The following is a 144,179-nucleotide window of genomic DNA, read 5'->3' as shown; positions in this document are numbered from 1 at the left end:
CATCTCCACTACATCGTGGCCCACGCAAGATTACGCATTCCTACCAGAAAGCTCGCCCCTGTGCATAGCCCTGCGTGGCCAGCGTTTGACGGTAAACATTACGGTTACATATGCTCCCATTGCCGGGAAGTGTGAGAAGCAGTCAAGGATTTTTGAATACTATCGTGTTTCACTCTTAAAGGCGGAGCTTAAGTGTCCTTCAAATTCTTAAGAAAGGGAGTGGGGTGATGGATATGAGGGGGGGTGGGTATGCGCATAAAAGGTGGCAAGAACGAAGTTGATGGATAATTATGGACATAGAGAGAGCGTCCCATCACTGCCTGATCTATCAACACCAGACGACCACAGCCAATCACCTAGCTGACGCTCCCCTACTCCATCATAACACGTGCTGTTTAATTGCTGCGGAGAGCCCATCCTAACCAAACGTCTCGGTAGTTTTCAGAATAGACGAGTGTCGGGAGACACAACACTTTCAAATCTCTCGGAGCTACTGGTGTTTATTTTACTGCAAACTACGGATGCCGTAATTTTCACAAAGGAAGCAGCCCTGCTTCGGACTGTCTGCCTCATCAATTCCAGAGTGTGATCAAACAACAATATGTGTCATGTGATGACTACAATACCATTATCGCAAGTTGCTTCTAAACATCTCTTTAAACGAGTTGGACAGCAGGTCACCGAAAGTGAAACTTGCATCATATGATACTACTGAAGTTCTGGTGCACAGCTTCTTTCCTGTATTTTTAAATCTAGAATAATTTAACATGTCCACAACGCCGGAAGTGCGATTGAGTGAAAGGAGACTTGCAAAATAGTGCCCGCCCTCTTCCGTACGTAGCCTTGGCCGTACCACTCACTAGATCTGGCTGGGAAACAATGGCTATCTCCACTTTTACCTGTGCTGCAACCAAGTCTGAACTGCAAACAAGACACACGATGGTGCACTGTCTTGATTCCGTTTGGCCCCGTTTCTAGCGCTGTTCGTTTTTCCAAGTCATGTAAAAGGTTGGTCATTGACATACAGGTACATTATTACATTATATAGGTTTATCAATTTGTAAACGAAATTAAGCTTTTTAATATATTGTTACGGGTAGTATTCACTAAACAGTAAACGGCTAGCACTTAGCTAGTCAAGACTGCACAGGGCACACAGGTTCTAGTAGGTCTTTCAATCCGACAGGAGAGACTCTGACCCAACCCCACTACAATGTCTTTGTCTTTGCCACTGTTCGTGACATTATCCCCGGCCAGTGAACCACCGTCCCGGTGCTGGTTACGGTCAAAATGGGTTACCACAGTTGTAATGCTTGAGGTGGGAAACATGTATGAAGTCACTTCATGGTGTGACCGTCGATGAAGCGGATGCCATGGGAGTTATCTCATAGATGACAGGAGTCACCTGGCGCAGCATGCGGTAGGGCCCATGGTATAGCGACGTTACCTTTTCACAGAGGCCAACATGACGAGATGGTAGCCAGAGAAGGACGAGAGAGCCCGGTGGAAAATCAGAATCCTGGTGTCAACGATTGTAAATGGACTTTTGTGCGGTCTGCAATGATGAGAGCCGAACGCAGGCTGCAAGTGCACGCCTGATGGCATCTTGCACACAGGAAGTCGTGGACATGGACGCCGGATCAGAAGGGAGCAAGGTGTCAAAGGATAGTAAGGGATGGTGGCCAAAGAGAAGATAGAAGGGTGAGTAGCCGGCAGTGTCATGACGCAATGAGTTGTATGCAAATGTGACAAACGGAAGGGCAATGTCCCAATTGTGGTGATCATCAGAAACATGCATGGAAAGCATGTCGGTCAGTGTACAGTTGAGGTGTTCAGTGAGTCCATTGGTTTGAGGGCAATATGAAGAGGTGAATTTGTAATGAGTAGCTCACGATCGAAGTAGATCATCCACCACATGAGACAGGAAGTACTGACCACGATCTGTGAGTAGGTGACGTGGAGCACCATGTTGGAGGATGACGTCGTACAGTAGGAAGTCTGCTGGCACAGCTGGTTGGCAACGCTTGAGCAAGTGCATATCGTGTGGTATAATCTGTAGTGACTGCAATCCATTTGTTGTCTTTCGTCGAAAGTGGCCAAGCAAGTCCAGGCCCACTCGATGAAATGGCTCAATTGGAATGTCAATTGGCTGAAGGAGACCAGCAGGTTGAGTCGCAGGTTTCTTGCGGTGATGACACAGGTCACAAGATGTTACGTAGTGGCGAACAGAACAATAAAGGCCCTTCCAGAAGAAACGTCATTGTATGCGATCATAAGTTCTGGAGACGCCTAAGTGCCCAGAAGTTGGGGCATCGTGAATCTGGACGAGGAAATCTCTTCGTAGGAAATGCGGGACAACTAGCAGGACTCCTGCATTGTCGGGGTGCACATTGCGGCGGTAAAGAACATTATTCTGAAGCAAGAACATGTTGAGTGAGGAATGGAGGGTGCGGGATTGCAGACGGTCAGTAAGAGAGAGCAACGATGGATCTCTATGTTGTTCTTTGGCGACATGGATGAAGTCTGTAATTGCTAAGATGTAGGTGTCGGGGTCTGTTTCAGTGGAATTGAATCGTTCAATGGGCTGACGGGATAGGCAGCCGGTGTCCATGTGTAACTTGCCAGATTTATACACAACCGAGAACATGTACTCCTGTAATAGTAATGGCCAACGCTGAGCCTCCCTGTGGGGTCTCTAAGTGTTAGGAGCCAGCAGAGCCCATGATGGTCTGTTATGACCATGAAAGGCAGTCCATATATAGGTACGGACAGAATTTTGCGACAGACCAGATGAGAGCTAGGCACCCCTGCTCAGTAATAGCGTAATTCTTTTCTGACTGTGACAGGAGGCGACTAGCATACACTATCACATAGTTAGCTCCATTCTGTGTTTGGACGAGGATATCACCTATGCCATGGCCGCTTGCATCAGCGCGAAGCTCTATTTTAGCAGCTGCGTCAAAGTGAGCCAGCACAGGTGGTGATGTGAGGGCAGAAATCAGCGATGCAAAGAAAGTCGCTTGGTCCGTGCCCCAAGAAAACGTCACATCCTTCTTGAGGAGGTCCATGAGGGGTCGAGCAATGTCTGCGAAGTTGTGAACAAAGCGGTGAAAGTAGGAGCAGAGCCCAAGAAAGCTGCATACTTCATGTGTGGACTGTGGAAGTGGGAACTCGCGGATGGCACAGGGTTTGTCAGCTTCAGGTTGGACACCAGTAGCATCAATTAAGTGTCCAAGTAATTTGGTCTGGTGGTGCCCAAGGGTGCACTTAGAGGAATTGAGCTGGAGGCCAGCCCATCGAAATATGCAGAGAATGGTCAACAGACGAGGGAGGTGGCTTTCAAAGCTGGGCAAGAAAAACGATGACGTTGTCCAAATAACAGAAACAAATAGACTCCTTAAGACCGTGTAGAAAGGCATGACCTTAAATTGGTAGAGGCCGTCGGGTGTGATAAAGCGGTCTTCTCGCAGTCGTGGTCGATGGCACTTTGCCAGTATCCCAAGTGGAGATCTAGCGATAAGAAATATCAGGCATCATGGAGGCAGTTGAGTGCATCATCAATTCGAAAGAGAGGATACACATCCTCCTTCGTTAACCGACTGAGATGATGATAATCGACACAAAACCGCCAGCTGTTGTCCTCCTTTTTCCCAAGCACCACAGGGGATGCCCAAGGGCTGGGGAAAAGCTCTATCACATCTTTGTCAAGTATTTTCTTTACCTTCTTTTGGATGACTTGGCACTCAGAGTGAGACACTCGGTAAGGGTGCTTGTGAAGGGCGCTGGCATCTCCAGCGTCAATGAGGTGGGCCACATGTGTGCGGCCTAGTGGACTGTTCTCAACATGAAATATGTCAAGGTAAGAAAATAGGACCGCACAGAGTGCTTCACTTTGAGAAGGTAAGAGGTCAGGGGATACCATTTTGTTCAGAAGTGCCTCGGTTGGCGTCGGTATGAAAGCTTGGGGCACGGTCTCATCGTCAGCAGCAAATGCAGGAACTGTACATTCTTCCAGCGGTGACAGTTCGGCTAGTGAAATTCCTTGAGAAAAAATATGGGTGGAAGTAGAAAAGTTGAGGACTGGAAGCATCATTCTGTTGTTGGTAACAACCATTATGGTGTGAGGAAGTGTAAGGTTGCGTGAGAGGATCAGATCTGTGAGGGCAGCCACCACAGGGACCATCAGGGACTGGGGGAATGATGACAGAAGGACGTAGGTAGCAGCATGAGCAGGTAGTCGTAGAAACTCCACAGAATGTAGGCGAGTGTTACATGTTGCGGCATCATCAGGACACAATGGCAGTTCGAGCTGCAAAATGCCAGTAAAACAATCTATGAGGGCAGAGTGGGCGGTCAAGAAGTCGATACCAAGAATGACATCATGTGGGCAAGCGTCGAAAACAGCGAAGAGAACTGAAGTGTGGTGGCTGGCAAAAGTAATGCGGGCAGTGCACATACAAAGAAGCGGTGCTCGGGTGCCGTCAGCTACTAGCACAGTAGGAGAGACGGCAGGTTTCAGCACTTTCTGTAGGTGTCGTCGGAGCGTAGAACTCATAACAGATATGTGGGCGCCAGTATCAATGAGAGCAGTCACGGTAACGCCATCGACGAGAACACCGAGCAAATTGCGTCTTGAAGTAGGGATCAATAGAGGTTTTTCGGTCCTTGTCGTCAATGCAGCCTCACCTCCCGGAGCTGCACTGGCTAGTTTCCCGGGTGATGGCCAGAGTAAGCGGGGGAGGGAGAACAACGGCGTTGAGGAGAGTGCGACTGGCGACTCTGAGGTGACAATGATCGGCTAGACCAGTGTCCTACAGCGGCAATATCGGCGTACGTCGGTGCACAGCGCGAAGATAGACAGTGACGTTGACGGGCCGGAAGGTGGTCATTGAGAAGAGATGTGCTAGAAGACGGGCCATGATCTTGGCGGCTATCATCGAGGAAGCTTGGTCGGTAATACCGACGATTGCGGCAGTGGCATGAAATGTGGCCGACGCGAGAGCAAAAAAAAACAGATTGGTCGATCGGCTGGCGTCTTCCACTCAGATAGGTTTTTGCAGCGGGGTGTGAACTGGGGAGCGGAAGGGGCAGCAGTAATATTGGGGCGGTGTAGTGTTCAGTGTGAGGGCCAGAAGTGCAAATGGGCTGAGGTGCGTGACAGGTGGCTTGTCGAATGCCCATATTCACAAACTCTTGACGGACGAGGGCTTGAATGAGGGATATTGTCACCAAACGGTTGTGAGCAGGTGCCTGATAAGTGGCTGGAGCCATGGCTTTGAGCTCCTGGCAAACAATTCTGGTTAGGTTGTTAGGCGTCAAGAACGAAGGGGGCGTCATGGGATCTTCGCATAAGGATGTCACAGCTGTGTTCAGGAGTCTGGTAAGGCGGTGAGTAATGTGCCTGCTGTTTGCTTGTTCAAACCAACGGCATTCTGTTATGATGGAGTCCACCGTGCTGCAGTGCTTACACATGAGTATGTTGAAGGCATCGTCAGCTATGCCTTTCAACGTGTGGACAACCTTGTCCGCCTCTGGAATGTCTTTGACAATTGGGCGGCACAAGGCTAGCACGTCTTGGATATATGTGACGTATGATTCCGTTGACGTCTGAGCTCTTGCTGCGAGTTGGTGCCGGGCTGTCATTGTAGTACGACTGATCGGCCAAACAATTCGCAAATCTTCTCCTTGTATACATCCCAACTTGTCAGTTCTTGTTTGTGCGTGTTAATGACACACGAGCTGTGCCCCGTAGGCAGAAAATGACGTTGGCAAGCATTAGCGTCTCATCCCACCTGTGGTGCATGCTGACGCACCCGCACAATAGGAGCCAATCGTCAACATCATTGTTGTCTGTCCCGCAAAATGTGTCGGGGTTAAGGGGATGCGAAAGAACCATGGTTGCCAGAGCTGTGGGCACAAGCTGCGATTACGGCGTACTGTTTTTGGCCATGGAGGTGGGAGAAACGTGGCGTCTGCTCCGGAGATCTAGAGCCAGGAGGAATAGAGCCCGTAACCTACACCAAAAAGATGTTGTGGGGAGTATTCACTCAACAGTAAACGGCTAGCACTTAGCTAGTCAAGACTGCACATGGCACACAGGTTTTAGCAGGTCTTTCAGTACAACAGGAGAGACTCTGACTTAGCCCCACTACGTCTTTGTCTTCGCCACTGTTCGTGCCAATATTATCATTTTTAAATATAGCGTAAGGGTGATAGCATAATTTGATGCAAAGTGGCTACACGCCTTAGCGACGAAAAATTTTTGTCAGAGGTTAAGCAAAGTGTTTTGTTGTCGGTGAAATAAATTTTGATATAAATTTCTGGCTATATCACTGCGTGCTTAGAATCCATGAAGCTTGACAAATTGAACAGCACCTGCGATGTGTCAAGGCACCATACACTTCCATACAAGCGAATGCTCCCAATCTCTATGGATCCCCATTTCAGCTCATGCAATGTTTCTTGTGATCAAATATGATCAGTTCAGCACTCACATTATACCAAAATACATAGTGATGCTGGTGATTAGGGAGAGAAGAGGCCGGTGCCATCAGCAGGCTGAAAGCGTGGACTATGAACTCAAAGTACAGTAAAATATCATTATAATGAAGTTTAAGGGGGAGAAGTATACTTTGTTACACCCATTACCTCGTTATATCTATTATTAGATGTACTGCAATAGGAATCCTTATTGGTGCTTTCAAGATTAATTTTGCTTACTTGGTCATATTCTTTATTTTCTAACATATCCCGTTTCATATTGGGCTGTATATTATCCCACCTGTCCAAGGTCCCCGTAACCCTTTTCACGGGCAAGAAGAATATGAACAGCCCATCACTGGGCTTTGTGGAGAAGTAGTTGCAGAAGAAGGCAAAAAGTCGCACATGAATTCCTATTTGCTCTTACATTTCATGACACATACGTATTGAACAGTCCCATCAAGGAGGCAAACTCGGCAAACCTAACGGACTTCTTGTGTCTGTTTTATGTGACAAGCTGGCCAGCAAGTGGACACTAAGACCTTAACAAATCTTCCAACACTAAAGCATAAGACAGATGAGTGGCGGAGCTCCATTATGAACAGCAGCCATTACTTATTCCATTGTGGACAACAGCAGACAGCAGAACACCTACATTGAGAGTTAAAATGGCCCTTCCTGTAAATATTTCTTGCTAGTAAAAATTCCTACATGCTAATGTTCTTTCCTAACACTCAAGAAACATTGCACGCAAAATAACTCCCTCAGTAGAACTTGCTCTTGAGCTGGTCAGTTCATATTTAAAGGAATAACCGTAACACCAACACAATAGACACTGTCCTGTCACTTCTCTTGTGTCTGCGATATTAACACTATGGTTATTCCATTAAAAAATAACCAATGCCTCACCTCAGAATGGCTATAAGCTAGAGCAGCTTGCATGTAGAGTAAAACAGCGACTCACTTGTACTCAAAGTAGTGCTCCGAGGCTTCATCGTCCCAGTTTATCACTGGCTTCTTGCTTTTCGAAAGCTCTTGAATTAGCCTGTAAAATAGTCACACATGAGTCAAGTGAGCAGACTCGCAATACATCAAGAAGCACAAGTAATTAACCTAGCCACTTAAGATGTGAAAATTTAAGTCAAGGCAAGGATATTAGCTTAATATGTGTCATGCATAATGGTGACTCATCCAAGCATTGTCTAAGAGAGGGTTTCACAACATATGCGGGCCGCACGCAGCTCTCGAGCAAATTTTCTGCAGCCCGTAGCAAAACTTGGATTTCTATGGTGCGTGCTGGTCCTGCAATCGGAGCATAGCTATGTGATTAAAAAAAAAAGAAAAAAAAAGAAATGTGAACTTTGTCGCCAAAATAACGTGAACTGTGTCAGGTAATATAAAACGAAAATGGTGTGGGAGCATAGGATTCCTTGTTGGGAGTAGATAAAGGCACATAACCGCTGAAGATATTCATCAAGTTACCAATACCCAGAACATATTATTTGCACAGCAGCGATTGAAACGAACCTTTGCATTTCCAATATGTTCTGATTGAATGACTGCAGATGTAGTGCTAGCGAACACATGCATTTATTTAGTGTGTTTGCCTTACTTTTTAGCCTTGACAAATATTTGCAAGCATTGGGCCAAGCTGGGAGTGAGCGTTGGCCAAGGCGATTTGTATCTATAACATTGACCATCATCATCATCATCACTGCTTAACGCTTTCATAGAAAAATAAAGATGAGTTGGATCGCATACGGCAAACATTGTCAGCTCCTTACTGGAAGCTTACAATTATCATTGAAAAGGAAGATGTACAATCAGTGGATTTTACCGGTGCTGACATATGGGGCAGAGGCTGGGAGACTGACAAAGAAGCTTGAGAACAAGTTAAGGACAGCGCAAAGAGCGATGGAACGAAGAATGCTAGGCATGATGTTAAGAGACGGTAAGAGAGTGGTTTGGCTCAGAGAGCAAACAAATATAGCCAATATTCTAATTGACATTAGTAGAAAAAAATGGAGCTGCGCAGGTCACGAAATGTGCAGGTTAGATAACCATTGGACCGTTAGGGTTACAGAATGGGTACCAAGTAAAGGGAAGCGCAGTTGAAGACGGCAGAAGACTAAGTGGGGCGATGAAATTCGGAAATTCGTGGACGCTAGTTGGAATCGGGTGGTGCAGGACAGGGGTAATTGGAGACTGCAGGGAGAGGCCTTCGTCCTGCAGTGGACATAATATAGGCTGATGATGATGAGTAGAAATAAAATGCTGCTCTTCGTCGACACATCTTTGAGGAGTTTGTAATGAAGTAACTATGGCTAAGCAGGCTGATTTCATGACACGATGCTAAGCTGACTCACATCGATATTAGGATCAGACGCAGCGATATCTTGTACAGTCCAATCGTGAAAGCCGCAATATCTTTTATCTCTATCATACTTTACTGAAACATAAATAGCCTCATTATCGATAATTCATAGCACCACATGTTTTCCGACTCACACATAAACGTATGCTGAAGAAAGCTTCAGCGCGTGTTGAGAACCTTTCAGCAGAATTCCAACAGCCGTTCATGCCATTCGAAGATTGGAAACAGAGTAAACCCTGTTTTGTGGCCCGTTCTCAGTGAAGCTTAAAAACTTCTGACTACATAATGCAGCTAGAGCTGCATTTGCCTGCACTGTTCACTGGAGCTAAAAGGTGTGCAGAGGGAGCAGCCCTTCCTTCGGTTTTATAAGAACCCTGCTAAAAGCAAGTACAAAAACATAGCTAACAATAACAACGCCTTTAAACTGGTGTCTCCTTTTGGAAGCACATGTGCGTGTGTGAGCATACGCTTTCTGGAATGACTGACCAAAAGCCACCTTCAGGAATCAAGGAGCAACGTGACATTGCAAGACTTGCTGAGGACAGCAATGAATGACACTAAACAGACTATTTCCACAAGCTTAGCAAGCAAAAGATGCAAAGTTTTTCACTAAAGTGCTGCCCAAGTGGCTTCAAGAGAAGTTTATTCTGGCCCTAGCTAGGTCCGAGTTGTATAGCGCCACTTTAATATGTATCTGTCGCAAATGTGAGATGTCTAGCACTGCCACATCATCACATATGTGTCGAAGTAGTGGCACCTATTTCATCTGTTTGAAAGCAATACTAGTGCAGGCCAGAAATTCATCTCGGACCAGGAAAAACTTGTCTTCAACTGCAAGGCTTTTCTTTTAAACAACTCGTATGGGTTTCCTTTGTAGCAATTGCTACGAACAGGTGGATGTCCGATTTTCCCTTTATTAATTACTTCTCTCCACCTTGCGGGTTTCTGCATAACTATTACGTCAAACTCTTGCCTTTGCTTCGAGTTGTCGACAAACTCGACTTCGCCCTGCCATCTGCTGGCTGCCTGGTTAACTCAGATGGTAGCTACCCATGGTGATGATGGTTACTACCCATGATGATGACGATTTCTTTCAGGTGGGTCAGCTTGGAGGTGACGTCTATGTGAAGCAGAGGTCAAAGAGGTGTGTTGCCTCCGCTGGCGGGCCTTAAAGGTCCGCACACCCAGCATCGGCTGAGCCTCCAGGATCCCACTTTCCCCAAACATGGCTAAGCCACGCATGGCTACATGCGGGAGGGTCCAACCCTCATGTGCTCGGGTACGTGGTGTCACAACACACCAAACGCATGCTGACACAGACGTCCCTGCACAGCATGCCCAAGAAATGCCCGTGAGTATGAGTCAGTGCACATGGGTGAGTATGCCAACCTATGGGCCTTCCGTCATGCCTAACAGAACGACAAAGCTATAAAACCGAAACACGGCAGCACAATGACTACACCCCACGTTCAATTAGCTCATGTAGCATGATACTCACTGGCTTCCTAGGATTGGTCCACCACCAACACTTGTGTATGAATAACCATAAAAGTTGAGGCCGAGAAGTATCTTTGCACGCTGAACATCTTTTTCCGGAGCCAGCAGCTCCACGCACTTGCGTACCCATTCGATAGGACTTGTCGGCCCAGGTCTGGAACGTAAATTTACATTGCGTAACATTTCATTCACTAACCCACTCAGCCAAGGTACACTTTGCACTCGGGGTGCCTCAATGCCTACATACTGTGAACAGGTCCTGCTAGCCCCCTATGAATGAACCAAATCCATCCTACAACATTTCCAGAATCAGTTTTATAGTTGACTCACTCAATAAAATAAAGATACATTCTGCTCTAAAAATGGCCTCTGGTGTGCAAAGAAAGACACTCTTGGTAAATTGCCTGCTTAGGAACTGCAGCTTTTGGCCCTCACTGTAGATGTGATGAAATAGCAGTACAAAAATAAGGCAGATCATAGGCACTCTAAACATAATTAATTAACATGCTAAAAATGCAGTACAGGTAGCAACAAATGCTTTCAAATGTCAAATCTCAGCTGATTTGAGTGGTAACCTTGCACAGAGGCTGAGCAAGTATTTTGAACCAAATTTGGCAGTCTGACATCATACATTAGAAAAATTTTGCATGCAATGCTCCTTTCTTGGCACTTCAGCAACGAAGCTGCTCATGTGCTTCATCGAGATGGAATGTAATGTTTATACCTTTGTGGGCTAGAGTAGTCATAGGTCATCAGGCTAAATGCAGTCACGTGGTTCACTAAGTTGTCAAAGTCCTTCTTCGAAAACATCCCTGGTATGTCCCTGAAAAGCACAAAAACAATGAGCATGAGTAATGACTTGCAATAAAAGTATCATAGCAATGAACATGTGAGCAGGAGTATAGAATTAAAAGAATATGCCCTCACCCTTGGTACACTGCAGGGGGAATGACAAGAATCAGATGCAAATTTTCAGTCTGCAGCTCCTTGGCCAAATGCTGAACAAGCTTTGTCATTTCACTATAATGAGAGAATGTGAAACACTTTTTAGCTACAATGATGCATAAAGAATTTGATATTTACCAACAAAACAACGTTTTTCTAATACTGCAACATGTGCCAACAATTTCACAATGTTCACACTAGAAAGGACAACAAATAACCATAGTCATAATACATAATGCACCTTTTTTTCAAAGTTTATCAAATGCTCCTGCCACAAAGGACCCCATAAGCCTTAAAGAAGTGCTGAAGAATTCCTGCGCCTTGGCTAGGGGAGTAAGGTCAAAAGGTGTGCCAATTCACCTTATGATGTACTCTAATTCCTGCAGATTACAGCCTCATGTGTCGATACATTGGAGGTGTTCAATGTTTATGTTTGTACAACACATAGATCACAACTTTACCGTTATACAATGTTTATTTGTATGGACTCCAGCACACACAAGCTATTCCAAAATGTAAATATACACTGTGAGACATCAACGGAATGATGTCACAATGATGAAGGTGACATTTATCGAGGGAAGAATGGTGAGAAGAGGTGTACTGCCAAGAGAGTGTTATTTGCCTCTTTAATTCCAGCATCTGTGGCCAAACAAAAACTGGAATGTGTGTGCATGTGCCTTTGCGGTAACGTGCTCTCGGATGGACGCGCAGCGTGACACGATGCATGCGGGAATCGTCTGAAAGAACTAACTGGCATCGTGACAAGAGAAGTATGCTTGCACTTGTGGCTGAATAGTTAAAGCATTGGCTTCTGTGCAAGAAGACGGAGGTTCAATCTCACCTTTAGGCACATACCTCTTTTATTATTATTATCTTTTTTTGCGTTGGCTATTCGGCAAGACATCAATAGTAGCACCCAGCAGCAGCGATCAAAAGTTTGCGTTGAAAGCTCCACTTTAAAAACCTTCTTTTGTCATTCGGCCATTGCCATGGGCAATGCATGTTTCTGACTACAAGTTTTGGAAGAACTTTTGGAAGTTTTGGAAGTTTTGGAAGAGTCAGCAACTGCCCACAAGAATATCTTGTTGACCTTTTCCCTGATGGTGCATGGCCACACAAGCTCCGAAAAGTCCTTTGTATGCAAAAAATGGCTGCACTTGTGTAGTGATGGCAAAGACTGCTAGAGCTGTGAATACCAGTGTACTAACACAGTTTTACATTATAGGTAAGAAAGACTGTTCATCACTCAATAACTATCCGATATCTATTTCAATTAAATCCGCTTCCAGGACTGCAGAATTTACGCCAGGACTGGCTTCAAAAAGTACTATTTGCCACCCTGTGGGAATGTTCCCAATCCAAGCTCTTGGCTAGCTCGTCTTGGCTGGCTATGGGTTCTCCTTCCCCTTCCACAGTCCTGATTTCGCTCTTGCTGTTGTGCTGGCTAAGTGGGCAGAAGTTTCCACAACCCTTCGATAGTGGAGGTAAGTATTCTAACTATGGTTTAGGTCAACGATGCATGTCTGTCCTTCGCACACAGTAACATTACAGACAATACAGTTAAGAAGCTTTCTTTCCCTTTCATTTTTTTTTTCGTCACAAGGAGATGAGCCAGAGCTGATGATGAGGCAAAGTGAAACAGCGACAGACTTACGCGGTCATGTGTCCACCGAACTGTGACCACAATTCCAGGACGTATCCATCAAAGCCACTCTTTTCGGCGACATCTACCAATGTCTTTGCCATCGCACTCATCTTCTTCTTTGATGCGGCTACTTTCGTAAGCAGTTGGGGTGTCCACTTTTCGAACAAAATCCGAGGAACTGAGAGAGCGAGAAATCAATTCCCAGAAACAGATTACAAAGTGTGGCAAAGTGTTCCCATTTAAACATGCAATTCAACACAACCGATTTAAGCTCCAAATACACAACTGCTTTGACTGAACAAGAACGAACCTCGTTTTTGACTCTGCACCGATTTCTTCTTTGATTGGGTTACTCACCCATCTTCACTGCTTCTCCAGCAGATTTTACGTCTTGAATCCAGCCGACGTCAACGTCATGCTGTCCGGCGACCGCAAAGCCTGTCGACGTCTCTTGAGAAAGCTCGAGCTGCAGCCAAACTGGAGAAACATAGCTGAACTTGGAGCCGAATATTTTAGCGATGTCGTAACCACGGTTGTTCCACTGCAGATTAAGAAGCGCAGTCACGAGCAGCACAACTGGCGTATCTCACCGCATTTTTTGTTCATTCATAAAGGAGGTGCAGCGAACAGCTGATTTGTTTGGTACTCACAGGCGTAACGTAGCCAAGCACTGAACCCGCGAACCGCCTAGCTTTCGTTTTCGTGTTGCAGTAGGAGCGGTGATGCTTCAACACATCGCTGACTTTGAAAGCTTCCTTCACTAAATCACGCTCGAAAACGTCTTCAGAGCTGGGGTCTAACGGCTCTACGGTCTGCAATATAGGTGCACGAAACGAAAGGATTAATCAGGAGTGCCACGCAGACATATCGTTGCAGTCGCAAAACGGCGCTTCAGCTGGGCCGCTCAAAAGATTCAATGTGTAAGCACTTACCTTAGATGATTTCTTTTTGTCCGATGGAGATATAGTTCCATGAGCAGCGCTTAAAACTAGAGACAATGCCAGGAATAAAGATACAGTGCAAGTAGACATTCTTGAAACCGAAAAAACCCGCTGCCACTAGCGTGTACTGGCAGGGTTGCCAGATGGCTCCAACAAAATATGGCCAAATAATATCAAAATGGAACCTAAAATAGCCAGACCCAAATTTCTTGTGAACAAAAAGTCGCCAAAAACATAGCCAACACGTTTGATGATGTTCTGCAGGTGCCCTATACATAGTATGCACGTACGTCAGTCAACGATACTCCACGACTTTTGGTTTACGGCAGCGCCATCTTGAGGAAACTATAGGGCGTATAGGGCTATGCGCGCGCCTATTGATAAGGTACCCCAAGATGGCGAAAGCAGAGGACAGCAGCGGATGTGACGTCACGCGCATACTATGTATAGATCGCGTAAATAGTGTCGAAATTTCACCACGTATTTCAGGTTCCGAAGTTACCCCCGCTCACGTGCCCCCGCTGCATGCATGGCTGCATGCAACCAGCACAACCATGGCACAACAGTGGCCTCAAGATCTGCGTAAAGAATTCTAGTGAGAGTTCCAACTCAGACGTGGATCAACTCAGACGTGGATGTGGATTCAGACACCACTTTTGTTACAATGAACCGAGGTATTTCTTTTCTTATTTACTCATGACGTTGTTGCTATTTACTGAGCCTCGTTCTTAGTTCACAGAACCTTCACGCATTTTCCTCGTGGGAAGCTGAAGTTGTGACTGCAATTCGCCTTTGAGTGGGAACAAACAGAACGACCTGCTGGCCCATAACAGAAGAGGTGAATTAAAGTTTATGGTTTTAATTGCCACCTAGCTGGATTGCGGTGCTGGTAATAATCCAGGTGATATTGGTGTCGAAGAAGTATAACGGCGCAATATTTAAACAGGCATGCGATGGCAAGATTCGTGCAATATTTATTTATTCGGTATTTATTCGGTATACCTACATCGCCTGTACGGCATTATCGTAGGGGGGTTAAAATACAGGTGGTCACAATGGAAACATATTCACCAACATCAAAAGAATACATCAGTAAATAGAACATAGTTTAAGCACTGAAATTCGCAAAAGCGGAATAGAAACTAACAAAGTACAAAACAAAGTGAGTGACAAAGTAACTAACTAACAAAACAGAAAAAAAAATTGCGTATGTGCAGAGATGAATAACAGAACAATCAAAGAATATGACTCTCAATAGCATTTTCAAAACTAGAAGCTGCCATCACTTCATTAGGGAGCTCATTCCAATCGCTAATCGTGTTAGGAAAAAATGAATACTTAAACACATTGGTACGGCACTGATAAGCTCTAATTTTGTTAGCGTGGTCTCTCCTAGATGAAACGTAATGCGGCTCCTTGATGAACAGTGTTTTGTCGATACCAGTTTTACTTTTATATATATTGTAAAGGAATTTCAATCTTAGGATTTTCCTGCGTGAAGAAAGAGTTTTCCAACCCAACCCTTCCCTTATTCTGGATCCTCTGGTAGTAAAATTATAATTTCCTGTTACGAAGCGTGCTGCTTGCTTTTGGACGCGTTCTATTTTTTCTGTGAGGTTTTTAGTGTATGGATCCCAGATAACGCATGCATATTCTAGAATAGGCCTGATGTTTGTTAAATACAAGGTTGCCTTCAGCGATGAAGGAGAATGCTTAAAATTTCGTCGGAAAAAGTGAAGAAGACGGTAAGCTTTCGCGCTAATTGAGTTAACATGATTAGTCCAGTCAAGCGTTTCAGAAAACGTAACTCCGAGGTACTGAACATCCTTAGCGGTACTGAGTGCAATATTATTTAGGCAATAGGAACTGGGGAATTTGTTCTTTTTCTTTGTAAACTGCACATGGTAGCATTTACCAGTATTCAGAGTCATCTGCCACCGCTTGCACCAAATAGAAACTTTTTCAAGGTCGTCCTGTAAGACAGACATATCGGCATAACTTTTCACTGCACGATACATGACGCAGTCGTCGGCATACAGTCTAACTGTTGAATTAAGGCCTACTACTAAATCATTAATATAAACTAGGAACAAAAGAGGCCCAAGCACAGAGCCTTGAGGCACTCCCGATAGCACGTGCATTGGAGCCGAGTTTACCCCATTAAGAACAACTTGCTGTTTGCGCAGGTGTAAATAATCCTTTATCCAGCAAAAAATATGTTCAGGAAGGCCTAGGAATGATAATTTTAAGCAAAGTAGATTGTGCGGGACGACATCAAATGCTTTCCGCAGATCAAGAAAGAGTGCATCTATCTGTTCACCGTGGTCCAGGCCGAGTGCAATGTCATGAGTGAATTCGGCTAGTTGTGTTACGCACGAAAAACCAGAGCGGAACCCATGCTGAGCCGAAGTGAAAAAGTTATTTGTTTGAAAATGTTTCATCAGATTAGAGTACAGGACATGTTCGAGAGTCTTACAGCAAACGGAAGTTAAAGATATCGGCCTGTAATTGCCTACGTGTGTACGATCACCTTATTTAAATATCTGAGTCACGTTGGCTGTCTTCCAATCTTCCGGCAGTTTTTGATTATCTAGTGACTTGTTGAATAATATTACTAAGAAAGGCGCTATCTGTCTCGAACATTGTTTCAAAACATGATTAGAAATTCCATCGGGTCCATGAGCTGAATGCAGGTTTAGGTTAAACAACAAAGCCTCCACTCCTTCCTTGCTCACGGCAACGCTTTCCATTTCCGGTAATGGTGTCGGTGTGTAAGAAATAGCAATGCTACATGGCTTTGTAAAAACTGAATGAAAATACTTGTTGAATACTTCTGCTTTTCCTTTGTCCTCTTTAATTAGGTTACCATCATTTGTGATGGCCGGGATGCCAGTGTCATCCTTCTTGTTGCTCTTAATCTACCGCCAGACCTCTTTGGGATTTCTTTTTAGTTTATCTGCTAAGGCTTGTAGATATACATCCTTCGCAACCTTCAATTCGCTTTTAAGTTTTGTGCTGATATCCCTTAGCTTTTTGTACATGCTTGGGTTTTTAGTTTTGCAATATATTTTGTAAGTTCGGGATTTTTTCTGAATTGATGAACGTAAATCCTTATTAATCCAGGGTTTATCCTTGCGGCGCTTAGTCGAAACCACCTTAGACGGAACGAAATCTGAGGTCAATGAAAGCAGTTTATCCCTGAATATGACCCACAGACTGTCGATGCTACTAAATGAACTGTAATGCGCAAATATAGGCAGGAAATCATTTAACTCATTAGAAATAGCCTCATAATTACCCCTTTCATAAAAGAATACCTTTTTTGGCCGCATTTTGGTAAATTCTATTTTTCTGCAACGAATAGTACCTGCAACTACTTCATGGTCACTAATCCCTGGTACTGGTACAATGAAGTCTATGATATCTTTATGGTTACTAAAGACCAAGTCTAACACATTTCCGTCTGTACATCCAAAACGAGTAGGAAAATCAACGAACTGGAAGAGCCCATAGGTCATTATTAGCTCGCACAGTGCAGACTGAAGCAATGACCTATTATTCTGTACAGGACATAGGTCACGCCATTCAACATCTGGCATGTTAAAATCACCACCAAGAATTATCGTTTCAGATGACAGGACTGAGAGTGACCTTGAAAGGCTGATAAATGGTTCAACAGTGTTCACATTTGGTGGTCTGTAGAAAGAACCGACAATAAGGGCGTTCCCATCTGAAAAGCCTAGTCTGCACCATACAGACTCTGAGGTATCGTCAGCTGGAAGAAATGGTGCACTTTCAATTGTGTCCCGAACTAGAACAAACACCCCCCCTCCCCGCGCATTTCGGTCCTTTCTATATGCAGCATAGTCTGATGGAAATACCTCAGAATCCGCAATGTCAGAGTCTAGCCAGGATTCGGTGGCGATAACAATGTCAGGCTTTGATATCGATAGAAGGCCTGCAAAATCATTAGTTTTATTCTTCAGGCTTCGACAGTTTACGACAATAAAAGAAAGTTGTTCGGGTCTATTTCTAGTAAATTGGGAAGAAGGCTGTGTTGTTTGCTATTGCGTACATTCTCGAACAGAACCACTAGAGCCATCAAAAATATATGTTTTCCCACCCATCACCAGCTTGTTATACCTAAGCGTGTACTTCGTTTTCCGTTCCCGTGCATATGCGAGCAGAGAATTTCTTGCCTGACGAACATGTTTAGAATAATCTTCGCTTATTGAAAAGTTACTTCCCTTAAGCTTAGAGGCAGCAGTCAAGACCCTTTGCTTATCTTTGAAAGCAGTGAACTTCACAATTACAGGCCTTTTTTTGTTAACTGCGTGTCTGCCAATTCTGTGCGCCCTCTCTATGGCGGAGGGGTTAATTTCTAGTTCGAGATTGTCTGCACAAAGCGAAATCACCTTGGACTCGGACTCGTTCCATGTTTCTTTTTCGGTGTCATCCAAACCAAAGAAAAGTAAATTATTTCTACGCGACCTGTTTTCAATATCGTCTTGTTTTGCCAATACATTGCGCACGGTATCAGCCAGATTAGTGTTGTGTGCCCGCAAACCTTCCCTTCCATTGCCCTCGGTCAGAGCTTCAACCTTTTTTGTCATCTGCTCAATTTGCTCATGCAGTGTTTTCTGCTGCGACCTCAAAACTTCAAGCTCCGCGAGTATCTTCTCTTGGCCCTCTAGTAGTTTTGGTAGGCATTCTATTGCCTTTAATAGTTCATGTTCCGCCTTTTCTGAAAAAGGGCCGGGATTTTCCTCAACATCTCCGGCTATGAGTAAAAGCGCTTTCATCAAAGAAAATGTTGAACACACAGCACACCACACATCAGTCACGAGCCCAACAAGCCCCCCAGGTGACGTGTAGGGTTCCGGTACCGACATTGACATTCCGCAAACTGATCTATAATGGTAAAATTCACCAACCTGCAGAAACAGGAGCCTTAAGTGCGTGGTCCTCATGTCGGCACCGGAACCCAGTTGAGCAGAGCGTGGTAGCTGTTTAAATAGTCTGGCATCACGTGACTGAAAACTTGTACGTAAGTTTCTGTGAATGCATGAACGAATGCGTGTGTTGCCAAATTTCTGAGGAGGACTGTGCACCTTACATGCCGTGTGGCTTTAAAAAAAAATAAAGAAATGTAATTCCACTAAGGAACACACAAAATCGATTTATACGGGTCGCGCACGGCAGTCATGAAGTACAAAGCAAACTCCTTGGCCTAACAAATTCAAGCACTATACATCAGAACAGGAAGTCAGCAGAACAATTATATGTATATCTTTACAAACTGGCAAGAACTCTTTGTCAAACCACCACTGAAATAAAAATAAAATATGGCCGTAACAGTACCACAAGCACCTATTATGTATATCAAACGCAGGTGTTTTTTCTCATTACAGCTGGAAAATATGCGTGAGCAAAGTACAATGTGATGACTTAAGAGGAAGCTATAGCTCGGGCCCAACTCCGACGCGGCCAATTCAAATACATGCAAAACGACAAAACGTTTTTCTGAGATAACCCCTGGACCGATTTTCATGAAATATGTTGCATTTGAGAGAGAAAGTTAAATTCTAGTGACTGTTGGAAGCAGAATTTCGATTTAGGTCCTCAATTTTGTTAATAAGATTTTCAAAAATTTGAAAGGTTGAAAAAAATAGAAGCACGAAGTTTACAGATTCATAGCTGTGCATAAAAACAGATATCGCGGTTCTGTAAACGGAATCCATTAGACCATTGAAAGCGGACAAATTCAATACGTCATTTTATATCTTACGTAAATTTGTTACGTTGTTTACAAGGGTTCTGCAAAAGCTATATTTACATATTACTAAATTTTTTGAGATTCATGTGTAGCATATCAATTTTGTCCGCTTTCGATGTACTATTAGATGAAATTTACGGGATTGCATTATCAATTTTCGTTGCTGAGTTACAGAGTTGTAAACTTGATAGTTTCGTTCTTTCAAAATTTTTGATGTTTGCCAATTTTTAATAAAAAATTGACGACCTAAATAAAGAATCCGAAACCAACAGTCACTAGATTTTAAATTTTCCTTTTAATTGCAACAAACCTTGTCAAATTTGGTGCAGTGGTTACCGAGGAAAACGAATTCTACTTTTACATGCATTTAGATAGGAGCACTCGAGCTAAAGCTTCCTCTTAAGACGAACGGAGAGGAATTACAATGATGATAAAGTACGTGCATGTAAAAAAAGTACATCATAATCGCAATTACTCGTACGCACAAAGTTCCAAGGAAAAAATATTGTCGCAGAAGTGTGGTATGAACACCGGCGAGCTATCATCCTTGCATTGGCAAGGCAATCACTCACCGACTTTAGGTGAGCTATTGCCTTGCCATCTTCGCTTTGGACGAACATCGTTTTTCCTGTATTTATAGAGCTTATTATTGCACTAAGATGCAACGTTCAATAACTACCATGAAACAATAACAAATTTCACGTAATACGTAGCTGCCTGACTAAAACAGAACGAAAAGAAAAACGCTGCGTAGAGTCATAATTGATATTTCTCACGCTGGCGATTTGCGGCAATGAATTAAATATACAATCTAGCCCCATTCGAATCATCTTCTACTGCCACTTGGACCATATGTATATAGAAAAAAATTATGGGGTTTTACGTGCCAAAACCACTTTCTGATTATGAGGCACGCCGTAGCGGAGGACTCCGGAAATTTCGACCACCTGGGGTTCTTGAACGTGCACCTAAATCAAAGTACTCGGGTGTTTTCGCATTTCGCCCCCATCGAAATGCGGCCGCCGTGGCCGGGATTCGATCCTGCGACCTCGTGCTCAGCAGCCCAACACCGTAGCCACCGAGCAACAACGGCGGGTATATATATAGAACTGCAGAGTTGAAACGTGACAGAAACTGTTCATCTGGCTGAAAATCTTTGCAGCAGTCCCCACTCTCTGCCAGACCAAACTTAACGTGAAGGAGAGCTTACAGTGTCTCATCCGACATGCGATTTCGCAAATCATACTTTGTCAACGAAACCTGGCTGAACACGCGTTGGACTGGTGCGCTCGAAAGAGGCTGCGCAAGTAGGCACAAAGCGAGCTCAGACAGCAGGAGGAACATTGGATTTCCAGCAATCTTTTTTGAATTCCTGATGCTTTTTGATGCTTGGTGATATTAGAGCAGAATATTTCGTTTTGATCGACAGTCCAGACTACTGCGCTTCGCTGAGCATGTACATAAAGACTCGAACCGTCGCGTTTCTCGCTTAAAGAGACTTACGGATCTTTTCGTAAGTTTACTTGGTAAATAAACAACGCGGTGATTTGCCGGAAAACCAAACAGTAGGTTTCGAGGAACCCTTGATCAGCATTGAAACCCGCCGTGATTGCTCAGTGGCTATGGTGTTGGGCTGCTGAGCACGGGGTCGCGGGATCGAATCCCGGCCACGGCGGCCACATTTCGATGGGGGCGAAATGCGAAAACACCCGTGTATTTAGATTTAGGTGCACGTTAAAGAACCCCAGGTGGTCGAAATTACCGGAGTCCTCCACTACGGCGTGCCTCATAATCAGAAAGTGGTTTTGGCACGTAAAACCCCATAATTACATTAAATCAGCATTAAAGGACCACGGACGAAAATGACTCGCTACGACATGCGTGCGAATCCCTGAGGCGTGTTAAGTCGAAAGTTGCTGTATAGCAGTCGGCATGGAACATGCTGTCAGCCCCACCGTATTTCTTACTGAACCACACGTGAACCGGCAGCAGATCGCGCCGAAACCAAACAAAAAGAAGATAGCTAAGCGCTGGACTGCCGTGTAAATATGGCAGCCATGAATTAACGCTATCATTGGGGCGAACGGAGGCGCCGCGTGTGGAAAAATTTTGCGAGGGCGCTGCGAGGGAACTGATTGGGGTGGAGACGCACTTTGCGGCTTATTCTATGTAATTTCGCTGCGGGCGCCGATACCGGTTGCGCGCGTACGCTTTTATAACGGTGCTTTACTTTAACTGCAAATTTATATTGACACCTTTTTGCTGCCTGACGTGACTTAACATGGCGTCTTTAATTTTGCTGTCGTTGTCAATTGCGTCGTCTGCCAGCGTGCGCGCGTTCGTTGCGCGGAAGCTGGCGGACACCCGGTTCTAACGCGACTGCATTAAGGAGCTCGTGTCGCAGAAAAGCCGGTGTCGTCGGCCGTGACCGAAAAATGGCGGAAGGCAATTCATAAACAAAAACAACTTGCAAGATGGGCTGGGTGGAAATCGAACCACGGTCTCCGCAGTGTGAGACGGAGACGCTACCACTCAGCCATGAGTTTCTTTTTTTTTTCTTTATTACATGGAAAAGAAAACTGAAGGTGTATTACAAAGTGGATACAACTACACACTTAAAACTCAGGCAAACACACACATGCATCCAACAAGTGTATCCAGTCTGGCGGAGGTTCCTGCACAGCGTACACACTTCTTACATACGCAGCACTTTCGCGAAAGAAGGATTTTGTAGTTCGCGGGCTTTCGGCATGGCGATCACAGAGTCTACTTCTCCACAGGCTATATAGTTTCTTTTTTCTCGCTGCTTCAAAGCGGGATAAAAGCGCCTCTAGTGAATGCGGTGTTGCCTTAAAGACGTGCCGTAGAAAGTTATACTGCGGTGTATATCGGTAATTATGAGCATGTAAATTACAGAAGTCGCAGTTAAACGCGTAGCGAAGTACGTTCCGCTACATTTCTTCTGCGCTTGGCGCGCGCGCAGAGCCATTTTGCGGCAAACACAGATCCTCTCCTCGCAATGTACGGCGCTGCCCCGACAGCTGGCGCGCCACTCGCCCGCTTCTAGAGGACGATCCCATCGAGGCGTCAGCCCCATATCGCGTCTGCCTTCATGGTGCGTCGTGGCCCGGCTGTCCGTGCCGATCACGATGTTTGGCTCGCGCAGATCGTTTCTCCCTCCGAGACACCAAGTTCTTTGGTTCGTTCCACTTGCTCAGGCGCACGTTTCGGCTTTGTGTGACTCAAGAGCATGCCCAGCGAATGAGTGGGCGGTTCGAACGGGGTGCGATACCGCTATTGCGTTCGTGTAGTAAAATTCTTTATGGCTTTACTTGTTTTGGTGCGCCAGCGACTCTTGTCGGCCGGTACCAATTGTAGTTTTAGCCAGGTGAACTGCTACATTTAACACTGTTTTCTAAAATTAACTAATTTTTGCCACAGCTAGAAGCCACCTATCTGCAACATGAAGCTACGAAAGGTGGTTACAACATCTTTATTGAATATCATGGCGGGATCTCAGAGTGGCCTCCGTTGGGGGCTACTCCCTCGGCCGAAGTGACAATTTTCAGTTGTCCCGCGAGCTCGGTAGCAGTCCTAAGTAAGGCATCCCAGGTAAGTTTAGAGCGGGCTGGCAAGAGCGTTTTTAGGGGAGGTGAACCCTCCCCAGAGGATGTGGTCTTGTGTTGCCAATTCGTTGAGGTTACAATTTTGACACATGAGGTTAAATTCCCCATTGGTGATAATCGCCAGTCTATGTGGGCTGAGAAAAGAGTCTGTCGGAAGCTGGCGGAGGACGGTGGCCTGCGCTCTGGCAAAGTCCCGATGAGCCACCGGATAAGTGCGCCTCATTTCTTTATACAAGTTTGTGAATTCGTTATATGTGGTCATCGCCGCACCCGGAGAATCCGAGTCTGCGTGGCGCGCCTCCCGGCTTGTTAACCCTCGGGCGATCCGGCGCGCTTCCTCGTTCCCAGGATTTGCGGAGTGGGTGGGTAGCCATATATACTAGATTGATAAGTCTGTCCGCTTGATAGAAAGTGTGGCAATAATTGTTTAAGATTTGTTGCGTACTTTTGTTAACAGCGCGTTTACTGTAATTTAAGTTCGCGCTTTTTGAATCGCTCATGATTGTATGAACGAAGTCATTCGTGATGGCTAGAACGATCGCAGTCTCCTCTGCCTCAAGTGCGGAGAAGGTCTCGACCGTGGCCGCGTTTAAAATGGGGCCGCTCTCGGTCACTACGCTCGCAACGTATTTTCGGTTGCCCTGCGCCGGCCGCATCCACATATGCAACGGAGTGGTCGTCCTTATACTTATTTATATTTTATTTATTTATTTTATTTACAAATACTGCTGTCTCAGTTTCTGAGACATAGCAGGAGTGAGTACAGAATAATAATAAAAAAATACAATTACAAATACTTTCAACAAAATTCACCAGAATACAAGAAAACATTAACAGAATACATAATTACGCAATTCATTTTCAAAATGCTCAGTACCGAGTCTGCGCAGAGACCCATCAAGTTTATTCCATAAATCCTCCGTCCGCGGAAAGAAGGAAAACTTAAAAGAATCAAGATTTGACCTGAAGGGCACAATGTTCAGGGAATCAGATCGTCGTTCGTCGAGTACAGCGTGCAGAAGCTGCAACAAAAGAAATCGGTGCCAGAACACTCAAGCCGGTGTGAACTATCTTATGAAGAAGGATAACGCGATCAGAAGTACGCCGATGTTCGAGAGATTGCAACGTTAAAACGTGCGCATGCGAAGTAGGCGAGAATTGCCGGTCATAGCGACAAAAAATGAACCTGATTGCTTTTTTTTGGACAGATTCTAACATAGCTATGTCGTGCTTGAGGTGAGGTGACCAAACAGCCGATGCATATTCTAGTATGGGCCTCACCAAAGTTTTGTACGCAGTCAATTTGCATTCTCTTGTTGAATTGCTTAACGTGCGTTGGAGATACCAAAGTTTTCGACGAGCCTTATTGCAGATTGTTTCAACATGCTTGCGCCACTTTAAATTTGATGTTAGAGTTACACCGAGGTACCTAAACTCCGTAACATGTATTAGACTGACCCCATCATTAGTATAAGTAAAGGAAAGGGGCTGTTTCTTGTTTGAAAAGGTCATAGCTACAGTCTTCTTTAAGCTAATAGACATTTGCCAGGTTTCACTCCAGTTACAAAACAATGAAAAAACGTTATTTAGCGCAACCTGATCATGAGCATCAGAGATGGTGTTGTAGATAACGCAGTCGTCTGCATACATTCTAAGTTTAACTTGAATCCCACAACTGCATTGCGCTGGCCGTACGACGACTGTCGTGCTTTACTGGGAGCATTTTTTTGGGAATAGGTTTAGTGATCAGTTGTCGTTTTGCTATTTGTGGCAGGGGTTCGTCCCACCGATGAGATTGTGGGATTTAGGCCCAGCTTGTCCATTATGTACTTGCCGGCCAGTGTACCGGACAGACGGAAAATCTGCAAGAAAGTTTTATTGATATCGTGTCATATTACGCGCCCTTCTTGCTTGTGGAATATCGATCAGGGACAATGATCAAAGAAAACAATACTATAGTGAAATAAACCCTGTTTATTGACTGCGTGGTGTGAAGGAGATGCAGATGACGAATGCACTTCTAGGTAAATCTAAGGGTACGTAGACATATATAGCAAATACATACATGTAAATATTCTAAATGCACTGATTGAAAAAGTGAGAACTCCTGACTGGAATAAGCGTGTTTCCTTCAAAAGCTGCACCAGCCCCAGGTGAACCAACCGACTTTCCGAGAAAAGGAAACAAGGCAATAATTGGACGTTAATATGGACCAACAGTGTTAGGGAAAATATATTACATAGGTACTCAGACTGAATTGAGGAGACCGGGAAGTCATTAACAATGTAATCTCGCTGGCTTGTCTGGCGATCTCCTTCAACGTGCCAGCAGGCGAAATGAAGTGGAAACATATATCATCATCATCATCAGCATCATCAGCATCATTATCATCATCAGCCTGGTTATGCCCAATGCAGGGCAAAAGCCTCTCCCATACTTCTCCAACTACCCCGGTCATGTCCTAACTGTGGCCATGTTGTCCCTGCAAACTTCTTAATCTCATCCGCCCACCTAACTTTCTGCCGCCCCCTGCTGCGCTTCCCTTCCCTTGGAATCCAGTCCGTAACCCTTAATGACCATCGGTTATCTTCCCTCCTCATTACATGCCCGCCCATGCCCATTTCTTTTTCTTTATTTCAACTAAGATGTCATTAACTCGTGTTTGTTCCCTCACCCAATCTGCTCTTTTCTTATCCCTTAACGTTACACCCACCATTTCTTCTTTCCATATCTCGTTGCGTCGTCATCGATTTAAGTAGAACCCTTTTCGTAAGCCTCCAGGTTTCTGCCCCGTACGTGAGTACTGGTAAGACACAGCTGTTATACACTTTTCTCTTGAGGGATAATGGCGACCTGCTGTTCATGATCTGAGTATGCTTGCCAAATGCACCCCAGCCCATTCTTATTCTTCTGATTATTTCAGTTTCATGATCCGGATCCACGGTCACTACGTGCCCTAAGTAGATGTATTCCCTTACCACTTCCAGTGCCTCGCTACCTATCGTAAACTGCTGTTCTCTTCCGAGACTGTTAAACATTACTTTAGTTTTCTGCAGATTAATTTTTAAACCCACCCTTCTGCTTTGCTTCTCCAGGTCAGTGAGCATGCATTGCAATTGGTCTCCTGCGTTACTAAGCAAGGCAATATCATCAGCGAATCGCAAGTTACTAAGGTATTTTCCATTAACTCTTATCCTCAATTCTTCGCAATCCAGGTCTCTGAATACCTCCTGTAAACACGCTGTGAATAGCATTGGAGAGATCGTATGTCCCTGCCTGACGCCTTTCTTTATTGAGATTTTGTTACTTTCTTTCTGGAGGACTACGGTGGCTGTGGAGCCGCTATAGATATCTTTCAGTATTTTCACATACGGCTCGTCTACACCATGATTCCGTAATGAATACATGACTGCTGAGGTTTCGACTGAATCAAACGCTTTCTAGTAATCAAAGAAAGCTATATATAAGGGTTGAAGCAATGAACGACAATCTTATGGGCATCATTAAGGAGTGCGCAATAGAAGTCGGTGGTAACGCCGTTAAAGAGGAAACCAGTAAGCTATCGCAGGAGACGAAAGATCTGATCAAGAAACGCCAATGTATGAAAGCCTCTAACCCTACAGCTAGAATAGAACTGGCGGAACTTTCTAAGTTAATCAACAAGCGTAAGACAGCTGACATAAGGAACTATAATATTAATAGAATTGAACATGCTCTCAGGAACGGAGGAAGTCTAAAAGCCGTGAAGAAGAAACTAGGAATAGGCAAGAATCAGATGTATGCCTTCAGTGATAAAGCCGGCAATATCGTTACTAATATGGATGAGATAGTTCAAGTGGCTGAGGAGTTCTATAGAGATTTATACAGTACCAGTAACACCCACGACGATAAGGTGAGAGAGAATAGTCTAGAGGAACTTGAAGTCCCATAAGTAACGCCTGAAGAGGCAAAGAACGCCTTGGGAGCTATGCAAAGGGGGAAGGCAGCTGGGGAGTATCAGGTAACAGCAGATTTGTTGAAGGATGGTGGGAACACTGTCCTAGAAAGACTGGCCACCCTATATACACAATGCCTCATGACCTCGAACGTACCTGAATCTTGGAAGAACGCTAACATAATCCTAATCCATAAGAAAGGGGATGCCAAAGACTTGAAAAATTATAGACCGATCAGCTTACTGTCTGTTGCCTACAACGTATTTACGAAAGTAATCGCAAATAGAATCAGGAATACCTTAGACTTCTGTCAAGCAAAGGACCAGGCAGGATTCCGTAAAGGCCGTGTTCCCTTCTCAGCGATACTGCCCTTTGTTGTCAATAAATACTGGGGCCTCTTATATGCGGCATTACTTTATCAATTTAGGTTACAAGTTTAACATTACTTTATGAGCACTTCAAGAGAAGATACGGCACTAAGAAAACTTCAGTGGCAAAGAAATATGGCTGTTGCGATTGCACCATCGTTCGTAAACTCACCGGGCACCGCGACTCTGTCTTGCACATTACGGCTGGTTGTTCGTTGTGTTTATTTCTTTTTCGGGGAGAAGTATCTGACTGTGCTCTAAGCACTAGCTGTTTGCTCAACGACTCATCGCGACGAGGCTGAACAGAGGCCTAGTTATGACACGTCCCCAGTGAAGCAAAACTGGCAAAACCATGCAGGCGTGCGTCGCTTTGGTGTATGTCGTTGAGAGATAGGGGCCATTTTCACTAGCGTAGTGCAATGAAACTAATACAAACGTACGAATGCAGTGTGCTGCACGTTTTGTACAACAGAATTCTTAATGATTGAGCGATTTATTAGAGACACCTCTCTATGCAAACGGTCCCAAATGCAGTCTAATTTTTCGTAAACTTTCACCCTTGCAATAAACAAGCAGCTTACAAGAGTAACGGAATTCAACAATGCATGTCGCATAATGGAAGAGCAACAATTTGTATAAGGTCAATACGACCTATTAATCTATTACAGAAACTAGTAGACACGCAACACTGTATAAGACTAATACGTCAGTACAGTCATTACAACTAATAGAAATTTCTATTGGTCTAATACGAAACATACAACTAAAAGTAAACTGTATTAAACTAAAACAAACTTCTATTAGAAGTTTTGCTAGGGTCGTAATTGTATCGTGGTTGTGACTTATAGAACAGCAGAATGAAATTAATTTTAATTTACATGTTTGAGAAGAGTCAAAGAAATTTTTATTTAATGAAGCAGGTCTTGGCACACATTAAGAATCGCTCGAAGCAAACCCAGCTTTCAGTGGCATGGTGTGGTCATAAAAGCTGCCATGTGCAACCAAATTAATATAAAAAAATTCAGTGCAAAAGTTTAATGTTAGTGCTCCTTTACATGTAAGCACGAGGGACACATCTTTAGCGGCATGATATAAATCCCGTGTAAGTATTTATTGATGAATATCATATGGCCCCACATCTAAGGCAGTTATAGGATGTTAAGACAGCACGAAGCCAAAATAGTTTTGTTCTGCACTCTTCCTATAGAAACAATATAGGCCAACAACAAAATAGTTGAGCCTTGTGAAGAATTCATTCATGACCCTTGCCAATTGGGAAGGTTCACTATTACTAGAGATTGTATGAAGGCGAAGAATATTGAAATGCATGCCGAAACCTCATCGCAATTGCAGCAGTTATTTCAAATAACTTTTATTTTGTCTGTTTGCCAGAGTAAATCTTCTCGAAACTTGCTAGGCTGGTTTTGAGAACTTTGCGAGAATGGTTTGGCTCCATTCGAATGGAACATAGTCAATTTTTAGTGAACTAGATCCATCTTTACTCATATGCAATTACGTTGATCAAAGCAGATGCTGTCGAAGTGCATGTGACAGAGTGTTTGGAGTGGGCATTCCTGGGTGATGTTGCCCAGAAAGAAGTTGTTAGCTTAATGCACATAACAGCTATAGCATACGGAAACCAGCACGTTATTATTTTTTACATACCGCAGACCTTTAGCCGGGCTTGAGCTAATGCTGGTCGTAATCTACTATAATTTCAACTATATATGGCCACTGTCATCGCATTTTTTATGGTCCTACAATTTATTCTCACTGTGTACAATCAAAATCTCTGCCAAGGACAACAGAAACAGTATGATTGGTGGGTAGAGAGAGAAAGAAACGTTTATTGTACGAAACAGTGTCCCGAGCGAGGCCCGGTATCACCCTAAGGTGGGACGGCTCCTTAGTCCAGGAAACCTCTGGCTTCGACCGCCCTCTTGGCCCTGGCGAAGAGTTGTCGTTGGTCTTCCAGGTCCCCGAGGGCTAGCTTGGCCTCCCACGTTTCGAATAAGTGGTTTGCTTCTTGTGCTCGTTTTGCGTCCATTTCTGGTTGCATTACGCTGCCCTCCTGCCACGGGCATTCCAGGAGCAAGTGTGCCAGAGTGCCGGGTACGTTGCAGAGTGGGCAGAGGTAGCCGTGGAGCGTCGGGTAGAGGCGAGGCATTATCGTTCCGTGCAACTGCAGAATTCTCCATCTGCAGAGGTGGCTGGCTGATTGCCGTATGAGACGCTTTGTGAGCTGGCATTGATGTCTAAATCTCAACTGCTCTGTAAGCAGACAAATTGGGCTTTGGGATACTTTTACCAGAAGAAGAGAGACTAGAATGACTATTGCCTGTGACATGTGGCACATACCCATGGTGAGGGATTGGCTAGCATTCTCCATGAATACATGAAATAGCTTCATATCCTCACTAACTTGATAGTGCATAATACTGATATGTAACAAAATAAACGACAAAGTAACGAAAAAAGAACAGGTCTACTTATGATCGAGTCACAAGAGGAAAGATGGAAACATTTGTGTTAATTGCATGAAAAAAAGTGCTTAAGATGTCATCTTTCCAGTAGCAATATGATCATGCACAAACTAACATTACTCTTCAGGCACACCCCAGGCTGCTCACATTATCTACAAGATTCGAAGGCCAACATGCAAAATGGTTAGTTGTGAAATTTTTTTTTCGGCTGAATACCTTCAGCGGAAAAGCAGAAACTTATTCTACTCCACATCCTCACATCAAACACTTAACTATATTGTTACAAGCCATTTTCGCACATTGAAGAAGGCACCAGCAATGTGATCAAGACAATTGAACAAGCACTCATGTTCTTATTTCCGTTGCAATACAAACCTACACTTACTCATTTGCAGGTGCAAGTGCCGAATTCCACATTGTAGAATACTAAATGGCACCGTGTACTGTTATGAGGAACATGGAACAGACATTCCAAGGAAGTGCGAAATTTTTCGTAATCCAGTACGGCAAGGAGGGATGCACTGTTGGTGTCGACATAATTTGGCCAGTCAGAAGGGTAAGGCGCTAAATAATAAAAAAAAACCCTACAGGCCCGCTATGCAATGCTTTTGCCAAACTATCCGAAACTTCAATGTGTGCAAGTTCACAATGGCCAGGAAAATAAATAAAATAAATTCTTGAGGATGGAATTAAAATAAATGTTGCGACAATTGAGACATAAATCCTCTGTACTTTCTAGTGGCATACCGATAGAGACAGTCGGTGGACACAATTACATATGACACATACTTCAGGATCTTGACTTGGACTCATTGCAGCGCTGGAGGGGCAAATACCACAATCATTGGAATAGTAAGCTGTTGGGCTAGTTGGTTTGACATGATTTTGGCAAAGGGAGCGCAGAAATCAAATCAAATCAGACTTTATTTAAAATACATTTTTTTGACAGATTTTGTTTGCTGGTCAATCTAAGCACATCGTGCTTGTTAGAAGACCAAGCAGCAGGTGGTACAGCTTTCAATAGAGATATGAAACTTACAATTACCGTTCAAAATTATACAACTTCAAAGTAAAATATTCTAACACACAAAGAATAAATACTACGTTTTCCAGCCACGTAAGAATCCCAATAAAAAATCTCATATTACAATAGACAGTTGAATACCACTTCCTCACATTTGTCATCATTTTACCTTTTGAATTGATATCATACAGTGTTGCATCAAGTTCATTAAAAGTGTCAGGGACATAATACTTTCTTGTTTTCTTTCCATAGTTTGTTAACACCCTTGGCTTGAAATACCTTTCTGTTTTTCGTAACGCAACATCTTTTTTTACCAATACTTTAAAAGAATTTGAACAATAATAGCGTGTTACAACCACATACTTAAATAGCTCCTGTACTGGAAGCATTCCTAGAATGTTATACTTTTCTTTTCTCTTTGATTGTTCTAGTCCGGTTCCATAAGTTATGCTGTTGACAATTCACTTGACTACGCGATCAATCGCTTGCTTTTTATAGTCAGAACATGTACCATATAACGTTATATATATAACGTATATAACGTTATTCTGCTAATGCCTTGTATATAGTAACTCTTAGGTTAATAGGAGTTTTCCCGCGCAGACTATACATCATGGCCGCGACAGCTCTTAGCTTTCCACAAACGTGTATGACATGGTTATTCCAAGTTAGATGCTGATCAAAAAAAAAAATTCCTAAATACTTGACCACACGCTCAAACTGTAATGGTTGACAAATACATGCGTTGCAATGTGGAGCGTGCAAATATACATTCATGTTAAATGAAAGCACCTTATGTGGATTCCTGAAGCAGATTAGTTTAGTTTTTTGATGATTTATAAAAATTGAATTATGTGCAAACCATTCTACGATTACTGATATGTCCCTTTGGAAGATTTGACATTCCGAGTTATAGTCACTCATTTGTAGCGCTATCGCAGTGTCATCAGCGTACTGAAAAAGTTTTGACTTCAGTGGTAGGAGGCCGAGACATATATATTAAAGAGTATTGGCCCTAGCGTGCTTCCTTGGGGCACACCACACGTTATTAATTTGAAATTGCTGTAGCTATCATCTAGTTTAACGCATTGTAGTCGATCAGTAAAATAATTTAGAAAAAAATTATAGAAGTGACCTCTGAATCCTAGATTCTTTAGCTTGTTGAGTAATATCTTATGTACTACTGTGTCAAAAGCCTTTGATAGGTCTAAAAATAAGGCTAACACTACATTATTATTTTCTATTGACGTACTAATATAGTCAGAGAATTCTTCAAGCAGATTAATTGTGTTTTTATTCTTTGCGAAACCAAACTGTGCCATGTTATTCAGAGAATACTTTTCACAGAATGACTGCATTACAGAGACCACATATTTTTCCATTATATGCGCTATTGTGGACAATATGGCTATCGATCTGTAATTTGCGCAATCACTTCTCTTTCCGTTTTTGTAGACAGGTCTTACGATTGAAATTTTTAGTTCTTTGGGTATTATGCCAGTTTCGAAAATTCCGTTTAGAATCTTTAAAAGTACTTGTTTTAGTCTGTGAAAGTTGAAGTACAAATCTCGAGGGCGGATTTTATCAAACCCCGGTGGTTTGAACTTTGCCATGCCTTGAATTATCGTCCAAAGATCAACTTCGGTCATCGCTGGAAGATAAGCTGAATGCGCGCATGTGCGTTTCGGCTCGTATTCTAAATGTTGGTCACTCTCCGTTTTTTTTTCAGCTTCTCTACTGCAGAAATAAAAGTTTCATTAAATTTATTGCATAGCATCTGTATATTTTCATTTGGGAAATTTGTTTTTACGGTATCATCGACGCTAGCACGTTTGGATCTGCCCATTAATTCGTTTGCCGCAGTCCAAGTCTTTTTCACGTCCTTTCTGCATTCCGAAAATCGGCGCATCAAATATTTTCTTTTTTCCAGGCGTAACTTAGCTGTCACCGCGTTTCGTAAAGTTCGAAATTGCACTCTGTGTTGTTCGTTGCCTGGTTCTTTTCTGCACCTTTGCCATGCTTTGTCTTTTTGAAAGCATAACTCAATAATATCACTCGTAATCCATTTTGTATTAGGATTTCTTTGCTTGATTGTTATGATTTTAGAAGACTTTACGTATATCATCCTGAAAGTTTCAACAAATTTGGCATATAAACTGGCTTGGTCTAAATGTAAAAGTGAAATCCAATCTGTGTCTTTTATGTACATGTCAACTTTTGCGTTGTCTATAATTAGTTTTTTTGTTCTTACTTCGCAATGCTCTGCATCATTGTCAGACATGACTACAAGTGATATGAAGTAATGATCTGCTAGCTTGACTTTAATTACGCCGCTTGCATAGCACTGCTGTCCGAGCCGAACGACAATATGATCAATGCAGGTTTTCGTTACTCTTGAACCCAAATATTCCTCTCTAGTGTATTCATTAATTACATTGACCAGTCCATATTCTGCTAGCAAATTAAGATAATCTGTCACCGCTTTCCTAGACACTTGCATTATGTCGATATTCAAATCTCCTACCAGTATAAGCTGCTTCTCATTCATATATTTCTTCAACAGAGAGTTTAACTCCTCTAGAAATAAGTCTGTGTTCATGTTGGGAGGCCTGTATATCGCACATACGGTGTAGGTCACATCTACTTTACTTAGGGTGACAATAACAACTTCTGCATAATCAAAAGCTACTTCGAGCCTGTTAAAAACCCAGTTATCTTTCACAAATACAAGAACTCCTCCTCCTCTTCGATTTTCTCGGCATAAAGCAATCTGTGAGTAACCCCTGAGCGTGTATCTACCTTGTTCACTTGCATTCAGATTAATCTCGGTAATCACAATTACATCGACGTTAAAGAGTCTCGTGTGTAAGTATGCGCATAATTGATCCCAATTTTTCTTTATGCTGCGCACATTTATGTGTACTAAGCCAAGTTCTCGTTTCGTTTTGTTGTCAGCTAGGGTATTTGTAACGTGAAGGTCCCAATCATGAAAAGAACTGAACGAGGCCATCTAGGACATTTTTGCAAGATCATTCTCAGTGGTAATGCTTATCACACTCGCGCCTTCCGCCTTTCGAACTAGAATCTTGCCGTTTCGTGTCCACACAAACTTATAGTCGAGCTCTTTGGCAAGTTTTCTGCATTTCCAAAACAGTTCTTTCTGCGTTTTCGTTAAGTTTTCATTGATGAAAATTTTGTTTTTTCGGAGGACATTTTTCTTTGACAGCCACAAGTCTCGGGTTGCTTGTTCTGTAAACCTGACGATTATAGGAGCGATTTTGTCCTTCTGTGCCTTCAATCTGTGTACCCCTTCCAAAGAGTGCCTTTCAGGCAAGGGGACATCAAGCTTGCCGCTAAGATCCACCAAGACCTGGTACAGATCCTGACCTTCTGTGTGTGGAACGCCGTGTATTTCGACATTTTTCCTTCTTGAGTACTGCTCAGCACTTTCAACACATTCTCTAAGCTTTGAGATGTCATTGTCTTTCTTTTTTAAATTTTTTTCCAGTTCTTCTGTGGTTTTCTGCAATTGAGCAATTTGTCTCTGCTGATCCCCGACCTTTTTCAGGAGCTCTTCAAACTTGGCTGCCAAAAAGTTCGTTGACTCTTCAATAGTCGCAGTTGTGGCGCATTGCTTGTCTACCTTTTTTTCAAGTTTTCCAAGCGTACACAAGACTTCCACTAGCTTCTTATTTAGGCCGTCGATCAGCATAGCCAAAGAGCCCTGCCCTCCCGACTCAGTTAATTTCTTTAGCGGGGGCGTTTCCGTGCCACTGCTATCAGAATCAGTGTCATCCTTTTTTTGTTCTCTTTTGCACATGTCGCATTCCCAAGCCTTGACTTCATCCTTATCCATTTTTTTCAAATTCTTCTTGTAGACACCAGAACATTTACCGATATGATACTTTTTGCTGCATCGATTGCAAGTTAAATGTTAGTCATTTTCGAAGTTTTTCGAACATGTCCAACACTTCTGCGGCATAATTGCACTAAGCTCTATTCAACACTATCAGGTAATGCGAACACAAACAATGAAGCGAGCACGAAACAAGGCAAACCTTGCCAACGAACAGCCAACAGGACTACATGGCAACACTATGGCAACACTATGGCAGCGGCAGCAGCAACGTTGTAAGTTGACTCTGAACACAATAGTAAGAAATGATTTGAACACCAACCTGTAACAAGCAGGTTTCCTCGATTAGTACGTGTTCCCACGAGCTGCCACCGCTGCCAAATGATCGCTAAGGAGCAAAACGCCCCCCTATAACAGCTCCCGAAGCTTGCTAGGTGCGCATGCGCTGGGCGAAGCTCGTAGACACGGTGAAGCGAGATGATCAGCGCATCGGGGCTTCCGGCGTGGCACTCTTTGCAGCGCTTCCCGCACGGTACAGGACCAGGTCAAAAGGCAAGTACGATGGCTTGCATCAGCAATGCATGGAAGCTGTAACAAGCAGGATTCCTCGATTAGTACGTGTTCCCACGAGCTGCCACCGCTGCCAAATCGGAATAAGGAGACGTGCTCAGGAAAGACGCTCACTTGCAACTAAGTATATTTTCAGAGACAAACAACCAGGAACGTTATCGCCCATGCACTGCCGTCGAGAACTGTAAAAAAATCTTTACATGTTTTAAATATAAAATTCACCAAACAACGGGGCATGCATCACTACATCAATGACAGCTATAGTGTAGGTGATAGCAAAAAGGGCACGTGCAAGTGGCCTGACAGAAGTCATTCCAAAAAAAACCTACGGTGGGAGGAGGACAGAGGAGAGGGAGTAGAAACTTCAGCCAAGGACGAGGAAGGTAAATTTCTTATCCATCAGGTGCACTGACGGGGCACTAATGCAAAGGTTAGCATGAGCGTGAATGTGACCAGACTCGAGGATTTCCTTTTCGAGTCTGCCTTTAGATCCGTTTATAATCTCGGTTTTATCGAAAAGGGGTTTACAGCCAGAATCCTTGCAGTGCACAGGAAGGTGCACGGAGTTGCTCAGGGTCTTTAAAGATGAGCAATGTTCTCTTAGCCTGCCATTTAGACAGCACCCCGTCTGCCCGATGTAAACTTCCCACAGTCGAGTGGTATCTTATATACCACTTCGGTGGCACAGGAGGCGAGTGGTTTCGTGTGTTTCTTTTCAGAGGTCTTGTTCTTCTTATGGCCGTTTGCAAGGGTGCACAACCGAGAAAGCTTGAGAGGAGCTGTGAAGACGAGGTCAACGCCGTGTTTTTGCCTGGACCTTTTTAGATTGTGTGAAATCATGTGGACATATGGCATCACGACAAACTTATTTGGCCCCTGGTATGGCATAGCATTGGGCGGAGCCTGGAGCTTCTTTAAAAGAGTTGAACCCACTGCGACTAGCACACTCGAAGGGAATCCCGAGGCTTTCAAAACTGTGACCGACCCTGTGTGCACAAGACTTGGTCAGGGATGACTTGAGGCATGACGAAGCTATACCCCGTTTTACCAGTTTGGTGTGAGAGGAGTCAAAAGGTAAAATGGCCTTAGAACGTGGCAAATATTCCCAACAAAGGTGTTTATCACAGTTAAAATAGAGCGCTAACTCTAAAAGCCAGAGTGTGCCATTGTGAGAAAGTTCCATTGTGAAAGATGACAAAAGCGAGCATTGTTTAAAACAAAGGAACACTCGCTCAGCTACTGCAGTACTAATGTCATTATGTGGAACAGATAAAAAGACAAGAAAATCATCCACATATCTATGAATTCTAAAAACAATGTCCTGGTTCAATTCTTGCTGAAGCAAACAGTCAAATTCGGCTAAGAAAATTTCACACTAAATGGGTGCCACACACTTTCCAATACATGTACACTTTTTCTGTATGTGAATATTACTGTCAAAGTTAACAATGGTAGAGGTGAGGCAGCAGCCCCCTCCCCCCGAAATTTGTTTTTTTTGGAATGACTTGGGATACTACGGACTTTTGGAATGGCACAGGAGGGAGTGCACTATCTTCGGGATCGACTCACGTATGGGCAGTGCTTAACGCTTGCTTCACCTCCGCCGTGGGTCGGCCCGGCATTGCACTATCTACGGTATCGGCCCACGTATGGGGAGTGCTTAGCGCCTGCGTCACCTACGCCGCGGTTCGGGCGGGTATTGCACTATCTTCGGGATCGGCCCACGTATGGGGAGAGCTTAGCACCTGTGTCATCTACGCCGCGGCTCGGCCCGGCATTGCACAATATACGGCATCGGCCCACGTATGGGGAGTGCTTAGCGCCTGCGTCAGATACGCCGCGGGTCGGGCGGGTATTGCACTATCTTCGGGATCGGCCCACTTATGGGGATTTTTTTGCTTGCCACGCCAACGACACGAAAATTTCCTTGGACGGTAGAGGTGTACAACTTCGCTGTAAAATATAAAAGCGATAAAAATATTCTGATCTGCCATGCAGTAGCAAAATGCACAGATAACGCTTGTAACCCCCAGAGGAAGGGTGACGTAACTGTTCTTATGACATAACTCTGAAGCGCCAACTCATATCAGCAAATGCGCAAGCATGTCCAAAACATAAGCTTATGCAAAACGACCCTGCAACTGTAATCCCACATCTTAGCCGTTATATTCGATTCCGATGCATAACTCGCCGCTTGACAATTCACTGTGTTCGTACAAATAAGCACCCTTTCGCATTCGCATCGCGCCCTAAAACTTCAACACGAGTATAAAATCAGACATATAATCACACAATCTCAACAGATGAGCAAAAACAGCTCAGTCTTATTCAGCCTAAAATATGAATTCCGCATGCGTTTTACGTAAGTTCAATTAACGCGCCCGACTGACCTCTTGCAGCATGAAGTTAATGCCTGCGGCAAAATTTCTAACTAGTATTGGCGTTGCACGTAACTTCAGTGGTCGCAGGTTGCCCATGGGCGAAAGGCACCGTCAAGCGCGTGTCTTACTATAACGAAAGCATGCCGCCAGTAATACGACGCCTTCTGTTCTGTGTATCATTATTTCAACAGCGTTCCGTACACAGTAGACTGCCAAACTGAATAAATTCAAACACACAAAATGTACGCTAAGCACGATCCGCATATAAGCGCTCGACCTCATGGGCTGGTAGACAAACCATTTATACGTCCCCTCGCTTCAGGTCTTACTGAACTTACCATGGTTCTGGCAGCATTTGCGATTTTCAAAGCTCTTACGGATAGCGGCAAGTGATAACATCACATGCAGTTATCGCGACGGTTAGCTTTTTAGACGAACAAGGAGAGACACAGCGCGCATTCCTAGTCCGTTGTCAATCGCATTGGCTAACGTCGCGACGATTTCTTGGCGATAGCATGTCATAAACGCAGAATGTGCACGTAAGTTAGAATTGACTTACCCTGGAGCATTTGCTGTTATATCCAGCGAATGACGAACGACTGTCCCGTTTTCGTGGCGACGTGGGATGGCTGACACACGGTCTCCCTTGGATGTCCTTCGACGCTGCTCGCTGGACGGATCACCTTTCTCCGGTGCTGTACTGTTCCGCGATTTGCGCGCACGTGGTAAGGCAACTCCGGGTGAAAAAAATTGGCCGATGGTTACGCTTCATGGTAATGTGATCTTTGAGTGCAGCTGCTGCCTTACTTCAGCAACAGGCAACCGCATACAGAATTTGTTCAACTCCACTGTTGAACAAGCTCAATTTTGTAAACACTTAGGCGTCACCTTATCCTGCGATTTTTCCTGGCCCGCGCACCTCAGCAAAGTCATATCATCAGCTAACAGATCTCTCGGTTGTTTAAAGCGTCACTTGCGTCATGCCCCACATAAAATAAAAGTTCTCGCATATAAATCTCTAATCAGATCTAAACAGGAATATTCGGCGCCTCCCTCGAGTCCGCACCAAGTATGCTTAATCAGCGAATTAGAAACCGTGCAAAATCGTGCCGCTATAGTCCATCCATTCTTCATGCTCATACGACATAATCATATCATCCCTCAAGAGCGAATGTGGTCTTCTAAATTTTCTGTGCGTCGCCGCATCGCCAGCCTCTCTCTGCTTCAAAAGTGCTTAGCACAGCTTCATCAATGGCGCGCCCTACATCATCCCACCGACGCGTATATCGAACTGCATTACCCATCCGTATCAAATTGAAGGCTTACGTGGTGGCACTGCCACTTTCGCTGCCTCGTTTTGTTCTTCTTACAGCAGAGAACTGCAATGGCCTTCCCTCCGACATTGGAGCTATCACGTCTCCATCAACTCTTGCAGAAAACGTCACAGCACACTGTTCCACATGAAGACTGTTCTTTGCACCTTTCATTTGTTGGCCCATCTCTTACGTGAGTCGACCCCTTAAAGACTTCATAAGCGACGGTCTTTAAGGTAATAGAGTGAAGTGAAGTGAACAAAGATTCTGTGCTCAAGCACTTCCAACGAGAAACGTTGCAATGGTGAAAATTATTCGCGCCCAAAAAGACTTCCATTTCGCAGCTGATCGCGGCAGTCGAATACGATTAGAATCCTTGTTTGATGATCCTGTTTTCTCTGTCCGTCCAGCATTTAGTTTTTCTTCCCTTTCAATTGTGATTATTCAGGTAACTAGAAACAATATATTTTGTCATTTTCTTTTAAGTGCCACGACGGGTTTAATATTTATCAGGTCATACGCCACGAGAACAGCGACTGTGACTTGCGAATACGTACGTTTAAGGAAATATTAAGCAGAGCTTGGTCCTGACAAGCAGCAAATTATTCGTGCGTAACGACCACTGTACACAACTTCCCTATCTTAGATCTGATACAGATAGAACACACAAACAATAACGTTACGCTGAGAAATCACATTTTAGGCGCATATATATTTTATCTTTGATCACATTTCTACCCGTGCAAAAAAAAGCCTTCGATCATGGTATCCGCGCGTCCACACATAGACTCCTACATATTCATTGTTCAATAGAAATGGAAATAATTTTATGAATACCAGGAAATAATTAGTTTTAGAGCTCGATTTTCAGTTTGTAAAATGTGTATTGTGCTGGCGTATTAAGGAATATCAGAAAATATAGCCCGCAATTGGTGAAAGCACGTTTCCAGTTGCGAAATGTGAGAATTGGGGAGAAAATATAAACGCCGTGCTTCTACTGCTGCACAGAACTTGCCCACGAGCGTCGACCAAACTGATGTCATCTACGAAGACTCTCCACATGTTGTTGCCAATTGTTTTATTGTTTCTCCGAGCAACGTATGCTGCCGAAGATGTGGAAGCTAGGCGAGATCGACAAGGTAGTAATATATCTCCTTTCTGTTCTCTTCTTATGAAAGGCAAATATTAGGAATTATATGAATTGATGTCTTTTTCTTAGTCACAGCGCCGTTATCTTCACTTTAAGATTGGTCCCTTGATAATCAGTCGTCAATCAGTCACCCGAATTGCAAAAAGGTTTCATATTTTCTCATATTAAAACGGGAGCAGTATTCTTTTGCCGACTGTATTTATGAGCGTTCATTGAAAATTGAAAAAAAAATAACAAAGGGTGCCAGACATCGAGCACAGGAACCCAAACACAGAGCGTATACGTCAACTACGTGTAAGCCGCCTAACTGATAGCGTACAGAAAATGGATCAAATACTTCGTAAATGATGTACAAGTAGTTGGTATACGTCCTCCAAGTTTGTGTTTTTGTTCTCGTGGTTTTGCACTCATTTTTCTTTCTCTTTTTGGCACGAACAACCAACTATCTATGAACTGGGTTTCGCCTTACATATTTGAGGTGGGCGAATAATATCGTTAATGGTGCTTCTTTCTGGCGATCAGTGTAAAGCGACTTGTAAAAGTGTTAGTTTTGTGAATAGCATACTTACACAGAAAGAGAAATAACATCACGTCGCAAGAATTTGCACTCATGAGGATGTCTGCGGCTAAACAGAATAAGAGATTGTTACTGCAGTTAGTTTTTGATTTGGACTCGTTCTTTTCCAGGATGTGATACGCGGCACGACATTTGCGGATATCCTGATAGTATGTATATTTGTTTTCATCGTGCGCGCTACATTTCGGTCATTGCTCCCACATTGTGAATGACCCAAATGGTTCTTCAACATTGTTTGTAAGAAATGCCTGTTGATGTATTATTAGACACCTTATATCACGGAATAGTGTGTCGGATTATTAAAATATGTGATTCAGAAAAACTGACCTTTTTTTTACCGGGAATTATTCATAGAACTAGCGGATATCAAAACTTCCGCTATATTAAAAATGAAAATAAATCATTCACAATATTTAGCAACATAATTTTAATCAGCGAAAATGTTTGGCGCGTTGCTATGCCAGTGCCAAAGTCAGCCAGGACTTAATGCATTTTGCTAGAAACTACATGCCTAGGGCTACATTAAAATATAACGACCAATGAAATGTGCTCTGAAATACATTGCTCTACCAATTTTAGGTACTTCAGTTAATAGAAAACGGAACGTATGATTGATTAGGAGCACAGTGGGATGACATAAGCTTCCTTGATATAAGAGCAGCCAGACCCTTACAATAGAAGTTAGAGGAGAAAAGGATGCATAGAAAGGCAGGAAGGTTAACAAGATATAGTTCCGGTTGGCTACCCTGCACGGGGAAAAGGAGATGGGGGATAAAAAGAGGAGATACGACGTCGTTTATGCACGGTGGAGTCACAGCGATGGACAGCCTTCTACGAGCCGCTACACTGTAAACGGAAATGAGCCGAAAAAGGCATTTTAAGGGATGTGACCTCCCTTGAGACTACGTGCCTGAAAACCGTGCTCCCTTAGAGTGGTGTAGAAATGCTCAGCGTCCTCCATTTCTCTCCCTCGCAAAATGCGGATGAAAGAAGGAGACAGAACCTCAATTCTACATCCTTTTTAAGAGGGAGTTTAGAAGATACAGGCCTCCCTTTAGCGTAAACGGAGTTCTGTTTCTTATTTTATGCGTTATTTTCTTTTCTTTTATACATCTGTGAAAAGGAAACGAGAAAGGAGAGATATATTGTCCAAGTGGCTCTTTTTTTTTTTTTTCTGCAAATTTATACATTTCCGGAGTGCAAACCAACTTATTTAGGGCGATATAATAGACGCTTTGTTCGCCTCGTCGACCACAATGTCCTGTCGCGCTGCCAGAACCCCCGGTCGGCATCTGACGAGCTGTCTTCGGAAGCGAGACCATGCAAAACTTCGACGGCTTAGGCCGCAGAATGTCCTCGCCTCTGTTCGTCTTCCCATCAACTAAAAGTGAAACTGAAGGCAAAGCCCGCAAAGCGCCACTGTCGTCGGCGCCGGTGACGGCACCTGTTTTGCTCATCGTAGTTCTGCGTGTGTGTCTATATGCGTGCTTACGAGGTGATTTTGGCGGCCGTCGGAGAGTGTTTCGTGTAGTGTGGAACCTCACAAGAAAGCTACCTGCCCCACTGCGCAGCACGGCGGTGATCGGCCACCGCGTAGTCATCGCTTTGACGTGACCTGTGTACTACAATACACTTTTGTGGTTCGCGCGGCTGTGCTCGGGTATTCCCTCCTGCGCCACGATATGACAGCGGCTAGTGAAACCTCACCCACAGTCCTCACAAAATCGGACCGCGTACGGTGTCGACTGCTTTGGAAACGGCGCGTTTCGGATTACCGCTTGCCCAGTTGCCTCATGTTTGACGCGGCCTTTTCAAGCTGCGGTGGTGAGTACGGCGCGGAAGCATTGCGCTATGCGCATAATGCTCACACCTTTTATGTCGCGGTGTTGAGACTTACCGGTCCTCTCAATAAAACTCAAGAAGCCAGTGCCCCACAAAAAAGAGACGTTTCAACTTTTTTCTTTCTCTTTTTCAATTTAATTGTCGTGTTTTACGTGTCAGAACCATGATCTGTTCCTGTGACCTCGAGCTTAATACTAAGCACAACTCCAAGGACGCTTATAGCAACCACGGCGGGTCAAAGAGTATTGGAGTTTCGTCATCAGGTGTGTTTGATAACCACTTCGCCTTAAGTGTCGATATAGGTTGTGACAGCCCACTTGAAAAACACAACAGGAAATTTTAGTCTGCCGTTCTGTCGTCCGTAGTGTGACGTCCTGTAGTTCTTGATCAATATTCAATTAAAAATTGACAGAGACCTCTTTAAGGCTATGTAAATTTGTTTGTAGAAAAAAATATCCCCTCAGGGGATTCGAACTTCGGACCGAAGCATCCTGAGCCCAACATTTTACCACTACGCTACGCCGAATATGCATCTTGGCGCATATTTCAGCTATACAAATACTTTGCGTTTATGTTTGCATTTGCATTTTAAGAGTCAACATGCGCTTTCATTCCACCGCGTCAACTGGAAAATGTTCTCTAGAAAAGTAAAAGTGTTCTTACCATCGACAGGTACATTGTGTAGTGCTAGAACATCGATTTTGCTGTAGGATATCCATATTAAATAAGAAATACAGAAATAGACAACGGTGACCGGGGACACTGTTAGGTTGCTACTGCTAATTTAGACAGTTGTCTCTCGCTCTGCACTTTTGAGCGCGCATATAATTCTGTGTTCAATGCAAGATAGCTACATAAACATTCGTGAATGATTGTTCATTCTGACAGCATACTGGCATCTCTCGGCAGCGCTGTACCAGAATAATGAGACCCGAGCGAGACAGCTTTTCACGCAACTTCGTGGAACAACCCAAAACTTCTTTTTCGCTTTGTAAAAGCTTATGCAATATTTCTGGGAAGTTAACTGTGTCAGTGTAACGGCACATGTAAGTCCACAGGCCTGTGTGCCACATCTTACCAAATAACACAAAACGGATACGCAGCCATTCCCGCAGATGATATGATTTTCATCAGCGGCCAATTTTGAGGAGGCCGGTAGGGCATTTATGGTGCTTCGTCGTCACGGCACAATTATAACAATTGGCCACGTCGACTTTAATACCGGTGTCTGTGCTATCAGCATTGCCGGCTTCAGAGAAGCACGATTGAATACCGCGCAAGAGAAAAGTACAGGGTACACCACCGATGCGAAATTGACATACAATTTTAAAGCGTCGCGACTGAAAGCGCTTCTGTCGCGGCGTCAGAAATTATGTCGCTGCGACAGAAAGTGGCACATTTCTAACGCCACGACCGAAAATGTGTAGTCCCGACAGAGAGTTCCTGTTGCGACGTCAGAATCGCTGTTGCGATAGAAAGTTGTTGTTGCGACTTAAGAACTCTTGGTCTTCACGACAGGATGATTCTGTTGGGACATCAGAATTTCTGTCGTAATGTCAGAAATGTCTGTCGCAACTACAGAAACATCAGGAACTTTTGTCGTACACCAGAAATTTCCGTAGGTGCGACAGGAATTCCTGTTGTCTTTTTCAACTGGGAGCGATTTGCGTCACAGCAACATTATTTTTAAGGCGGCAAATTACTGTTATGCAGCATGAACAATGCGAACAGCCAGCCTGTTTCTGTGTTAAATGGAGGCACGCAGTGTGTGCACACAATTATGTTCATTTTGTCAGTTATGTGAAATAAGCTTCAAACTGCATGCATTTTCACTGGGAAATCTGTACCAGCACTTCCTTGTATCAAGTTGTCTATGCACAAAGGTTTGTGCATTAGAAATCACAGTTTCAGGCAGTTACAGCCTACAATTTCTTTTTTTTTTGTATACAGACACTAACTGTGTTTTCATAGTCATGTATTGCACGTTTGACCAGTGCTGAAAAGGACAAATGGAATAAATTCAAATAGGCCTGCGAATTTGTTTGCTTGGTCAGGCTTTGATGTATTTTAGTAACGTGTTCATGTGCAGATGTCGTGTGAATGCATACTTGGACTTTAGTTACGTTTCACTGCATCAAAAGAAACCACCCAGCCAATCTCAATTTCCTTCCTTGTTTCTTGCCCTTGGTGTCCACATACCTGAATGTATTCTGAGTTTTTGTACCAAGACAACAGCAGGGCATCACACATGCTAGAAACATTAAGACAAAGAACAAGGAATGTGGCACAAATGATCCACAGAGTCACAAAACAAAAAAGAGGCTTCAAAGAAACGGAGGCAGTCAGACTTGTGCGAGCATTAATTATTAGCAGGGTGTCCTATAGCCTCCCCTTTCAAAAACTAAATAAGGCTGAAATGTCTAAAGTGAGCTCCATCATCAGGGCAGCTAGGGCTCCCAAAAACACATGTGCCAAAAAGCTGGAGGCTCTTGGTATTCACAACACATATGAAGAACATGACACGGCATGTGGTCATGCCTCAGAGAGAACATCTGAATTCTGCAAAACAAGGAAAGGCTCTGTTACAAAAGGCGGGATATCCCCTGATAGCGCAGCATGGCTGAGAAAAAACAGTTTTGCTACCCAGACAAACAAGAGAGGAAATTCTAGTTTCACGAATCCCAAAGAATATGAGCACGGAACACCACCAAAGCAGAAGAAAAGCGCAATCAAAGGCTTTACAAAAGAAATGTGAAAGAAATACAGACCTATACTACACAGATGCATGTAGAGTGGCAACAGACAAATTCAAAATAGTGGCCTTCAATTGGTCCACAGGGATAACAACTTCCATTCGGAACCCTTTAACCTGCACCGTGGAGGCAGCAGCCATAGCGCTGGCCTTTCGAGATGCAAAAGCAAAAGAAACAATCTGCATTGGCCATGATAGACTCTAAGGCATCATGCTGTTCGTGCATGACGGGTACCGTCCCATACGAAATTCACAGAATTGCACCAGGTGGTAATTTGGTGCCCGGCGCACTCTGGACTCGAGGAAAATGAGAGGGTGGACCGAACTGCTCGAGCAATAAGCATCCGAGCACTAGTCAGTCCTTTCAAGGAACTCCCATTGACCCACACGACACCTTCGAAAACCAGGAAAAAGAGAGACAAAAATACAGCCGCCCGCACTCCAACCTTATGGAAAAACAGGCCAGGGATTCGTGCTGTGTACAGACTAACACATATCTACACCTACAAATACTCACTAAGGTACACCCTGCATTCTATGAAAGTATGTGTTCTTGGTGCGAGGAGCTGCCAACTCTTGCCCACGTAACATGAACATATAAACTACAGCCTCCAAATTCCAATTCGCCCCTTACGGCGTAAGTGCCAAGTAACAGGCACTGGGATGTTTGCCTTGCTAGTGAAGATGTAGAGAGCCAGAGAGCTCTTCTCGATCAAGCCCAGCAAACCACAGAGATCAGTGGAGCCCTGGACTGAGGGACGCACCGACCGCCCAAACCACTAAGAGAAATAAACTTTATACTATTATTACTTGCCCTTAGTGCTATCAGCCATCAAGTTTACCTACAACTACAATTGAGCCACATGTCACTTGATTCACTCAGTTTCCATTTCACTCTTTGTAGGAGGGCATGCATGACTGATTCCGTATGTGCAGCATTTTGTTGCCACAGAGGGGTATGTAATATGGAAACCGACATAAACATTAATACACTCTGTAGTAACTTGTTCTGAATTGAACTTTTAAAAATAAAGAGCAATTTCAATAAATGACAACATGTGTTTGTTTTTTTAACTGGGTGAGTAGTGTGCTACCGTCTGGGATTTTTTTTATTCCACGTGGTAGAGGTGCGTGGCTGTCACTGTACTGCTTTCAAGCTTCTGCATCAAGTGTGCTTGTGGCACCTGGGACTAATTCTCAAAGCAAATATGCTTCAGGTAATTGTGAATTCTCGTCAAACATGACACGCATATTGCTGTATTTGTCTTGGAAAATTTATTCAGAAAAGCAGCTTTTATAGCTTCAGTAAATTATTCATTGTGGCCAATTCAGGTGACCCTTTCCGAGATTGACCATTAATTTTACAGCAGTGGCTTTCTATCATTCAAGTATTCAGTGTGTATACTGCTTCTTTTCAGATATGTTAACATCATACAAGTCTGCATTCCTAAGAACATAAACAGCCAGAGGCCACATTGCAAATACAGGGATCTGAGTATCAAGAAAAGAAATCAGTAATAAAGGTAGCAAGAAGTACTCACAAGCAAATGTTTGTTGTCAGAGGGATGCAAGAATAATACAGCGCATCCAGGGGGTGCGCGAAAGCCAGATAATGGCCACAAAAAACAAAGCCTACTCATATGTCACAACCATTTCAATCAAAAATGACATTTAACTCCAGGGTATGCATATTGAAGCCTTGCTAATTATGTAAATTTACTAGCACTACCGTCCAGTACTGCTGTGCTCCTGAATGGTGGCTCACATTTGCAGGCAGCAATAGGTGCAGGGACATCCATCATTCGTGCATCACTCATTTTGGACAATACACACCTTGCTGCAAGGAAAAGTAGCCACAATATAGCTTTCTAACAATTATTGGCGATTAGTTTGAGAAAGGCGTTTCCAACCACACCAGGCTAGACCGGCATTGCTTTGCAGCATGCTCTACACCGGGAACGTAACTCCTTGCCCCCGAACCCAACATGTCTGTTTACCGGGCATAGGACAATGTGCAGATAATGCTCACCCCCCCCCCCCCCCCCAACACATGCACCAATATATTCCTGGCTACCGGCACTGGTCCTTGTTACAAGAAATAGAAGTACGGATCCTTGGTCTCGATGTTCGCCAATCCGGAACAAGATCAAATTGGCTAGGGAAAATAAAGAAGACACCAATGTCAACAAATACACCTGATATGAAGGATTGCATCTAAATGTGGAGAAGATTGTACTGAAATAGCCAGTAATGCTGTTTGGTCTGTACTCCAGCCACATATTATTTATCAGGCTCAGTTTTACTGGCCCTCACTGAAGCAGAGGGACCAGATTGAGATCATTATTCAGAACGTGATGAGGGCAATAGCTGCTCTCCCTCTGTTCGCTCAAGAACATGCCCAGGTGAACACCACGGCAGCATTGCTAATTCAATGTGAATGAGCATTTGAATTAAAGAGGTTGCATGTTGCAGTCACTTCTGATTGCTTGGGTGCAAGAACAGACTTAAGGCCATGGCACGGCTGTACACTGATGTTCGTTCCTTTGGACCAATGTATCTTGTACAGACGCTGCTATTACAAGAGATGGAAGCATAGTATCAGTCAGCCTTAAGTACTTCCCTCTTTATAAAAATAAGGAATCTACAATGGATGTCTGCAACTCTACTTGAGCTTCATACCATACATGACAAGAGTCTGCAGAACGGGGCTGGTACACGGTAAAGTCACACATGACACCAATGAGGCAGCCTCATTTTTATCAAACTTCACCCAAATACAGACACACCAATTCCTTGAGTGCCATTTAGCAGCTGAAGCAAGACAGTAAAGCCACATAGCTTTGTCAGAAGATACACAAGCTTCACAACTACTCACTTTTAATGCTTGCTTACACTAGGCACAGGGACACATCTCTGGCCTTTTCAATGCCATGGCAGATAACAAAGAACACAACAACATCAAGAACATGTATCTACCCACACCTCTTGTGCCAGGCTCACTTACCGTCTTTCTACCCCGAAAAGTTTGCTCTGATGCGACACATGCTTTTGCGCTCAAGTTTGACAGCCATTGCTGCATCAATTTTGCAAGCACTGTCAAGGACGCAGTATTCTTAACTGCAATTTATTATCAGGAAATACGTAATTTTATTAATGTGAGCACAGGCATCTTGACTCACTTATTATGAATGGAAAGAAATGTCACTGCTGCCTGAATGAAAAGAGTAATCTTCTGCAGTTGTAGAGAGTCAGTGTAGCTTCATGCAACACTGTTTCACAGCAAGTTTGTACAAAGTATCATTACAGGCAGGGAATTATAGGCCTAATTGTGCTTTTCACTTGCTCTGAATGTGACCTTAAACAAAGCATTGTGTGTAAAAAGGGCAAATGTTCTTTGATATGAAGCATCTATCAGAGAGTAGCATTTTGCCTTTTGAGACTTTTTAGCATCCATGGGGGAGAGATTAAATTGCCAATGTATCTTATAAGTCATGCCTCTAAAGATGCACATGGTGTTTAGGAAGGTAAATTTTTTTGAACCAGGGAGGGACGTATGGAAATAACTTTAATGAGAAAAGGATCTGCAAGGTTTCCAGCCCAGGCTCAGGCCACCCGGGCATTATGTGCGGTGAGGCATAGCCTTTCCACTGCTGCCCGAGCCCACTGGATAGCCCATAGTTGGTCGTGTAGTTCCGAGCTAGTCAGAGCGCTTAGCTATCGCTCCTCGAGAAGGTCCTGTTCTATCTTGTCCTCTAGATATATCGATCTGATCTGTGTGCACTTCCATGAGATCTGTGCAATGTCTGCGGGTTCGTGCTTGCAGAGCTTGCAGCTCGCGTCTGGGTATTGTGTTGAATTTACTCTGTCTAAATGTACTGGGTTTCGGAATGTTCTGGCTTGCAACCTCCTCCAATCTGTTTCTTGAAACCTGTCGAGTTGTTTGCGGGGTTGTGGGTATGTTTCTCCTCGTTTCGTATAGTGTGTCAGTATGTCGTGGTACGTGACCAGTCTGTCCCTGTTGTCTCGTATCGCTACTTCGTTGTCGTTGCCTCCCTGCAGTCCTTCCCCTTCCCCCGGGGGTTGCGGGGTGTTGTGCCGTCACTGTCCGAGACGCGGTGGGTTAGTTCTCGCGCGGCTCGGTCGGCCTTCTCATTGAGGTTGAGAGGGCCATTCATGGTTACTTCTCCCATATGTACTGGGATCCATTGAAGTATTTGGGTCATGTCAGAGAAACACAAATGTATTGTTCCAAAATGGTACAGTGTTACTCCGCTGCTAGAAAGGTGATTTAGAAGAGCTCTCTAACTCCATTGACTAAATTTTCAGAGGTGATTGCAATGGGTGATTCCCCTGTTACTCTGGTATTGCTAGTCTGGTGTTTACTGTCAGTGATATACACAGCATGCCAGTCTTGGAGCTCAACTTTCAAGAGCCAATTAAGAGGCATGTCATGGGTGATTTAATAAGCTTATTAGGCTTCTTTTTAAACAAACAATTAATTTATTCTTTATTTTTGCTGTCATTTTGATGGCCTGTCTATGCTTTTTGTTTTCAAAGGCCATATTATTTTCATAATTATGGCCTTCAATGTTTAATTGTAATGTCCCTTATAATCCACAGTGATTACTCGTAAAAGAGAAATCAATATAGAACAAACAGTAGATGTGGGTAAATGTATGTGCATTGACTTGAACAGTCACCTGTAAAAGTGTAAAGTCAGGTTGCTCAATGATTTGAATAATCTCAGTTGGAAAGCAGCACTAAGTGTGTTCATATGCCCCTCACTCATCCAGTATACGTAAATGTAACCAATGTAGTATATGTAACCAACACACTCTCAGACTTTAGCGCAATAAGTTAATATGTTGTGTTATGCTGTTGAGTTGAGACTGTGAATGGAACGATTATTAAAATGAGCAAGCTAGAGACAACTATTGCAGTGTTTATAATTTATGGTAATTGCAGCATGATATTGCAAAAGAACAATAAATAATGCTCCTCTCAATGTTTCTATCTATGCCTTTCGTTCATCTCTTAGTCTCTCTGAAATTAAGCAGCAGGGCATGGCACAAGCACTGCTGCTTACGTTTATAATGGAGTCATCAGTGGGTTTCAGACAGAGACAACTCCTGTCCCTTATGCACATATGTTTTGGTATTTTCAAGACTATTCCTGTCATACCAAAGCGAAGGCTCACTAGCCCCTCATGGTATTGAAGCTTGCTCACCAATTACTCAGAGTGGATGATACATCTTCTGTATTTTGTCAGGTGCCATCTGTCTTGCCCTAATCATGGTATGAAAGGTAAGTCCTGCTGGTCCAATGCAGCTGTCTTAATAAAAAAATATTATAATTTGCATGTTTCTTCTCTTGGCCACCGAAGTGCATCATCCAAACCAAACACAAACACTTTTCTTCCTAGGCGCACTCTTGAAAACAAAGGCTTGCAACCACATGCAGAAGAAAGTACAAAACAAATTATGCAAATTAATGCTCTGCAGTGTGCAGATTATGCAATGTGTACAGTAACTAAGGCTGCACCTCTAATGCATTAACTGTATTCAAGATTATGAAAGCTTTTTGCTAATTAAGCCATGTTCTAAAATTGGATTGCATACCCTAGCTGCATATGTGACTAAAAATGTGGTAGCTCAGTTGAAAAAGCTACAAGTGGCATTCCTGTGGGGTATGTTTGTTCACTTGAAAAGCAGATTTTACTCAGTTGGTCATATGACAAGAAATTTTGTTGTTGTGTTCTTAATACTTCATTCCCACATTGCATATTACACTACACCCTAAAGGTCCACACAGCCCACATATATCATCATTAAATTAATAAAATGTGAATACCATGTGCACATTTCTAATGTTCCTCTTCAGGCGAATATGTACGGTACTGTACCTATATGGCGCCCTCATCATTCGTCTACACGCTAATAGGAAGTTCGTTTACATTGTTGTGTGCGAGAAAAATACTAAACAGCACTTCATCGGCATGTCGTCGGCGAGCATATCTCATGAGAGCCTCCCAACTGTACGTGCCAATTCGACCGAGTCATACATACATACATACGGTGCGATTCGGCAAACATGAACAGGGCCAGTATGTCAATGGATCCCTTTCTCGGGGTTATCGTTATTATTATTACCTACCGTCCATATAAACGACCTATCGGTGATAGTGTACGCGCAGCACGGCAAGGAAAGGCCCTAGCGAGTACGGCATCTCGATCCGGCATGCCTGCTCTATCATAACATAGCATAACCGTCGGAATAAAGTGATCGCAATCGCACCTATTGTGTAACACAATAAGAAAAAAAAGCTAATGCCAACAGAGCTGCGATACCGAAGCGATCGACGTTTCACGTACCGTCAACACGCTAACTTAATTGTTGACAAAACACGATTTTACTACTAGCGCTGGCCAGACAGAAAGCGTTGTCGGCCGCATATGCCAAACTCGGTCCAAGGATGCTTGGGGCGGCCATGCAATTGCTGACTCGGGCCCGGGCCGGGCTTGGACCTAGGAGCGTCTGGCCGGGGAACATTCATTGGCGACAGACGGGAAGTCAGCGAGTCGTGGAAAGTTCTTGCGCGAGCGAAACGCAAGCGAAATTAAAATATGTTACAATGTCCACCGTCTACAATCGGGCAGCGTGAAACATTGGGCCGCGCAACAGCTACGCAGTTAATCTGAACCCTCGGGCTAATCACAGGTCACATACCGAACCCCGCGTCGTAAGAATGGGCTATTTTCCCATGCCCTTCACCTGCGGGGTGCCCTCACGCAGCGAGCGTACTACCATCCAAAAGTCAATCTATTATTGCCCGGCCGGCACCGCGTACGGCGGACGTGAGGTGGCACACAACGACGGGAGCTTTGCCCAAGCCGGATTAGCAAACGTTAAGAAACTGCCGTATTGTAATAAGCCGTGGTTATCAGCGCGTGAAATGACAAGGAAGAGCTCAATCATAACCTACGCTTATCCATGCCGGCCTGGTCGCTGTGGACGCGGATATAACACATAGCGTTACAGAAAAGTGTTCACAAACCATTAACAGCCCTGCTCGTGTATTTAATAACGTTTTCTACTCATCGTACCTTTGCGCTAGCTGTTACCAAAACTAAGATAAATCCTAACCAATTCGCCCACCTTGCTGTCTTGCTGACATAATATGACTGGTGAAAGTTATTCTAGTGCATGCACATATATCGTATTCACATGTGCATATATTGATTGTTTACTTCAGCATAAAAAAAAAGGATGCTCCATCTGTATAATTTCACATAATTACATTTTCCTTCCTTTCTTTCCTTTTTTTTACTGTTGCAGTGGGTTGAGTACAATATGTACAAGTAAAATATGTGACTTTCGCACTACTCCATCACTTAGGAACAGCAAATCAGCAATCAGGATGACAGATATATTTATTTTCTTATTAATTTTTTAAAATTTGTAGTCAGTATGAGACAACTCACACTGAGCTTGCTTGGTTTTTAACAAGCTCTTGGTCAACAATGACACATATGTTTGGGACTCGGAAATAAACTGTGCAGTGCGTCTGTCTCAGCATGCTTTGGAATGACAAGCCAAACCATCTTATGCAAGTGTGGAAACTGACAGCTTATGCAACCACACACCCATAACACGTCTATAAACCTGTCATTCTTATGCACTAGAGGTTGAAGTGTGATGTCAAAATATATGTCACTTCCATCACTCATAGATTGATGCGTGACATCTCTTCTTGCGTGGCTAAACGATACCATCTCCTATAAAATTTTTCTTTTCACATCTGCATGCAACACTTTTTGTTGTGAATGATGCAACTGCATAGAAGGTGGCATGCTCATAGCCTTAAAAAAATAAATTCTTGCCGTTCCAACTGGCATTCGTTCATTCCTAGAGCACATTTTCATTTCACTTCAATGCTCAAGCAGAATGTTCTCATAAGTGCATACTACTGCCCTCCGGATGTAAATTGTGCATTTTCAAGCGAGTTTCAAAACATTCTAAATGAAGTGCATATGCTATTTTGGCATTCTACTGTGATCATTTATGGCAATTTTAATTTCTCCATTATTAACTGGACAACAGAATTTGTCACAGCTGCTCACGCTCAATGGCATATCTTCCTTCATTCCTGTCTACACTTCATGTTACCTCAACTCATTACTCTCCCAACCTGTTCATCATGTACACTGGCCAATATTCTAGATCTCATCAGAGGTAGAAAAAAATTAACATTCAAATATGCAAAGTCATGAAAACTGCCCCGGGCCTACCATCTACGGCTTTGACTACGAGACTTCTCAAGACGGGCATACACAACACCTGGCAAGAATTAGCCGAAGCTCATAAAGCCAGTCAGTTAGAATGACTTAAGCTCATGCCCACCGGGAGATCAGTGCTGCAACGGCTGAGCTACAGTGAAACCTTTATAGGCCACCACGGACCGAAAAGAAAGAATTCCTCCAAACATCTGCAAATCCCTGTGCATAGCACCAATTGTACCACAAGGAAAGAAGACAAGCCCAAGTGGATGCCCTACGGCAAAGACACAGGCAAGGTCCGGATGCCAGATACACCGACACAGTCAAATACCCGCAAAGAAATGCTTACGCCCTGACCGTCACAGATTCTAAGGGCAGAGAGCTAGCGTTTGCCACAGTCCGTGCACAAAACTCTGAGACTGCAGAAAAGACGGCGATCGCCCTAGCAACTACCACGTGCAGACGCAGCTGTAGTTTTTTCCGATTCTGAAGCAGCTTTCAGGAACTATGCTAAGGGTCTAGTGTCGACAGAAGCACTAAAGATATTGAAGCCCGACAGCGCTCCGATCCGCTACACCTGCGTGACCTGGGTTCCTGGGCATGACGGGCTGGAGGGAAACGAATCAGCACACGCCATGGCCCGAGGCCACACCTGCCGGGCCAACCCTTCCTACTCTCAAGATGCCGGTCTGCGTCAGCAAGGGCAGAGACCGTACCCATCACCTACTCAGCGATCCTTCAATATCACAGGCTGGAACGCAGGGTGCACCCACCACCTCACCCAAAGCTCACCGAAGAAGAAAGTACCACACTCAGAAGACTACAGAGTAACACTTACACCCACGGAATACTCATGCACAGACTATACCAAATGCTACAAGGAAATACTCATGCACAGACTATGCCCAATGCTACAAGGATACCACTGCCCAATGTGCGGCTTACCATACACCTTGGCGTTCCTGATCCTCGAGTGTCCATGGCATCTAGATACAGACGCATCGCCTTCACCGAAAGAATATAACGCCAGGCAAGAAAGCAAAGACCTCATTGAAACGTGAGAGGCCAAGCTCGTCTCCGAGGGCCTGGAGCAACAATGACACCTCGTCGCCAAGGCCAAGGAGGCAGCGAAGGCCAGAGGGTTCCTGGAATGAGGAGACCTCCCACCTAGAGTAGAACTGGGGCTTAACCCGGGATACTGTTTCAAAAATAAATGTTTATTCCTCCTCCTCCTCATCTCGACCAGCGATCCTCTAATCTGTTCCGGCATTTCTCACCTGGACGGGCTGTCTGAGCATGCAGTTATAGTAGGTCTGCTTAACTTCTCTTTAACAAAAAAGAAAACACTACTAAACACATTAGGTGCTACAATAGGGCCAACATTACTCGGCATAATCGTTAATTAGCCACCTTTGCAGACACAGTCGAGCTATTGAAGAGAACTAGGTTATGTTTAGAGCCACCTTTGCTAATCTTATCAAAATGTTCGTCCTTTTTCTCAGCATTAGATGCAACAAAACATTCAATAAACGCCTGCAGCACCTCATAAATAAAATGAAGCGCTCTATAGAATGGCAAATAAAAAAAAAATCCAAGACATGGCAAAGATACATATTATGTGACAAAGAATGCCAGATGCTACTAAAATCCACACGTCAACAGGTTTACAGCTATGATTTATTATGAATAACAGTGATTATGGCACGTAATAAACCCCTATTCACGGCCTGACATAATCCTAATTCTAGTGGTGATGTAGTTCCTGAGTTATAGTGTGTGCAGTTACTAAATGACATGTTTTGTTGAGTGTCCAAATGTGAAGACATCACTGCATGCCCTGACTTCCCCATGCAATCTGACGTGTCTGAAATTGTTATTAGTGGGTCGGGCATTTTTACCTTACTAAACAGATTAAAAACTTCATCTACAACAGGTCACAGCAAATTTAATAACAAGCTACTCAAGAATGTGTCCCAGCTAGTGTCGCAACATACCCCCTGGGTTCATTCTTAAGACTGGTGAGTGGCTAAAGTCATCCCATTCTACAACTCCAGCGAGTGTTTATCACCCCTTAACTACCAATGAATATCATTAAACAGTACAATTCGCAAACTTATGGAACACATTATTAATTCACAAGTCATCGACTATTTCGAAGATCCCAGTTTAACATTCAACTACCAGCACAGGTTTTCATTTACATTACGACTTAGCATGAAACCACCACATTTACTCCATCTTTGCAGCAGCTCACCACTCTCTTGGCATCATCAAATTAAACCTAAAGCATGCTTTTTCAACATACATAAACTTGCTTACACTACACTAATCCACACAAAGCTCGTATACGCATCGCTAATATAGCGCTCTGGCAGGTAAACATTGTTGACGAGATTGCATTTGTTCAAAACTGGGCTGCTCACCTTCATATTTTCCGACTATTCATCTTACACTTCCGTGTCATCATTAAAAGCACGTACTGATTTACAAGCACTATCCCTTCGCCACAAATCAGGGCGTCTTTGCCTGCTTGACAAACTTTAAAATTGTACTTCTCTTCCCAATGATTTCTTTCAGTCACCACCTGTCATATTTTCATGCCGGGATCACCACCTCATATTCAAGCGTACACCATCTCGCACGTTACAATATGCATGCTCCTTTATACCCTGCACCATCACTGAAGGGAACTGCTTTCCCTCTGATATTGCCACAGAATCTGACATTAAAATTTTACGACGTGCTACGCACTGTTAATTAGTTGCCTTTTTTATTACATTCTTGTTTAGTTGTTTTTGTGAGTTACTAATGAATACCTGTATTAATACCGTAGTTTATGTGTGCATGCATATTTTCAACATTTGATTTTGCTGTGTGCATAACTGTTGTTTTGCAATTCTTATGATTTCTTACACTCTGTTTCTTAATACCTAAACAATGTTAGCATACCTTTGTTCTGTACTTTGTCCTATTATTTGTTGTAACTATTTCTTTGTAATCTCATTGATGTTTGTACTCTCCCTGCCCCTGTTATGTGATGGGCGCAACTGATGCCTTTAAGGGCACCGTTGAGTGCTGCAACACTGCTACTTTGATGTAGCAGTGTTGTGAGGCATTTTGCTACCCTAGGCAAAGTCAAACTACTGCACTCCTCTCCACTCTAGCACCAAATTTAGGTACACCATATGAAGAATGTTAAAACACATTGTAAGGCATTATAGTAACTAATATGGGAAGAAAGTTGGTACACAGGTTTCCAGGCATCACTTCATTGTTCTTTCAAAAGTCAGTCATCCATAGTGCATTTGAAATTAGATATTTTACGGAATCCAACATTGTCCTTTGCCATTGGTGAAATGTAAATACTAAAGTGGGGTGAGGAACGACTAGATGCGATGTGCCCATCTAGAGCTGCCAAATCTAAGTGGCCACTTGTTTTGCCTACAGCACAATATACCTCTGCTTGGTTGTATTGCTGGTCAGAAATATACATACAAAATAACAGAAGGTGCTGCTGTGCCAATATATTCACAAAAGTCTTACATGATTATACAGGTGCCATCCATTAGCATCACAACATGGCCTGCACAACAAGCACAGTATCTTCAGCGGAAATTGTAGTGTTATATCTTGCATACAGAAATGCAGAAAAGTGTAAACAAGGTGCACTGTGCTAAAATTTGTCTTGTGAATTCCTACTGTGCCAACTGTGCAGATTGATGACATATAGTTTGATCTGGGAGCTAGCCCAATGCACATGTACACAAAGGAAAATGATTCACCTCTTAAATATGTGAAATGACGCCCAGGTAGGCACAGTAAATTTTCAACTTTGTATGCTTCAGTGTTATGCTAGAAGAAAATGTTTTTTTAGCGTGTTGCTGATTCACAATTATATACCAACTATGCATATAGGAGAAGAATCTGCAATCTTTTAGGCTGCGTGTTAAAATACCATGTATACAAACCCAGGGAAAACATGGGGAAGGCGGGAAATGGAAATTCAAGACGATGAGCAAACCGAGAACAAGATGAAAGCAGGAGCCAACGTTTCAACAAGTGGACTTGTCTTCTTCAAGGCGACATATGCTTTCCTCGCCACAGTTACAGATATTAAGAATCAGTTTGGTTGATGCCCAGCCTGATACTCCGTGATTATACTGATAGATATGCATACAATTGTTTATCCTTTTTCTGTGGATTGCACTTCACCTACTAACAATTGAAAGATATCAGTCAACGTGAGATGCAAATAGTGTTGTACTTTGCGGAAGATATGTATATATATATATATATATATATATATATATATATATATATATATATATATAAATAGCACCAGCAATTATGTTACGACCTTTGACGAGTCGTGTGACGCGCTTGACACACCATGCTCTGAAGTATATATTTATTGATTTGACAGCAAGAATTCCATAGACATTTTCTGTGGCATGAAGGAAGGAGATGCAGATATGGTAGCAGATCTGAATCATTATTATTATTATTATTATTATTATTATATACATATTATTACTGTATTAATCATTAATATACATCATTGTACTGTGTGGTAGTACAATATATAGTATACCGCTCAACACAGTCAGTGCTCAAAGTTAGCCAGGGCTCGAGAGAGTTCGGCCTCTCTTCCATTTTCTAAGCAGGGGTTCGGCCCCGTCTTTGCAGGTCAACTGTAGCACTGCGGCACCCATTCGACAAGCACTGTAGGTGATTTTATTGCCAATAGTGCCTTGTAAGGGGAAATTCCAACTCTCCAATTTTTGGAATAATGACTTAAATAAACAACAAATCGGTTTACTACCTCTGTCCAAGCGGCGTGATTATGAATGTCTTAAATAGATGCATAATTCAAATAACACCCCACACTACTCATTAAAAACAACTATCTGTCTCCTGATAATTTGAAACCTACTAGGAATAGCCACAAACTTAACCTTGCACCATTTCAACTGCATACTAACCTGTTTAAGTATAGCTTTCCTCATACAATTGAAAAATGGAACTTACTCCCAAGTGAAACTAGGTAAATTAGAAAAATCTTTGTATTTACTTGATTCATGCTGCGTTTATTATACTGATTGTATCTTTTATATTGAAGTTATCGTGTTTTTTAAGGCATTGAAGTTGATTTGTGCAGAAAAATATTTTGTTATATGCAATGTACAAACCAACTCCTGCGATAGCCCAATTGGACTACAGTATGTGAAAATAAAAATAAATAAATAAATAAGTGATTAATCAGCTGATAGGGCATGAGCAAAGACAGAGCAACAGCTACTGTCCTACTTCTGCATGCATTTCCCCAAGGCATTGCACATGACAGTCACCACCCTTAATTGCTCGACTAATTAAGATTCTTGGCACAGCTAGCATACTGTTTCATGAGTCAGTTGAGTGTGAACTTACCTGTTCGTGAATTATTGAAGGTTCACCTTGGTTTCTTAGTTTACTAATTAATATTAATTCGTTTATTTTTGCATTACGAGTACACTGCTATACCATGCATGTACTTGGTACACTTTTGCAGTAAGCAGGTGTGAAACCATGAAATATATTCTTGTAGTGCCCTGAGGTTCTAGGTCCTTTCGGCTCCCCTTATTACCACCGGTACCACTATAGCCGTTACCACCAGTGGTGCGGCCGGTATGTCGATCGATACCGCCGGAGTGCTTTATTGAGCGATATATGTGTGAACGTGACACGCGTGGCTTGCCCGTAAATCCGTTTCACTTGCGCGTGCCGCGTCAACAGAAACACGCCGCTTTTCTTTCTTTCTTTTTCTGGTGGAAATGGGGCACAACATCGAATAAATGAAGCTTTGCACAACACGTTTACAAACGGACAAACACGAAATAACAACCGCTCTGACTCATCATTAACATGTCTAATTGACCAACGATTTGGCGGCTGTCCATTGTATTTGTTAGGTTGTTAATTATGCTGTTTCTCACTGGTCAACCAAGCGAGACTGTACTAGTATAATCATGCAAGCCGTTCGTTTTCTTGCATTTCGTGACTTGCTCGTCCGGCTCCTTTTGCCGACGAGAAGCAGCCTATTTCTCGCTTTATCCCCAGCAGCAATACTCTACAAAACGAAATATTGTTCCTCCATTTAAACCCCATTCAACCAGGTTTAATGTCCTCGACATTGAGCCACAATATGTAAGCAATATCGTTTAAAGGCCGCAGGCCAGCTGACAATGGACATAAATCGGAGGGGCCGAGGGGCCAAAGAAACTAAACTAAAACATTGTTTGCCGTGAGTATTTTCTAAACAGCATGTGCCTTATATCTTCAATAAATAAATATAAAATAATCTAGACGGACATATGTTAGAACTTTGTTTCGTTTTGTCCATATTCAAACTCTTCTAGGTGGCGCCCCAACAGCTCATCGAAATGCACGCAGCGCGAATTCGAATCCACAGCGAGATTTGAGCGCGGGAAGCTGTTGTGTGCCAGTATGCTGGGGTAGGCTTGACAACTCAAAATTTTCTATTTGTACTTACGAAGCAGCAGTATTTGACAGAAAAGAATAATACTTTGATGCTCTTCTCACGCCTACAAGCGAGGGCGGCGTGATTAACAACACAGAGTAATGCGCAACGGTGAACGCCAACGAACTGCGTGCCGCCACCAACCTGGACGAAGCATTTTGGTAAGCTCGTATTTTATTTCTTGTTTGCAAAGTTTGTCGCAGGCAAACAATTTCTTTATTTCTAGATGGATCGCATTTCACTTCGCTATCGTGAGTCTCACGCTGTGAACAACGGCTTCTGCGATATCCAGAACGTATTGATGTGCTCAGTGCGCATGCATGATGTAAGACGATAGAATAAGCAGAACTGTGTAACCTCTATATCGTACAAGGGGGAGATGGCGCGAAGATAATATGTCAGTTGAATAAAAAGGACACATCTCGTTTGTACGCGTCCTTTTGTTTTAGTTACTGTATATTTTGGTAATGTATCGTCATATGGGTTTACCAGCCATGGCCGGACTTGGTGCTCTCGTTCTCGCGTGCAAATGTCCCAGTTGGCTGAGGTGGCACTGTGAACAGCGCCAGACAGGGCGCGATTCCCCCGGTTCTTGAGTCCCTGGCCAAAAACTTATTTCTGGTATAGGAAAAATTTTCACAGCTGTGCACTGTACCCACCGTGGTTGCTTAGGGGTTATGGTGTTGGGCTGCTAAGCACGAGGTCGTGGGATCGATTCCCGGCCACGGCGGCCGCATTTTGATGGGGGCAGAATGCGGAAACACCCGTGTACTTTGATTTAGGTGCACGTTAAAGAACCTCAGGTGGTCAAAATTATTTCGGAGTCATTTTCATTTCATTTCATTTTTCATGGCGTGCCTCATAATCAGATTGTAGTTTTGGCAAGTAAAACTCCATGATCTATTTTTTTACCTCCGCACTATGTGTTTTGAAATGTTCTCCCATGCTTAAGCGTGTTGGTACAAGCCTTTACCGTAGTTTTAGCTTTAAGATTTGACCATATTCTCTCGGTGCGTAATGCCTTTATATACAACAACCGCGGATAGAAGTTGCGACTGTTTGAGATCGTAGCGCCTTTCCTCTAAGTTGTAGTGATTAGATGTCATTGGAAATGTGTAAGGTTGGAAATGCTTGTTTTCATCCTTCACATTCTAGGATACAAATTTATACTAGGGTAATTAAAACTTGCAAAATGCAGTGTGAAACTTCAAACTAAACTTTATTTATTCAAAGAAAATAAACAATATTTTCAATGTCCCTTTATAATAGCATCATTGTGCACTGTGGAGGTGAACTGGTTCGAAGGCACAAACTGACTGAATGGATTCTTGTCTTGCTTTAGCATTACTCAGTTTGAGTATGGAAGAAAAAGTACAGGTGACAGGATGAGCACTAACTTCTAACTGGTCTTATTCCACGACCCTACTGCACATTATATGCGCCGCTCATAGCACACATGAGAAAAACAACTGAAACAACAACCTTACAAGAAGCAGACGGCTGCAGTTCACTGAAAACGTGCCGACCAACTTAGAAAGTAAAGTTCCTTGCCTGATAAAGATAAGGAGGGTGTACTCACGCACACCCTAACGTATTTGGCAATGGCATTAGCCTGATCAGTAATCTCGCGCATCAGTTGAATGTTACTGCATCCTATGATGACACATTCTTTAAAAAACTAGTTTGCGTCCACAAGTCTTGCAATGCATGGCAAGGGGCCTACTTCGTTAACTTTTATGAAGGTTGTAACTATGCTGGCCCAAGCAATCGTCGATACTGCATCAGAACGGCAAGTTGGGCCAGTTGGTTGGGATTCATACTAAGGTTTGTTATAGCGCAATCTAAGACAAGGACAACAGAAGGTACAAAACAGCGCCGTGTCGTCATTTTGTACCTTCAGTTGTCCTTGTCTTAGGTTGCGCTGTAACGAACCTTATTATGAATCATTGATACCCCTTCCCGTCTGTCTAATGTAGACGCCCTTGCACAACAAGGGAAACTTGTATACCATAGCTCAAGTGCAATGAACATGCCCGTTCATGTCTTTTTTCCAACCAGTGTGTCAAAACAGATATAAAATACTCGCAAACATGCAATGACCACTACGTCACTTCACATTTATTCTGCGATATTCTGCTATCTCAACTGCAGGTTGCCAAGAATGAAAAATTACCAGAGTGCACTACTCGAATGGTGTTCACTGTATCTGATGAGTGTCTTGATTTACCTAATCGATGAGATGTCAGTGAAAAGCTTTGTATGATGGTTACAAATGGCCAGTAACAGCATTTAAGACAGCCTAGGATTTGTGAAGGCACGAGAATGAAAGCCCGTGAAATAAATAAAAGGTGAAAATGAACTGCCCTTACCATGACAATGCTTCTGCGCACTATTGCATCAATCTTTACAAAAACTTTGTCAAATAGGGGCACTGGGAAAGAGCAGCTGCAGTTTTTTCTCGACATGTCAGCAGTTTTTGGCGTGTAAGTACAGTCCCTACCAAATGCGAAGTAGCGCAATCTTGGTAACAGTTCGCTTTGCGAACCTTTACAAGATTGTGCCCCAGGTTTGCACATTCATAATATATGCAGTGCACTGATGACACTTTCCGTCTGAGACCACTTATATTACTGATGCGGAGCGCATTGTCACGTGAATTTCTAAAGAAAAATTCGCTTGTCTGTTTGTTTTTTTTTGTCGGAAAAAAAAAGACCACACATGAACTAGGTCGTTGTAACGCTGTTATCGGTCATTTCTCGGCGTATTCCACAACCTTTGCATTGGCACCATATTCGATAAGTAAGGAAATGAACATTCATTACAAGTACATATTAATTGCTTGTTCACAATGGAAAAAAAAACTTGAGTAGCACAAAGATAAACCTATCAACATAGAGTGGGTGATGTTCACGGAAAGCACTCATTAATTTTTTTCTTGGCCACAGTTAGTGGTCACATCCAGTATGTAATTTAATGGTGGTTTCCGAGAAACCTGTACAGGTCTCCTTCGTAGCTTCATGCTAAAGTAGGGTGGGTGAAAATTTTTCATGTCATGAATTTTACTTGCCTTGCAGGCTTCCACAGAACTGATCTGCCATAATCAAATAGTGCTCTGTAAAGTAAAATAAGGAACACCTTTTCTTCATATACCTGTATTTCACTCATTGACCTTTACCAAGCTACTCATGTAAACATGTATTTACTGCTCGAAAACGGGCAATTCATGCTCCAGTGTGTCAAATTTGCCACCTCCCAGAGCTGCTCCAAAACTTCTTTGACTGCTTCCATCCCTGTATGAGTGGCCCATATAATGTTTAATGAAATTATCACTGGCATCCCAGAAACTTCAACATTTAACATCCGCCTGCCAAAGTGCCTACATCTCAACATTTTGGTTAGAACTGATCACTTTATTTGCTGCAGGACTGAAGCTGTCTTGATATCTACAATACATTGGACACTACACGCAGGATTATGAATGGATACCTGAACACTGCTTGAAGGAGCAAGCTCTACAGCATCACTTATGCTCCTTTCCATGGGTTGGCAAGAGGAACCGTGGCACGCAACTCTACAGGCACCTGTGCTCTTCACTACCTTCGGAGGAGAGATGCATTGGTATGCTGTACATATATTTGACTGGGTTCCAGCTGCATCTCTTGCATTGTCATTCGATGTGCAGGTAGAGGAGTTACCTATTGGGCGCCCATGTTGGTTAACGATACAAAAAGGAAGGTGCTTCTTTGAACACCAATGACCCTGTCCTCCACTTATTTATTTTAATTTTCTTGTAACCTTATTTTTGCTGATTATATAAAGGTTGCAGGCAATTAAGCCAAGAAAAGCGTTGGCGTAATTAGCTGTGGTTGAAATTGAAATGTAGAAAATATTGAAAGAAAGTCATGAAAGCAGACGAAAGGACCTTGTCTCTGGTGGTGACTGAACCCACAACCTTTGCAGCACACACGCGATGCACTACCAATTGTGCTAACTTGGGTATTTATGGTATTTATGCCCTGGGAGTGTTAGCCAGCGCTATTTAGAGCCATGGTGGGCAGATGTGGAACATCTTTTTTTGCACGATGGTGTCGCGTAACACCTGAACTGAAGAGAGCAGGCATGTGGCTAATAAACCCATGCATGCTACCTAAAGGCATCAAGGCTATGAGGTTTCAAACCATCGCCTGAATGAATGAGAAGGAAAACGGGCTTCATTTTTTTAAAATCACGACCATATAAAGCCAGCAGGCAATGAAGCCAAGAAAAGCATAAGGGTAACTAGCTGTGGTTGAAACTGAAATGTTGAATTGGCTCTGCAGCCATCTATCAAATTTCACCTCAATGCATTATCATAACTCAATGGGTAGCACGTTTAAAAATTATAATTCAGAAGACTGCCAGAATTTCAACAAATGAGCAGTTAGCAAGAATGATAGTGTATGCCCTTCTAATATTCTTCGTATTTATGGCACTTATTCGTAACTTTTCCGCTGTGTTATATCAGTGTTTTAATTTGGACCAAAACTGTGCTATAATGTAGCAAAGAGGTTATGGTCTAGTGGCGTAAATGTGCATGTTAATAAGAGGGCAAATCGCCTTAACGTTAACTGAGAGTTGTTTAAACTTGGGCAGCCTTCCGAAATATACTTTTTTCGAAGTTGCTGTCTATTGAGTTACACTGGTGCACCGTGTCATGCGAGCTACCGCAACGAGATGGCGCTATGTACACGGTCATGTAAGATGCGGAACAACGCCTCTGGGAGAGCGGACCAGACCGTGTAAGCCGAGCCGGCATGTAGCCGTGCTTGTTTTGCATACACAACCTAGTAAACAGTTCCAGTTAACACTTACGTTTTGTCAATCACGTATGCTTGTCACCCGACCATGACATGGAGGCAACGGTGGGATACTCGACAACGCTGTGAGAAATGCACCACGCAAGTAGAAGTCTACACCTACAGCGCACTGCGGTGAATACGAAACTTTGCTACCCATGGCTTCACCTACAGTGTCCACAGCCCAGCACGCAGCTCCACTAAACTCGTTCGTCGTCAAACTGCCGGAAAAACTTGATTTTCGGCAGCCCGAGGAGTAGAAACGGTGGGTCACGAGAAGGGAGTGCTATAGAGCTATCTCCAGACTAAAGACGACGACGAGACGCAGGTGAACACACTCATTTATGCCATGGGTCGTGAAGCCAAAGACGTCCTAGCCTTGCTCAGGCTCTGTGATGCTGAGAAACTCGACTACAACACAGTAATGCAACTGTTCATAAAACATTTCCTGACACGGATGAACATGATATACGAGTGTGCAAAGTTCAACAGCCAGAAGCAAGACGTGCATGAGACAGCCGGTATGTTCATCACCGAACTCTTCAGGTTAGCTGAAGCCTCTGAGTACAGCGCCCTGAAAGAGGAACTGATCTGTGATAGACTCGTGGTCGGTCCCACAGACACGTAGGTAAGTGAGAAGCTGCAACTTAATGCTGAGCTTACTCTGGAAGCCGCTGTCAACGCTGCTCGCAACATGGCAACAATCAAACAGCAGCAAAAGGACCTACGGCCACAGCTACAATCACTTGAAGCTGTAGACACCATGCACAGCTTCTCGAATAGCAAAGGAAAGTCAAATAATTCTCGTAAAAACCAGCGTGACCAAACTGCGCTTACATGCAAGTGGTATGGCTCAACAAGACACCTATGGTTCACCATCACACACTATGTGCACAGCGAATGGCAAAACATGCAGTGCCTGCAGTAAAAAGGAACACAGCTGCCATATGCTTTTCCGCTTCCAAAAAGCAGAACAAAATGCACATACCAAGCTGTTTTGGAAGAGGTTTACTTGGACAATTAACTGACCAACAGGATCCTGGGCCATGAAAAATCAATGTGATGGTCAATGGCTTCAAGGTAGACACTGGTGCAGATGTGACTGCCATGCCAACAAGCCTCTACGACGAACAAGTCACGGGAAACCTGAAGCAAGCAAAAGAACAGCTGCTCGGACCCGGCAGGACCAAAAAAAGCAACGGTTAGACTGCTACCGTGTGCTGAAATGGCTGGTTGTGTCAAGAACAAATTTATGTAATAGACAAGCTGCATCACACACTTTTTGACGTCCCCCCGCAATCAAATCCTTCAATGTCCAACCAAGTCTCCTAGAAGTAGCGGAGTCAAAAGGCAAAGTCAGCGACCCAGCCAACATTTTATGCCACTACCTCTACCTGGCTACAGACCTGGGCCTGCCTTCTCAGGACCGATTACTATATATCGCTACTCCCTGACGCCAAGCGGTGTGCTATTATATACTCGGGGCAAGTACCTCTGCCCATGTTGCCGAGTGTCCAAATGTGAGTTGGAGAGAACGGAGAGCCTGGGTGTCATCATAAAGGTCGAAGAAACCACAGAGTGGCATGCACCTATGGTAGTGGCTAAAAATAAACGAGGCGAGCTTCAAATCTGCAGTGACTTTGGAGGGTTAAAATAGAACATTCTGTGAGAATGAGTCTTAGTGCCCACCATCAATGATTGCCTGGCCAAACTCACCGGAGCTGCCTGGTTTAGCAAACTTGATGCTTATAGCCGGATATTGGTTACTGGTTACCCGAGTCCCAGAGGTACAACACTTTCCTGACGCCAATTGGCCATTTTAAGTTCCTCCGATTGTCCTTCAGAATTTCCACAGCAACTGAATTTTTCCACAGGGAAATGCTAAGACTGCTAGAAGGCCTGGACGGCCAAGCATGTCTGCAAGACGACATAATAGTGCTTGGCCGCACGAAGGCAGAACATGATGCACGACTGCACAAAGTACTTCTGCAAGAAGCTGGCATCACCCTAAACGCAGAAAGCGTGTACTACACCAGCAGTAAAAAATCGGGCCCCTTGGTTAACCCCCTTCTCGTTCATTACATAAGGAGGGTCTCGAATCTGGCAACATTGGTGCCTTCAGGTACTACGTGTGGGTTTATTGACCAGTTGCCTACACCCAAAAAAATCACATACTCGTGATGCCTGCGACAGAAAGGATGCTCTACATATCGCCAAGGTTTGTGAGTGGTGGCACTGGCTAACAATCCCAGGGTTAGTTCTAGTAGTAACATAAATACCCCAGAAAATAGATAGGAAGACGGTGCTGTGTTAGCTCGATCGGTAGAGCATCACACACGTAATGCGTAGATGTGGAATCGTTCCCCACCTGCGGGAAGTTGTTTCTTCATCCACTTTCAGTTCCATTAAGTTATAATTTCTTTATTTCAATTCGTAAGTACAAGTAATTTTCCCTCTGTTGTCCTTGGTGCCTTTGTTTGTTGGCGTCTTATGATTAATAAAAATCGGGCCCTTCGGTTAACCTGCTTTCTTCTCGTTCATTACATAACAAGGGTCTCGATTCCGGCAACATTGATGCCTTCAGTTGGCATGTGGGGCTTTATTGACCAGTTGCCTTCACCCAAAAAGATCACGTACTTGTGATGCCTGCAGCAGAAAGGATGTTCCACATCCACCGCGTGTGTGCCATGTTTTCTAAGAAAGCAGGAACTATTCATATAATCTCTCTGGAAGTTCATAAAAGAGGGGGAGGGAGGAAAGATTGCAAAGAAGGGAACAGGGTCAAACAAATTGAGGTGTAGCAACCTGTGTAAACCGAAGGCAAAAAACATTCATACACATACTTGTGAGAAATAGAAAAAAAAGAATAATTACACAGTCATTCTTTGATATTAAAAGAGCTTCTGATATCAGTTGTGAATTCATGTTTCTACTTCTGCCAAGAATATATTTCAAGTTGTGGATGACAAGTGCATGTGTTACAATGCTCACCTACATTGGTCTTACTTTGTTTTTATATTCTGCAAATGTTCTCTTGCCCTTTCATCAGTGCAGCGTCCAATTTGGCTTGTGTAGAGCTTACCAGAAGTAAGAGGTTATTTGGTAAACCATTCCAATGGCACAATTCATGAATGGTGTTGCATGCCTTTTGTTAAAAGCAGCTGTATCTAAGCTGTAAAAAGCTTGGATGGCTTCTTCGGAACCAGCAGCACGAATGGGGCCCCATATTTGTCATTAACCTTCTTCAGTGAGTGCAACTGCTGTGCTCATGAGGCAGTGCCTCTGGCTGCTTCAAACTGCGCACTGCTACCTTTGCTGCTTTCCACTCCTGAAGTTTTCGCAGTAGGGATTCTGAGATTCCGATGATGAAAGTGAGGGAGGCCAGCTGTTATGAACATGCCAACGTGAGCACAAAATCTATTGCGCCTTGAGTTAATACACATTTTTAGAGCCTATTCAAGGCACATTGGGCAATTGTGGGCTTAACATGGATTTAGGCTGGTTCATACAGTAGCTAACCTTTCTTTGCTCTTAGTTGGTAACTTCAGGAAACATGCGTTAGGGTGAGCATCAAATGTTTACCTAAGATATGCAGCATATTGTCAATGGGTTAATGAAGTTGAGTCTGACGAAGTCTTGTCCGGTTAGGAAGAGTCAAGGGAAAAAACAGAACTGACACCGACCAAAGTGAAAAATTATTTAGACACGTGGGAGCCTTGCTTACAATGCTTTCACCATGCGTGTCTCATGTGTAAAGGTTAGTCCTTTTCCGTGCCCATTAAAGACATTTCAAATGTTATCTACCGTATTCTCATGTGTCATATTAGAGTTAGGTTGTAGAAGAATTAAGATATCAATGTATGCAAAAACACTTAGAACCACGGCGTTGTCAAATATCTAGTGATGTAATGTCACAAAGCACAGGAGCATTGCGATTATCACATCTCAACACCCCTACTGCAAAAGCTTAAATTCCAAATGCAATGAAATTTCACTTTGGCTATATTGGTAATAAATTAGTAGTAAATACTACTGTAGTGATCTTGGCAAAGCTGCGGGGCTGGTATCTAATTTTCTTTTTGATATTCTTTTAATACTGTATTAGCAGACGACACATGAACCTTGTGGTTAGTGGCTATGACGACTATGACGAGAGTCCACATCGCCTCCAGGTTTTTATCACTGCAGGCAGCTGCAGGTGGTCCCTTATCTCGTATGCCACACTAAGGTGCCCTGCAATCTGAGTCATGCCTCACTGCCAGTTACTGGTAATTGTGGCATTCATTTCAGTCTCTGTATCAAGATTGCTAGAATGCTGTTTTGTATTTACACTGTTTGAATCATTTTTTTAAGTAGCCCTAACTTTTGTTGTAGTTGGGCTTTAAGGGCTGTAAAACATCAAAAGCCAGCAGTGCGCACACTTTAAAGCAGCTGAAGCAGCTGGAAGTACTGCCTCATGAGCACCAAGTGATGCGCTCACTGCAGAAGGTTGCTGACAAGCATGGGCTCTGAGTTGAGCTGTTTGGTGTTGCGCTGCCAAGCCTGATGGTGGATAATCAAATTGTAGCTGTGGGAGATGCATTTTGATAGGTGTGAAATGCAAAAATGCATGTGTGTTTTGCACTGTATGCACAGTAGAGTAACCAAGGGGGCCAAAATTATTCCAGAATCCCTCGTACTTAATGCCTCATAATCATATTGTGGTTTTCGCAAATAAAACTACAGGATTTGGTTCAATATATTAGTTGGTAGCCTTTGATGTTCAAGTTCTCTAATTTTCTTGCTTATAAAAGCTCTGTTCTTGGTATAAATGATGAATTTGTTATTACAAAAGGCTAACCTTTTTTCTAAATTAACTCATTAATTTCCTTTAGTGTCCCTTTTCCATGCATTAAAAGCATGGAACACTAATACATTTGCATTAATTTTTATTTGACTCGTGCTCAACAGCTAGATGCCATAGAAGAGAACTACTACGGTGGGCTTCAAGTTGATAGATTGCCGTATAAAAGCTTGTCTTTTCTTTTAGAGATAAAAACACCCGAGCCTAGTTTTCTGTCTTTATATAGACTATTGAGATAGGCAAACACCACTTGCATGATAGATGAGTGATTAGTTATGTGTTCAGTTTTTGCCCCCGCCCCAAAAAAAGAAAGTGAACTTGTGGGATCGTTCTCCACCTGTGGCAAGTTGTTTTTTCATCTACTTTCATTTCGATTAATTTATGATTTCGTTATTTCTTTTATTAAGCTCAAGTAATTTCCCCTATGTTGTCCTTGGTGTTTGTTGGCTTCTTATGATATTACTAGTAAAAATTGGGCCCTCGGTTAACCCTCTTTCTTCTCATTTATTACATAACGAGTGTCTCGAATCAGGCAACATTGATGCCTTCAGGTAGCATGTGTGGGTTTATTGACCGGTTGCCTTCACTAAAAAAAGATCACGTTCTCGTGACGCCTGCGGCACAAAGGATGTTCCATGTCCGCCGCCAAGGTCTGTAAGTGGTAACTCTGGCTAACACTCCCAGGGTTCTACAAGGAAACATAAATACCCAAGAAAGTGGATCGGTAAACGGCGCCGCGGTGCTCAATTGGTAGAGCATCGCATGCGAAATGCGAAGGTTGTGGGATCGTTCCCCACCTGTGGCAGGTTGTTTTTTCATCCACTTTCATTTCCATTAATTTATCGTTTCATTATTTCATTTATTAAGCTCAAGTAATTTCCCCTATGTTGTCCTTGGTGTCAGTGTTTGTTGGCTTCTTATGATGTGACTAATAAAAATAGGGTCCCTCGGTTAACCACCTTTCTTCCTGCAATAACATGATTCATGGAGGATAACAAAAGCACGCTTGACTTTCTTTAAAACAATATGCTTCATGTAGACAGTTTCTGCGTCCTTGTCTGTTTGAAACCTAAAAACATGAAAAACAGCTAGTAAAAGGCAGCAGAAAATTTTAAACGAACTGTTGATATTGCAGTAATAAGAACTCTTCACAAAGAATAGCTAATAAAAATATTTTAGAAATTTCAGTGGTTTTCTGAAAATAAAATTGGCATGGAAAAGGTTAATCTTGTATGGGGCACTAAGAACAGTAGTAAAACAAATTAGTCACCTAACGCAATCTGTGTAATGAATTGAGGATAAGTGCTCTATAAAAAATTACATGTTTTCGATGAGAGATGGTGATTATTTTCCGACACATGTCGATCTTTATTTGCTAATGTGGAAAACCACAATCACTTCCCTCTCAGCTCTGTCAGGGCTCTGCAACTAACCTCATGTGCTGGAAGATAGGGAAACACCCACGGCTCATATGTTCAGCCATGTGGCTACTGTAGTTATTTGTGCAAGTTCTGGGTTCACCCACTCCCTCATTGAAACATTGATAATGATTACGGTTACTAATACTCGTTTCCATCCAGGAGCCAAATCAGCTTGTAGTTGATGCTAGTCCTGTTGACAGGTCTTTATCCTTGTTTCTTCCTGCTATCATACTTCTAAGAATAAATAATCTTGCATACTATTGCTGAAAGCTGGGAGAGTTGGTTACTGGCATTAGGAAACATAGTTACTACACTATAAGATGAAACACATGAAATGCACAGGATGAGCACTACACATGAACTTGTTTTAGTACATGAGGGCGATTATATGCATGCATGAAATGCTCAAATTTGCAGCAAAATTTGACTATACGTGACATATAACATACATCACTCATTCTATTTTGCATGTACCGTACATCTTTTTCAAGTAATCAATATTTATATTCGAGATTTCAATAGAAGGTGTGCTATTGCATTTATCGATTTGTCTGGGAAGGCCCTTATATATCAGTGTGCAATTTTAGCCTTACATTTTCTGAGTATGTTGTGCTGTTGTATTTTGCCATGTATTGACATCATTTACAATGTCCTGCAAGTGTTTCAGGCCTTGCTAACACGCTAACCTGCGCAGAATGCTCAGCCTGTCTTTGAGGCACCTTTGAGTGCCTTTAATGCCTTCAGCAGCAAGTGTTATACCCGTCACACGAGCATGCCAAAGGTCCTTTGAAGTTAAGAAGCATTGAGCTTCCAAAGACATTAGTTCAACGGATATATGTCGGTGCTACATGGTCTCCAGGTAGTCTCCGTTGAAGCTTTTAACAGAAACCGCAGTGTATCCTTAGCGCTACCATCACCTTGAAAGTAATAAAAAAATATGGCCCAATGCGTCTTATAATAAATTTGTCACATTCTTTTCAGCAACATTTATTTTTCCTAATACATAGAAACATCAAAACAAAATGCACACGTAGTAAAGGCATTACTTTATCACAAACAAATGTATTTATTGTAATGATGGCCACCATGTGTACTGCTTCGTACACCGCACATTGGCGTCGATTATTCATTGTTGCCTTTGCTTCAGCTGCTTTGTTTCGTTCGTTGTGGCTAGGTAGCGGTAGGTACACGTAAACGCTGTAAAAACTAAAAAACAAAAGTGACAAGGAAAGATGTGCAGAAAAAAGCCAAGGAGACTGGGATGCCTAGCAGCCACTAACCAAAGAACCAAATCGCACATGGCAACCGTGTTGTGTCGAGGTTGCTGCTGACGACAGGCCGTGCCGGTGTTGCTGTACCGGCGCTTTCATGATGGAGATTGTGGGTGTCCCGAAAGTGTTTAGTACTTTAGAAACAGTATTCAGTACTTATAAGCTCGTTCTGAAGAGGTAAACATTGAACTTCCATATTTTTAGATTATTTTTTCTACTGTCAGACGCCCTCTAGGCTTGGGAGTATTCCCTTGAGGTTTCAAAGGACGAACGCGCACTCCTTTGACTCAAAGCCCCCTTCCAGTAGGGCTCCTTTGCTGTGCCTGTGTGACAGTGCACATTCTCCCTTGAAGTAAAGGATCTTTGGTTCAAAGGACATTGAAAGTGCCCGTGTGACTGGGGTATTATGTAGGATAGACCAGGATTTGTGGTAATGGCAGGCTGCAGGAGCATTGTGCACAGATGTAGGTGGTAACAGCATCTGGATATCTCACAAAACATTGCAATACATGCCAAACTGTGCCAAACTGTGACTGTACACATGCACTTTGCAAATATAAGGCAGGGAAGTGCAGATTTGTATACTAGGTCTTTTCCATCCAAGAAACCAATAACTGCATTAACAAACCTTCTACAGGGGTCTTGAATAAAGAAGTTGGTTACTTGAGCAATATGATGTATGACATGGATGCATCATGAATCACATAGTTTATATGTCGTGTATTGTGAAATTTCCTGCGAATGTGTCGCTTTTATGTATGTAATCATTGTTTAGTGAGGTTGCTTGATGTCCAGCACCCATTCTCTGCATATCGTGTTGGTATTTTGTTTTGTCTTGGAACTGTAATTATGTTTCATAAAACCTTACATTGCTAAAATTAGACTTTGGGGCAGTTTGGTCGTTTCATCCACATTCTTGTTTTTGTCATTTCCCTTACCATGCAAGCATTTTTCTGGAGCACTTGCAGTATTTCGTCATGCTCTTGCGTTTACAAGCCAGATGTCTGTCTCTGAACAGCTCAAACCACTTGTAGCATGCAAATCTGATGCATCCTCAATAGTACTCCATAGTGAATGTATTGCTAAAAATATTTTTCAGGGGATGAAGCACTTCTATAACTACCGAGTTTTGCAGCAATAAAGAAGCAGAATGCTTGCATCTGTGTAATCTATATAGTATTTTCTTTGTATCATCTTTTATCTGACTGTCTGTCAGCATGGTAACATTGCATATTATCTTCTTAACATTCATGAGTTCCAAATAGCTACTATAATCTTTTTGTCCTTACATTTTCTGCAATATCCTTCACCGGAAGGACAACTAGCAGTTCACTTGATTTACCACTTACAGGCAACAAATTAACCATAATAGTAGTGTCATGCCTATTGCTTAAAAGCTCCTAAACGATTTTGCACATCTGAAAGTTCCTTGAATTCATGCAAGCAGGTGCTGCTTATATGATGGCTGAATGCTCATGTGATTGGTTTTTAGGCCAATGTGAAAGAAAAACCCCAGTACCTATGTGTTGCTTTATGATGTTGACCTGTATTTATTATTACGTTGGTGAACTGTGTGTGCACTCTGAAGATATGCACATTACTGCTGGTGTTTTGTATAATCTGTGTATAATACAACAACATATATTATCAAGAACACATTCATTTTTATTAGTTTTTGTAATATGTTGTCATGATTTCCTTTCATTGTCAGTGCTGCAAGGCGTCCTAATACCTAATTAAAGAGCTTCTGCAGATATAAAGAGTTGATTCAAAATTTCAGAAACCTTTAATCACTGCAGCTATAGGTTTCTTTAATATAAGCTTTCTTCACTACAAAATGGGGGTTCCTAAATTGGTTATTTGCGCCTATAAATCACCCGAGCTGGATGAAAATACTTTTCAGAAATTGCTCGAAGGTCTATTATACTTAAGTCAGAATAAGAAGATACTCTTTGCAGATAAAAAACATTAATGGTCTATCTCACATAATGAAACATTCTGGAAGGCCTTGTGGTCATTCGTAGAAACACTTGTTTGTAGCTTTGTCAGTGTCGTGATGTTTCAACCTTAGCCTACAAGATAACGATACTCACACCATGTGAAATTTTCGCGAAGTATTCTGTTTGTGCATTCTGCGACTTAAAAGGAAGATGTCCAGACACTGACCAAAATGGTTTAAAGTACTTATTTGAATTTTTGAAGTTATTTGAATTTATTTGAATTTGTAAACGTAAAAAGCTATTTTAAACATTTTGATCGGTGTCTGGACTTCTTCCTTTTAGTATGCATCATCCCGACCAGACGGGCTTTCGTCATACTCTCCACTTCATCCAGTCTGCAACTGTACAATGGGCTGTAATTTTTCCTAAAATCTGAGGTGGCCAAGATGCACTTGGAGTGGTAGCATTGAATGGCCCAGCACTGTTGAATAATTGGTGATGCTATGTTTAAATATTCATGCGGTGTCTGTTTGTAATACAATAGTACATAATCTATTTACGTTTGGTTTTCCAGAATGCTCCCTATCATGCACTGCCATCTCAACAGTACCATGGCTTTTTGTGTGGATTCCTTCCCTATTGAAGGCCACCACTGTTTGCACAGCATCACAGTCTGCCTGCCTTGATCTTGCGGAAGAAGAAAATACAAAACGCATATTTTTTGAAATGCATGCATGGCTGCATGCAACACCACCTGTCGTCGGGGTGTTAAGGCTTTTTGCAGAGAAAATGTAATGACGCCTTATGTGTGCCCTGGTGGCAAAGTGTTTGCCTCTTTGCCTGTGTAACAATTTCACACTTATGGATACTGTTAAGGGTTCCTGTATCATATTTTCTTTCACATCCTAAGAAATTTTTGTTTCATTATAAAACAAAAAATTATAGTTGAATTGCTGCATTGTGTGATATGCAATATTCAGCTGAAGGTGATCAGCAGAGGTCGAACAAGTGATATATCAGGTGTAGAAATTTTTTTGAGAAGTGGACTTCTTCATTAGGGTAACAACCGTTTTCCTTGGCAGTACTTATATAGTTCACTTTTCTCCACTCCATGGATATCCAGCAAAATGAGTGAGTGCATAGAGAAGGTGAGGTAAGTGTAAATGCTCAACATGGGGGTTTAGTTGGGGTAGCAAGGTGTGTAGAAGTATGGGAGTTTGGCAGGTTGCTGGCACCAATTTCTATGAGTGATCTTGTTGTTTGTGTCTATGTCAGTTATATAATGCGAGGCGTCTTCTGAGGCCATAAATTTAAAAAAAAAACTCCTTTTATTTGTGGAAATTCAGTATGTGCCCCTGGGGCTACTATGAGCACTTCGGGCCACTGGGTAGATGCAGCTCTCCAATGAACTTTTTTGACACAAACTTGTGTATGTACACTGGGTGTGTCCCACTGCATATGTGCCACTCTTTAATGAACCTCTTTGATGCTAACTTAGGTCATGGGGCATCACAACACAAACCTATGTAGTGACATCTGTGTATGCAAGTAAGTGTGAGCTGGAATTGTCTGCTTGGATTTTCTTTCCCTGACGACGACTTGTCCCCTTGTTGAATTAACTTCAGCCTGAGATATCACCTGTTTGTCTACTGTTATCACATTATGCCCCTTTTGCTGTGAACTTGTCGTGTTCTCTAGCTGGCAAGCTTGAATTTCAGGTACTGCACGCTAAGGAAATTGATTCAGAGTGGGTGGTACCACCTCTGCTTTTTCTTTGCAGCTGTGTGTTACATGAGAGAATAAGTTGTACTTAGATGTCTATTAGAAATAGCATAGGTATTCAAATGTACTTTCATTATGTTCTAGGTCATTGGTGCTGTCTGGCCTCCTTTGCATCATTTTTTGTAGCATGCTTTTTACATGCAAAAACAAATGTGGCCTGTTCTAATGCATGCAAGGACTGCCCAATAGCTCATGATGTTTTGAGCCGCTGAATTTCAGTCTTGGCTGCACTTGTGGATTTTCAACTGTACTGAAGCTTGCAATATGCTTGAATTTCCTGTCAAACTAGTTTGCTTGTTTGTATCCAATTTATTGAATTATTTCACTTTCATTATGCTAATAGTCATTGATTGTACTATCATGCTGGCACATTTGATTCTGGAACTGCAATAAATTTCGACATTTTATTGCTTTGTCATGGTTTTTGCACTCGTCAGACACAATCTACTAAACACACACACAAAAAGAACTCCCTTCAACCTCGTAAAATTCCCCAAAAGTGCATAATAAACTGCCAGACCTACCTGTAAAAGCTCTAATAAGGAGCTAAAATGCACTCCCAAAACATCTGTTTAAAACTCCCTTAGTAAAACAGCTCCCTAAAGCTGTAAAAATTCACTCCCAAGCATTCTCCTATATGTTCCCATAAAAAGCAAAAATCGAACTCTCAAAACTATCCATAAGTGCTCCCTTAAGCAGAGCTCCCAAAATATGGGAACGGTTGCTCCCAGGTTTACACCTAAGCACTCCTACAAGGAGGTAAAATAATTTCCCAAAGGTATCCTTCAAAACGCCCTTAAGAAGCCAAACGTTTCCGAAAATATGTACGTAAGAACTCCCATCGCTTCTGCTATAAATTCCCATAAGAAGCAAAATAAAATACCCATGTCAACTAGTAAAAGCTCCTCATAAGAACTTCCATAGTTCTGGTGTTCAAAAGAGGAATGAAAAACTCCCAACGTTCCCCATATAGACTCCTGCAACCACTCGGGGGTTGGTGTTCAAAGGAGAATTAAAAACCTCCCATAATTCTCCATATAGACTCCTGCAACCACTCAGGGGTTGGTGTTCAAAGGAGAATTAAAAAACTCCCATAATTCCCCATATAGACTCCTGCAACCACTCAGGGGTTGGTGTTCAAAGGAGAATTCAAAAACTCCCATAATTCCCCATAAAACCACCAAACACAAGGGTGTGAAAAAAAACTCCGTTCGAATGGAGGATATTGTCCTCCCTTAAGGGCTGAAGTTATGCAACGAGGCCAAAACTCCCTAAAAGGGTCAAACCTGTTTACAGTGTAGACACCCACAAGCCTCTATCTCGCTTATGGTGAACGGAAAGGTGCCCCCGAAAGCTCCCCGTTCAGCGGTTGCCATTCAAATCTCTAACCCTCTTCCAAGAGCGACTACATATTGCTGTGGCATAAGATTTCTGTGCGACTCTGTCCAGCGAAGTGACAGTGCTCACCAATATAGCAGTTTCTATCAGTCCTCCGTCACCACGTGATTTCCGCATGGACCTGCCATTTACCACCCATGAACTCAAGGCGACATTTGCTTTGTGCGGATACACATCACCACCAGGGCCTGATGAAATTTCATACAGAGCCCTGCGCTGTCTTGGCGAACAGGCACGAGGTATCTCACTTGATATCTCTAATACGTTCTGGCGAGGTGAGTCGGTTCCCCTAGGTTGAAGGACTAGTAGCCTAGTTTCACTTCTCAAGCCTGGCAAGTCCACTCTGGAACTTTCATCATGCCGCCCCGCAGCCTTGGCCAGATGTGGGGGCAAGGTAATGAAGAGGATAATCTTTTCACGGCTGGATTGGTATCTTGAGAACAACAATATCTACCCAGATGCCTTGACAAAGTTTTCGGCGCGGCCGTTCCCAGGATGACAACGTCATCGACTTGGAAATGTACATAAAATACGAAAAAGGCTGTGCGCTGCTGTATTCCGACGCCAAAGAACAACGAGACAAGTTTTTCCTTCGACGCTCTCGAAGCGGTAGGCGGGAGTGGACGGATGTTTTTCTGGTTCTAAAGTTATCTCTCCTTGAGATCCTTCTTTGTTAGCAGGGAAGACGGCCCTACTACAGCGCATTACACCTGTCGCGGCGTCCCCCAAGGCGTGGTACTCAGCCCCACGCAGTTTAATCTAACACTGGTCGGTCATTCTGATCACCTTCAAGATGAACAGTTGAATTATCAATATCTACAGATGATATGTGCATATGGGCTTCCGGTTTAACGCGCCTTCAGGATCGTGCAACGCTCCAGAAGACGGAAACTCAGACGACGAACAATGTCCGCTTTCAAGAACCAAGTCTCATCTGAGAAATGTTCACTTCAGGCGTTTACGCGCGAACCCATGGATTACTAGAGTATATTGTCATGCAGTAATGATGGTTATGAAACCAGCCAAACTGTGAATGACGAAACTAGCGTTTTATTCGGCGAACCTGTGCCCTCAAAAACAGGCTACACTCCAAGAACTACGATAGCGGCGAACACAGTCGGTGATCGTCGAAAATCTGATCTGTAGGTCAAGCGCGTCGGTTTTTAGACATCAGCCATCGAAAGTTCCAGAGTAATCGCTAGTGCCCACGTGTCTTCCAGAAAGTTCTACACAATTCGCGTCACATGTGCAACCAGATTACACAAGCTTCGGTGACAACAGAAAGCAGATAGAATAATATTCGAGAAACTTCCGACACATGCATGCGCGTTCTGCGCGGAGCGACAACGTTTATAGACCGTGAAAACGCGGTCACCCAAGGAAGATAAACAAAGTCACGTGTCAATGCCTTTTTCTGAAAAGCATCGTCCAGGTGTACAAACAGGAGAGCGAAAAAAGAGCAAGAAGAAATGAACATTTCCAAAGTAAGAAATGAACAGTTCCAAAGTGTGTCAGCGCTGGTAGAACTGCTTATGCCGCACAACGTGGACCATTTCAGGTCGTGAGCGGCGCCCCAGTGATAGCGAAATTGCCGTCTGGCACGACCGCATAGTCGAGTGCGCCAATGCGTCGGATGATCTTGTAGGGTGCGAAATAGCGGCGTAAAACCTTTCCACTAAATCCTCGTCGGCGTATCGGGGTCCAAGCCCAAACACGGTCGCCAGGCTCGCATTCCATGTATCGTCGTCGAAGCATGGTCGAGCTTGTAGTGCGGGTTATTGGTCCTCTGCTGATTCTTGACGCGCAAGCAGGCGAACTGTCGCACTTCTTCGGCGTGCTGGAGATAGGAGGCGACATCGAGATTCTGTTTGTCGATGACGTGCGGCAGCATGGCGTCGAGAGTCGTCGTCGGGTTCCTGCCAAAAACCAGCTTGAACGGCGTGATTTGTGTTGTTTCTTGCAGGCCCGTGTTATAAGCGAAGGTTACGTATGGTAGGACCGCATCCCACGTCTTGTGCTTGACGTTGACGTACATGTACATTACCAACATGTCAGTGACTGTTCAAGATAATTTTGCCACTTCGGCTTCGCTCCCTTTTGGCAGAGCATTAGTTTCAGCGAAGCGGGTCAGGCAGCTCGTCGGCACAACGATCCACTTATTTCCGGATATTGACATCGGCAAGGGTCCCAAAAAATCCATCCAGATTTGCTGAAATGGTCGGCGAGGAGGCTCGATCGGCTGTAGTAATCCCTCTGGCCTTGTCGGTGGTGTCTTGAGCCGCTAACAGTTTCGGCATGTCTTGACGTAACGGGCAACATCGGCGGTCAGGCGTGGACAGTAATTCCTTTCCTGTATCCTTGATAGCGTCCGGGAGAAGCCAAGGGGCCCAGTGGTCGGATCGTCATGTAGGGCGTGCATTTCTTGTGGACGGAGTGTTGAGGAAATAGCAAGAAGGTAGTTTGCGCGAACTGGTGAGGTGATCTTTACGAGTAAGTTGTCTTGAAGCGAAAACGAAGACAATCCTCGTTTATATGCCCTAGGCACGACATCGGTGTTCCCTTCGACATACTCGACGAGGCCTTTTAGCTCCGGGTCTGCCCGTCTTCCGCGAAGTCTTCCGCGCTTATTATTCCGCGCTTCGCTTCCGCGAAGTCTTTTGCGCTTATTACTACAAAGAAGGCGTCATTAGCCTAGCTGTCTTGCGGCGGAAGGTCAATGGGCGCGCGTGATAGGCAGTTGGCATTAGAGTGTTTTCGTGCGGACTTGTTGATTACAGTGACGTCATATTCTTGCAGTCTGAGACTCCATCTCGCCAGGCGTCGTGAAGGGTCGTGAATGGTCCTGTTGTCGTGACGACAACACAACGGCGTTATGTGCGCTGACGACTTTGAATGGCCTGTTTGGTAAGGGCGGATATTTGCTGTAGCCCAAATTATGGCGAGGCATTCCTTTTGAGTCATAGAATAATTGTCTTCCGCTCTTGACAGCGACCGGTTAGGGTAAGCTATCACCCGATTAAACCCGCCGTGGTTGCTCAGTGGCTATGGTGTTAGGCTGCTGAGCACGAGGTCGCGGAATCGAATCCCGGCCACGGCGGCCGCATTTGGGTGGGAGCGAAATGCGTAAACACCCGTGTACTTAGATTTAGGTGCACATTAAAGAACTTGGTCCTCAAGTACACGCAAGGCATGGTGACTATGAGCGCCCTTCGGCGGCATCACTTAATCTTCCGATAGCATTACCGACTTTGACTTCAGGTCGATGACTGCGCCGTGCAGGTTCAGAAAGTCCATGCAGAGAATGACGTCTCGTGAAGACTGTTGGAGGATAACGAAGGTGGCAGGGTAAGTCCGGTCATGAGCGGTAATTCTTGCCGTGCAGATTCCATTCGGCATTATTAGGTGTCTTCCAGCGTTTCGAATTTGAGGGCCATGCCAAGCAGTCTTGACTTTCTTTAACACGGCGGCGAATTATTCACTAATGACGGAGGAGTCGGCTCTAGTGCCTACGAGGTCGGTGACTTCGTGGCCGTCGATAAGCACATCGAGGTCGGTGGCTCTTTGTTTTGCGTTGCAGTTAGGTCTTGCCGTCGGATCGCGGCTGCACAGCGTTGACGTGTGGCTGGTACGTCGTATGGTCAGGTCCTTGGTCGGTGCATTCTTTGCTTCCAGGCTTTGTCGTGATGGCGGCGTGTCGTTGTTACGTCGTCGAGATAGTCTCTTCGGCGTCTATGTCGGCGGCGGAGGATGTTCTTCCTTTCGACGAACAGCAACCGCACCTCCATTGGCTGCTGATTTTAGTTTTCCGGACGTCGCAGGTGCGTCTTCATCAGCAGTCGTTTGGTGTTTTGCGACACCACGTACCCAAGCACATGAGGGTTGGAGCCCCCTGCGTGTAGTCGCGCGCGGCTTAGCCGTGTCTGGGGAAAGGCGAATCCTGGGCGTTGAGCCGATGCTGGTTGGTTGGGTCTTAAGGCGTCCGGCGGAGGTAACACACCTGTTTGGCCTCTGCTTCACATAGACGGCACCGCCACCCTGACCCACCCGAGGAAAATGGGTAGTTGCATTTTCCTGTCTCTCTCCTCTCTCTACAACTTTCTTCTTTCGCTCTCCTTTTAAATCCTTCCTGTGTTCTCTTTACTTCCCTTTAATTCCAATTTCCGAGGCAGCAAGGATTAACCTGGTGTATGGCATCCAAGTTTGGGCATGCTATATTGGGTTATAGTAGTTACGTATAGCTGACGTCTGCGACTCCTTCAGGTCTAGTAGCATCCCCTTGTTACTTTAAACACAACGCATCACCATAATCATTAGTTTTACGGATATGGACTTGCGAACCAGCCCCAGGCTGAGCCAGTGTATGGTCGGAGCTGCGGTGACAGGTAGCGGCCTGGTGACGGCGAACTGGACGGTCGTGGTGAACTCCATTGAGTCGCGGCGAGGTAGTCGGCGATATCGCGAGGTCGTTCGCCAAGCCGTAGTCGCGGCGCGTTAACGGCGAATCCTCGTAGTCCCGTTTCGCGGTATGGGCACCGGCGGCAGACGTGGTCCGCTTCTCCGCAGTGATAGCAGAGCAGGCGGTGATCAGGAGCGCGCCAGACGTCTGTCTTCCTTGGGTAGTTGCACTGGGCGATGGGTGGGCGAGCTAAAGGCGGCGGTGGCAGCGAACGACGGAACTGCGTCGTTACAGCGCCCTGGCGCGGGCGCGGAGGGTTACTTTGACGGCGGGCGACGGCGGCGTAGATCATCGCTTCAGGCCGGGCCTTTGGCGATTCCGGCTGCCCTTCGGGAAGTTTCAATAAAAACTGGATTTCTTCTAGCAAGACTTCAGCGATAGAGGCAACCAGAGGCTGCGATCTTGGGAATATCCTCTGAAGCTCCTCTCGCACAACTTTTCTGATGGTCTCGCGTAGGTCGTCGCTGCCCAATGGTTGAACTTGGTCGTAGTTCGTTGGGAGCGTGCGTCGGTTGAACTGCCTGTTCCTAGTTTCGAGTGTTTTCTCGGTGGTTGTGGCCTCGGAAGCAAATTCAGCAGCTGTCTTAAGCGGGTTGAATATCAATCCAGTGAAGAGCTCTTGCTTGACACCCTTCATGAAGAAGCGAACTTTTTTCTCTTCTGGCGTGTCGGTGTCGGCGTATCTGAACAGGCGAGTCATTTCCTCCATGAAGATCGCGATGCTCTCACTGGGAAGTAGCACCCGGGCATCTAGGAGTACGTCGGCCTTTTTTTGCGCTCTACACTCGTAAAGGTCTGCAAGAAGCCATTGGGGAACAGGTCCCATGTTGTCCGGGTCGACTCTTGGTTTGCAAACCGCGTTTTTCCGGCGCTTTTTAAGGGGAAGCAAACATGCCGTAGTATGTCGTCAGAGTTGAGGTGTGGAACGCGGCGATTGTTAGTCTCCAGCCACAATTCTGGGTCTTCAGTCGATGATCCATGGAAGTTTGGTGGGTCTCGAGGTTGTTACAGCAGAATGGGGGAAGCTGGGTTAGCCATTGGGGTAGTCTTGGCCACGATCTTCTTGGTCGTCTCAGGCAGAAGTCCGTGCTCCGGGGGCAGTTGTTCCAGTCGGTGGCTTGGTCGATGATCCGGGACGACGTTGGTGCTGTCTTTGTAGTCCGTGTTTGGATCACGGCTTGTCGGGGGCGTCTGGTACATGAACGAACTAGCACCTTCACAAGATGTTACGCTGAGGAAAGTAACAAACCTGTGAATGGCGAAACTAGTGTTTTATTGGGCGAACCTGTGCTCTCAGAAATAGGTTACAATAAAAACACAACGATAGCGGCGAACACAGTAGGCGATCGTCGAATATATGATCAGCGGGTCAAGCATATCGGCTTTTATGCATGAGCCATCGAACGTTTCAGAGTTGGTGCCGGCGTGTCTTCCAGGAAGTTTTACACCATTTGCGTTGCGCACACATGCAATCATATTATGTAAGGTTCGGTGACAACAGATAGAGAATAGAACCATCGATAACATTCCGGAAAGTTCCAATATATGCAGGCGCGTCCTGCGCTGAGCGATAATTTTGCTTAGACGATGAAACGCGGTCACTAGATAAACAAGTACACGTGTCAATACGTTAAAGTTGCACGCTTAAGGTTAACGTTATACGCTTACGCTCGCTGCCTGGCGGGACGGCAGTACTACATTTAAATTTAGTCTATCTCCCCCAGTACTACACCACTTTGAAAGAAAAAAATATTTCCGTAAAATTGGCCTTAGGTGGCGTCTCACCACTTACAGCGCATAAACAAAATTGCAATGGGACCTTGACAAACATACTTTATGATTCTCTGCTAAACTTGTATTTAATAAAGTCTATAGCTACTGATTAACAATGCTGTTGCCATAAAATTACCATAATTTACCGTGAAAAATATAGAAATTGGTAATTTCATTCCTTGGCACCGCCAATAAAGGGAAGTTTGAAGCAATTGCCCGTAAAACATACTGCATGCTGTATTTCATTGCAAGGCACCACAATGACATGCTGTCATATTTACAACTTTAGCAGTTGCTTTTGTATATTCTCGAACTGTGCTTTTCGATATAAACGAATTTGCTACAGTTATTATTCATCATTATTAGTATATACAGTTTACAGAAAAAGTATTCTTCATTTATCTTGCTTCATTGTCTTCCTGCTTTACCATGTACCAGTTGCTTTACAGTTTACTAGCTATACATTGCACCGGAAGCAAGAAAACGTGACGAAAGAAAGGTGACTCACAATCATACCAAACCAACAGCATATGCCAATATGCCGATATCTGATATCATCGTTATTTAGAGCTTTTATTAGGGAGTTACCGTAACGTCCCCCTATCGGAAATCTGGGTTTTTAGCTTCTTTCGTGGGCCGATCTCGAAGGTAGCGCAGGTTTAAAATGTGCGTCGATCATCTCGAAGATGGACCTGGTACCGACGGAACCGGTGCGCCTGGTGGTAACGTACCGGTAGTGCGCTGATCCCAAATGTGAATTTGGTACCAGTGCTTCCGGTGGTGCAGGTGGTACCACCATGCTGTACCGGTGATATTGGTATCAGTGACTAGTGGCGTACCAACTATTTACGTACCAGGTGATACTAGTCGTATCGGTAATACCAGACTGGTACAGGTGTTGTGGTAATATCGGTACCAGTAGTGCGCTAATTCCATAGACCTGGTACTAGCGATAGCGGTGGTATCCGTACCGGAGTGAAGATACGTCTGGTACTGGGGATCCCGGTAATATAGGTACCACTGTGGGGTAGCATTGGTACGTCGACCTAAGGGATAGACCTGGTATTTGTGGTACTGGTGATCTCGGTCGTACTGGTGCCATTGGGAGCAGTGGTAACACCGTGCACTACCGGCGGTAATGGGTTTTTAGCTTCTTTCGTGGGCCGATCTCGAAGGTAGCGCAGGTTAAAAATGTGCGTCGATCATCTCGAAGATAGACCTGGTACCGACGGAACCGGTGCGCCTGGTGGTAACGTACCGGTAGTGCGCCGATCCCAAATGTGAATTTGGTACCAGTGCATCCGGTGGTGCAGGTGGTACCACCGTGCTGCACCGGTGATATTGGTATCAGTGACTAGTGGCGTACCAACTATTTACGTACCAGGTGATACCAGTGGTATCGGTAATACCAGACTGGTACAGGTGTGGTGGTAATATCGGTACCAGTAGTGCGCTAATTCCATAGACCTGGTACTAGCGATAGCGGTGGTATCCGTACCGAAGTGAAGATGCATCTGGTACTGGGAATCCCGGTAATATAGGTACCACTGTGGGGTAGCACTGGTACGTCGACCTAAGGGATAGACCTGGTATTTGTGGTACTGGTGATCTCGGTCGTACTGGTGCGATTGGGAGCAGTGGTAACACAGTGCACTACCGGCGGTAATGGGAACGTTCTCGTATTCTTTCTCGCGACATTTAGCGTACTTAGACGCTATCGCGAAGACGCCGTGACTTGTCGAAGAGGCAGACGCTATACAAGAGAAAACCATGGCCAGGCGGCACTACTTCGCCTCCTGACAGCGCCCCCAATGTGGAAACGTCAAGCAGCGCGGTCGCGCCGTGGCGCAGTCTCCGCTTTGTTTACATTACTTTGTCCGCGCTTTCCTTCGCTGCTCATGCTCACGGCGCTCCGATTTCGACGGCGGCAGGTCGCCTGCTTGCGTAACAACGATGCAAAGATTGCAGTGCGGTTTGAAGAAGGTTGCCGACGCCGGCAGATTTTTTCGTGGCGGCAACCTCACGAAATGAGAGCGTCTGCTTCCGCACGTGTACGGCGTTCAACAAATTGCGGACGGTGATGTGACAGTGAACGCCAAGTGCGTGTCATAGGTGTCCGACAAGATCGTATACGACGTCGAGTTAGAGGTATGCACCAAGTTCAGAAATTTAGCCACTTTTATTTCAATTACAACATAAGTCACTCTGGGAGCAGGAACTTCCGTTGTCACACTACTTGATGACTGCAGATCCAGTGGGCTGCTTGTTGACGGTTCTATCACTTCAGAAAGGTATGTTCTGGAGTCTGCTTGACGTGTGTCTTGCTGCTGCTCAAGAGCTGTGTCGCTGCAGTACAAAAGCACATGTCCCGGTGATTCTGACTGCTGAGAAGACACCCCTCATCAAGAAGCGAACTTCTTTCTCTTCTGGTGTGTCGGTGTCGGCGTGTCTGAACAGGCGACTATTTGTTGTGGGAATTGAATTACTGCTAATAATATGTTTGCAAAGGTAACGTTCCCGTGATTGTGTGCATATATTATTCTACAAGAGTGCTACCACTATAAGTTATGATACTTGCACACTGCCAGTCATACCTTTTTGCACTCTCTCGATCTGGTGCTTTCTTTCTGTATACAGGTGGGAAGATGGTAGGGATGTATGATGGATGCTGACTTAGGTCACTCTTGCAGTTGTCAACGAAATAGCTACTGCAAATTCGCGTGCTTTTTGACGGCTCCCAGGGAGTGTCATCAGCACTGCGAGCAGAGAAAGAACACATGCATTAGGCACCAATAAGCATGGCACTATACTAACGAGAAAGACCCTCTTCCCATCTTCAGCAACGTGGCCTACCTTATAGTTCCTTATAGCCTCTGAGCCTTAGGTTCAAGCAAATCACAAATTAAGATGTTTTTGGCAAACTGTACACGCCTTTAATATATGGTGATTCGGAGATGCCTGTAACTTGTGCTGCCTATTTCTTCTCACATAACATCACTGCATGGCACGAAGAGAACTGCATTATTATAAAGCTAACGCAGTAATGTGGAAAGCTGGGTGAGTTGGCGATTAATAACCATACCATGTTGGTGAAGCGGCGCACTGACCAGTACAAAGCGAGTGTTACAAGCACAGCAAGTGTCATGTATTCTTGTGTGTGTCCGCCTTGTCCTGGTCAGTGCGCTGCTTCACCAGAAGACTAAAACAGTTTCCTTTCCAGAGTACGCAAAATCCTAGAGCACAACATGCAAAACCCACATCTGCTCAATATTAACAATTTAAGTACTACATAGGTGCATATCACCTTATATCATGCTGCAATAAATATTTAATGTATATCACACCTTATTCAATGCAGATGTTGGAGTCATTGCAACTAATTGCATTAGTCAGCAAGGTATCTTTTCACTGCGCATGAGAAATGGCTCGTACAGAGTGCTCCGCGAGATGAACCGAGACCACGTTAACCAGTGATTAACTTGGGACCAGCAGCACGAGCGCAAGCATTAGCGATACATGCGCCACCTAAGCAAATCAAGTTCCTCGTCGGGCGAGCAGCTAAAGTAAGCTCGCGCCGATGGCCGGCTACTACAGGAAACGAAGATTTTTGGCAGGAAGAGGGAATCAGGAAGAATGTGCAAGGTGGTAATTACATTAAAGCATGCTTGGATGTTGTGAATTTGGAAAGCATGGCCAAACAATAAACATAACGCGCACGTCTCGAGCGGCTGCTTTCCGATCTGCCGCTTACCGACGCACGCGGCGTCCGCGGACTGACACCACACAAAAGTAGCGCGCGGCCCCTTTCGTTACCTGCAGAACTAGTAATTTAATTGCAGCTTTTGGAAAAGGGAAACAATTTTCTTGAGCTCGTCCACGCCGATCGCGAGGGAAGGCACAGTACAATCAAATAAATTCGGGTGTTTTAAGTGCCAAAACCATGCCAAAACCACGAAATCATTATGAGGCACGCTGTAATGGGGAGTCTCAGGAATAATTTTGCCCTCCGGGGGTTCTTTAACGTGCACAAAAATCACAGCACATGGTAACAAGGGTGTTCTTGCATTTCGCCCCTATCGAAATGCGCCCGCCGTGGCCGGGAATCGAGCTCGCGCCGTCGAACTTAGCGGCGCAACACGCATGTATTTACCGCTAACAAACGGCGGATGCCACCGCAGTTCAACTACACGACACAACTAAACAAACGGCCGTGCGCTAAAAACAGGCATATCACTATTCCGTTTTCACCGAACGGTCGTGATATTGTACGCGAATGCGAAAGTATATGAGACTTACTTGACTCGGCGCACCGCAGTTATCCACGCTTGTCGTCTGTCGTTCTCGCACCACTTCCCCGGAAATCTGTAGAACTTCACGGGCGGCATTCGACCTTTCGTGTTTTTGAGGCTGCTGTGTCAATCAACAACACAGCAGTATTGCGTGCCACCTTTCTTGGCTGATAGGGTCGCACTCGCCCTCGCAAAAACAACGTGCACGAGCGCTCCCGACGTACAGAACGCGGGCGCGTGCTAGCGTAGCGACGACCTTCAAAACTTCCATCGGTCCGCTAGGGGTGCATTCGGCGCTGGTGCCGCGCGGGCAAAGTTTAGGTTGCCTCGTCTATAATTTGAGACGTTGCGGGCCTCTTACCATAAATTATGCGGTTCATATACACCCCGTTCGCAACCCCAACTCGGTCAGGAACACTTTGTATTTGATTAACTTCAACTGGAGTTTGATTCGCCTTTCAACTATCCTTGACAAAAATAAAATCACGGAAGAATACTTGGGGCGCACCATTGATGGCTTTCATAAAAGTATGGTTTGTTTCATCCTCACATAGCTCATCACTCTGTTTGAACTTTTTCCGTGTTTTCTGAGGAAACCTGTATTCGACAAGGCTGCCGTAGGACATGCTTTTCCGTTGTAGTTGTCGCACTGTGCATTCTTTCCCATAAAATATTTTCACTACTCAGCATAAAAGGCGACGCAAGTGAAGGTCGCCAAAAGACAGCCGGGCGGTGTTATAAAAGGTGCTCACTGCCTGTCCTCGTAGCTTGTGTTACACTAACGCATTTTCTTTTCCGTGTCGTTTAGTCATGTAATAACTTCTGACGACTTGAGTTCTCTTTATTGAATTTTCTTTTGCAGGGTGTTACTGTCCACCTCGATCAGGCTTTGGAAATCCTAGAGCAAGCATGTATTACTACGATCAAAGAAGCAACCGGTGTTTCCGAAACGCAGAGCGACACAACTGCAACGCATATCAATCACAAGCGACGTGCGAGCACCTCTGCGTACCCCCTGCGTAATAAAACCCGATGTATCATCATCTTTTCTGTGTGATCCCTTGAAACATACATATCAATAAAGTATTCTATAGAAAAAGTCTCATATTGATGTCTGCTTTTTAATGTGATTCCTGGAGATAAACCCTGCGAAACATGTCTCTCTGACCGTCATCTTATTTAATATTGTTCTCAGTTTCCGGAAGCGGCTCGCGCCCTTTGATCTTCCTGTCTATTCTGTCTCGACGCAGACCACATGCGCAAAGTTCCGGCCCAAATGCACAGTTTTGTCCGGGACATGTGCACGGCGTCACGAGGTGGTAGCCTATGGCGAAGCACTGTTCAGTAGTACGATCGCATATAGGCGACACCACTTCGTAGGCGGCTGCTACGTATGGCGCGGCGCCGCGGGCCCTATCTTGAAAGTGATCTGCGATGGGACAGAGTGTACGCCGAGTGCTGACAGCTTCGTGTGCGCTGTGTCTTTGCCGCTAACTTCGAGTTGACGCGAGAGACTGCACGAAAGTCAATCCGCTCGCTCCTGCTACCGCGCTTCCTCACTCCAGCATTTTGACAGCGAGTTTCCGCAGTCATCGAGTGAGATGTGTTCATGCTTGCTTGTGCACGTGACATTGTGCTTGTTATTTTAGTTAGTCAGCGAATGTTCACAAGTTTACACGGCCGAGAAATTTGATATCCTTACTTCGTATAGCTGCATGTCTACTAGCTAATTTGCTATCGTAATCGGTACTGCGCCTTCCGGGCGAAACTCCGACTTTCTTTTTTTTTTAGAACGAAGCTATATAGGTGCCTGTGACCTTCCTGTCGCCGATAGTGGCCGATTTTTTGAGTTAGCGTTAGCGCCTATGTGTGTTTTACATGTCCTTTTTGACCTCCTCTTTCGCGCTGATTTACCATGTATAAAGTAGAGCCAACGTATCCCTAACACACATCCTTGTGTATTCATAGTTTGGTCAACTATGTGAAACATGGACATGCAATAGAATAATTGTAAAGGTTATTCTAGCGTGTAACGTCGCACAACTGTACCTATTGATAGTATTTGGCGTTAATCAGAGGTCCTGCTCGTCGGCATCCCTTGTTGAAAAATGTTCCTCAAATGTCGCAAATATTTTGCCGAAATCTACAAAGTAGACCATTTTCCTGAAAATTGTTTCACTAATATGCTCTAGAATTTCACTTTACCGAAAATGTTTAATGCATTGTTGGTTTTTCCTTTATAAAGAAATAGAGACATGACGAGTTTTCCAAGGCGTGGGTTGTCATCCACTTTCATCCCTCATTCACACTGCTAGGTTGCAAACGTAAAATTATTACACATTAGAAATGACTCAGTACGGTAGACTGTTGGGCTAGTTGGTGTTGCATGTCGCACATTGCTGGGAAAGGAAAAACGGCCGTGGCTTAGCTTGGTTAAGCCTGGTGATTGCGAAGCAATAGTGTGTTATTCTCGGATCAGCTGGTAGTATGGCTGGTGGTAGTCTCGGGTTATGCTAGTGTTACGGCTTACAGTGAATCATCTAAACCAGCACGTCCAGGTGCATCTCGGACTTGAGCACGCCGTTGGCGAACGCCCGTATCGAGCTGAAGGACGAGAGGTCCAAGTAGCGCATGACGACGTTCTCGATGCTCGACACCCGCCGAACGTCGGCGGCTGCGAGGAGGCCGCTGCTGATGTCGCGACACGCGAGGATGACTCGGGCGCCGCGCCGCGACCCTGGTGAGAGGAGCGGGAGTTAGGCCGCCGTTGGTGGCTACCACCTCGCCTCGCGAAGGCGTGAGATGGGGACCCGTTTTTACACAGCTGGTGTGACGTCACTCTAGGTCACGTGGTGTGACGTCACGCAGCGAGGTCACGCTAAAGGTCAATGGTGCCTACCACCGCCTCGCCACGGAACGGGCTGAAGTGCGACCTAAAGTAGTATTGCTTCGCAATAAAAAGAAATCATACGAAAAATAAAGAGAACAGACAGATAGGACAGATGCTCACTAGCAATTAATGAGTTATTGAAACTTTCCTAAGCAGCCACAGAGGCACAATTTGAATCAAGAGGACCACATTTGCTGGAGATATATGCGGTGGTTCAAAAAAGGGCATCCTGCCATACGACCATTCTCGCACTAAATTTGTCAAACGGGGTATGCTATGCCATGCCTAAAATGAGTCTTGCGTAAACATGGTCTTTGCCACAGATTTGAACATCATGTTATGCGTCTGAATAATTTAGCCATGGAAGGAGCTTGGCAGAGAAGAAAGAAGACGTGAGGAACTCGTTTGGACTGCACCGCATCGAATGTGCACGATACCCTCTGGAGCTCCACACCGTCGCCACATTAGCTTTTTGACAGCTATAATTATCCCTGACCCCCCGCAAATGCTTACCTTTCTACGAACATGCAAGTCCAGAAGGAATCTAGATAGAATGAAAGAGAGGTGGGGGAGAGGAGGCAGAGAATGGGCAGAACCGACGGAGTCGCGAAACGAGTCGCGAGAAAGCCTTGCCACTCTTTGCTCACAGTTCCCATACAAATGCAAGGGGGAAAGAAAGGTGACTTCACAAGGCAAAGAAGCACCGTATAAACGGAAGTTCAAGGTACGGTACGGTGCGTTTCTGCTATTTCTGAAAAATAAAGCCACGCAAATATGTCTAGCGGACAACTTGCGCAGGGCGTGCAGAAGCAGAGCTGCAATAAAGCGCGCCGCAAGGTCTATCTAGGGGCTAAAACGGATGCGGTCGCACAACAAAAGAACACTTCTGTACCCGCCGAGATAGTTTTGAGGCTATGGCATTGTTCGAGCTTGCGGATTTGACCGAGGCAGCCGTATTTCGACGGGGGCGAAATAAAAAGCGCCCGCGCACTTTCATTTAGGGGCACGTTAATGAACACGTAGCCAAAATTAATTCGGATGGCGCCACTACGGCCTGCCTCATAATCCGATTGTTGTTTTGGCACGTACAATCCTATAATCCAATTGAAGTTTAATGCTTCTGCCACCATTCGATGTGCCACGTGTGGCAACGAAAATGTTCAACCCTCTCAGAGGTTATGAAATATGTCGCAAAACAACGCCTCAAGCACGCACCTCTACCTTTGTGTTTTTTGTACTACGCAGACAAACAGCAGTGGTGCACCCGGGGTAACGTTTAATATCAACTCACCACTTTTGTGTCGGAGAGAACGTTGTAGAAATTAAACACTCGTAGTCACCATCACCCCTAATTATTGTCAATCAGCCCAGAAAGCTTCGCTTACGTCGATTGCCACAGCGCGCGCGATCTGCATAATTTCTTTTGTATGTCTGTTGCCTTGATATGATTGTAATTCGCAAGAATATCGTATATTTTATGTGGTATGTATAAAGTGCTTGTCCCTGGGCCTCTACATTTGTCATATATAGTAATCACCTTACATCAAAATTATCAAGAAATATAGGATTTCTGCAAATTGTCTTATATGCAACCGATAAAATGTTCATTATTCTGTTGTGTTCTTCAGTATCATCTGCTCCAAATCCAAGTGTTGTGCGCTGCAAATAAAATTGTGAAAAAATAAACTTGAATACATTTTTCGAAAATTTTCGACCTTGAAGGAACTAAAACAACTGAAGATATTTGCGAAAAAAATTAAATAGGCTGCGTAATTCATGCTCCAACGAAGACACATACCAGTAAAGTAACTGTGGACAATAATAAATTTATTGGTGATGATGTGGCTTGGCCTTGCAATGACATTTTACGATGGTTGGTTAGAGCTCACGTGATGAAAATTTTGTGTGGTTTCGCACCCACAAATTAGTGAAACGTAATCCCTGTTTTTGGCAACTAAGGAAGTCGCGGCTGAAATTACGCCTCCTAATACGGGCAGCTGTTGCGGCGTTGATGGCCTACAAATTCAGCCAATTAAGCGCATCATTGACATCTTTTCGTGTACATCGTTAATTTAATCTTTCCGTTAGGCACTTTTCCTGTGCGTTTTCGGGTGGCCAATGTTTGTGATATTTCGAAAGGCGGCGACAAAACTAACATATCAAATTAAATACCTATTTCGATTGAGCCAGTATTTTCGCATGTAATGGAAAAATTATTACATAGACGAATGGAATCATTTTTAAGTAAACCTAATATTATGACACCTCCTGAATTCGGTTTCAGAAAAAACCGCTCTACTGTTGCAAAAGAAATTATACTGGATGTATTTGAAAAGTAAGAGTACACACTCGGAATTTTACAGCGAATTTTTATACCTCCACCGTCCAAGGAAATTTTCGTGTCCTTGTGGTAAGCAACAAACTCTTCATACGTATATGCCAATCTCGGAGATAGTTCAATGCCGTGCCGACCCACGGCGGAGGTTAAGCAGGCATTAAGCCCTCCGCCTACGCGGGCCGATCCTGAAGACAGTACAATACCGGGCCCACCCGCGGCGGAGGTGACGCAGGCGGTAAGCACTCCCCATACGTGGGCCCATACCGAAGGTAGTAAAATAGCGGGCTGACCCACGGCGGAAGTTAAGGAGGCGTTAAGCACTCCCGATACGTGGGCCGATGCCGAATTTAGTGCAATACCGGCCCGACCAGCGGGGGAGGTGAAGCAGGCGTGAGGCAATCCCCATACATGGGCCGATTCCAAAGATAGTGAAATGCCGGGCCGACCCACGGCGGCGGTTAAGCAAGCGTTAAGCACTCCCGATACGTGGGCCGATCCTGCATATAGTGCAATACCGGCCCGACCAGCGGCGGAGGTAAAGCAGGCGTTAGGCAATCCCCATAGGTGGGCCAATCCCGAAGTTAGTGCAACGCCGGGCCGACCCGCAGCGGAGGCGCAGTTCGCCATTGAGGGGCCCACATACACAGCTTCGCTGGTCATCCTTCTTCACAGAGTGAAAAAGCACTGAATTTTTTTATTGATTACTCCAAGGTATTTGACAGAATTTACCGGTTACACTTCTTAAAAAACTGGAACATTATGGGTTTCGGGGTAACTTCCTGGCCGTCATAAAGATCTACTTTCAATATCGGCAGCAAAGAACTGAAATAATTACTGCAGACATAGTGAGAAAAATATAGCGCGTTACATACAAGGCAGCATCCGGAGCCGACTTCTTATTAATTTAGGTACATGTTAATGGTTTAGCAAACATTGATAACAATACAACCTTTATTTTTTTATCCGGATGACGCGAGCCTATGTTTTATGGACTGCGATATATATACACTATGAAACAGAGAACATGGTGTCCTCGAATTACTTAACCCATGAAGCATAAGCTATCGTTGCAAAGTAAACGCGACAAAAACAAAAGGTGTAATCTTTCGGCAAAGAAATAAGCCCGGATATATTAATGTGGCCGAGACCTATTGAAATTTTACCTGTATGCTTTGGAAACACCAGACCGTGCTTGTTCATGCTAAACTTTCCCGCACCGTAAAGCGCCGTATAGCACTGCCGATTTGTTTTGCCACAGATATTTCAACTCCTATTATATCGTTCTCTCTCTTTATTTGCATTAACGTATTGCGATTGGCCATGTCGTACAACTGACCAGAACTTATCCAGGATATGTAAACCACAGAAAAAGGGTGTGCGGATAATTGTAGGCATTCCACTCGCTTCACACGCTAATGCCATTTTCAATGCCCTTAAGTTACAACCCATGCCTGACATCAATAACTGACTTTTTTTAAAGCGATACCGCACTGGTCGGGAAACTAAAGATTCCTTCTTGACAGAGTTACCAGATTTAACCCTACACGGCCCGTCCTGGAGTACACGGGGTATACAGATGTTAAAATCTCTTACAGACGTAGTAATTAAGGTCGCCAAGTGATACGCTACTTACTCCCAATAACAATCCACCCTATGGCACAATCAAATAGGGTCATCTTCCTTTCCTACAAACTAGCTTCCGTGCACATTACACGTGCGTGTAATATGCAGTCACAGCAAGATTTACCCGGATGTCTGAAGTTGTATTATATTCGTGTATTTTTTTACAAACACTGCTGTTGCTGTTGCTTTATGAAACGGGATGAAACCCTCTGCCAAGCCTTGAGGGCTTCTTGCTCTTACCTTGCAGCATCTCTTTTGTGACTAATAGTGCGTCTCCTTTGATGTTTGGATACAGTGGCAGTTGACTGATTGACTGATTTAGTGATATTCTTATTTATTTATTTTTTTGAAGTACCTGACAGGCCCGTTGGGCATTGTGTAAGGGGGGGGGGGGTTAAGAAATCCCAACAGTGCATACACAACCAGATGAAAAAAGTACAATACATGGTAAATAAAATTTGTGCACATAATAGCAGTAAAGAAGAGGGGACTAAGCAATGCGGAAATAATGAGAAGAAATATGGTACACAGTTTAAAAGCATACGATAACATTAAAAGCGCATGGCGCTTGAATAAGTGCGCAATTAATCAAGCGTGTTAAAGCAAATTTCGAAAAGAAAAGAAAGAAAGAAATACGGAAACGAAATGCTTAACTTATAAACATGAACTGAAACACGAATATGAAACATGTATAAACATGAGCTGAAACAGGAATATGAAAACATGCGAAACGACTGCTTCAGTGAAATGTGTAATAAGTTGGTGATGGAATGTATCAGGATTAGACAGAGATGCGATGCTGTTTGGTAGATTATTCCATAATCTGATGGCTCGTGCAAGCGCTGATGAATTAAAAGCTAAAGTGTCACCATAAATCCGTGTAAGACTCAAATGATTGTGCAATCTTTTGGACGTGCGGGATGGGACATCGAGGTGAAAGGAACATGATCTATTGGAGTGCACATACTTGTGAAATACTCTTATAGAGCGATGTCAGGGCGTGTGCCTAAAGATTGGAGGAAAAGATCAGCTTTAACCTGAGCGACGCTTGAATGGTAGTTATAGTTTCTTGAGCTGAATCGTGGGGCCCTATTTTGGATGAATTCTAAAGTGGTTACCATGTTGTTATAATAGCGAGACCAAATGCAGGAAGCAAACTCAAGTTGTGGGCAAACAAAGGTAAGGTAGGCTAGTTTACGAACGCTAGCAAGGGAACTTCTGAGGTTACGGCGTAAGTACCCTGAAGACTTAGAGGCGACGGCGCATATGGATGTGATATGCAATGAACATGAAAGATCTGATGAAAGGTTAACGCCGAGATATTTGTAATGGGGTACGTGAGAGACTAAGTCATCTCGAATATGTCAAGCTTCAACGTCACTGCGCGCTCGCAGATTTTTTTTTGTGGTCGTAATTACGCAGCGCTTCCCTATATTGTGATAACCTGTCCTATATGATTCTATAAGGTATTTACTACTAGAGCGGCATACATTGCATAAATTATCTTAAAGAGACCGCGATAATCAGTTAGCCGACATGCGCACTCATCGTTCGGCGTTATCTACTCTACATCTCCTTAGCTCGAGCCTCATTCAAGTTACTCACATGTAATACTTACATGAAAACTTATTATGGCACACTTCCTGGTCTTTTTATTTCTTGCAACATCCAGTGCTTGCATTGTTCAACGTATTCTTTTATTGAATCCTTTTTTACTTGGAGCCACCGCAGAGTGAAGCAATTTACCAGTCAGAGTTATCAACCTGTGTAACCCCTGAAATTTATCAGCTGCTTGCCGATCGTCCCAGACAGTAAAAATTATATATGAACTAACTGTCGATTTTTGTGATTCCTAATTTACATTGCGACTTTCATACCGATTTGCTTTAGAGTTCTGTTCAGTGTGGTGTTAGTTCAGTTCTCAGAGTATTTGGCATCCTGAGCTTTTGAGCAAAACAAATATATTTTCTCGTCGTCATTTACTTCCTCTTCATACTTTATCTTCACAGCGTGGTCAAGCACCGGAAGTACCGGCCAATACCCACCAAAGTAACGGCATGGCGGGGAACAGTGTCTCGAATTATTGCAGGCTTGCACGATTTTGTGTATGTCAGTATTTTTTGCCCACAAACACAAAATTCCCCCAGACGACCGTAAACCGGGAGGAGGCTTTGCTACGTGTGCACCCTCTCCGCCGGCCTTTGCTACCGGCCTCCTGGATGGTCGTCCGCCTAAACGGAGGCTGTCTGCAACATGGAACCCTACTTTTTTCGAGGGCCCAGGGCCACTTATCCTCCTGAGGCCGAATCTTATAACGGTTCGGAATACGAACCGCTCGCTTCGCCGCTTATGTCACTAGATGTGCCACTCCCAAGCCGGCGGTGGAAGAAGGGGAGGACGCGACTAATAGATGAGAGGGTGCCACCTCTGAAGTGTACGTCATTATATGACGAGCTAATCGAGGAATTGCAGAATGTTTCTGCTTGCTAAATAAATGTAAAATATAAATTAAATATTATACGCCAAGTTCTGAAGTATAAACGTGTGGTGCCGGGCGTTTACGCAATGCAGAAGTAATTTATTAATGTCATTCTTTTTTATTCTCAGCCGACAGGCGGTATCGCAAGCGTAAATGAGTTGACAGAGCGCAGCGCTATGTCGTCTGCTACCAGGAGCTCGCACGATGCACGCAACAGGAACGCACTGCCGGCACTTCTCAAGTAGCGAGCGCGACAAAACCGTGAACTGGTTCTTAGGGACACCTTTACTAGCCGACTACATCAATTTTCCATCTTTTTTCGCCCTTCGTCATCGGCTCGGACATGACTCGCTCGCCACCGCGCTGCCGCTGTCCCTGCGATAAGCCCCACGGCGCGTCGCGTGATAAAAGCAATGGAACTTGAAATCGAATATTACGATACACGGGCCCTGCATTGCCTGCGCGAAGTCAAATCGAAGAGTGTGGTGCTGACGGTGCGCGCTGTGCCGTAAAATTGAGTAACAAAGTGCGGCACTCCCGAACCAGAGAAAAAAAAAAGGCAGCCAAATAAGAGATCTCCACAATATCTTCCCGTCCTGACTGTATAGTTTTATCAGCCGAACGAAGGAAGTGCTGAACCAGCCTAGGTTGAACCCTTCTGACTGCTGAACGGCGATCTGCGAGCTATTCACGCTGGCGATAGCACTGAGAATTCGATCTCACCATGCAAATATCTCCTTGGCATTGGCTTTGAAGCTGAGGTCACGGGAAAGCTGACTCAGCCCTTCAACCGGCCAACACAGTAATTGCGAGAGCAACTTTGTGGACAGTGTCAGCAGCAGAGATCTAGGTCATTCCGATGAATGCTTCACGTCCGACCTACCTCTGGGAGCTGCAGGCCGGTGGCGATGAACCGCAGCGCGCAATATTCCTTCCTCTGCGTGAAATGGCCACTCGTACGCTTGCACCTGAGTCCCCTCCATTTGATAGCGTAGCCTGCAAAAGGTTTACTTAGAAAGCCAGCAAGGGCGGTGCAACTCATTATCCGTCACTTCTTCGAACGCGTATCGCGCTTCCAGCCGTGGTCGACACCGAAAGAGGAACGCCAAGCAGACGACGAAGGCAAGTAATAGCCTCCGAAGCAACCAACGCACGCGCGCGCAACGCCCGCGTGTCTCCGGGGTCGCGCGACCGGCGCGCGCGGCCAGGGTCACAAGCCAAAGCCAAGCCACAGCAACGGAACCCAAAGCGGACTACCCCTTCGCCGGTTCCTACGACCGGTTCGCTTTGAAGATGATTGATAGATGCGTGACGTATTCAAAAATTGCGATACCGCCCCGCTGCCTCTGACGACCTGTGACGTAATCAAAATTTCGGCCAATCAGGTGAGGCCAAAGGAACGGTTCCCCAACCGAACCGTTATAAGATTCGGCCCCTGTTCTCCGAAATCGGCACTCTCCTTTCGGCCATTTGTTTAAAGCGGTGTATCGGTGTGGCTATATTTTGAGACAACATGACCCTATACGAAGGAGGAGGCGACGGGACAAGTTCATAATCGAAAATTATGGTACATACCGCTCTTACCTAGCGCAGTCTCATTCGGATCTTCCGTTCTTGATCTTAGCCAGATAAAGCGTCTCCAAGCCGAACATGTAGCCGCTCCCCGGAGTAATCAGAAGCCTAAACAGATAACAAGGCAGCGCGTTTTCTGTTGGAAACAATCAAGGCGCGCATGCTCCGAGGCACCCAACAGCGCTAGGTGCCGGAGCCACAGGACCAAAACTCTCCTCAGAACATGGTCGCACACCCGCGTTCAAGTAGGGAGCAGTTCTGACTGCTCTGATCTGGAGTACAGCGTTCTGAATGAATCAGCCAGGCGAATATGTTTCGAGCGTGACTTCAGCCAGCCGAATGTAATGTGCACCGCCCTGGAAAACGAGCAGCCGAGTGTATTGCGAGATTATTCACATCACAACAATGTGTTCTATGTGCATATGTGGCCGTATTGTGCTATGTGCTCGCATATAGTAACGGCGACATGACACATTAAAAGGAGTCATCGCCCGCCTGCTTATGTCTGCCCTGCTGGCTGCCTCACCTGCCACTCCGGGAAGCTGCCTGCCTGCTACCAAGGAAGGCGAACTTTCTGTTTGCCGCCTACTCTATTTGTCCCTTCTCTGTTTTCCCCATTCCCTGTTTCCCCCCTTCCCTGTTGGCCCACTTCTATGCCAGCCCCCTTCCCTATTTGCCCCTTCCCTGTTTGCCCCTTCCCTGCTCACCCCCTTCCATGCCTGCCCCCTTCTCTGTCATCCCTGTCGCGAGCGAGGCTCATTGTGCCGGTGTGTTTAACATCGCGTTTTCATCCGCGTTTACCAAGGAAGCTGATGTACCATTCCCTATGCTACCTACTACCACATTACCAATGATAGCCGCAGTGACATTCTCTGTTTGTGGCATTTTGTCCGTCATCGACAAAATTAAACTTTCATTATCCGCTAGCGTAGACAAAATTCACTCTAAACAGTTATAATATAGTAAACAAAAGAAACTGCACTGTATTTCTCGATGCTGTTCTCACATCGCTTGAAACAGGAATTTTACCAGACGACTGGAAAGGGGGAAGGTGATTCCGGTCCACAAATCAGGTAACAAACAATCAACCCTAAACTACCACCCCATTCCGCTAACGAGCGTCCCACACAGAATCTTGGAACATGTCATATACTCTCACATAATGCAATTCCTGGAGACTAAGAAATTTTGAAAAATTATTCCCAGCATGGCTTACGCAAATCTTTATCATGTAAAATTAATCTGGCAATACTTATTCATAATTTGCATTCTAATCCTGTTTGTAAACTTTAGGCTGACTGGACTTCACTGTCTGTTCGACAAAGTACAACACAAACGCCTGTTACTAAAACTTGCCCAGTTGAACCTGCACCCTCACACTTTTGAATGAATTTCATAATTTCTTACTAACAGTTCTCAGTTCGTCTCTGTTGAAAAAAACCGTTCTATAGCTCCCTCTCAGTAACATTCGGCGTCCCCCAAGGGTCTGTCCTCGCACCCCTTCTGTTCCTAATATACATTAAGGATCTACCCTCCACGTATCTTTCAATTCGTATGTTTGCCAATGATTGTGTAATCTATCGCATATAATAACCTCAGCAAAGTCATATCATCAGCCAACAGACCTCTCGGTTTTTAAAGCGTCATTTGCGTCGCGGCCCACAGAACTTAAAATTTCTCGCATATATAATAATATCTCAACAGGAATATTTAGTTTAGTTTTTCTTCACTTTGTTTTAATTATTGAATTAGCTAGAAACATTATATTTTGTCATTTTCTTTTATGTGCCACGACAGGGGTTTAATATTTTTAAGATCATATGCCAAGAGAACACCGACTTTGGCTTGCGCAAGCAATGAACCAGTTTTGCGCTTTACATGATCCAATGAACGCCTTTGGTATTTCTTGCCTTTCGAGCGCAGCTCTTAAGCGCCCGTTCCTGCGACGAGCGTCGGCGGTGGCGCCGGCGGCGTCTTCGGCTTAATCGAGTGAACGAGCACCGCGAAAGATGAAAGACGCGAGCCGCGAAGTGCACAGACTAATTAGAGCGGCCGCTTCAGTGACGAGCGCGTGGAAAAATGGTGTCATGCGGACCTGCCCGACTTCTCGATGCGAACTCGTATCTGGTGCCCGCCGGAGCGCTCGTTTCTTGGTATCGTCTGCTCGCGTAAGCTCTCGCTAGCGCTTGTTTGATTTGCTTGGTTTAGTTTCGCTCGCGCTTGTTTCGATTGTCATGCTTTGCTATTATTCTGAAACCTGACTGTGCGCGACGAGAATTATGTAGCACTGTAGAAGAGTGCGCATGTGACCTGGTTGGTTCATGATTACAAGCAGAAAACAGCGCTAAACGACATGACGAAAAGAGAGACACAGGCCGCAGCGTCCCGATGCTATGAAGAGGAAAGCGAGAACAAACCACGCATAATGAAGAAAAGACAACAACAACAAAGAAATTCCCTACGTTCGTCAGCGGGCGTACAAAGGCTTACGGCGCAGCACGTGAACTGCTTCAGATCATACCCGCCGTGGTTGCTTGGCTATGGTGTTGGGCTGCTGAGCACGAGGTCGCGGGATCGAATCCGGGCCACGGCGGCCTCATTTCGATGGGGGCGAAATGCGAAAACACCCGTGTACTTAGATTTAGGTGCACGTTAAAGAACCCCAGGTGCTCGAAATTTCCGGAGTCCTCCACTACGGCGTGCCTCATAATCAGAAAGTGGTTTTGGCACGTAAAACCCCATAATTTTTTTACTTCATGTCATGTGTGGCGCCGCTGCTATTGCGAAATGCTGTCTGGCACGACCTCAAAGTCCAGTGCGCCAACATGTTGGCTGATCTGGTAGGGTCCAAAATAGCTCAGAACAGTTTCTCGCTAAGTCCTCGTCGGCGTACCGGGGTCGAGACCCAAACACGCTCCCCGGGCTGGTATTCCAGGAATTCCAGGGCAAGGTGTCGGGTTTCTTCGGCGTGATGGAGACGGCCGGCGACGTCGGCAATCTCTTCGTCGGTCGCGTGCGGCAGCACGACATCAAGAGTTGTCGCCGGGTTTCTTCCGTAAACCAGCTTGAACTGTGAGATCTCCATTGTTTCTTGCACCACCACGTTGTAAGCGAAGGTTACGTACGTCAGGGCGGCGTTCCGTCTCTTGTGCTCGACTTCGACGTACACTGCAATCATGTCGGCGAGGGTCTTTAGCCGCTCCGTAAGACGGGTGGTAGGCAGTTGGTGGTAGGCAGTTGTCTTCCTCTGGCTTGTGTGACTGTGTTGCAAAATAGCTTGGGTGAGCTCTGCAGTGAAGGCCGTTCTTCTGTCGGTTATAAGTAGTTCTGGGGCACCATGTCGCAGCAGGAAGTTTTTGACGAACAATTTAGCAACTTCACCCGCACTACCTTCAGGATGAGCTATCGTTTTGGCGTAGCGAGAAAGGTTGCTGGCAGCCACGACGATCCACTTATCTTTCCAGATGTTGGCGTCGGAAAGGTTCCAATAAATCCATCCCTATATGCTGATATGTATAGTAAGAAAGTTCAACTAGCTGTAGTGATCCCGTCGGCCTTCTCGCCGGTGTCTTGCGTCGCTGACCGTCTCGGCATGTCTTGTCGTAACGGGTGACGCCGGCGGTCAGGCACGGTCAGCAATACCATTCCTGCATGCTCGATATCGTCCGGGAGAATCCACATTGCGCAGCGGTCGGATCCCCATAAAGGGCACACAGTAAACACTTCTGGACGCAGCGCTCAGGGAACAAGAAGAAGATGGTGCGGACTGGTTAGAAGTTCTTCTTTACGAGAAGTTCGTTTTGGAGCGAGAACGAAGACAATCCTTGCCTCAATGTCTAGGGACAACGTCGGCGTTGCCTTCCAAATATTCGATTAGGTTTTATAGCTTCGGGGCTGCTCGTTGCTGCTCAGCGAAGTCTTCAACGCTTATTGTTCCTAGGAAGGCGTCGTCGTCCTCGTCGCCTTGCGGTGGACGATCAATGAGGGCGCGTGATAGGCAGTCAGGATCAGAGTGCTTCCGTCTGGATTTGTAGACGACGGTTATGTTAAATTACTGGAGTATCAGACTCAATCGTGCGAGGCGTCCTGGAGGCTCTTTTAAGTTTGCCAGCCAATACAAGGCGTGGTGGTCGCTTAAGACTTGTCATAAACCTTGTCATTACCTTGTCATAAAGGTAAGGTCGGAATTTCGTGGTAGCCCAAATGATGCTAAGGCATTCCTTTTCCGACGTAGAATAATTGGCATCCGGTTTTTACAGGGACTAACTGGCGTAGGCAGTGACCCTTCCAAATACATCTTTCGTTTGGACGAGGACGGTGCCGAGGCCTAGGCTACTTGATTCGATGTGCATTTGAGTATCGGCGCTTTCATCGAAGTGGCCGAGCACTGATGGTGACTGCAGGCGTTGTTTAAGTTCTTGGAAGGCTTCGGCTTACGGCGCTTCCTACTTGAAATCTACGTTCGATTTATTGAGAGAAGTAAATGACTCGGCGATATGGGAAACATTCTTGACGAAGCATCTGCAATAAGCACACAAGCCAAGGAATCTGCGTACTCCTTTGTTGTAGGTTGGCTGTGCGAAGTTAGCAATGGCAGATTGCTGCCAATCAGAGCGGACTCTAGACTTGCTGAAGACGTGCCCCGAAAACAGAAGCTCGTCGTAAGCGAAGCGGCACTTTACCGGCTCCAGAGTGAGCCCTGACCACTTGATGGCCTCTACTAATGTTCCCAGCCGCCTAAGATGATCGTACAAATTCCCGGCAAAGACGACGACGCCATCTATGCAGACGAGACGTGTCGGCCTCTTCAACCCTACTAACACTGTGTCAATCATGAACTGAAACGTTGCAGGCGCCGAACACAGTCCGAATGACATGACCTTGAATTCATAGAGGCCATTCAGCATAATGAAGCCGGTCATCTCATGATCCCCCTCGTTGACTTCTGTTGGCAAGTAGCCAGTGTTCAGACCCACCGACGAGAAGTACTTAACATTGCAGAGACGATACAATGCGTCGTCTATGCGTGGAAGAGGGTATACCTCCTTCTTTGTGATCTTGTTCAACCGACGATTGTCGACGCAGAAATGCAGGCTTCCATCTTTTTTCTTCACCAGGACTACAGGAGATGCCCAAAGGCTTTTCGACGGCAGGAAGATGTAGTAGCGCAGCATTTCATCGACTTGTTGCTTTATAGTTTCACGTTCTGGCGCGTAAGGGCTCTGGCGGAGTGGGCGAGCGGATTCTTCGGCTATTATGCGATGTGTTGCAGCTGGTATTTGTCGAAGCCGCGATGACGTCGAAAAGCAGCCTTGTATCATTGGAAAAGACTTTTTAGCTGTTGCTGCTTACTTTTAGGGAGACTTGGATTTATGTCGAAATCTGGTTCTGGAAGTATTGTCGTCGAGACAGATGCGGCTGAATCTGAGAGAACAAACGCGTTGCTGATTTCCATAATTTCCTTCATGTACGCGATCGTCGTGTCCTTGCTGATGTGTTTAAACTTCTGACTGAAGTTTGTCGGCATCACTTTCGCTTTCCCTCCGTGCAGTCGAGCGATCCCTCTTGCGACGCAAATTTCACGGTCGAGCAGCAGACGTTGGTCTCCCTCAGTGACACCTTCTACATCTTCGGGTGTTTCTGTGCCGACGGAAATGCTGGAGCGAGGTGAGATGCTCACTTGATCTTCGAGAACATTCAAGGCATGGTGACTAGAAGCACTCCCTGGCGGTATCGCTTGTTCTTCTGATAGCGTTATCGACTTCGACTTCAAGTCAGTGATTGCGCCGTGTAGGTTCAGGAACTGCGTGCCGAGAATAGCGTCTCGTGAACACTGTCGGAGGATAGGCAGGCGGCATGGCAGGTGCGGTCATGAATGGTAATTCCTGCCTGTCAATGTTATTAGGTGTATTCGAGGCGTCCGAATTCGGGAGCCTTCCAAGACAGTCTTAACTTCTTTCAACTGAGCGGCGAAGGGTCCACCGATAACGGAGTATTCGGCTCCTGGGTCTGCTGCCGCGGTGACTGCTGTGGCCGTCGAGCAGCACGTCGAGGTAGGAGGCTCTTTGTTTTGCGTTGCAGTTTGGTCTTGGCGTCGGATCACGACTGCGTCGCTTTGACGTGTGGCTGGTACGTCGCGTTGTCATGTATTTGGCCGGCGCATTCTTTGCTTCGGGCTTTGTGGAGATGGCGGCGTGTTGGTAAGTCGTCGAGATCTTCGGCGTCTTCATCGCCGGCGGAGGATCTTCGTTATTTCGATGAACTGTAACCGCACTTCCATTGGTTGCTGCTTTTAATTTTCCGGATATGGGCTGACGGACCAGCCATGGTTTGGCGACGGCGAAAGAGACGGTAATCGAGGGCTCCACTTAGTGGCGGCGAGGTAGTCGGCGATATCACGTGGTCATACACCCTGCCGTGGGCGCGCTGCATTGGCGGCGAACCCTCGCATACCCAAGTCGTCGTTTGGGCATCGGCCATCGACATGTCCGGCTTCCCGGCAGTGAAAACACAGCGGGCGGTGGTAGGGCGCTCCCCAAATGTCCGTCTTGCTCGGGCAGCTGCGGTGGGCGACTGGCGGGCGTGATTGTGGCGGCGGTGGTTGCCGACGGAATTTCGTCATTATGGGGCCTTGGCGCGGTCGCTGAAAGGGACATCGACGACGGGCGACAACGGCGTAGGTCATCGCTTCCGGGTGGGGTTGCGGTAGTGTCCGAACTTTTGGTTCTTCTAGTGACCGCTGAAGCTCTTATTATGCGAAGCATACTAGCCGCACAACCACGCTCTTCCTTGCTGCGCCGCGCGCGGCCGCGTAGCTACCATATGACGGCATAACAGCTGCAAAAGCGGAGGCTCAACTCGTGCGCTCGCTTGCGGCCGCGTAGCTACATAGTCGGGTCTCAGCTCGTGCGCTCGCCTGCGGTCGCACAGATGGTACTGCGGCCTAACTCCCGCTCCTCCCGCTAGGGCACTGACGTCACAACAGCTGCAAGCCGGGCTCAACTCTTGCGCTCGCCTGCGGTCGCACAGCCGGTGCTGCGGCCTAACTCCCGTTCCTCTCCCTAGGGCGCTGGCGTCATAACAGTTGTATAAAAGAGCGGCGCGCTCTCGTCGAGGCCAGTTGTATAGCGCGATGGCGGGTAAGGAAAGGGCCGCTCGTCAGACCGCAAAGCGCAAGTTACAAAGAGCCACGGAAACGGCCGAAAAACGAGAAGTTCGGCTTGCCAAGCGACGTGCACAGTACGCGGCTAAACAGCAGCGTTCCTCCACACAGCCCGAGGTAAAGGATCAAGTTGCGAGTGTATCTGGGAGTACTTCTACTCTAGTGTGCTTCGCATCCTGGGCTTAACCTTAGCTAAGCCACAGCCATTCTTTAAACTATATTTTCGCGCGAACGAAGGATTATGAACTGGATACAATTTACAAAGTATATCTACAAAGGGATAACTCCAGCGCTGGCCACTTCAGCCAGCAACTCGACAGCCAGAGAGCGTTCGTGGTCTTCGGCGGGGCGCCCGCGTGCATCGACCAAAAGAAACGTGCAATATGCATGTATCATTATCTCCGGCAGCAGAAGCAGCGTCCCGGTGCGTCTAAATATCGGTGAGAACCGGAGAGTAGTATGGTTTGAGGCATGCGACATGCGCAACTTCAGTGGTATTCGGGGCAGATGAGGCACTGGTACTTACTGGGGCGATTTCGTACGTAACTGGAGCCACAGCACTCAATATCTCTATTGGGGTCTGTGTACCGAGACAGTTTTTCTGACAGGCCAACATGACAAGTCGGGGACCACAGGAGTACCAGAGATCCAGGCGAAAAGTGGATGTCTCTGTGTTGGCGATCGTACAAATGCCGTTGCGTCTCTTGGGAGGTCAGGAGGCCAGTGCGGGCAATTTCGCGTGCTTGGGCTGCCCTGGTGATGGCGTCAAGTGCATACTCGCTGGTCTCTGTGGCGGCGAATGGAAGGGATGCGTCCAGTTTCAATGTGGGTTCTCGGCCGAAAAACAGAAAGAACGGGGAGTAACCGGCAGTGTCGTGACGCGTAGAATTATATGAAAAAGTGACATAGGGTAGGGCAAGGTCTCAATCAGTATGGCCGGACGAGACATACTTTGCAAGCATGTCTGTTACGGTGCGATTCAGACGCTTCGTGAGACCATTAGTCTGTGGATGGTAAGACGTAGTCAGCTTGTGCTTGGTTGAGCAGGACTGTAGGATGTCGGCAATGACTTTAGAAAGAAATGTCAGACCACGGTCAGGGAGCTGTTGGTGTGCAGCACCATTCTGCAGATATACGTCGCGTGAAAGAAAATCGATGACCTCTATGGCGCAGCTTGTTGGAAGCGCTCTGGTGATGGCGTAGCGCATGGCGTAATCTGTCGCCAAAGCGACCCACTTGTTGCCAGACGTAGATAAAGGGAACTGGCCAAGTAAATTCAAGCCAACGCAAAAGAACGGCTCCGAAGGAATGTCGAGCGGTTGAGGGCACCCGGCAGGGAGCGTCGATGGTGTTTTTCGGCGCTGGCATTTCTCTCACGCCACAACGTATTTCCGGACGGAGAGGGAAAGGCCTGGCCAAAAGAAGGGTCGGCCAATCCGGTCATAGGCGCGGGAGACGCCAAGGTGGCCTGCCGTTGGAAAATCGTAAAGTTCGTGGAGAACAGCTGACCGGAGGCGCTTAGGAATGACGAGGGGTAGGGCAGGACCGTCGGGGCATACATTGGGGCAGTATAATACACCATGCCGGAGAACAAACAGGTGAAGGGACGAATCAGAAGACGAAGAACCTAAGCCATCAATGATGGCGTGCAAGGTGGCATCACGGCGTTGCTCGTCGGCATTGTGTAGCAGCTGAGACGGAGAAAACGCAAGCCTCGACATCGCGTTCAGGGTCGGTGGATGGTTCGTCCGCTCGATAGCGTGATAAACAGTCTGCGTCTTAATGTAATCGGCCCGACTTTTACACTACTGCATAGGAATTTTCTTGCAGCCGCAGAATCCAGCGACCAAGCCAGCCGGTAGGATAATTGAGTGAGGAAGGCCAGCAGAGCACGTGGTAGTCCGTGATTACAGAGAAGTGCATGTCATACAAGTACGGGCGGAATTTGGAAACCACCCGGAAGATAGCTGGACATTCACGATATGTAATCGTATAGGGAGATAAGATAATGCAGAGAAAGGCAGCGAGGTTAATCAGAGGTAGTTCCGGTTGGCTACTCTGCGGAGGGGGAAGAGTTAAGGGGGATAAAAGAGAAACAGAGTGGAAGGGGGAGATAGAAAGAAAGAGAGACAAGCACGAACAAAGCGCGTACACTACAGAGCGGTAGGGGGCGGCATTCTTAGTATGTCGTGAAGCCCCGTAGACCGCAGGAACCTTATTAACGCGAGTAAGGCCTTCAACGAGGATGTTCTTTCGGAGCATTCGGCTAAAGCTTTTAGTTTTGATAGTGCACGATTGTCCAATTGGTCCAGTACTCTGCACATTATTTGTCTCTGAGCACTATATCACGGGCAGGCACAGATAATATGTGCTAGCGTCTCGTCGATGTTGCATGTGTCACACGTGGGGCTGTTGGCCATTCCAATGAAGAAAGCATATGAGTTCGTAAAGGCAACGCCTAGCCACAGACGGTAGAGCATGGTCTGTTCACGTCGTGGTAACCCAGGCGGGAGGTGCATCCGTATGTCCGGAGACAACGAACGCAACCGACACATGGTGAAAACATTTGAGTCCCACAGAGGCAAAGTACAATCACGGGACATCAATCGCAGCCCAGCCGCAGCATCTGTTCGCGAAAGCGGAATGAAGACTCGTTGACCACTTCCATGTGCAGATCGGGCGGCTTCGTCGGCGTGGTCGTGGAAGCCACTGAAAGATTATGTTGTGTCCCTTGTCATGGCTTTGATTATATATGTGCCGAACTTCTGAGGCGAGTTGTTCATTGGGTCCGTGGCGGTTTGGGGTTTGTATGCACTGAAGCCTTGGAGTCACTAAAGACTGTCCATTGTTGCAGTGACTTCTGCTTAATGAAATCAAGTGCAGCACGGAGCGCCGCCAAGTTGCGCTCCGCTGCAGTGAAAAGGCGGCTAGCGTAGGCGATAACACGATCTTGACTTTGTTGGCACTGGGCTAAGACGGCTCCGATACCGTGACCACTGGCATCGGTACGCACCTCTGTAGGAGAGGACAGGTCAAAGTGGGCCAGTATAGGTGGCGTGGTGAGAATATGGGTGAGGGGGGGTAACCGCGGCAGTCTGAGCGGGGGCCCAGGTAAATGACACGTCCTTCTTCAGAAGATCAGTAAGTGGTCGGGCAATCACTACGAAGTCTTGAACGAAGCGTCGGAAGTAGGAGCAGAGTCCTAGAAAACTTTGGACGCCTTTGACAGAATGAGGTAAAGGAAAAGACGTGACAGTACGAATTTCTCTCCGGGTCTGGTTGAATACCAGAAGCGTCGGCGAGGTGCCCCAACACTGTAATCTGGCGACGACTTAATTGACACTTCGATGAATTTAGTTGGAGCCCAGCCTCGTGGAAGACTCGAAGAACAGCCGATAAGCGCTCAAGGTGTGAAATGCAGGCGAAAATACGAGAACGTCGTCTAGGTAGCAGAGGCATGAAGACCATTTGGAGCCTTGAATCAGAGTCCATCATACGTTCTGACATTGCGGGAGCGTTGCATAGACAGAACTGCATAACATTGAATTGATATATGCCATAAGGGGTAACAAACGCGGTCTTCTCTTGGTCTTTTTCATCCACCAAAATTTGCCAATAACCAGACCGAAGGTGTATTGATGAAAAGTAGTTGTCACCGTGGAGACAATCGAGGGCGTCGTCAATGCGAGAGAAGAGGTAGACGTCTTTCTTGGTTATGCGGTTTCGATGACAATAATCCACGCAAAACACCATGTGCCAACCTAATTTTTCACAACCACCACGGGCGACACCCAAGGACTAGACGAATGTTCAACAATGCATTGGGCAAGCATCTGGTTCACATAATTTTGAATAACCTTACGCTCTGAAGCAGAAACTCGATATGGCCGGCGATAAATAGGACTGGCATCGCCAGTATTTATGCGATGCTCTAGAATTGAAGTCTGGCCCAATTGGCAATTATTGAGGTCGACGATGTCGTGTTACGAAACCACAGACACAGAGCTGCTGATTGTGCAAACAATAGGTCCGCAGCAATCATGGGACGAAATGTTGCGTCAGGGCAAATAGCATCCTGTGGACACGGTGAAGAATCTGAGCAGACGTCAATGGAAAACGTCGTGACGTGGTCATCTCCGATAGCACGCAGCTTTGCAAACGATATGCCTTGGGGTAGAACTTCCTTTGTCAGGCCAAAATTGACGACGGGGAGGCATGTCCGGTTATCGGTGTCGGTGACGACGGAGTGGGGTACAGTGATATTGCACATCAAAAGCACATCAGGAACAGGTGTGGCGACGTAATCGCCATCGGGCACAGGAAAAGATGATAGGAAATCGACTAAAGTCAACGATTTAGGCGGCAGGCGGACGAAGGCGGTCGTACTAAAGTTGTTCGGCAGTGCGATAGGAATATGCGCGAGTAGAGAAAGTTCGAGGCAAAGGGTACCGGCAGAGCAGTCGATCAAAGGTGAATGCGCCGTACGAAAGTCGAATCCGAGGATTAGGTCATGGGGACAATTGGTCAGCACTGCAAAAAGAACAGGAACGTGGCAGTCGGCGATACTTATACGGGACGTGCACATTCCAGTGACGGCAACAGTGCTGCCATCGACCATGCTTACGGCTCGTGTCGTAGCAGGCGTGAGAACCTTCCTCAGTCAATGGCGGAGGTTACAACTCATAATGGATACCTGGGCTCACGTATCTATTAACGCCGTCAAAGGGACACCGTCGACGTGAACATCAAGTAAGTTCTGGTTCGTTGGGAGCGTCAATGGAGGATTTCGACATGACGAAAATAATGCAGCACTACCCCCAGGAGCTACATAGAGTAGTTTACCGTTCAGGAGGGTCCATAATTGGTCGGCGACGAAAAGCGGCGTGGTTGGGGCTACGGGGACCGACGGCGCTGAGGAGACAGTGAGCGAGCAGGGCAACTGTCATCGGGGGATATGTAAGAGGTAGGAGGCATACGGCGAGGCGAGTGACGGCGAATCGGTTTGTCGTCCGGAGTTCTCCACTCGGCAGGGTTGCGGTATCTGGGAGGGGAATACAGGTCACTGTGAGTCGTAGATCTCGACATGAATATTCGGCGCCTCCCTGGAGTCCACACCAAGCATACTTAATCAAAGAATTAGAAACTGTGCAAAATCGCGCCTGTAGGTTCATCCATCCTTCATACTCATACGACACAAGCATGTCATCCCTGAAGAGCAAAACTGGCCTTCTAAATCTTTCTGTGCGTCGCCGCCATCGCCAGCCTCCGTTTGATTCACAAGTATTTCCACAGCTTCCTCAATCGCGCGTCCTACCTCATCCCAACGATGCACATTTCGAACCTCATTACCCATCCGTATCAAATTGAAGGCTCACGTGGTCGCTACCACTTTCGCTGCCTCATTTTTTCTTCCTACAGCAGTGGACTGGAATGGCCTTCCCTGCGACATTGCGGCCATCATGCCTCCATCAACTTTTGCAGAAAACGTCATAGCACAGTGCTCCACATGAATACTGTTTTTTTAACTTTCATTTGCTGGCCCATCTCTTGTGTATGCCGACTCCTTAAAGGCCACATAAACGGGTGTCTATAAGGTAATACATCGCAGTGAAGAAATATTCCGCTTTCAAGCACCTGCAGTGAGAAACGTTGTCAATGGCGAATAATATTCCCGCAAAAAAAAAAAAAAAACTTGCATTTCGCAGTCGACCGCGGATGTCGAATAAGATGTGAATGCTTGTTTCATGATCCTGTTTTCTCTCTCTGTCCAACATTTAGTTTTTCTTCACTATCTGTTATAATTGCTCATGTACCTAGAAAACATATTTTTTCACATTTTCTTTAAAGTGCCACGACGGGTTTAATATTTATAATATCATATGGCACGAGAACGCCGACTCTGACTTGCGAAAACATATGTTTCAGGAAATATTAGGTAGAGCTTGGTTCTGACAAGCAGCAAGCTATTCACGCATAACTACTACTGTGCACAACTTCCCCGTCTTAGAACTGACACAGATAGAACGCACAAACAATAAAGTTCCGCTGAGAAATCGCTTTTTTGGCCCATATATATGTAAAATTGATTATACTTTTATTCGCGCAAAAAAAAAAAAAAATAAACGTTCGATCATACGATGTGAATCCTTGTTTGATGATCCTGTTTTCTATGTCTGCCCAACGTTTAGTTTTTCTTCACTTTCTGTTTTAATTGTTGAGGTAGCTAGAAACATTATCTTTTGTTATTTTCTTTTATGTTCCACGACAGCCCGTACAAAAATGAGTGTTGATTAACCATTGATATATTGTTGGGGAATTGTTGAAACAACGGACTTCAACAAATTTTCAAGAGCAATTGAGTTCACTCAATCCTTGCACAACAATATTACCGTTGAGTGTTCTCAATAAACAATTTATTGGGTAATTTGTGTTGATTTTTCTAGTTGTTCTTTTGTTGTGTAGCAGTTGAGTCCAGTATACAATAATTAGAAATCGCATATGAAGACATTCCAAACATGTTTTGCGATGCGTTCCAACCTAATTCCTGTCACTTTGCGGCAGGTAGGTTCTTCTTTCGCCTCGCTTTCATTAATAGAAAATTATGTGTGACCGATGGGGTGGAATCGAACGTCGGCCGTCGAGCCCGGTACTCTAACCAATAAGCCACGAGCGCGCGCATAATCCTCTCATTCGAAAGCTAGTAAGCTCTGAAATGCTTGGCGTGTGCGCCGCGTGCCACTTCCTGGTGCTGTCGCTACAGCTGGCGCTTTGAAGCGCCTATGACCGGGACCGCCCCACTTTCGTAGCCATTTTCGCTACGTAAAAACTGCAACGTTAGACTAGATTCATGACCGCCCAAGTTCACAACGATTTATTTCTTCGCCGGTGTACAAATGCCACCGTCGTTTTAACATACACTAGATGACATAACCATTGGTACGATCCGAAATGAGCACGTTTCGGGGAGCAGAAGAATGCGAAATTCACTTGCAAACACGGTGACTACGCGCATGTGGAGTTCCCCAAAAGTAGACACGGCGGCAGCGCGGCCGGCGATAAGACAGGTACCGACAGGCGACGACGCTACCTTCGAGCATTGGACGCACTGTGGGAACCGTAGGATGCAAGTGCGCACACGCTACAAACATACACGGTGAGGTCTTCGAATTTCCTGCGACGTACCCTCTGTCCGTAAAGCAAATATAGTTTTTTGTCCAATGTCCGTGGTACTAGAGATCAAAGAATGAACGCGCTTTGAGATCGCAGCGCGCAGCCGCTATAACCATTGACTCCTAAGAGCTTCAGATTCAGCAACAGCCGCAACAGTATCACAGCTAATCGTTGTATCTGCGGCTGCTCCCGTTACTCGCCTTGCAAGAAGCACGCGATTTATTTGAGCCTCGCCGAACTGTCGTCTTCTCATGTTCCAAGCCTGCACATAGAATAAAGAACAAACTTAGAGAAGGGAAACTGTACCTTCCGCCGTGGTTCGAAAATAAGCAGCGGCAGCGCATGGAACTTACTTTGGGGGACGCCAGATGACGTTGCTCAAACCGGAAGCGGAAGTGCACATTTTTTTTAGAGCAAAATTCAATATGGCCGTCTTTTGCCGGTCGCGTACGCTGGTACGCGCCGTGCTTGCCCTGCAGGCTATGCGGCATGCCTCAATGCCTTCGCTGCCGCGTAGGTGGTGCGTTCTAATTGCCAAGAGCCTCTACTGACGCCCATACAAACAAGCCACAAGTGAGTGAACAGAACGCGCGACTTTATTGGCAGAAGACAAGCAGTGTACATTCTCGTGCAATAGCAGAAATAAAGTTTGCATGTCGAGATACGCTGGAATCATTGACGCGAGCTCGTAAACGGCTCACCGTCGTCGTCGCACGTGGTGGTCAGGATAACGAGCAACAACCAGCAGCGGAAACATATTGGACAGAGTGTGCCACTTGTTTGCAGCGACAGTCGCCGTTAAAAATGCCCAAATTGCATTGCGAAGCAATCGGGAGACGCAGGCATCTGCTACCGCAGCCTACACAGCGACATGGGCTACCCCAGATTTTAGCCATTCACTCCTTTCCAACCTGCACGTTTCTTTTCTTTCGGGGGCCGCTAATGTGTGGCTCACACTTGCTGTCTCACATTGTCTCACTATGGACAAGTCGCTTTCGTGGGCATCGCCTCCATCAGCTACTTTTGCGGGCCTTTCCAACCATCTGGCTATCAACTTCATACGCATCGGACTATGTAAGCACGTATGCTGGTCTCCGTTCATGCCTAATCGCGGCCGAGAAAGGCCAGAGGCACAATATGCCCATTGCTGCAGCAGGAAAGCGCGAACGGGGAGCACGAATCACGGTGCATGAAAATTGGGAGTCTATGTCGCTGTGCAGGCTGCAGGAGCGAATGCTTACTTCGAGAGACTGCTTCCCAGTGCAACCGACCAGGCCGCAATATTCTAAAAACATAACACTGCGACCATAACCAAGTGACATAACAGCAAAATTAAACAGCAATCAGTCGCCGCATGAGGTTCAGACAATACATTATACATTGGCGACGAACCATATGGCAACAGTGAGCATTCACATACACGGGTCTCTTAGCGTACATTGAGCTGCCTACCTACAGGCGTAGTGCCTGCCTTCGTCGCACGTGGTGGTCTACTAACGAGCAACAACCAGCAGCAGAAACAGATTGGACAGAGTGTCCCACCTGTTTGCGGCGACAGTCGCTGTTAAAGATGAGCAACTTGCAGTGCAAAGCAATCAAGTGACGCAGGCATCTGCTGCCGCAGCCTACACAGCGACATGGACTACCCATCATTTTAGCATTGACTCCTTTCCAGCCTGCATGTTTCTTTTCTTTTGGAGGCCGCTAATGTGTGGCTCACACTTGGTGTCCCACATTGCCTCAATATGGACAAGTCGCTTTCGTGGGCATCACCTTCATCAGCCACTTTTACGGGCCTTTCCACCCAACTTCATACACGTCCGACCATGTAAGCACTTATGCTGGTCTCCGTTCATGCCTAATCGCGGCCAAGAAAGGCCAGAGGCACAATTTGCCCATGGCTGCAGCAGGAAAGGGTGAATGGGGAGCACGAATCACGGTGTGCGTAAATTGGGAGTCTATGTCGCTGTGCAGACTGCAGGATCAAATGCTTACTACGAGAGGCTGCTTCCCAGTGCAACCGACCAGGCCGCAATATTCGAAAAACATAAAACTGCGACCGTAACCAAGTGGCATAACAGCAAGATTAAACAGCAATCAGTCACCGCATGAGGTTCAGACAATACATTATACATTGGCTACGAACCATCTTACGGCATAATGCTTGCCTTTGTCACATGTGGTGGTCTGGTAACGAGCGACAACCTGCGGTACAAACAGATTGGACAGAGTCTCGCACCTGTTTGAACCAACAGTTGCCGTTGAAGATGAGCAACTTCCATTGCGAAGCAATCGGGTGACGCAGGCATCTGCTGCCGCAACCAACACAGCGACATGGACTACCCGGCATTTTAGCGTTAACTCCTTTCCAACGTGCACATTTATTTTCTTTCGGGGGCTGCTATGTGTGGCTCACACTTTGTCGCAATGTGGACAAGTCGCTTTTGTGGGCATCACCTTCGGCAGCCATTCTTGCGGGCCTTTCCACCCATACGGCTATCAACTTCATACACTTCGAACCATGTGAGCACATATGCTGGTCTCCGTTTTGAGCAAATCATGGCCGAGGTAAGCCACAAGCACAATTTGCCCATTACTGCAGCAGGCCAGAACGAACGGGGCGCACCAGTTACGGTGTGTGTATACTGGGAGTCTATGTCGCTTTGCGGACTGCAGGAGCAAATGCTTACCTCGAGGGACTGCTTACCAATGCAACTGACCAGGCCCCCACATCTGAGAAACGTAACACAGTTACCACAGCCAAGTGTGGCAGCAAAACCAGATTCTGCAATCAATCACTTCACTGTAGCTTGCACAAAGACCCAGGCTATCAAGGAAGAGGAGCAATCATCAACGAGACTAGGAATATGGAAAATGAGAAAGCTTGCATTCAAGAGAGAAGCCACTCTGCTCTGCAAGCATTGAAGGCCAAAAACATCAAGAAAAGTAATATGGTGCATAGCACATGTGCATAGGTTAATGCAAGACGCATGCCGATGCTGCATCAGCTATTTCAGGAGAGGAATTGCGCATGACAACATACACTAGAAGATACTGCTACAGATATGTTAGGCTGCTAGACAGTGACTGGTATTAAGTATCGGCGAAGAATCGGTTGACCTTTATATTTGGATGAGGATGAATGACCTCTAACAAAAATGGGCAATGAGAAAGCTTGCATTTATAGAAGAAAAATAACACTTTGCACAAACGGAATTAACATGGCTAGGAAGCTGATTAAGGGCAAACTGATGGAACTCAATCTTTTGGCCAGCGTCGTCCGTGCTTGGTCAGATGTTGCAGGTGCACCTGAAGACGAAGAATTTCTAGAAAGTCCTTTTTGAGTTACCCGGATGACTCAACCAAATGTCCGTGCTGGTGGAATGGTGGCTGAAGCTCTTTTCAGTCTTGACACAGTTCTCTGCAGACTTGATATCTCATTCATATTCTTTTGCATGTGCTTCTTTGTTCTTGGTGTAAAAGCCTTGCAAATTCGGCTCCAGCCCCTTCCTGTTGGCGCAGATAGGAGCTCCTGTGATGACCAAGATGTGCTTGGCATAGACTCTGTTGAGGCAAAACGGTGACACATGAGATACAGCACAGATTAGCCAAATTTATGTGTGTTTTATATGTTCGAACCAATTATACTGAACCATAAATATGAACAAACATTCATATCTGCTGCAAACAGCAAGCCAATACAGCATATATCAAACATATTTATTTCTGAACCATGTGTTGTTTACCTTGTAGTAGTAGCCAATGTCCACACAATGAACTTGTTGTAGCAGGCAGCAGCTTCTGTTTAGTGCGTGGAGTGTGTTGCTTTATACTGGTGCCGTCTTCATTACTGCATGTCTGGAACAGAAATTTTGACTGAATCAGAAATTGAAAAAGCAAAGTTTTAAAATGCAAAAAGGTGTGACATATATGTTGTAATGATTTGCGACTACAGAACACATGCAAATGTACACTGTCTGTTCTAGGGTGCTTAAGCAGCATGTTAAATAAATATTGCTATTGTCCATAAAATTGATGTCTGCCTAACTACAATGCATGTCAACAGCGCAAGTACTATTAAGATCACAAATGAGAACATTTGTGGGTTCATTTATACACTAGAAGTGATCACACTGCTAGTTCCACAAGCAAATGCATGAAAGTCATGAAGCTGTTAGAACTGATGCATTATTTTTCTGCACGAACGTGATGCACCGCCTCACTACTGCAGAAATAAATGCCCTACGGTAAACCAATCTGAACAGCAAGAACATTTGGAACCAACAAGTACGAAATATGGGTGAATTATCATGCTTGCAACTGTTTAATACATTAAATTCTGTACTTTCACTTTATTTTACCAAAGGATTATTCGGTTTTGTGGACGAAAGACGTTGCCGGCCGACTCGAAAAAAATGTTTAATATGTATATTGATAAGGCTACTCAGTCACCTACAACCACGGCTACAATAACATGAAAAATGAGACGCGCGTTCCGATATCGCTCTTTCTTTCCTGGTTGTGTGTGTAAACCAAACGACAGCCTCGCAAGTAAAGGTTTATTTAGGAAACAGCAACTGAGATCCTCACTGCCCATATGTAATGCAGGATCTAGTTCGTTAACTTGTGCCCGCCTGGAAGGTAATGACACGGATATTATATAACGATTCAAGCAGCGGTGTTAAACGACTCACCGTTATTGCCGTTGTCAGCCGCAGCAAAATCCAGCTCCCGTTTCGATGCAGACCTGTTCCGAATGGCTCACGACCGAAACCCAACTGCCGGGCTTACATGTCCGCTTGCTAACACGTAACTTCACCCCAAGTTAAATAACGCGAGACATCGAAGCGCAAGAAACTAGTTTTAGAAACAAAGCAGTCTTGAGTGTACGAACGAATGAATCCGTGCCGCCGTGCACTCGGAAATACCGGTAAAAATTTTAAATCCAGGCCAGAGGTCACGTGAAAGATCGATGATGCTGAACGCTATTTGCGTTTATAATGGCGAAGAAACAATAAACTTACTAACAAAGAGCACAATATCTAATTAGCAATGATAATTTTGCCCTGTTTTTATGTAAAAGAAAATGCTTCGGTAATTGTAAGAGAAAGTTTGTAAGATAAAATTGCGCTTATTACGACGCCTCTACCGGGAAATGTTGCAACTAACGAACGAATCCCGAAAGTGATGCTACTACGTCGGCTTTGTTAGCAGCGGCGCGCGGTCGATTTTTTCGCCCTCTGTGGCCATTTGTTGAACTTGAGAGTGTGCTACCCCTGGCCTGCAGGTCTCGTATGTTCAGTTAAGAACACCACAGGGAAATGAAAGAAATACAGGTAACGGACTCTTATTGTACCTTACTTGTCACCTCGTCATCTGCAAAGATGCTGCAAACTATTTTAGAAGCTTTATTTTTGTAAAAATAGCAAAACTAGTAGTAATGTTTATTTCTAGGTGGCGCAACAAACGTTAAGGTAGGTTCAGGTGTGTATGTGTGCGCGCAAACGGGCGCAACCGAGCTTCTTTTTGCGCACACTTTTGCAACAGTACACATGGTTACCGCTAGTTTCGTAGTCGCATTTTTTGGTCGTAGTATTTATTATTTACGCTATAAATTAGGTAGTTCTTAAAAATTTATGAAGGTTAGTTGATGAAAAATTATTGCTAATCAATTAGTGGTTCTTAAGTGCCGTTATTTTGTGTTTGAAAGGTTTTTATAACTGAATACGATAGTGAAGCCATGTGAAGCTGTGAACGGCTCTCGGACTCAGTTATTCGGTTGCAGTTGTGCGGTGGTTCACGCCTCGTGCTTCTTGATGAAAGTATTTTCTTTTCGGACATCATGACGCACATTTTAGTGAAATGCTTTAACAACGATAAGTGGGACGTTTATCCGGTGAAGTGGTTGGCTCACCCAACAACTAGTCTTCTACTGATGTGCGAGCCTGACGGTTTTGATGAGTTGCGCGGCAGAGGCCATGATGCCTCTTGGAGAGAAGGCACCCCGAAACAGTCGCAGCCGCACTTCTGAAGATAGGTAAGTAATCTCGTTTTCTTGGGCACGTAGCCTTCTTTTCTATTTTGGCATTGACGAGCGTGACATGTTAAGCACACCGTTCACTTTCTTGAAGCAAACCGCATGCCCCGGAGCAAATGCGCGCGATACTAACTCTCGCTGCCGCCGTCACTTCGTTTGAAACAATGGTAGGCGAAGAGGCAGCGGCGCCCCATGTGCGTAAAATTGCATTGCTTCATTTGTTCCTGTCTAATAACGTTTCCTTCATTTGTGTGAGAGAACACAATTGGAACATAAGGATCGGCTTCTCTGCGCAGTGATAATTTTCTACAGTGGCCACGTCATCTTTCATGGGGGCTCATGTATGCCGTCTAAGCGCTTGTTATCGCGTTCCGTTACGTGAGAGGCGCGCTGCCTTTCAAGGTATTTAGGCAGGCACTACGAGTTTAGGAGAACCGCGACAAATAATCGTGCAGCAGGTGTGCAGCTGTGCTACGCTTGTACCACACTCGTACCGGAAGGCAGTGTTGCACTTCACGCTTACGCATTTCGTAACTATGGCGGCCTCCGTGGCAATTTGGGGCTCGAGGTCGTGGATACGATCCCTGCAGCGGCCGCATTCCAAAGGAGCGGAATGCAAAAACGCTCGTGCATTGTGCATTGTATGCACGTAAAAATTTCCAGGAAGTCAAAATTAAAACGTAGTCCCCAACTACGACGTGCCTCATAATCAGATCGTTGGTTTGGCACGTGGAACATCAGAATTATTTTTTTTCCGTAGTGGCTCATCCTATACCATACGGTTAGTGTGATCACCTTTTGTGCCGTAGCGGTTAGCGCGCCTCGATTTAGGTTGCGGCTAATGATGCGGCGCACCGCGAAATATATTTCGCCTCTCTGGGATTTGCGGAGAACGGCCAACCGATTAGTCACAGCTTCCGCGCGGTGACTGTACACGGATACACAGCGCAAATGAACGGAGGTGTGCTGACGTGGTCAAAGAACACAGCCGCCGATGGGCTCACCTTATCGTCTATCACCGCCAAAACTACCGCAGTAAGCATCTTTATCTAGCGCGGCGGGTTGCCGTTGAAGGCGTACTGTACAATTTTAATAAGCGATAACCGAAACATGCCACCGTTCTCTACTGCCTCTTTGAGTTGGACCGATCCGAATGTGCGTTGTTTCCAGAAGCGAAAGGAGCGCCAATCGGCGCGTTGTCGCCTCGAGCTAAGCGTCGCACTCGAGCACCGTTTGCGCGGTGAAGAATGACGCGTGCATGAAGCTAGCTCACTGCGCGGACGCTACCGCGCAAAACGCGCAAGGGCGTGTACGCGACGTTCTGCACACAAATCGCGCGGGATGATCGGAGCCACGCGGGAGCGGCTAGCTTCAAAGAAGTGGTACATGTTCTCACTCGTACAGGCACGCTCACGCTCGCATCGCTCTCGGCGTATGTTTAGGTCATTCCTTCTACTGGACTTCTGCCCAAAGATTCGATATCTGTTTGGTATGGGCTATGCACTGTCGCGTGGTCTTTGGTTCTGCGAGAGAGCCGGGAATATTTTCCCCACTGTGAAACATCGCTGTGCGTGTTTTAGCTAACATTTACCGTAGCAACCCATTCCTTCCTTTTCTCGACGGCACTCGTAAAGAGTCGCAAATTTTTACTTGCCAGTATAGTGTGTAGTTCTATTTCGTGTGTAGTTAGGTGCAGTGTGTGGCAGATTCTTAATCCGCGCAATATCATTTTCTGTCCACATTCCCTTCTCACAGGTTACGTATGCAGTAAATTCCCAGATGCTAAAGTGTTCTACGCCAAAAGCACCTTGGCGTCGTGCAAGAGACACCCGTTGATATGTGGCTGATTCACTAGCAAGCTCGCATCTCTGTTGCCACTCTCCATCAAGTGGGATTTTCAACTATCTTTTGTGTTGCTCTGTGGTGTACTAGCTGCCGCATGGACGCTGTGAAGGCTTACTTTCGATTTGCTCTGGCGTTTAGTAGTAAAGGATGGGCTACCTTTTGAGGGGAGGCATTTACTTTTGTTTGTGAGAATGTTTACCAGCTTAACCAAGTGATACGTGGGTACTGTAAACAGCAGCACGAACAGAGGCGGACGACGAAATAGGTAGGAGCACACACGAGCGCAAGCTCTACTGAAGTGTGCTTTTGATGACAAAGGTATTAAACACACTGGTCAACTTGGCAAAGGTAAAAATCCGTGCATGCGTGGCAGAAACAGCCACGTGCGACAAGAAAAAAATATGAAGCCATGTCATGTAGAATAAACGTGCGTGAAAAACGAGAACTATCGGTCAAATCGATTGAAAAAGCGAAAGATTTGTCCGATAAGTGATACTACCCAACGGGAAATACTCTTTTGAGATCAACTTTTTCCCACTAAGGGCAACAGATAACTTGGTTACGCAATTGTTTCGTTTGTGATCAATAAATATTGCTTCTGGAACTCCTCTGGGGTTGCGGTATAGAGCAGAAAGAACGATTGTTTCATCACAAAGACCAGAACACAAGAGGACTTATGGAAGCATTATTTATTGATCACGAAGAAATATTCATAAGCAAGATTTCTGTGACCATTAGTGGAAAAGAGTTGCTGCAGTACTTCTCGTTAATATCACTTTCAGGAGGAACCTTTCAGTTTTCATGTTTTTGTTAGTTTTTGACGCACATGCTTATTCTACAGGACGTATTTAGGTCCTTTTTTGTTGTGCCGGGCTGTGTATGCTGCGCATCCATGGCTTTTTCTTTGTGAAGTTGGCCAGTGTGTTTAAAATCTTCATCTTCACGAATAAACTTCTACTTGAGTCAGCGTTCATGTGTGTTCCTACCTTAATTCATCCTTGTCGTCTCTGTTTGGGTGGTTGTGAAATATAAATGTACACCGAATTGGCGAAGTGTCCATAGAATTGATACATGAAGTTATTTGAGCTGTTTATTTCAGGAAGAACGCTATAGGGTCTTATCTTCTCAATGTTTTTGGCACTGAGTACATTTTTCTAGTTCAATTTCAAGGAGTCCCCTGAGGAAGCCAATAAGAGTGATGGTAACTTCCTTTGTGTGTAAGATTTATGAATTTCATCCATTCAAGGCATGACATGGCACATGCCTGATTGTAGGTTGCAAGCATTAGTAGTAAGATCTACTTTTCGGTTCTCATGACGCTTCTTTGTACTGCGCTGCATTCTCCAGGCACATGAACCTTTTTATGCTCTAAGTGCATGCGTTCTTTTTCTATATGTTGGAGCGAAAAGTGTAAACTTAAATATGCATATATATCATTTTCCTTGTAATCTTTTTCAACATGGGTGCTGTAGCTCCCTCTGTCTTTCAGTTACTGCTTTGTCCAAATTTTTATACAACCTTTATGTATTTTATGCAGCAAAATTCTGGTGCTATTTTAATAACACTTTATCTGCGGAATTGAGGTAATTGGTGTTTCGTATATGCATTTATTGGCGTTTTTCACTGTCTCAGCAATCTGGCTGTCGAGTCATTGGAACCTTTTCTCATACTTTATGACTATTTCTGCTGTGCTTGATACTGAAAGTGCAGGTGACCATTTATTTGGCTGTTTGGAATTGTGTTAGCCATGTGTTACTACCAATTTTCTGTGCTAAATAATTATTTTTTCTCTTATCGTTCAAGGTATTAGCCTTTCCTTATCTCTTTATTGACTGAGGTAGCACTTAGTTGCTGGGTGTAGGAAAAAAGGCCCCAAAAAGTGCTTTAATTAGCTTTGTGCAGGTCCAGAAAGATTACCTGAAAATGAGCTCACTAAATTGAGGAAATGCCACTAAGGAACTCTTCTGTACCCCACATTAACATAATCAAATGGTGTACTGTTTGTTCTTGACTTGTGCCAGGGAGATGAGCTGCTTTCATTACACAAAAGCTTTACAAGTTTATTTCTGACGAAAGCAATCCTGGCTTGTCAGAAACACGATTCAGGTGTTCATCATGCCAGACAACTTTCTAAATTATGTCTCGTCAAATAATAGCTGAGTGATGTTATTTTATAAAATAATTGGGCAACATGAAAATATATATATCTCGAAGACAAAGCTCAGGCAAGTCTACTTTGGTACTTCATTAAATTTTAATCGTGGTGAAAGACGTGTGCTAAAGGTATATATTTACGTGAAGTCATTTGTTTCAAGTTGGTTATTTTGCCTTCTCACAGTCAGCCGTAGCTCTTCCTGTGATGTGTTAGTGTGCGCAACATTTTAATGTAACATATTCAGATGTATTTTGTGTATTCACATGCAAGCAGCTCCAAGCGTTCATGTGCTCAAAGTTGGTTGTTTCAAGGGTATGCTTAAGGCCTGGCTTTTGAGTCATAAACTTAAGTCGAAAGTGAAGAGCACAATGATCGTTTTGATTGGATTCATATGTATAGGTTTTTTCAGGTGTATTTACACTGCTAGAGTGCTGTAGGTACTAGCCTATGTCTCCAGGTTCGATGTAGTGGTGCCTTATGTACTGTAATAATGTTTCACGTGCACGCATCTTTAGTGTAAATAAAGGTACTTCAAGTTGATCAGTCTCTCCTTTGATTTTGTTTGTGTTTGGGAATGTTACGGGCAGGCACCGGGGCATGCAAGTGTGAACAGCGAAGCAATTTCAATATATGAATAAAAATACACTAGCCCAACGAAACGTCAATCATATATCAATGGTGACTTCTGAAATCTCAATGGCATCTCAAGTGTGCAACAATATGCTTTTCAATGCTGTGGCAATAATAACTCAACAACAGGTCAACAGAACTACCACAACGTAAGTTCAACGCAGAATCAATGGTAACTCAACAACCATTCAACAAAACGAACACAACGGGCCGTCTAAGCACAATGGACTTTCAATAGTAACTTAACAATTATTCAACATTGAGGTACCCAATGGTGTTTCAATTCGATTTCAGTGGCCAATATTCAAGAGTGCTCAACACTCAACCCAACAATTCTCCAACATACTCTCAATAATTCAATAAAAAACTCAACATTGACCAACAATATTTCAATGCCTTCTCAATAATTTTTTTTGTACGGGAGGTTTAATATTTTTAAGATCATATGCCAAGAGAACATCGACTCTGACTTGCGCAAACATATGTTTAACCATATATGAAGCAGAGCTTGGTTCTGACAAGCGGGAAATTATTCATGAATAACAACCACCGAACAGAACTTCCCTATGTTAGAACTGATACAGATAGAACACATAAACAATAAAGTTGCGCCGAGAAATCACTTTTCAGGTGGATATAGATCATAAGATTGATTATATTTTTTCTCGTGCCAGAAAAAAGACCTTCGATCATGGTCTCCGCGCGTCCACACATAGACTCCTACATATTCATCATTGAATAGAAGTGAAAACAATCTTATAAATCCTAGGCAAGAACTTGTTTTTAAGCTTGATCCTCCGGGCGTAAAACTTGTACGGTGCTGACGTACTAAGGAATATCAAGAAAAACAGCCCGTCATTGGTGAAATCACGTTTCCAGCTGCGAAGTGTAAGAATCGGGGAGCATATATTAACGCCGCGCCTCTGCTGCTGCACAGAACTCGACCGCGAGCGTCAACCAAACCGATGGCGTCTACGCACACTCTCCCGATCACGCTGTTGCCGATTGTTTTATTGTTTCTCCGAGCAACGTATGCTGCCGAAGATGTGGAAGCTAGGCTAGATCGACAAGGTAGTAATATATCTCCTTTCTGTTCTCTTCTTATGAAAGGCAAACATTAGGAATTATATGAATTGTAGGAATTATATGAATTGATGTCTTTTTCTTAGTCACAGCGCCGTTATCTTCACTTTAAGATTGGTCCCTTGATAATCAGTCGTCAATCAGTCACCCGAATTGCAAAAAGGTTTCATATTTTTTCATATTAAAACGGGAGCAGTATTCTTTTGCCGACTGTATTTATGCGCGTTCATTGAAAAGTGAAGAAAAGAAACGAGGGGTGCCAGACATCGAGCACAGGAACCCAAACACAGAGCGTGTACGTCAACTACGTGTAAGCCGCCTAACTGATAGCGTACAGAAAATGGATCAAATACTTCGTAAATGATGTACAAGTAGTTGGTATACGTCCTCCAAGTTTGTGTTTTTGTCCTCGTGGTTTTGCACTCATTTGTCTTTCTCTTTTTGACACGAACCACCAACTATCTATGAACTGTGTTTCGCCTTACATATTTGAGGTGGGCGAATGATATCGTCAATGGTGCTTCTTTCTGGCGATCAGTGTAAAGCGACTCGTAAAAGTGTTAGTTTTGTGAATAGCATACTTACACAGAAAGAGACATAACATTACGTCGCAAGAATTTGCACTCATGAGGATGTCTGCGGCTAAACAGAATAAGAGATTGTTACTGCATTTAGTTTTTGATTTGGACTCGTTCTTTTCCAGGATGTGACATACGGCAAGATATTTGCGGATATCCTGATAGTATGTATATTTGTTTTCATTATGTGCGCTACATTTCGGTCATTGCTCCCACATTGTGAATGACCCATATAGTTCTTCAACATTGTTTGTAAGAAATGCCGGTTAATGTATTATTAGACACCTTATATCACGGAATAGTGTGTCGGATTATTAAAATATGTGATTTCAGAAAAACTGACCTTTTTTTTACCGGGAATTATTCATAGAACTAGCGGATATCAAAACTTCCGCTGTATTAAAAATGAAAATAAATCATTCACAATATTTAGCAACATAATTTTAATCAGCGAAAATGCTTGGCGCGTTGCTATGCCAGTGCCAAAGTCAGCCAGGACTTCATGCATTTTGCTAGAAACTACATGCCTAGGGCTACATTAAAATATAACGACCAATGAAATGTGCTCTGAAATACATTGCTCTGCCAATTTTAGGTACTTCGGTTAATAGAAAACGGAACGTATGATTGATTAGGAGCACAGTGGGATGACATAAGCTTCCTTGATATAAGAGCAGCCAGACCCTTACAATAGAAGTTAGAGGAGAAGAGGATGCATAGAAAGGCAGAAAGGTTAACAAGAGATAGTTCCGGTTGGCTACCCTGCACGGGGAAAAGGAGATGGGGGATAAAAAGAGGAGATACGACGTCGTTTATGCACGGTGGAGTCACAGTGATGGACAGCCTTCTACGAGCCGCTAGACACCCACAAGCCTCTATCTCGCTTATGGTGAACGGAAAGGTGCCCCCGAAAGCTCCCCGTTCAGCGGTTGCCATTCAAATCTCTAACCCTCTTCCAAGAGCGACTACATATTGCTGTGGCATAAGATTTCTGTGCGACTCTGTCCAGCGAAGTGACAGTGCTCACCAATATAGCAGTTTCTATCAGCCCTCCGTCACCACGTGATCTCCGCATGGACCTGCCATTTACCACCCATGAACTCTAGGCGACATTTGCTTTGTGCGGGTACACATCACCACCAGGGCCTGATGAAATTTCATACAGAGCCCTGCGCTGTCTTGGCGAACAGGCACGAGGTATCTCACTTGATATCTCTAATACGTTCTGGCGAGGTGAGCCGGTTCCCCTAGGTTGAAGGACTAGTAGCCTAGTTTCACTTCTCAAGCCTGGCAAGTCCACTCTGGAACTTTCATCATGCCGGCCCACAGCCTTGGCCAGATGTGGGGGCAAGGTAATGATGAGGATAATCTTTTCACGGCTGAATTGGTATCTTGAGAACAACAATATCTACCGAGATGCCTTGACAAAGTTTTCGGCGCGGCCGTTCCTAGGATGATCACGTCATCGACTTGGAAATGTACATAAAACACGAAAAAGGCTGTACGCTGCTGTATTCCGACGCCAAAGGACAACGAGACAAGTTTATCCTTCGACGCTCTCGAAGCGGTAGGCGGGTGTGGACGGATGTTTTTCTGGTTCTAAAGTTATCTCTCCTTGAGATCCTTCTTTGTTAGCAGGGAAGACGGCCCTACTACAGCGCATTACACCTGTCGCGGCGTCCCCCAAGGCGTGGTACTCAGCCCCACGCAGTTTAATCTAACACTGGTCGGTCATTCTGATCACCTTCAAGATGAACAGTTGAATTATCAATATCTGCAGATGATATGTGCATATGGGCTTCCGGTTTAACGCGCCTTCAGGATCGTGCAACTCTCCAGAAGACGGAAACTCAGACGACGAGCAATGTCCGCTTTCAAGAATCTGAGAAATGCTCACTTCTGGCGTTTACGCGCGAACCCATGGATTACTAGAGTATATTGTCATGCAGTAATGATGGTTATGAAACCAGCCAAACTGTGAATGACGAAACTAGCGTTTTATTCGGCGAACCTGTGCCCTCAAAAACAGGCTACACTCCAAGAACTACGATAGCGGCGAACACGGTCGGTGATCGTCGAAAATCTGATCTGCAGGTCAAGCGCGTCGGCTTTTAGACAGCCATCGAAAGTTCCAGAGTAATCGCTAGTGCCCATGTGTCTTCCAGAAAGTTCTACACAATTCTACACACGTGGAACCAGATTACACAAGCTTCGGTGACAACAGAAAGCAGATAGAACCATTGATAATATTCGAGAAACTTCCGACACATGCAGGCACGTTCTGCGCTGAGCGACAACGTTTTTAGACGGTGAAAACGCGGTCACCCAAGGAAGATAAACGAAGTCACGTGTCAATGCCTTTTTCTGAAAAGCATCGTCCAGGTGTACAAAGAGGAGAGCGAAAAAAAAGCAAGAAGAAATGAACATTTCCAAAGTAAGAAATGGACAGTTCCAAAGTGTGTCAGCGCTTGTAGAACTGCTTATGCCGCACAACGTGGACCATTTCAGGTCGTGAGCGGCGCCCCAGTGATAGCGAAATTGCCGTCTGGCACGACCGCATAGTCGAGTGCGCCAATGCGTCCGATGATCTTGTAGGGTGCGAAATAGCGGCGTAAAACCTTTCCACTAAATCCTCGTCGGCGTATCGGGGTCCAAGCCCAAACACGGTCGCCAGGCTCGCATTCCATGTATCCTCGTCGAAGCATGGTCGAAGCTTGTATTGCGGGTTATTGGTCCTCTGCTGATTCTTGATGCGCAAGCAGGCGAGCTGTCGCACTTCTTAGGCGTGCTGGAGATAGGAGGCGACATCGAGATTCTGTTTGTCGACGACGTGCGGCAGCATGGCGTCGAGAGTCGTCGTCGGGTTCCTGCCAAAAACCAGCTTGAACGGCGTGATTTGTGTTGTTTCTTGCAGGCCCATGTTATAAGCGAAGGTTACGTATGGTAGGACCGCATCCCACGTCTTGTGCTTGACGTTGACGTACATGTACATTACCAACATGTCAGTGAGGGTGTTATTCAGGCTCTCCGTAAGACCATTCCTCTACGGTTGGTACGGAGTTGTGCTCCTGTGGCTTGTATGGCTGTACTGCAGAATGGCTTGGCTTAGTTGTGCTGCGAAGACCGTTCCTCATTCCATGATGAGGACTTTCTGGGGCACCATGTCGCAGCAGGCTGTTCACAATAAATTTTGCCACTTCGGCTTCGCTCCCTTTTGGCAGAGCATTAGTTTCAGCGAAGCGGGTTAGGTAGCTCGTCGGCACAACGATCCACTTATTTCCGGATATTGACATCGGCAAGGGTCCCAAAAAATCCATCCAGATTTGCTGAAATGGTCGGCGAGGAGGCTCGATCGGCTGTAGTAATCCCTCTGGCCTTGTCGGTGGTGTCTTGCGCCGCTAACAGTCTCCGCATGTCTTGACCTAACGGTGCAACGTCGGCGGTCAGGCGTGGACAATAATTCCTTTCCTGTATCCTTGATAGCGTCAGGGAGAAGCCAAGGGGCCCAGTGGTCGGATCGTCATGTAGGGCGTGCATTTCTTGTGGACGGAGTGTTGAGGAAATAGCAAGAAGGTAGTTTGCGCGAACTGGTGAGGTGTTCTTTACGAGTAAGTTGTCTTGAAGCGAAAACGAAGACAATCCTCGCTTATATGCCCTAGGCACAACATCGGCGTTCCCTTCGACATACTCGACGAGGCCTTTTAGTTCCGGGTCTGCTCGTCTTCCGCGATGTCTTCCGCGCTTATTATTCCGTGCTTCGCTTCCGCGAAGTCTTTTGCGCTTATTACTACAAAGAAGGCGTCATTAGCCTCGCCGTCTTGCGGTGGAAGGTCAATGGGCGCGCGTGATAGGCAGTTGGCATTAGAGTGTTTTCGTGCGGACTTGTTGATTACAGTGACGTCATATTCTTGCAGTCTGAGACTCCATCTCGCCAGGCGTCGTGAAGGGTCGTGAAGGGTCCTGTTGTCGTGAAGACAACACAACGGCGTGATGTGCGCTGGCGACTTTGAATGGCCTGTTTGGTAAGGGCGGATATTTGCTGTAGCCCAAATGATGGCGAGGCATTCCTTTTCAGTCATAGAATATTTGTCTTCCGCTCTTGACAGCGACCGGTTAGCGTAAGCTATCACCCGTTTAAACCCGCCGTGGTTGCTCAGTGGCTATGGTGTTAGGCTGCTGAGCACGAGGTCGCGGAATCGAATCCCGGCCACGGCGGCCGCATTTCGCTCCCCTCGCTGTCTTTGTTTATGCATTTCGATGGGAGCGAAATGCATAAACACCCGTGTACTTAGATTTAGGTGCACATTAAAGAACTTGGTCCTCAAGTACGCGCAAGGCATGGTGACTATGAGCGCCCTTCGGCGGCATCGCTTAATCTTCCGATAGCGTTATTGACTTTGACTTCAGGTCGATGACTGCGTCGTGCAGGTTCAGAAAGTCCATGCAGAGAATGATGTCTCGTGAAGACTGTTGGAGGATAACGAAGGTGGCAGGGTAAGTCCGGTCATGAGCGGTAATTCTTGCCGTGCAGATTCCATTCGGCTTATTAGGTGTCTTCCAGCGTTCCGAATTTGAGGGCCGTGCCAAGCAGTCTTGACTTCCTTCAACACGGCGGCGAATAATTCACTAATGACGGAGGAGTCGGCTCTAGTGCCTACGAGGTCGGCGACTTCGTGGCCGTCGAGAAGCACATCGAGGTCGGTGGCTCTTTGTTTTGCGTTGCAGTTAGGTCTTTCTGCACAGCGTTGACCTGTGGCTGGTACGTCGTAGGGTCAGGTCCTTGGTTGGTGCATTCTTTGCTTCCAGGCTTTGTCGTGATGGTGGCGTGTCGTTGTTACGTCGTCGAGATAGTCTCTTCGGCGTCTATGTCGGCGGCGGAGGATCTTCTTCCTTTCGACGAACAGCAACCGCACCTCCATTGGCTGCTGCTGCTTTTAGTTTTCCGGACGTCGCAGGTGCGTCTTCACCAGCAGTCGTTTGGTGTTTTGCGACACCACGTACCCAAGCACATGAGGGTTGGAGCCTCCCACATGTAGTCGCGCGCGGCTTAGCCGTGTCTGGGGAAAGGCGAATCCTGGGCGTTGAGCCGATGCTGGTTGGTTGGGCCTTAAGGCGCCCGGCGGAGGTAACACACATGTTTGGCCTCTGCTTCACATAGACGGCACCGCCACACTGACCCACCCGAGGAAAATGGGTTGTTGCATTTTCCTGTCTCTCTCCTCTCTCTACAACTTTCTTCTTTCGCTCTCCTTTTAAATCCTTCCTGTGTTCTCTTTACTTCCCTTTAATTCCAATTTCCGAGGCAGCAAGGATTAACCTGGTGTATGGCATCCAAGTTTGGGTATGCTATATTGGGTTATAGTAGTTACGTATAGCTGACGTCTGCGACTCCTTCAGGTCTCGTAGCGTCCCCTTGTCACTTTAAACACAACGCATCACCATAATCATTAGTTTTACAGATGGGGACTTGCGAAGCGGCCCCAGGCTGAGCCAGTGTATGGCCGGAGCTGCGGTGACAGGTAGCGGCCTGGTGACGGCGAACTGGACGGTCGTGGTGAACTCCATTGAGTGGCGGCGAGGTAGTCGGCGATATCGCGAGGTCGTTCGCCAAGCCGTGGTCGCGGCGCGTTAACGGCGAATCCTCGTAGTCCCGTTTCGCGGTATGGGCGCCGGCGGCAGACGTGGTCCGCTTCTCCGCAGTGATAGCAGAGCAGGCGGTGGTCAGGAATGCGCCAGACGTCTGTCTTCCTTGGGTAGTTGCACTGGACGATGGGTGGGCGAGCTAAAGGCGGCGGCGGCAGCGAACGACGGAACTGCGTCGTTACAGCGCCCTGGCGGGGGCGCGGAGGGTTACTTTGACGGCGGGCGACGGCGGCGTAGATCATCGCTTCAGGCCGGGCCTTTGGCGATTCCGGCTGCCCTTCCGGAAGTTTCAATAAAAACTGGATTTCTCCTCGCAAGGCTTGAGCGATAGAGGCAACCAGTGGCTGCGATCTTGGGAATATCCTCTGAAGCTCCTCTCGCACAACTTTTCTGATGGTCTCGCGTAGGTCGTCGGTGCCCAATGGTTGAACTTGGTCGTAGTTCGTTGGGAGCGTGCGTCGGTTGAACTGCCTGTTCCTAGTTTCAAGTGTTTTCTCGGTGGTTGTGGCCTCGGAAGCAAATTCAGCAGCTGTCTTCAGCGGGTTGAATATCAATCCAGTGAAGAGCTCTTGCTTGACACCCCTCATGAAGAAGCGAACTCTTTTCTCTTCTGGCGTGTCGGTGTAAGCGTATCTGAACAGGCGAGTCATTTCCTCCATGAAGATCGCGATGCTCTCACTGGGAAGTAGCACCAGGGCATCTAGGAGTGCGTGAGCCTTTTTTTTGCGCACTACACTCGTAAAGGTCTGCAAGAAGCCATTGGGGAACAGGTCCCAGGTTGTCCGGGTCGACTCTTGGTTTGCAAACCGCGTTCTTCCGGCGCTTTTTAAGGGGAAGCAAACATGCTGTAGTATGTCGTCAGAGTTGAGGTGTGGAACGCGGCGATTGTTTTGTTAGTCTACAGCCAGAATTCTGGGTCTTCAGTCGATGATCCATGGAAGTTTGGTGGGTCCCGAGGTTGTTACAGCAGAATGGGGGAAGCTGGGTAAGCCATTGGGGTAGTCTTGGCCACGATCTTCTTGGTCGTCTCAGGCAGAAGTCCGTGCTCCGGGGGCAGTTGTTCCAGTCGGCGGCTTGGTCGATGATCCGGGACGACACTGGTGCTGTGTTTGTAGTCCGTGTTTGGATCACGGCTTGTCGGGGGCGTCTGGTACATGAACGAACTAGCACCTTCACCAGATGTTACGCTGAGGAAAGTAACAAACCTGTGAATGGCGAGACTTGTGTTTTATTGGGTGAACCTGTGCTCTCTGAAATAGGTTACATTAAAACACAACGATAGAGGCGAACACAGTAGGCGATCGTCAAAAATCTTATCAGCGGGTCAAGCATGTCGGCTTTTATGCTTGAGCCATCGAACGTTTCAGAGTTGGTGCTCGCGTGTCTTCCAGAAAGTTTTACATGATTTGCGTCGCATACACATGCAATCATATTACGTAAGGTTCGGTGACAACAGATAGAGAATAGAACCATCGATAACATTCCAGAAAGTTCCGATATATGCAGGCGCTTCCTGCGCTGAGCGATAATTTTGCTTAGACGATGAAACGCGGTCACTAGATAAACAAGTACACGTGTCAATACGTTAAAGTTGTACGCTTAAGGTTAACGTTATATTAACGTTGAAATATTTCCGTAAAATTGGCCTTAGGTGGCGTCTCACCACTTACAGCGCATAAACAAAATTGCAATGGGACCTTGACAAACATACTTTATGATTCTCTGTTAAACTTGTATTTAATAAAGTCTATAGCTACTGATTAACAATACTGTTGCCATAAAATTACCATAATTAACCGTGAAAAATATAGAAATTGGTAATTTCATTCCTTGGCACCGCCAATAAAGGGAAGTTTGAAGCAATTGCCCGTAAAACATACTGCATGCTGTATTTCATTGCAAGGCACCACAATGACATGCTGTCATATTTACAACTTTAGCAGTTGCTTTTGTAAATTCTCGAACTGTGCTTTTCGATATAAACGAATTCGCTGCAGTTATTATTCATCATTATTAGTATATACAGTTTCCAGAAAAGGTATTCTTCATTTATCTTGCTTCATTGTCTTCATTAACAGCTGTGTCTTACCAGTACTCACGCACGGGGCAGAAACCTGGAGGCTTACGAAAAGGGTTCTACTTAAATTGAGGACGACGCAACGAGCTATGGAAAGAAGAATGATAGGTGTAACATTAAGGGATAAGAAAAGAGCAGATTGGGTGAGGGAACAAACGCGCGTTAATGACATCTTAGTTGAAATCAGGAAAAAGAAATGGGCATGGGCAGGACATGTAATGAGGAGGGAAGATAACCGATGGTCATTAAGGGTTACGGACTGGATTCCGAGGGAAGGGAAGCGTAGCAGGGGGCGACAGAAAGTTAGGTGGGCAGATGAGATTAGGAAGTTTGGAGGGTCAACATGGCCACAATTACTACATGACCGGGGCAGTTGGAGAAGTATGGGAGAGGCCTTTGCCCTGCAGTGGGCGTAACCAGGCTGATGATGATGATGATGATTGTCTTCCTGCTTTACCATGCACCAGTTGCTTTACAGTTTACTAGCTATACATTGCACCGGAAGCAAGAAAACGTGACGAAAGAAAGGTGACTCACAATCATACCAAACCAACAGCATATGCCAATATGCCGATATCTGATATCATCGTTATTTAGAGCTTTTATTAGGGAGTTACCGTAACGTCCACCTATCGGAAATCTGGGTTTTTAGCTTCTTTCGTGGGCCGATCTCGAAGGTAGCGCAGGTTAAAAATGTGCGTCGATCATCTCGTAGACCTGGTACCGACGGAACCGGTGCGCCTGGTGGTAACGTACCGGTAGTGCGGCGATCCCAAATGTGAATTTGGTACCAGTGCTTCCGGTGGTGCAGGTGGTACCACCGTGCTGTACCGGTGATATTGGTATCAGTGACTAGTGGCGTACCAACTATTTACGTACCAGGTGATACCAGTGGTATCGGTAATACCAGACTGGTACAGGTGTTGTGGTAATATCGGTACCAGTAGTGCGCTAACTCCATAGACCTGGTACTAGCGATAGCGGTGGTATCCGTACCGGAGTGAAGATACATCTGGTACTGGGGATCCCGGTAATATAGGTACCACTGTGGGGTAGCACTGGTACGTCGACCTAAGGGATAGACCTGGTATTTGTGGTACTGGTGATCTCGGTCGTACTGGTGCCATTGGGAGCAGTGGTAACACCGTGCACTACCGGCGGTAATGGGTTTTTAGCTTCTTTCGTGGGCCGATCTCGAAGGTAGCGCAGGTTAAAAATGTGCGTCGATCATCTCGAAGATGGACCTGGTACCGACGGAACCGGTGCGCCTGGTGGTAACGTACCGGTAGTGCGCTGATCCCAAATGTGAATTTGGTACCAGTGCTTCCGGTGGTGCAGGTGGTACCACCGTGCTGTACCGGTGATATTGGTATCAGTGACCAGTGGCGTACCAACTATTTACGTACCAGGTGATACCAGTGGTATCGGTAACACCAGACTGGTACAGGTGTTGTGGTAATATCGGTACCAGTAGTGCGCTAATTCCATAGACCTGGTACCAGCGATAGCGGTGGTATCCGTACCGGAGTGAAGATACATCTGGTACTGGGGATCCCGGTAATATAGGTACCACTGTGGGGTAGCACTGGTACGTCGACCTAAGGGATAGACCTGGTATTTGTGGTACTGGTGATCTCGGTCGTACTGGTGCCATTGGGAGCAGTGGTAACACCGTGCACTACCGGCGGTAATGGGAACGTTCTCGTATTCTTTCTCGCGACATTTAGCGTACTTAGACGCTATCGCGAAGACGCCGTGACTTGTCGAAGAGGCAGACGCTATGGGGAACCAGCGCTGGAGTTTTCACGGCGCCTGCAGCGCCGCCCTGGCGGTCAGAACGTGCACAATGCAGCCTCCCCTGCGGACGAAAATTGCGTTGCGTGCCCTGAAAGTCGAAGGAAAACAAAAGGGCGCCGACGATACTGTTGCGTATACAAGTGCCACAACTAAGTCGGGATGAGGGAGGATGTATCCTTCTGCGTCTTTCCATCTAAACCCTACGAACAAGAACGGAGGCGGCGTTGGATCCAAGCAGTCAGGCGAGCGGAGTAAGCCCCCGTCTTGTCGCCCTGTCAAGCGGTGTCGGGCTGGTTTCTAAATCAAATTTCGCGCGTATCCTTGGTTTATTCGATAGTGAAGACGGTCAGCCATGGCAGACAGTACCAAACAGCAGAATCTGCAGTCGGTATTTCGTCGGAAACAAAATGAGCAATAGCATGCACCATCCGGCATATGTACCATTTTTCCTTCGCAATGCCACCGCCAAGCCTCTTCCAACGCCACCGCACCAAGTGAACGATACGAAAGGTAAAAATTATCCATTCATTGCCAAGAATTATGTGGGAGGGAAGCTGCCTTGTAATACGAGTTGTATGCGCATAGTGCCGGCGCACGCGCGACTAAGCCATCTATGTGTTTATAAAAATGCGCATGCGGATGGGGAATCGGCGCTGAAATGCATCCGCAAATTTATGTAATTTGTGCTAAATGTAGCCAGGATTGTTACGGATCAAGCAGCGGCGCACTCAAACCTTTGCTTGCGCGAGTCAGCTGATGCGATAAAGCTTTCTTTTCCATCGACTGCTGTGGCGAAGTAACATCATAATTTTTTATGTCTAGCCAGAGAAATATGGAATATCTTCAGGCCAACTAATACTTACGAAACCATAGCGCAGCACGACCGGAGCCATAACTGCTAGATTTGCGAGGCAGGCAGCCACGCAAGCATGGCATCGATACACGACGCAACCGTTAAAGAAACACACGTGCTCGCCGCGGCGCACTGTGAAAAACATATAAAGCTTAAAAAGCTTCTTTCGTCATTTCTTCACTTGATGGCGCTAGCTTCTTTACAAAAACTGTCCACTTGAAGCGGCGCGAAAACGGAAACATACGACCTATAATACGGCTGCGTATGTGTGTGTGTGTCGTCTGGTTGTGTGGCTGGAATATGCCGCGTTTCGTCGCCAGGGCGGCGTGCAACGCACTCTTTTCGACGCGCCGCCTATCCAGCGCCATGGTCATGGCCATGGCCAGGCGGCACTACTTCGCCTCCTGACAGCTCCCCCAATGTGGAAACGTCAAGCAGCGCGGTCGCGCCGTGGCGCAGTCTCCGCTTTGTTTACATTACTTCGTCCGCGCTTTCCTTCGCTGCTCATGCTCACGGCGCTCCGTTTTCGACGGCGGCAGATCGTCTGCTTGCGTAACAACGATGCAAAGATTACAGTGCGGTTTGAAGAAGGTTGCCGACGCCGGCAGATTTTTTCGTGGCGGCAACCTCACGAAAAGAGAGCGTCTGCTTCCGCACGTGTACGGCGTTCAACAAATTGTGGACGGTGATGTGACAGTGAACGCCAAGTGCGTGTCATAGGTGTCCGACAAGATCGTATACGACGTCGAGTTAGAGGTATGCACCAAGTTCAGAAATTTAGCCACTTTTATTTCAATTACAACATAAGTCAGTCTGGGAGCACGAACTTCCGTTGTCACACTACTTGATGATTGCAGATCCAGTGGGCTGCTTGTTGACGGTTCTATCACTTCAGAAAGGTATGTTCTGGAGTCTGCTTGACGTGTGTCTTGCTGCTGCTCAAGAGCTGTGTCGCTGCAGTACGAAAGCACATGTCCCGGTGATTCTGACTGCTGAGATGACACCACTCATCAAGAAGCGAACTTTTTTCTCTTCTGGCGTGTCAGTGTCGGCGTGTCTAAACAGGCGACTATTTGTTGTGGGAATTGAATTACTACTAATAATATGTTTGCAAAGGTAACGTTCTCGTGATTGTGTGCATATATTATTCTACAAGAGTGCTACCACTATTAGTTATGATACTTGCACACTGCCAGTCATACCTTTTTGCACTCTCTCGATCTGGTGCTTTCTTTCTGTATACAGCTGGGAAGATGGTAGGGATGTATGATGGATGCTGACTTAGGTCACTCTTGCAGTTGTCAACGAAATAGCTACTGCAAATTCGCGTGCTTTTTGACGGCTCCCAGGGAGTGTCATCAGCACTGCGAGCAGAGAAAGAACACATGCATTAGGCACCAATAAGCATGGCACTATACTAACGAGAAAGACCCTCTTCCCATCTTCAGCAACGTGGCCTACCTTATAGTTCCTTATAGCCTCTGAGCCTTAGGTTCAAGCAAATCACAAATTAAGATGTTTTTGGCAAACTGTACACGCCTTTAATATATGGTGATTCGGAGATGCCTGTAACTTGTGCTGCCTATTTCTTCTCACATAACATCACTGCATGGCACGAAGAGAACTGCATTATTATAAAGCTAACGCAGTAATGTGGAAAGCTGGGTGAGTTGGCGATTAATAACCATACCATGTTGGTGAAGTGGCGCACTGACCAGTACAAAGCGAGTGTTACAAGCACAGCGAGTGTCATGTATTCTTGTGTGTGTCCGCCTTGTCCTGGTCAGTGCGCTGCTTCACCAGAAGACTAAAGCAGTTTCCTTCCCAGAGTACGCAAAATCCTAGAGCACAACATGCAAAACCCACATCTGCTCAAAATTAACAATTTAAGTACTACATAGGTGCATATCACCTTATATCATGCTGCAATAAATATTTAATGTATATCACACCTTATTCAATGCAGATGTTGGAGTCATTGCAACTAATTGCATTAGTCAGCAAGGTATCTTTTCACTGCGCATGAGAAATGGCTCGTACAGACTGCTCCGCGAGATGAACCGAGACCACGTTAACCAGTGATTAACTTGGGACCAGCAGCACGAGCGCAAGCATTAGCGATACATGCGCCACCAAAGCAAATCAAGTTCCTCGTCGGGCGAGCAGCTAAAGTAAGCTCGCGCCGATGGCCGGCTACTACAGGAAACGAAGATTTTTGGCAGGAAGAGTGAATCAGGAAGAATGTGCAAGGTGGTAATTACCTTAAAGCATGCTTGGATGTTGTGAACTTAGAAAGCATGGCCAAACAATAAACATAACGCGCACGTCTCGAGCGGCTGCTTTCCGATCTGCCGCTTACCGACGCACGCGATGTCCGCGGCTTGCTTAAATACGGACTGACACCACACAAAAGTAGTGCGTGGCCTCTTTCGTTACCTGCAGAACTAGTAATTTAATCGCAAGCGTTTGGAAAAGGGAAACAATTCTCTTGAGCTCGTCCATGCCGATCGCGAGGGAAGGCACAGTGCAATCAAATAAATCCGGGTGTTTTAAGTGCTAAAGCCATGCCAAAACCACGAAATCATTATGAGGCACGCTGTAATGGGGAGTCTCAGGAATAATTTTGCCCTCCGGGGGTTCTTTAACGTGCACAAAAATCACAGCACACGGTAACAAGGGTGTTCTTGCATTTCGCCCCTATCGAAATGCGGCCGCCGTGGCAGGGAATCGAGCTCGCGTCGTCGAGCTTAGCGGCGCAACACGCATGTATTTACCGCTAACAAACGGCGGATGCCACCGCAGTTCAACTACACGACACGACTAAACAAACGGCCGTTCGCTAAAAACAGGCATGTCACTATTCCGTTTTCACCGAGCGGCCGTGATATTGCACGCGAATGCGAAAGTATATGAGACTTACTTGACTCGGCGCACCGCAGTTATCCATGCTTGTCGTCTGTCGTTCTCGTACCACTTGCCCGGAAATCAGTAGAATCTGTAGTGCCGGCATCAGGTATTGCGTCTGTGCGTGAACCTGCGCCTAAACTCGCCTCCGACCCGGCATCGCTTCTGCGTTATGTTGTGAAACAATTACAGGCCCTAACTGCCACTCTTGCGGAGCAGTTATTATGATGGGTACCACAATGGCCTCCAACCCGCCTTCATATGTAATTCAATGGAACTGTCGGGGTCTCGCTAACAAGGTTGGCGAGCCCTGAGAACGCATTTGCTTGGGCTCACTTCGAGCTTGGGCGTTCCTCCTGCAGGAGCAGAACTCTCTTCCTCGAATCTCGGGGTTTACTAGCTACGCAACACCTTCCATCCCAGATCGCCGTGCGTGCCTGTCAGGTGATAAACCAGGCAAAGCAGCCATATATGTTCGTACCTCCCTTGTTCAGACGGCTATACCTATGGTGACATGGTGCACTGCGTGGCAAGAGGTCGTGGCTGTAAAGGTGCAACTCTCTCAGTGTGCTATTGTGCTTGTGTCATGTTATGTGCGTCCTCACTCGGGACAGGCACCCCGTCTTCGTCTTGGGTGGGTCACCTGGCTTCGTCGGCATCATCCTGGCTGTCCTATTCTTATCGTCGGTGATTTCAATGCTCCTCACCGTGAGTGGGGTACTCTGTGTCTATTGAACGTGGACGTCTCATCCTTGATACTCTCACCCAGAACAACTTTAATCTGATTAATGACGTATCCATGCCTACACGAGGTTGCACCCACCCACGAATGCCAACGTATTCACCGGACCTGGCCAGGTGGTTGGGCCATCAGACAGTTACCTGGCATCGGCGCTTGCCCTCTCTCAAAAGAGATCGGAGATTGACGTGGCAGAGGATTTCTGCGCCAGATTATCCGGCCAACTCACAGCTACCAACATTCGATCGCCTTCGAACAGCTGTCCGCCACCACGTGATCACCGGTTGGATCTACCATTCTCGATCCACGAACTTAAGGCAGCATTAGCTTTGTGTAGCCACACATCAGCGCCAGGACCTGACGGAATTTCCTACCGAGCTCTGTGTCACCTGGGGGAGCGAGCGAGAGGAGTTCTTCTTGAGGTGTACAATGAATCTTGGAGAAATGGCACGCTACCAACAACCTGGAAGACAAGTCGCCTTGTTCCACTACTGAAGCCTGGCAAGTCGCCGTTGGAGCTCTCATCATATCGCCCGATCGCCTTGGCGAGCTGTGTGGGCAAAGTAATGGAGAGGATGGTCCTAGGACGCCTGGAGTGGTACTTGGAGTACCACAACACCTACCCAAATGCCATGGCGGGCTTCCGACGTGGTCGGTCATCGATCGATAACGTCGTCGACCTGGTGACCTACATTCAACATGAGAAATGCCGTAAGCGTCTCTGCGCATCCTTATTCCTCGACGTTAAAGGGGCGTATGACAACGTTACGCATGAAGCCATCCTCTCTGCTCTCGCAGAGGTAGGAGTGGGTGGTCGGATGTTTCAATGGATACGGAGCTATCTGTCCATGCGATCCTTCTTTGTAAGCACCGAGGAAGGCCATACTTCTCTACATTATAGCTACCGTGGCGTCCCCCAGGGCGGTGTACTTAGCCCCGTGTTATTTAATCTAACGCTAATTGCTCTCCTTGAGCACGTGCCAACCACAGTCAGGCTATCAATGTACGCGGATGACATCTGCATATGGACATCTCCAGTAACACGCCTACAGTTGCGAGCGAGAATTCAGAGAGCCGCCACACAAACTGCTATCTACCTCCGTAATCGAGGCCTGGAAATTTCTTCCGAGAAATGCGCGCTAGTGCCATTTACGCGCAAACCTATGGCAAACTACAGTGTAATGATAAATGGCCAAATAATACGACGGGTCCGATCGTACAAGTTTCTAGGTGTCATAATCGACAGGGACTTGTCATGGAGCCCACACATATCATACGTGAAAAAACGGTTGACAGGCATCTGCCACCTGTTCAAGTTTTTCGCTGGCAAGACCTGGGGAATGTCGCCTAGTGCCATGTTACAACTGTACAGGGTGCTCTTTCTAGGATTTCTGCGATACAGCTTGCCAGCAATAAACAACACAGGCAAAACGAATCTACGCACAATACAAAGTCTTCAGGGTCAAGTGCTCCGGATCTGTCTAGGCCTGCCTCAGAGTGCTTCAACATTGGCTACGATAGCAATCGCTAGAGACCACCTTGTCAAGACCCACATTGAAATTGAAGTACTCAGGACCCATATAAGGCATCTAGCCAGGACTCCTCGTCACCATTTAGCCTCTCTACCAACGGACAGGCCACACACATCTTTCAGCCAAACGATAACTGCATATGTTGAATCATTGCCAGCATGTTTCACTCCGGCTGCGAGACCTTCGATCCCTCCATGGTGCCTCGCTCAGCCAAAAATCAACCTCGCAATACCTGGCATCTCGAAAAAAGCTGATCTGTCATCACCAGCCCTTAGACAGCTCACGCTACTATATTTGTACGAGAACTACCGTGACTCTACGCATATTTACACTGATGGATCTGTCCTTCCAAGCAGCTCCGCGGCGGCAATCGTCATACCAGCGAAAGCTACAACAATTAAATTTAAGACGACCCACGCGACAACATCGACGGCAGCAGAGCTCGCAGCGCTCTTTACTGCCCTTCATCACATCGGTGATGAACCGCCACACAAGTGGACAATATTCTGCGATTCGAAGGCGGCCCTGCAGTCTCTACTGTCACCTTTACGACGCGGACCGCACGAACAGCTAATATTCCATATTACAGAGACGTTACACCATATAAGTGACGCAGGCCATGAAGTAACCTTCCAGTGGCTTCCAAGTCACTGCGGGATTATCGGCAATGAACGGGCGGATCACGCTGCCCGCTCAGCCCATACTGAGGAGCGCCACGTCCCAATTCCTGTTTCTAGAACTGACGCGGCACGGAAGCTCCACCTACTTGCTCGGCAGTGCACCGCATCGCAATGGAATGAGCCACATTTAAGAAATACGCGACTGTACTCACTTGATCCAACATTAAGTCTTCGAGCGCCATCACAGCTTCGCCGTAGAGACGCCGCGCTTTTATATCGACTTTGGTTGGGCGTTGCCTTTACTAAAGCCTATGCCTTCCGCATAGGGATGACCGACACACCAACCTGTGACCACTGCGGCCAGGAAGAATCAATTGGCCATATTTTGTGCGCCTGCCCGCAGTACAGTCCACAGAGGGTATGCCTTAGCCACGAACTTGACCGACTGGACGACCAACCGCTATCCGAAAAAAGAATTCTAAAACATCGAAAGGACCTACCTTCACAGAAGAAGGCCGTGCAAGCGCTTTTGCGCTTCTTGCGATCTACCGGCCTGTGTGAACGACTTTAATTGGAACGCCTTTTGTGTGTGTGTCTCCATGTGTGCGTGTTCCCCTCCCTTTTTTTTATTATTTTTTTTTTCGTTTTCCTCTCTGTCATCTTTCTAACCCCTATCCCCCATCCCCAGTGTAGGGTAGCAAACCGGAGACTCATATCTGGTTAACCTCCCTGCCTTTCCTCTTCATTCTCTCTCTCTCTCTCTACCTGGCATCGGGAACCGGACTGCTGGGGTAGTGATCCCCATCCCATTCGGCTCAGCTTAGCCCCTCAGAAAACCGACCGCCTCCGTCGCCAATGTAGGGTGATCGAATGGGACACGTTTCGTGCTTCGTTATCAAGGGACGCTCTCGCCCCTCTATGCGACCCCATCTCAATGTTACAATCGGCGGTCAAAACAGCCACTTTAACGTCATGGGTCGAGGAATCTCGTCCGGCGCCAGATATTCGACTCCTACAGCTTTGGGCACAGCGTCGCGAGGCAGAGGTTCATGCCAGCCGACACCCAGATTCCGTGGAGGCTCAAATCCGCCACCATCAGCTGACAGCTGCAGCTAGACGCCACGAACGCCGCCTCTCACGTCAACGCTGGTTGGCCTGGTGTTCTTCGCTAGGTCCAGCCACCAGCGCTGCCTCAATTTGGAGAACGTTCCGAGCAATGGAAGTTGGTGGACGCTCTGCTGACCCGGGTTCCAGCGCGTGCCTCGCGTCTGGAAAAACCGCAGACGTCTTTGCATTTGACATAGCGCAGGCATTATTTCCTGGTTATGATACGCAGCCACCTGTGGTCTCCGCCCCATTTACGCTTCCGCCGAGTGCAGGGGCACTCCCATCAGCTTACGCTATCGCTGGGATGCAGTCTCCGTTCACGGTGGCTGAATTTATCGCTGCTATAGACCAAGCCAAATTGAAGACTGCCCAGGTTCCTGACGGCGTGACCTATGAGGCGTTTAAAAACCTAGAAGGAGCCACCATGAAAGATGTTAGCTCGTTAAACGCTGCATGGCTGTCAGGAGAAGTACCGGAGCGCTGGCTGCGAGCAGCTACAATCGCCATCCCAAAGCCCGGCAAACCTCATGACAACATATGAAATCTTCGACCAATTTTTGTTTTGTGTACATTATGGAAATTGTTGGAACGCATGGTGGCTAACCGTCTCCAGTGGTGGCTAGACTTACATCACTGGTATCATCCGTCGCAAGTTGGCTTCCGCCCCCACCTTGGTGCAGGAGACGGCCTAGGTGACTTGTCCTCTATGGTTTTGATTGGTGGCCGATCGACCCGAGTGAGGTCCGTGCTCGGCATGGATGTGCACAAGGCATACGACCACGTCAGCCACGCTGCCCTCGTTGAAGTGCTACGCTGGATTCACTTACTCGCCCACATATGCAAGTTTATTCACACCTTTCTTACATCTCGTGAATTCGCCATCGGTATCAACAAGGAGAATGTGGGATCCTTTCGGCCACATCGCGGTGTACCGCAAGGGTCACTGCTGGCCCCCATACTTTTCAACATTAGCCTCCTACGCTTGGCATGGCGATTGGGCGACATT

The 144,179-nt window shown here is 45.5% G+C and overlaps 1 protein-coding gene and 2 long non-coding RNA genes across 3 annotated transcripts in view; 2 read left to right on the top strand and 1 right to left on the bottom strand.

Annotated features, from left to right (window-relative positions):
- The window catches only part of LOC126537609 (chitinase domain-containing protein 1), a 20,406-nt gene extending 6,271 nt beyond the window's left edge, over nucleotides 1-14,135 (bottom strand). The window contains exons 1-8 of the mRNA XM_050184760.3: nucleotides 13,877-14,135; nucleotides 13,595-13,756; nucleotides 13,302-13,485; nucleotides 12,954-13,122; nucleotides 11,279-11,371; nucleotides 11,076-11,174; nucleotides 10,353-10,505; nucleotides 7,445-7,525 (exon numbers count right to left, since the gene is read on the bottom strand). Coding sequence (XP_050040717.1) covers nucleotides 7,445-7,525; nucleotides 10,353-10,505; nucleotides 11,076-11,174; nucleotides 11,279-11,371; nucleotides 12,954-13,122; nucleotides 13,302-13,485; nucleotides 13,595-13,756; nucleotides 13,877-13,975 — 1,040 coding nt within the window. The 5' untranslated portion in view covers nucleotides 13,976-14,135. The remainder of the gene's footprint in view (nucleotides 1-7,444; nucleotides 7,526-10,352; nucleotides 10,506-11,075; nucleotides 11,175-11,278; nucleotides 11,372-12,953; nucleotides 13,123-13,301; nucleotides 13,486-13,594; nucleotides 13,757-13,876) is intronic.
- A 24,358-nt stretch (nucleotides 14,136-38,493) lies between these two features.
- LOC126537619 (uncharacterized) lies at nucleotides 38,494-89,384 on the top strand. The gene is made up of 3 exons (XR_007600812.3): nucleotides 38,494-38,629; nucleotides 40,226-40,356; nucleotides 89,202-89,384. It is a non-coding gene; the product is annotated as an uncharacterized lncRNA (long non-coding RNA).
- A 29,886-nt stretch (nucleotides 89,385-119,270) lies between these two features.
- LOC140217131 (uncharacterized) lies at nucleotides 119,271-124,150 on the top strand. The gene is made up of 2 exons (XR_011893635.1): nucleotides 119,271-119,610; nucleotides 121,366-124,150. It is a non-coding gene; the product is annotated as an uncharacterized lncRNA (long non-coding RNA).
- The last annotated feature ends 20,029 nt before the right edge of the window (nucleotides 124,151-144,179 follow it).

Source organism: Dermacentor andersoni, chromosome 4 (genome assembly GCF_023375885.2).
Source record: "Dermacentor andersoni chromosome 4, qqDerAnde1_hic_scaffold, whole genome shotgun sequence".
Taxonomy (NCBI): domain Eukaryota; kingdom Metazoa; phylum Arthropoda; class Arachnida; order Ixodida; family Ixodidae; genus Dermacentor; species Dermacentor andersoni.
Note: the sequence above shows the minus strand (reverse complement) of the source record. Positions and strands in the feature narration are given on the sequence as shown.